The sequence below is a fragment of the Calliphora vicina genome, chromosome 5 (genome assembly GCF_958450345.1).
Source record: "Calliphora vicina chromosome 5, idCalVici1.1, whole genome shotgun sequence".
Lineage (NCBI taxonomy): Eukaryota > Metazoa > Arthropoda > Insecta > Diptera > Calliphoridae > Calliphora > Calliphora vicina.
The window spans coordinates 22,155,168-22,277,063 of NC_088784.1; the positions used below are offsets into that span (position 1 = coordinate 22,155,168).

The 121,896-nt window shown below is 30.7% G+C and overlaps 6 protein-coding genes across 8 annotated transcripts; 5 read left to right on the forward strand and 1 right to left on the reverse strand.

Moving 5' to 3' along the window:
- Nucleotides 1-32,953: 32,953 nt before the first annotated feature.
- kappaB-Ras lies at nucleotides 32,954-34,290 on the forward strand. The gene is made up of 2 exons (XM_065511521.1): nucleotides 32,954-33,144; nucleotides 33,206-34,290. The coding sequence occupies exons 1-2, from the start codon at nucleotides 33,031-33,033 to the stop codon at nucleotides 33,734-33,736; spliced, it is 645 nt and encodes a 214-aa protein (XP_065367593.1). The 5' UTR covers nucleotides 32,954-33,030; the 3' UTR covers nucleotides 33,737-34,290.
- A 3,179-nt stretch (nucleotides 34,291-37,469) lies between these two features.
- Nucleotides 37,470-60,984, forward strand: Eaf (ELL-associated factor). 2 transcript variants are annotated; one of them, XM_065511411.1, is made up of 8 exons: nucleotides 37,470-37,655; nucleotides 42,506-43,659; nucleotides 47,682-47,774; nucleotides 52,948-53,086; nucleotides 53,170-53,342; nucleotides 53,414-53,504; nucleotides 53,580-54,270; nucleotides 59,963-60,984. In XM_065511411.1, the coding sequence occupies exons 2-8, from the start codon at nucleotides 43,536-43,538 to the stop codon at nucleotides 60,326-60,328; spliced, it is 1,677 nt and encodes a 558-aa protein (XP_065367483.1). In that variant the 5' UTR covers nucleotides 37,470-37,655; nucleotides 42,506-43,535; the 3' UTR covers nucleotides 60,329-60,984. The 2 variants fall into 2 exon arrangements, with proteins under 2 accessions (XP_065367483.1, XP_065367484.1); XM_065511412.1 differs by lacking the exon at nucleotides 37,470-37,655 and having other exon boundaries at nucleotides 42,503-43,659.
- A 5,415-nt stretch (nucleotides 60,985-66,399) lies between these two features.
- Glo1 (Glyoxalase 1) lies at nucleotides 66,400-70,803 on the forward strand. The gene is made up of 6 exons (XM_065512106.1): nucleotides 66,400-66,449; nucleotides 66,531-66,619; nucleotides 66,689-66,825; nucleotides 66,892-66,978; nucleotides 70,265-70,378; nucleotides 70,592-70,803. Exons 2-6 carry the CDS (start codon nucleotides 66,548-66,550, stop codon nucleotides 70,713-70,715), a joined length of 534 nt encoding a protein of 177 aa, XP_065368178.1. The 5' UTR covers nucleotides 66,400-66,449; nucleotides 66,531-66,547; the 3' UTR covers nucleotides 70,716-70,803.
- Nucleotides 70,804-77,418: 6,615 nt separating this feature from the next.
- Nucleotides 77,419-96,686, forward strand: Gr43a (Gustatory receptor 43a). Its single transcript, XM_065513298.1, has 11 exons — nucleotides 77,419-77,572; nucleotides 87,840-87,894; nucleotides 89,876-90,008; nucleotides 90,074-90,173; nucleotides 90,731-90,793; nucleotides 94,122-94,265; nucleotides 94,622-94,753; nucleotides 95,301-95,379; nucleotides 96,132-96,393; nucleotides 96,449-96,538; nucleotides 96,624-96,686. Exons 1-11 carry the CDS (start codon nucleotides 77,419-77,421, stop codon nucleotides 96,684-96,686), a joined length of 1,275 nt encoding a protein of 424 aa, XP_065369370.1.
- Nucleotides 96,687-99,336: 2,650 nt separating this feature from the next.
- Dhx15 (DEAH-box helicase 15) lies at nucleotides 99,337-104,122 on the reverse strand. The gene is made up of 7 exons (XM_065511425.1): nucleotides 103,935-104,122; nucleotides 102,566-103,839; nucleotides 101,491-101,754; nucleotides 100,297-100,419; nucleotides 99,873-100,226; nucleotides 99,670-99,808; nucleotides 99,337-99,636 (listed from the first exon to the last, which is right to left on the reverse strand). Exons 1-6 carry the CDS (start codon nucleotides 103,985-103,987, stop codon nucleotides 99,681-99,683), a joined length of 2,196 nt encoding a protein of 731 aa, XP_065367497.1. The 5' UTR covers nucleotides 103,988-104,122; the 3' UTR covers nucleotides 99,337-99,636; nucleotides 99,670-99,680.
- Nucleotides 104,123-104,802: 680 nt separating this feature from the next.
- Nucleotides 104,803-117,014, forward strand: cos (kinesin-like protein costa). Of its 2 annotated transcripts, XM_065513472.1 has the most exons (3): nucleotides 104,803-106,295; nucleotides 106,361-108,714; nucleotides 116,980-117,014. In XM_065513472.1, exons 1-2 carry the CDS (start codon nucleotides 105,001-105,003, stop codon nucleotides 108,708-108,710), a joined length of 3,645 nt encoding a protein of 1,214 aa, XP_065369544.1. In that variant the 5' UTR covers nucleotides 104,803-105,000; the 3' UTR covers nucleotides 108,711-108,714; nucleotides 116,980-117,014. The 2 variants fall into 2 exon arrangements, with proteins under 2 accessions (XP_065369544.1, XP_065369545.1); XM_065513473.1 differs by lacking the exon at nucleotides 116,980-117,014 and having other exon boundaries at nucleotides 106,361-108,719.
- The last annotated feature ends 4,882 nt before the right edge of the window (nucleotides 117,015-121,896 follow it).

Genomic DNA, 121,896 nt, shown 5'->3' on the forward strand with positions numbered 1-121,896 from the left:
ACTTAAGACTGTATAAAGACCTACGATTGAAGCGAATATAAGACTGTATAAAGACCTACGATTGAAGCGAATATAAGACATTATAAAGACTATCGATTGAACCTAACTTAAGACTGTATAAAGACCTACGATTGAAGCGAATATAAGACATCATAAAGACTATCGATTGAAGCTAACTTAAGACTGTAAAAAGACCTACGATTGAAGCGAATATAAGACTGTATAAAGACCTACGATTGAAGCGAATATAAGACATAAAGACTATCGATTGAAGCTAACTTAAGACTGTATAAAGACCTACGATTGAAGCGAATATAAGACTGTATAAAGAGCTACAATTGAAGCGAATATAAGACTGTATAACAAGCTACAATTGAAGCGAATATAAGACTGTATAAAGACCTACAATTGAAGCGAATATAAGACTGTATAACAAGCTACAATTGAAGCGAATATAATACTGTATAAAGAGCTACAATTGAAGCGAATATAAGACTGTACAATTGAAGCGAATATAAGACTGTATAAAGACCTATAATTGAAGCGAATATAAGACTGTATAAGGAGCTACAATTGAAGCGAATATAAGACTGTACAATTGAAGCGAATATAAGACTGTATAAAGACCTATAATTGAAGCGAATATAAGACTGTATAAGGAGCTACAATTGAAGCGAATATAAGACTGTATAAGGAGCTACAATTGAAGCGAATATAATACTGTATAAAGAGCTACGATTGAAGCGAATATAAGACTGTATAAAGACCTATAATTGAAGCGAATATAAGACTGTATAAGGAGCTACAATTGAAGCGAATATAAGACTGTATAAGGAGCTACAATTGAAGCGAATATAAGACTGTATAAAGAGCTACGATTGAAGCGAATATAAGACTGTACAATTGAAGCGAATATAAGACTGTATAAAGACCTATAATTGAAGCGAATATAAGACTGTATAAGGAGCTACAATTGAAGCGAATATAATACTGTATAAAGACCTACAATTGAAGCGAATATAAAACTGTATAAAGAGCTACAATTGAAGCGAATATAAGACTGTACAATTGAAGCGAATATAAGACTGTACAACTGAAGCGAATATAAGACTGTACAATTGAAGCGAATATAAGACTGTATAAAGACCTATAATTGAAGCGAATATAAGACTGTATAAGGAGCTACAATTGAAGCGAATATAAGACTGTATAAGGAGCTACAATTGAAGCGAATATAAGACTGTACAATTGAAGCGAATATAAGACTGTACAATTGAAGCGAATATAAGACTGTACAATTGAAGCGAATATAAGACTGTATAAAGACCTATAATTGAAGCGAATATAAGACTGTATAAAGACCTACAATTGAAGCGAATATAAGACTGTATAAAGACCTACAATTGAAGCGAATATAATACACTATAAAGACTATCGATTGAAGCTAACTTAAGACTGTATAAAGACCTACGATTGAAGCGAATATAAGACTGTATAAAGACCTACGATTGAAGCGAATATAAGACATTATAAAGACTATCGATTGAAGCTAACTTAAGACTGTATAAAGACCTACGATTGAAGCGAATATAAGACATCATAAAGACTATCGATTGAAGCTAACTTAAGACTGTAAAAAGACCTACGATTGAAGCGAATATAAGACTGTATAAAGACCTACGATTGAAGCGAATATAAGACATAAAGACTATCGATTGAAGCTAACTTAAGACTGTATAAAGACCTACGATTGAAGCGAATATAAGACTGTATAAAGAGCTACAATTGAAGCGAATATAAGACTGTATAACAAGCTACAATTGAAGCGAATATAAGACTGTATAAAGACCTACAATTGAAGCGAATATAAGACTGTATAACAAGCTACAATTGAAGCGAATATAATACTGTATAAAGAGCTACAATTGAAGCGAATATAAGACTGTACAATTGATGCGAATATAAGACTGTATAAAGACCTATAATTGAAGCGAATATAAGACTGTATAAGGAGCTACAATTGAAGCGAATATAAGACTGTACAATTGAAGCGAATATAAGACTGTACAATTGAAGCGAATATAAGACTGTACAATTGAAGCGAATATAAGACTGTATAAAGACCTATAATTGAAGCGAATATAAGACTGTATAAGGAGCTACAATTGAAGCGAATATAAGACTGTATAAGGAGCTACAATTGAAGCGAATATAATACTGTATAAAGAGCTACGATTGAAGCGAATATAAGACTGTATAAAGACCTATAATTGAAGCGAATATAAGACTGTATAAGGAGCTACAATTGAAGCGAATATAAGACTGTATAAGGAGCTACAATTGAAGCGAATATAAGACTGTATAAAGAGCTACGATTGAAGCGAATATAAGACTGTACAATTGAAGCGAATATAAGACTGTATAAAGACCTATAATTGAAGCGAATATAAGACTGTATAAGGAGCTACAATTGAAGCGAATATAATACTGTATAAAGACCTACAATTGAAGCGAATATAAAACTGTATAAAGAGCTACAATTGAAGCGAATATAAGACTGTACAATTGAAGCGAATATAAGACTGTACAACTGAAGCGAATATAAGACTGTACAATTGAAGCGAATATAAGACTGTATAAAGACCTATAATTGAAGCGAATATAAGACTGTATAAGGAGCTACAATTGAAGCGCATATAAGACTGTATAAGGAGCTACAATTGAAGCGAATATAAGACTGTATAAAGAGCTACGATTGAAGCGAATATAAGACTGTACAATTGAAGCGAATATAAGACTGTATAAAGACCTATAATTGAAGCGAATATAAGACTGTATAAGGAGCTACAATTGAAGCGAATATAAGACTGTATAAAGAGCTACAATTGAAGCGAATATAAGACTGTATAAGGAGCTACAATTGAAGCGAATATAAGACTGTATAAGGAGCTACAATTGAAGCGAATATAAGACTGTATAAAGAGCTACGATTGAAGCGAATATAAGACTGTACAATTGAAGCGAATATAAGACTGTATAAAGACCTATAATTGAAGCGAATATAAGACTGTATAAGGAGCTACAATTGAAGCGAATATAAGACTGTATAAAGAGCTACAATTGAAACGAATATAAGACTGTATAAAGAGCTACGATTGAAGCGAATATAAGACTGTATAAGGAGCAACAATTGAAGCGAATATGAGACTGTATAAAGAGCTACAATTGAAGCTAACATAAGACTAAATATAGACTATCAATTGAAGCTAACTAAAGACTGTATAAAGACCTACGATTGAAGCTAATATAAGACTGTAGGGATACCTAAGATTGACTGTATAAAGACTATCGATTTAAGCTTATATAAGACTGTATAAAAATAGCTACAGTAAAGGACTGTATAAAGACCAACCATTTAAGCTAATATATGACTGTATAATAAAACTCTTGTAATAAAACGAAGCTGACAAATTTCTAAAAAAAAATGTCTATGAAAAATTCAGCTCCCGTTTAATTGTAATTATTACTTAGTTTAAAATAACAAACTCATCCATCTGTCCTTTAAGCGATTTATTAATAATACATATGTAATTTAGAAATGTCATTTTCCCTAGCGTCTACCGGCCTTCCCTAACTAAGCTTGACCATTTGAAGGCAAACAAAAACACAACATCTTAATTATTGGTTGTGCTAATTTTAAGATTTCACCCTTGTTATAGAAATTAGCTTACTGAAGAAGGGTCAAACCTTGTTTTTGGAGTTTCTTGTTGAGTTAAAAATGTGTGAGAGCCGGCATGACTTTAAAACAATAGCTGTGTTAATTAGAGCGAACATTAATTTGAGGGTTTGTTGTATTTTCAAAAATTTCTTGCACAACTGTCAAATGTTAGTAGTTGTCTTTGTTTTTCTTGGGCCACCAGTTAAAAGATAATAACAAAATGTCAAACAATTGACATTTGTCAGCGCCATGATGATTAGTAAGAAAAGAAATTTTAAAAGAAAAATTAAATTATAATTAACTGCAGTACAAATAAGTATTTTTCTCATTCCAGACAATTGAAAATAATTGTGTAAATTTATGAATTTAATTTCAATAAAAGGTGTAAAATTTTATAAAATTTTATTAAACAGTTGTGAGTTTTTTTTCAGCTGAATATTATTTTGTTATAAGATTTATGGCAACTATCACTAACTTAATATCGCCACTTTTTTAGGTCTTTCAACTTCAAAGAGTTTTAAGAATCATAATAAATATTGGCATTTTGTGCAGCATAAAATAATTATCACCAATTTAGCTTAAGGGTGTTTGTTGGCTGGCGAAATTTAAATTTGCCAGCTTGGCTGGCTCTGATGTCTGTCCTTACATCTGTCTACTGTTTAGCCGTACAGCAGTTTGACCAACCTAATTGCTGCATATTGGCGGTCTGCTCCAACTTGTAGACAGTGGAAATTCATAAATATTAAAGAGTATTCTGTGCTGCTTAAGTAAAAGAAACTTTTAAAAGTTTTGATTTATTGTCATATAAGTAGATGTTTGTCAGCTAAAAATATGCACGTTAATAAATGTAATTTATCATAATAAAATATGGCTAAATTGTTTATTAATTGTTGGTAATGGATATATTTTTTTTTTTTGTTGCTGTTGAGGTATTTAGCCTTTTGTAGGAATATGAATATAAGTAGACACTAGCAGGCACTCATTTGTAAATTGCTATTAAAATGCTACTGGTTTTGCGGTTGAGGCTTGGGTTTGGAAAACATTATCAACAGCATTTAAAAGCAACTAATCATAGGTTTAATTTTGTAAAATTTTATTTAAAAATAGAATAAAAAACGTTTAAAACTGTTATTAGAGGGGGAGAGAAATGGGGACATGAAAAGTGTCTACACTTGACAATTATTTTTCATAACAATAAATGATGTTTGTAGTCATGACAAAGTCGTCTGAGTTGAATGTTGTCATAACGTAGCAATAATACTAATAAATGGAGACTATACTTGATAATTTTAAATCTTGACAACCATTTTGACGTTTATCATGACATAAATTGATCAGGTATAGACATAGGATAGAAAATCAAACAACTAAATAAAGAAATTGTGGTTTAAAATCTTTTCTTTTTTGGAAATAATTCGGTATTTTGGGAACTATTGGAGATATTGTTACGAAATTTCACATGGTTTGAGCTGAGGTTGATTTACGTTCAGCTTCATAGCGCTAATTAAATAATTTTATAAAACTTTGGGACTTCATTTACCTTAAAAACTAAAAAAAAAATCATATGGGGATTTTCCACGAATAAAAATATAAAATTTTCCTCCCTCCCCTAAACGATCCGATAAGAAGGGATTTTTGGAAATTCGAACGTTTAGAGGTTAAAAAAGGGTAAAAACGGGTAAATTCGGTAACCTTATATCTTAAAAACTAATAAAGATACAAAGAAACTTAAAATTGCATGTTACTCCATTCAAAAAATAAGCTGACGGGTGTTTCGTACTTTTTCGAAATTCGAAACTTTTAGGTTAGAAAACGGGTAAAAACTGTATTTTGGTACTTTTTTTGCACCCTATGTATCTTTTAAACCAATAAACATAAAAACAATTTTTAAATCCTATTCTTTAATTAACAAAAAATAAAAAAATATAAGTTTGGTACTTTTTGGAAATTCGAACCCTTAAGGGATAAAAATTGTGTTTATTTTTGGTACTTTTTCACAAAATATGTTTTTCTATAATTTGACATAGACATACGAATATTTTATTATGAACTCCCACCACGTTACAGAAATTTATTTGAATAAAATTGTACCACCTCAATGGGGATAAAAAAGGTACCAAAAAGGGGATAAAATCGGGAAAATACATTTTATTTGAAATTATTAAGCCAATTTTGATAAATTTTTTTAACGTTTGTTCCTGGATTCATACAAAAATTAACTAACAGGGTGTTATTTGGAACTCGAGTACCAAGGTGTATATTGGGCCAAATCCGAGTAAACAGTTTGGTACTTTTTTAAAACATATTTATTCTTGGGCACATTAACACAGATTTTAATATTTTCAGACATGCCTGTAGCATAAACAATTTTGGCAAAATGGAATATTTTTAAATTTCAAACTTGAGGGATGTTCAAGGAAGAAAAGGAAAATTGGTACTTTTCTCCTAATGGTATTTTTTTTAATATTTTAATTATTACACTTATAGACATTATAAAGTTAGCTGATATGCATCTTAGTGAAGTTAGTGTTAGGAATAGGAGATAATATTTAGGTACCAAAATGTGTGAACTGAACTATAGGTACTTTTTTGTTCTTCTAATGGTACTTTTTTGAAATTTCTATAACAATGGACTTAAAAACATGAAATTAAGTATACATGGTCCTAAGTGAGTGAGAATTCTAGGGGGAGACTTTTTGGTACTTTTTCTTTATTCGATTGGTACTTTTTGTAATGTCTTCACCAATGAACCTAGAAACATTAAATAAAGCTTATATATAAACCGAGTGAGTGGGAAACCACAAGTGTGAGTTTTTTGGTACTTTTTCTATATTCTAATGGTACTTTTTTGAATTTTCTATAACAATAAACCTAGAAACATGAAATTAAGCATATATGGTCCTATTTGAGTGAGAATTCTAGGGGGAGACTTTTTGGTACTTTTTTCTTTATTCTAATGGTACTTTTTTGAATTTTCTATAACAATGAACTTAGAAACATGAAATTAAGCATATATGGTCCTAAGTAAGTGAGAATTCTAGGGGAGACTTTGTGGTACTTTTTCTTTATTCGATTGGTACTTTTTGTAATTTCTTCACCAATAAACCTAGAAACATGAAATAAAGGTTATATGGACCAGAGTGAGTGGGAATCCACAAGTGGCTGCTTTTTGGTACTTTTTGTTTATTCTAATGGTACTTTTTGAATTTTCTATAATATAATGGACTTAAAAACATGAAATTAAGCATACATGGTCCTAAATGAGTTAGAATTCTAGGGGGAGTCTTTTTGGTACTTTTTCTTTATTGGTACTTTTTGTAATTTCTTCACCAATGAACCTAGAAACATGAAATAAAGCTTATATATAAACCGAGTGTGTGGGAAACCACAAGTGTGAGTATTTTTGGTACTTTTTCTATATTCTAATGGTACTTTTTTGAATTTTCTATAACTATGGACTTAGAAACATGAAATTAAGCATATATGGTCCTAGGTGAGTGAGAATTCTAGGGGGAGACCGTTTGGTACTTTTTCTATAATCTAATGGTCCTTTTTTAATTTTCTATAGCAATGGACTTAGTAACATGAAATTAAGCATATATGGTCCTAAGTAAGTGAGAATTCTAGGGGGAGACTTTGTGGTACTTTTTCTTTATTCGATTGGTACTTTTTGTAATTTCTTCACAAATGAACCTTGAAACATGAAATAAAGGTTATAGGGACCAGAGTGAGTGGGAATCCACAAGTGGCTGCTTTTTGGTACTTTTTGTTTATTCTATTGGTACTTTTTTTAATTTTCTATAGCAATGGACTTAAAAACATGAAATTAAGCATACATGGTCCTAAATGCGTTAGAATTCTAGGAGGAGACTTTTTGGTACTTTTTCTTTATTGGTACTTTTTGTAATTTCTTCACCAATGAACCTAAAGCCATGAAATTAAGCTTATATGGACCCGAGTGAGTGGGAAACCACAAGTGGGGGATTTTTGGTACTTTTTCTATATTCTAATGGTACTTTTTTGAATTTCCTATAATAATGGACCTAGAGTTTCCAAAAAATCGAAGAATTTCAAAACCGTGGTTTCGGTTTTAAAAAATTAAAAATCGATCGGTTTCGGTTTTGTGATAATTTATTAAATATTATAGAAGTATTATAGAAACAAAATTAGTTGATAATATAGGAAATGATATACAAATCTAAAATTCAAACTTGACGGGTTATGGTTTAGTGAATGCGAATTTAAAAGTGATAATCAATGGTACTATTTCCATATTGCAATGGTACTCTTTGAATATTTTATAATAATAAACCTAAAAATTTAAAATTAAGAACACATTTTGCATTTTCTATAATAATGGACCCAGAAATATGAAATTAGACATTTACAATTAGATTCACAAAGTGAGACTTGATAGTATTATTTCTTTCTTCTAATTGGGGTGGCGAAGCGCTCCGGGTCAGCTAGTAGCTGATATTTTAAAAATAAATTTCAAGCCTCCGTAGGCCCGCCATATCTAAAAAAACATAAAAAGATCGAGCAAAATTAAAAAAAATAAATCAATAAACCTGAATATCTCTTCAACTGATAGAGATAACCTACATAGATGTAGATCTTCTCAAGGACTATTTATATTCAAAATTTCAGCTCATTCGGATCATAAATGGATTTTTTCGATTTTTTGCTATATTTTTTAAAAAATTTGAGACACATTCCTAATATACATGAACTTAGTAATTGTTCCTTTTACTTTGTACAATAGTTATAGTTAAACATTTTGCAACTCCCATAATTACCAACATTTAAATTAATAAACCACTAATTTCCTACATAAATATTATTTAAACTTCATCTCTTTTTTTTCTTGCTCAACTTTACATTCAGAATCAAGCAACTTCAACAACATCAAACGGCCATTAAAAGTAACTTTGAAAAGAAAAAAAGACCTCCCTCTAATAATAATTGCGCATATGAATATAAAATTTGTTGTCTGTACTGGAGTTCGAATGAACAAACGAACGAACGTATGAGTACCTACATGAATATTAAAAATTACAATACTTTGCTAACCCTCAATTTCCAAGTAATCATTGCAAGCGGCGCAAGAATATGAAGAATATAGGAGGGGCAAACTGAAAAGTATTAAATATAAAATTGAATAAAAAAGGCAACATATGAATCCCAAGACAAAAAAACTGCTCATCTTTTGAGGTCAAGAACGAATCAAGCCAATTTCGGATACTCTGTTCCAAAGTGAAGCGTATCCCAGAGAGAGTGTTCTGCTTTGATCGAAACAAATAGTAGTCGGACGGGTCAAGGTCTGGACTATAAGGCGGGTAATTCAAAACTTCCCAACCACTTCTTTCTAAATAGTTTTTAACAGGTATTGCAACATAAAGCCGAGCTTTGTCATGATGAAATATTTCATATGTGGCCGCATATTCTAATCGTTTTTCGGCTAATACTTGCTTCAAACGAATCATTTGCGTTCGGTACAGGTTCCCTGTAATGATCTGGTCAGATTTCATAGTATATAGGACCCTTTTGCTCCCACCAAATACAGAGCATTACCTTAGCCCCATGGATATTTGGCTTTGGTTTCGATTCTGCAGGTTGTCCAGGCTTCAAATACGATCTCTTATGCTTCGGGTTATCGTAATGGATATATTTTTCATCGCAAGTAATGATTCGAGGCAAAAATGATTTTCTTTTACAGCGTTAAAGCATCATTTCGGACATTGCAAGGTCTTTCAAGGTCTCTCAGCTTCAATTCGTATTGTATCCAATTTCCCTGCTTTTGGATGAATCATTCTGCTTGCAAACATTTTGAAATTGCTGCTTGACTAGCTCTTGTTGAATTTGACAACAACTTTCATGGATTAATGCCGCCAATTATTGGTCTTTAAACATTTTTGGCTGGCCTGGGCGATCTTTGTCTTCCGTATCAAAATCAACAATTCTGACCCTTACAAAGCATCTCTCCAAATTGAACAACGCTACCAAATTATCCAAATTTACTTTGAAAATCAGTAATTGATTCGCGAAACTTATAGCCGATTGTTTTATTGTAAAATTGTGTGCGGCAATGAGGCCCATTTCTTGCCTAACGGTTATGTAAAGAAGCAGAATTGAGACTCTTTACTACACAACATCCCAAAAAAAAAAATCACTGTTTGGTGCGGTTTACATGCAGAAGGCGTCATCGGCCCATTACTGTGAATGGCGAACGCTACAGGCAATTGATTCGTGATCTTTTTATTTCTCATGTCATTGCAAATCATTTGGTTCCAATAAGACGACACAACATGCCATACAGCGAGTGAAACCTTCACTTTGTTGAGCCAAATGTTGACTTTATAAATACCTACTTTTGAAGCGAATATAAGACTTTATAAAGACCTCCGATTGAAGCGAATATAAGACTTTATGAAGACCTACGATTGAAGCTAATATAAGACGGTATAAACAATTAAAATTGAAGCGAATATAAGACTGTATAAAGACCAACTATTGAAGCGAATATAAGACCCTATAAAGACCAATGATTGAAACGAATATAAGACGGTATAAAGACCAACGATTGAAGCAAATATAAGACTTTATAAAGACCTACAATTGAAGCGAATATAAGACCCTATAAAGACCAACGATTGAAGCGAATAGAAGACTTTATAAAGAACTACTTTTGAAGCGAGTACAAGACTATATAAAGACCAATGATTGAAGCGAATATAAGACTTTATAAAGACCAACGATTGAAGCGAATATCAGACTGTATAAAGACCAACGATTGAAGCGAATATAAGACTTTATAAAGACCTACAATTGAAGCGAATATAAGTCTGTATAAAGACCAACGATTGAAGCGAATATAAGACTGTATAAAGACCAACGATTGAAGCGAATATAAGACTTTATAAAGGCCTACGATTGAAACGAATATAAGACGGTATAAAGAATTAAAATTTAATCGAATATAAGACTTTATAAAGACCTACGATTGAAGCGAATATAAGACTGTATTAACACCTAAAATTGAAGCGAATATAAGACTGTATAAACACCTACGATTGAAGCGAATATAAGATTTTATAAAGACCTACGATTGAAGCGAATATAAGACTGTATTAACACCTAAAATTGAAGCGAATATAAGACTGTATAAACACCTACGATTGAAGCGAAGGCCTACGATTGAAACGAATATAAGACGGTATAAAGAATTAAAATTTAATCGAATATAAGACTTTATAAAGACCTACGATTGAAGCGAATATAAGACTGTATTAACACCTAAAATTGAAGCGAATATAAGACTGTATAAACACCTACGATTGAAGCGAATATAAGACTTTATAAAGACCTCCGATTGAAGCGAATATAAGACTTTATAAAGACCTACTTTTGAAGCGAATATAAGACGGTATAAAGAATTAAAATTGAAGCGAATATAAGACTTTATAAAGACCTACGATTGAAGCAAATATAAGACTTTATAAAGACCTACGATTGAAGCGAATATAAGACTGTGTGAACACCTACAATTGAAGCGAATATAAGACGGTATAAAGACCTACTATTGAAGCGAATATAAGACTTTATAAAGACCTACGATTGAAGCGAATATAAGACTTTGTAAAGACATATGATTGAAGCGAATATAAGACTTTATAAAGGCGTACGCTTGAAGCGAATATAAGACTTTATATTTACCTACGATTGAAGCGAATATAAGACTGTTTAAAGGCATATGATTGAAGCGAATATAAGATGGTATAAAGAATTAAAATTGAAGCGAATATAAGACTTTATAAAGACCTACGATTGAAGCGGATATAAGACTGTATGTACACCTACAATTGAAGCGAATATAAGACGGTATAAAGACCTATGATTGAAGCGAATATAAGACTTTATAAAGACCTACGATTGAAGCGAATATAAGACTTTATAAAGACCTACGATTGAAGCGAATATAAGACTTTATAAAGACCTACGATTGAAGCGAATATAAGACTTTATAAAGACGTACGCTTGAAGCGAATATAAGACTTTATAAACCCCTACGATTGAAGCGAATATAAGACTGTATAAAGACCTATGATTGAAGCGAATATAAGACTGTATAAATACCTACGATTGAAGCGAATATAAGACTGTATAAAGATCTATGATTGAAGCGAATATAAGACTGTATAAATACCTACGATTGAAGCGAATATAAGAATCTATAAAGATCTACGATTGAAGCGAATATAAGAGTGTATAAACACCTATAATTGATGCGAATATAAATAAGACTGTTTAAAGACCTACGATTGAAGCGAATATAAGACTGTATAAATAATTAAAATTGAAGCGAATATAAGACTGTTTATAGACCTACGATTGAAGCGAATATAAGACTAATAAAGACCTACTATTAAAGCAAATATATGACTGTTTATAGACCGACGATTGAAGCGAATATAAGACTTCATAAAGACCTACTATGAAAGCAAATATATGACTGTATAAAGACCTACGATTGAAGCGAATATAAGACCTTATCAAGACCTACTATTGAAGCGAATATTAGTTGGTATAAACCCCTACGATTGAAGCGAATATAAGACTGTATTAAGACTTACGATTGAAGCGAATATAAGACTTTTTAAAGACCTTCGATTGAAGCGAATATAAAACCGTATCAAGTTATCCGATTGAAGCGAATATAAGACTTTATAAAGACCTATGACTGAAGCGTATTTTAGACGGTATAAATACTTACGATTGAAGCGAATATAAGACTGTATAAAGACTTAAGATTGAAGCGAATATAAAACTGTATAAAGACCTACGATTGAAGCGAGTATAGGACTTTATATAAACTTACGATTGAAGCGAATATAAGACTGTATAACGACCTACGATTAAGGTAAATATAAAACTATATAAAAACCTATTATTTGACTTTATGTCGTGCCCTCGTATTCCTTCATAAGTACACATGTACTGCTGTTTGTCTGTATGTTTGTATGTGGCGAATACATCGTGATAATCATGGCGTTTATTTGATGTAAAATATATGACAGTTTGTTACCCATAAACTATGGCAAGGTGTCAGAAATGATTTTGCAATTGCATGTAATTGGTAGCAATTATCAATAAAGCAAAAACTCAACTCAGGAGAATGAACGAACGAACGAACACACAAAGAACAACTCAGGCCACTGACAGACAGTCATACCGAAAGATACTCACTCGCACACGAACATTAGCTGGCACACGAAGCCAAGGAATAGTGGGGCTACGAATATGGTGTTTTTTTTTTTGCAAAGCTTTTTCGTTTGCGGATTTTGTTTAAAGAGCGAAGAAGCAGGGGTGAACAATTGTTTAGAATTTACATTTTGTGGTGCAAAATAAATCGGAGAGGTATTAAAAATTTTGAATCAATACATTTATTGAGACAATTTCTTAATATCTGGTTATTGTTTTATGTAGCCCCCTCTCTATACCTGATACATTTTTATCATGATAAACGTCCAAATGGTTGTCAAGATAAAAAATTATCAGGCATAGTCCCCATTTATTAGTATTATTGCTTCGTTATGACAAATTGTTAGTGATTTTGCTCAGACAACTTTGTCTTGACAACAAACGTAATTTATTGTTATGATAAATATTTGTCAAGTATAGACAGGGGTTAACGATAGACGAATAACGAAAACTGTCAGTATATCGTCACCATAAACAAATTACCAGAGAAAATGGGGCCTAGTTTAATAACTCTGTTTTCCATTCCATCTTATTTAGGTTTCTTAAAAATTTCTTTATAAAATCTAGTATTTTATGATTAAGTAAATTGTTCTGGTACCTTTAAAACATTTCATTTCTCACACCTGAAACGAACAGCTTGTGTAATCGTAGACTTTTAGACTTTAGCTGAGGCTGAATGGGTAACTGGCTGTTGTTATTGTAGTTGCTGTTGTTGTTGCTGGCTTGTATAAATTGTGGTCGTTTGGAGTTTAAACTGTGGCCCATAAATATTGCAAACATCCTGACATGTGGAAATTATCTCCTTCGCTCACGCGCCATTTAAATCAATTTAACACGTTAAACTTCCACCGTAAACTTTATGTGCTGTATATCCATAATAATAATAATAATAATGACAACAATAACAACCACAAAAGAAAAGAAAAATAAGAAAAACACAACAGCAATAACAACAACAACATTTATAACAACAGCGGGTGAGTGAGTATTTGCAGTGTGAGTGAGAGACTTTTTTCTCTCAAGTTAAATGTTTTTCCTTGCTTTTTCTTTTATTTTTATTTCTGTTTGCTCAAGTTTCTGCTTTTTAAGAAAGCAAACAAATTTATGGCTAAAATGATGACTTTCGATATAGAGATCGATCCTTATTATTAAACAATATGTGATTTAGACAAATTTAAGGTTAAGTTTAAAATAAATTGACATATGATTAACAGAGTTACCATAACAACATAAATTTTATGACACCAGGGCACAGCCTAAATCTGAATATTCAATACAAATTCATTCAAATGTTAAAACTGCAAAAAATATATAAATAATAAGTCTTTAATATTTATGCCCCTTTCTTTACATTGATATTAATTCTTTGGCTTTGTGAACCAAAGGAAAAAATATACCCTAAACAGAGAGAAAAAAACCAACAATTACTTGATCATAAATCAAAAGCTTGAATATGAAACACCAGCAACCATGATCATACACACATTTATTTTTTTTTATATAGAAATAAATAAATAAGCAACATAACTTAAATGCCTTGCCAGCACCAGCACCACCGCCACCACCACTCCACTACCGCCATCTACCATCTCCAACACCACCAAGGGTTTCAAGTGTCAATAAATAATCGCATTCGCATACAACAGCACTGAGGTATGAACAAACGACCGACTTCTCCAATGGCCTTAAATGATAAAGAACTCCAACAACAACAACAACCAACCAGCCAGTCAAAGCTGGAAGTGGAAAAAAAATTATAATCGTATAAGTTGGCAAGCAGTTGTTGTGGTGATTGTGATGGTTGCTGGTGTTGGAATTTGCTGATCGTGATGCAAAGTTTAGATTATAAACCGCTGATACAATATCACAAAATGCAACAAACACCGTAAAGATAAAATATTGTTGAAGGGAATAAGTTTTATTCCACAAAAACTTGATCACCTTCAAGTGTTTTCTTTCCAAATAATAATAAAATCCTTGTTCAAATTGAAACATTTGTACAATATAAATTTATTCAAAGTATTAACCATTGTTAGCTATGACCTTTTCCCTTCTTTCTGGCAACATATGGATTCCGAGCCAAAAGAGCTTTTAAGGCCAAGAACGAATGAAGCCAATTTCGCATACTCTGTTCTGAAGTGAAGAGTATCCCAGAGAGAGCATTCTGCATCAATCGAAACAAATAGTAGTCGGACGGCGCAAGGTCTGGACTATAAGGCGGGTGAGGCAAAACTTCCCAACCAATGCATTCTAAATAGTTTTTAATAGGTATTGCAACATGTGGCCGAAAAATTTCATGTCTGGCCGCATATTTTGGGTGTTTTTCGGTCAATGCTCGCTTGAAACGAATCAGATGCGTTCGGTGGAGGTTCCTTTGATGGTCTGGACATATATCAACAGCTCATAATAGATTGCTCCCACCATGGATATTAGGCTTTGGTGTCGATTCGGCTGGTTGGCCGGGCTTCACATACGATCTCTTACGCTCCGGGTTATCGTAATGGATCCATTTTTCATCGCAAGTAATGATTCGATGCAAGAATGATTTTCAGACATACAAAATCTTCATTCAAGGTCTCTCAGCTTCCATACGTAGGGTACCCAATTTCCCTGTTTTTGAATAAATCCTGCTGCTCTCAATGATTTGCAAGCTTTTGTGGAGTTTGGCAACAATCTACATGGAGTAATGCCTATAATTCTTGGTTTTCAAACTTCTCAACCGAACGAACCATCTCTCGCACGTTGTACTATTTTCAAATTAAACAAGTAAAGCAAAACTTCCCGCATATGACGATTTGTTGGCACAAAATTCGACATTTTCGAAACAAACAAAACTTTGTTGTTTACACTATAATGTTCAATAACTAAGTGAGAATAATTGACAGATATGTACCCTTCAAAATGACATAAAAGTCTATTGTAAATCCCATAAAGTTTGTTTTGAAAATGGTCAATATCGGTCCAAGATTTCACCTAGCCCCCATACAAATGTCCCTCCGGAATACTGTTCGAGCAGTCATAAATATGTTGATTATGCGGCTGCCTATGACTTCTACAATCTCTCGTACTTTCAATCTCTGTTCGGCCAACACCAAATCGTGATTTTTTTTTAATTGTTTCGAGAGTAGAAACCTTAGCTGGGCTTCCAGAACGTTCGGCATCTTCCGTGCTTGTACGGCCACAACGAAATTCCGTAAACCACTTTTTTTACCATTGAAATTGATGGTGCAGAGAATACTATGGGTATTAGCCTTTATTTCAGTGTTGCTTAATCAGCAGACGAAATTCACTCTTTTCCCATTTCTCCTCAAGTCACGAGGTAGTCTGCTATCAACGGCTGCACAGTGTGGCAGAATCAAAATTTGTTGGTAATAAATCTACCATTTCTAAACGGCTGGTCCGATCGAGATAAAATTTGACGTAGGCGTAGCCATGGAGTATTTGAGTTCAAGTTATTAAAAAGGACCCTACGAATGCTCCTTCGACATGTACAATTTTTGAACATGTTCTATTTTTTGTTTTCCATCCAGTTTCAAAGGTTGAAAAAACCTACTTGCTTGTATTATTTATCTCTTATAATTTCCTATTGAAATTTTAGAAATTTTGCCATACCTTTGCCCGCTTTTTTTTAAATATAGGTCGTAATTTTGGACCGAATGGACTCGATTTTTTTGTTAGTTAGGCAACTAAATTACCAATAATATACAAAAGATTTCTGAGCAATATCAATTATGGATCCAAAAATAAACGATTTTCTATTTAAAGTTAATATTTTTGCTATTTTTTGGGCGAAAAGGTGACTAACACAACTCTTTTTTTATTAAAAAATAAACTTTCTTTAAGAATATGAATCAATTTTTTGTTTTTCTGTAAGGTATATTTACGGAGAACATTTTGGTATAAAAACATGTCCTATTTTTCGAGTATGTCGCCCCAAATCCCTTCGGAATATGAACTATTTTTTTTTATCAAAATTTCAACTTTGGGCCATATGTTCTAAAAAACAAAGCTGGAATCAAAAAACGAGGAGCAGTTTTAGAAACCTTGATGTGTTCCTTTTTTATCCCAAAGTATTTTACCAGCCCAAAAAGAAATGTGGACCTCATGGGCAACATTTTTTTTTAAAATGTTGTAATATGATCTAAATACTTTCACGTAGTAAAATTTTATTATTTTCTTCTATTCAAATCATCTTGAGGGTTTTTGTTTTTTCAGTCGTGATAGCGATTCTCGTGGAATATGTAGTCCAGATCCGACCTCTGTCTGACCAGTTCATCTGCTATCTGATTTTCCTGTAAGTTACAGTGCCCTGGTACCCAATACAATTCACAACTGACCTATGTAGGTACAATGGGCGTGGCACTTCCCATACGAAGTAAAAATTTATTATTGCATATCTGGAGTACTATTATAGTGGGAGTCTTCAATCTTTGTGTGAGCTATGACGAGAAAAAACTAGTTATGCATAAATTTATTACTTCCCGAATATTTAATTGAATATTTCGTGTTATTTGACTTACTTGGACAAAGGAAGAAACGGCAAAAAAGTATTAAAAACTGTTTGAACAATTTTCACATATTAGTAGTGGAGAAGGGTGGAGAAGTGCAAAAGAGTCTTGGCTAAAGCCTATTGAAATCGATTCATGATTTTATTATTGTCTCGTAATACGAATGTGGGCCAATAAGTCTGCGAATTTTTGAATTTCCCGGCTCTTAATTGAAAGGTCTTGTCAACAGACATCTATCAGTTGACTCCTGTCAAAATTTTGTTTAAATTTGTCATTTCAAAACTTTAAAAATATTGCACTTTTTTGCACTAAAAATTGTTTATAAATTTGCACAATATTTTATTCAACAACAGGTCAACGGTTCTGACTTAGATACATTCAAATATGAAAAAGTGCAATATTTTTGAAGGACGGAGTTTTATTTTTGAAACTAATTGAGATATTGACATAAATTTTATAAAAATTTACTTATCTAAACAAACAAAAATTAGTTCGGAATTATTCCTAATATTTGCAATCCTATTAAAATTTTGATACAAATTTTAGTTTTGGAAACTCAATAAATATGTAATTGGTCAATTCACAAGGTCTCTTATCATATCATATTCTCATAATGTCCTAATATTTCACATTGGTTTTTATTGTTTTTCGAGCAAAAAATATCCTAAAATAATACTACTCTGTATGCTATGTTTATTGTGTTATCGTAACCAACCAGCAGAGACCTGCGCCGAATGCCTAAGAGTCGGTTAAGCCGAGCTGACGAGTCGTGATATATTAGGACATTATGACAATATGACTGATAAGAAATCTTTATTTATTAACAAAACTCAATGAAATTTTCAACGCTTTTTAAAATTGTCATGCTAAATAACAAAATGCAATAAAATTTATCAAAAAGTCAAAGGGAATCCCGCAATTCCTAAAACATGGAGCAAAAATTCCAAAAATGGTATTTTTTTTTAAATGTTGTACAACATTTTAAAGACAAAAATAATAGTTTAAACTGATTATATTTAATTTTTTAATGTTTTAGGCTAAAATTGCGGCGAAAACTAAGCTCCTAATTAGCTTGTAGTATGAAATGAATTTGATTCTGTTTTTTTGCTATTGTCAAATTGTTTATTGAATCCGAATGTATGTATATTTTCTATTCACTTTTTTAGTTTATGTATACATATATTTACGGAACATATATTGTTTTATTATAAGAGAAAAATCTGTCACGTACGTTATTAAATTTTATTTATTATAAAATCATCCAAAGATTGTTTTTATTTAAATATGACGGATTGTTAAGGAAAAATATTTCGTTTAGTGTAAGAAATTAAAAGAAGACATAACGCCTCTCACGATTCGAATATTTTTGCATATTTCTACATGTACCTCAAAATGAGTTCCGTTTTATGTCACGTATGTTTTGAAGAACTTTTTATTATTTTAAAATATAGTACCCTCTGAATGGAACATAAAGACCAAATTATTTTTCAGATAATCTCATTTTTGCAAAATCTATTCCACTTTATAGGCGTACAAATGTCACGTACGATGATATGGAATTGCCCATATATTAATTGGTACTGGGAGGTTAAACCTCCTATTTGCCTATACTATAATTTAATCTTCGAAAGATTCCGGGGCTCTACAAATCAATCCTGGTGTAGTAGGATGAATTACAGGGTGTTCAAGGCTATTTGGCCAAGGTTGGATGCAAAGGCAACCAGAATACTAATTGGGTTGGATAGGAAAAGTCTCAGGTCTTTAGTAGGAGTGATAACCGGTAACCGGAGCCTTCAGTGGAACATATTATGTATAACTGGCTTTATCAGGGGAATAGGCTGGTTATTTTAGTTAACAGAACTCTGAGAATCCCAGTCTATACTTATTTCCAGTCCATTTTGGACATTTTTTCTCTTTTTATCACCTGACTTATTTCTTTTCTTTCCAATTTCATTTCTTCTATTCATATATTTATAAAGGTTATCACAATGAATCCTTTGGATCTCCGAGTGAAAGTGTACTTCTTATCTTCTTCTTCGATAAGGGTTAAGTTCGATAATGTTGTGATCTTGTGATTTTAATCCAAAATGAAATTTCCAATATATTGAATCTCATAAATTATTGGTTTAGTTTATTTGAGAGTTTTTATTCAATATTTTTGTTTTAATGAATCATTTTTTTATATTTGTTTAATTGTTCATCGAATAATTTTTTTATTTTAAACTGAATTTTTTTATTTATTCGAATAAAAATTATTTTTTTCCTCGATTATTCGCATACGTTTTAAATAATTAATAATTTTCATTTCAATTTCGAAATACCATTAATTCTTAGTAGGAGGACCCCGTGAGGTCTGAGGCCCTGAGCACGAGACCCGAGTGTTTTTATGATAAAGACGTTGCTGGTTCGAATCCTGAAATTTCACTGAAAAATTAAACAACTTTTGCCCCCAACCAATATTAATAAAAAGGAGTTAAAATACCACCAGCGTTGTTTTTGTTTCTTCTTTTTTTTTCTTTCTATAAACCTCGAAAAAGCATAAATGCTTAGTTGGCACTTTTTTTCGCTGGCTGCAAAGCTGCATTTAATTTCAAGACATTCTAAAATAAAATAAAATAAAAAAATCCCTAAACAGATGTTTGGTTTTCTTTTTCTGTGCTGACTGACTAGCAGCGATCTCATGAATTTAATCCTGCCGTGTTTGAATTTGATCATGGCGTCATATTTTAACAGTGTGTTTTCGTTTTTTTTTAGTTTAATTTTAATGCAAATATTTTTGATTTAATTAAATATTTTTATTATTTGTTAAATTGATTTTAGTTTTATAACTACAATTTTTATAACATTGCCCCCAGTTATTGCAGACAAATGCGTGCCTGCCCGGCAACACCACTCCCTGCTGTTAAATTAAATGCAGATCTGGTTACAGCACAAACTCACACAAAGATCCGGACTGGCTTAAACGAAGACTGGGAAAACGTTTTTTTTGCCAAATCAGCAGCAAACTGCTTAAATGAGTGTCATAAAATGTCAGTGTATAATTTTTATTTTGTTGTTATTTGTTTGTAGACATTTTAAATTAAATATCATTAGTTAAGTCAATGTGTTCAGCTGACAGACAGTTGGCTGGCAATCATTTGGACACGCATATTTTGTTTAAGATATAGTTTCTTTTTTTTAGTTTAGTTTTTAGCAATTAGCATCAGCTACTGAAAGGTGTAACAGTTTTAACACTTATTTTCAGTGGTATAATTAAACAAAGTTGCAAAATGGGCATTAATTTGCTGTAAAGTGTAATGTGTTGTGGGTTTATCATTCGAATAATCGAGAAAAAAATATATTTTCATTCGAATGAATAACATTTTTCAATTTACAATACAAAATTATTCGTTTAATTATTGTCGAATAATCTTTGGAAAAATGATGACCGCATTAACTGTCACTTCCTAAACAACTTCGGTTATTATTGACCAGTCTCTAAATTTGAAGCTGAATTAATTTTTTAATGGCTTTTTTAATTTAGCCTCTTGGTAAGTAAATGAAATTTCTTTATTACCCCCTGTCTATACTTGACAGATATGTATTTATCGTAACAATTAATGACGTTTGTTGTCAAGACCAAGTTGTCTGTACAAAAGCACTAATAAATGGAGACTATACCTGATAAGTTTTTATCTTGACATCCATTTTGACGTTTATCATGATAAAAATGTATCTTGTATAGACGGGGGGTTATAAAATGAATGCTGGAATTTTATAATGTCAATCAACTTCCTATTAATCTATATATATAAAAGAGTAACGTTACTGACTGACTGACGGACTGATTCATCATCGCACAGCCCAAACGGCTGAAGCTAGAATCACGAAATTTTAACTGTGGGTTCCTCCCTACCCAAAACGATCCGATAAAAAGGTATTTTTGGAAATTCGAAAGTTTAGGGGGTAAAAAAGGGTAAATTCGGTAACCTTATATCTTCAAAACTAATAAAGATACAAAAAAAACTTAAAATTGCATGTTACTCCATTTAAAAAATAAGCTGACAGGTGTTTCGTACTTTTTCGAAATTCGAAACTTTTAGGGGAAAAAACGGGTAAAAACTGTATTTTGGTACTTGTTTTGCACCCTATGTATCTTTTAAACCAATAAACATAGAAACAAATTTTAAATCGTATTCTTTAATTATCAAAAAATAAAAAATATAAGTTTGGTACTTTTTGGAAATTCGAAACCTTAAAGGATAAAAATTGTGTTTATTTTTGGTACTTTTTCATAAAATATGTTTTTCTATAATTTGACATAGACATACGAATATTTTATTATGAGCTCCCACCACGTTACAGAAATTTATTTGAATAAAATTGTACCACCTCAATGGGGATATAAAAGGTACCAAAAAGGGGAAAAATCAGGAAAATACATTTTATTGCAAATTATTAAGCCGATTTTGATAATTTTTTTACATTGGTTCCTTGATTCATACAAAAATTAACTAACAGGTTGTTATTTGGAACTCGAGTGCCATGGTGTATTTTAGGCCAAATCCGGGTAAACAGTTTGGTACTTTTTTTAAAACATATTTATTATTGGGCACATTAACACAGATTTTAATCGATTGAGACATGTCTGTAGCATAAACAACTTTTGCAAAATGGAATATTTTTAAATTTCAAACTTGAGGGGTGTTTAAGGAGGAAAAGGGAAATTGGTACTTTTCTCCTAATGGTACTTTTTTAACATTTTAAATTAATTCAGTTATCGACATTAAAGTTAGCTGATATGTATCTGAGTGAAGTTAGTGTTAGGAATAGGGGATAATATTTAGGTACCAAAATGTGTGAACTGAACTATAGGTACTTTTTTGTTCTTCTAATGGTACTTTTTTGAAATTTCTATAACAATGGACTTAGAAACACGAAATTAAGCAAATATGGTCCTAAGTGAGTGAGAATTCTAGGGGGAGACTTTTTGGTACTTTTTCTTTATTCGAATGGTAATTTTTGTAATTTCTTCACCAATTAACCTAGAACCCTTCTCACGAAGGTGAAGGGAATAAAAATATGTTTGCTAGATTTATTGATGAGAAAAACTCATTTTATACAAATTATCGAAAAATCGAACAATCGACTTATTAAAACCCTTCCTTGGTTATATTTAATACCGATGTCTGTCTCTATTTAGAGTTTCTTAGATTGTGCAAGACTATTTTTTTATTTTGTAAACTTTGCTTAAAGTTCCCGTAAACTTTTAATTGTAAAAATTTATATTAATTCATTTCAGGTTTTAGAAATCTTCAACTTGTAATTCCAATTCCATTTATAATATGCGTTAAGAGTTCATCATTTATTGTCGAATGCTGTTTTTATCTAACTAGGGTTAAAATAAAATCTACCTGTAGAGTGAATATACAAAATTTAGTAGAAATTAAGCTTTGAATTCTCTAAACTAATCAATCTATATAAATAACAAGTAAGTGAGCTATATTCGGCTGTGCCGAATCTTATATACCCTTTACCAAATTATACTTTAAAATAAAAATTTTCAATATTTGTATGTAAACAAAATTTAAACCATTTACTATGGTCTTATATACGTTGTTGCACAGGTCTTTGAAATATCTATCATTAGATATCAATATTGTCTATATTAATGATTTAGTAATACAGATATTGGTCAAAAATAGTTCAAAAACTGAGGTTGTCCTGGTTTTTTCCTTATATCTCAGCCATTTGTGGACCGATTTTCTCGATTTTAAATAGAGACTATTTAATATTTAATAGTCTAATAAATGGAGACTATACCTGATAAGTTTTTATCTTGACAACCATTTTGACGTTTATCATGATACAAATTTATCTGGTATAGACAGGGGGATATAACATTAATGCTGTAATTTTATAATGTCAATCAATTTCCTATTAATATTAACATAAAATATTTTGGGGCCTTTGGTGTGATTTAGAAACTCCTAAGCTAGAGCAAGGAAATTGCAATCAGGTGGTCGATTATCAAAAGTCATTAATATAGACAATATGGATATCTAATGATGAATATTTCAAAGTCCATCATTCAAAGTGGGTCAAAATCGGGTAAAATATTTTTAACCCGAATTTTTTTTTTCATTAAAAAATTTTTTTAATCATAAATTACTTTTCCAAAAAAACATTTTTAAAAAAAATTAACAAAACAATTTGGAAAAAAAATTTATTTTTAAAAAAATTTAATTTTTAAATAAAAATACATATTTAAAAAAAAATTTTAAATATATTTTGATGAAGGGTATATAAGATTCTCTTACTTGTTTTACTTATACATTCTCACACTTAGGTTTTTGACAACTGAGTTAGGTCTTTGACAGTAGAGTTTCCGCTTTATGTATATTTCTTTATGATTTGTGCAATATACATTTATTCAAAGTATTGGCCATTGTTAGCTATGACCTTTTCCCATCTTTCTGACAACATATGGATTCCGAGCCAAAAGAACTGCTCACCTTTTAAGGCCAAGAATGAATCAATCCCATATCGGATACTCTGTTTCAAAGTGAAGCTTATTCCAGAGAGAATGTTATGCTTCGATCGCAAGAAATAGTAGTCGGACGGCATAACAACTCATTCTAAATACTTTTTAACCGGTATTACAACATGTGGCCGAGCAAAAAAAATAGTAATGGTTCGAATATCGCCTTGAAACTTCTACAGTATATTCCTTCCGGTATGAAAATTAATTTGATAAAAAGTGTGCGTGGTCATGATGAAATATTACGGCTTCATGTCTGGCCGCATATTCTGTGCTTTTTTCGGATCGCTTTAAATGAATCAGTTGCGTTCGGAACAGGTTCCATGTGATGATCTGGCCTGATATCAGGACCCTTTTGCTCTCATCAAATACAGAGCATTACATTAGCGCCATGGATATTTGGCTTTGGTGTCGATTTGGCTGGTTAGCTTCGTGTTATCGTAATGAATCCATGATTCGAAGTAACAAATATTTTCTTTTATAGCTTTCAAGCAGCATATCAGACACACAAAATCGTCTTTCAAGATCTCTCAGCTTCAATTCTTATGGTACCCAATTTCCCTGCTTTTGGTTGAATCCTGCTGCTTCAAGCTCTTGTTGAGTTTTGACAACAATCTTCATGGAGTAATGTCTCCAATTCTTGGTCTTCAAACATTTTTGGATGGCCTGGGTAATCTTCTGAACCGCACAAACCATTTCTCACACGTTGCAATCGATGTAACAAATTCCGGTATTACAACTGATTCATTTGAAGCGATCCGAATAAGCTTCGGTGAGCAATCAGGCGGCACTTTTTTTTCAAATTAAAGAAGTAAAGTAAAACAAAAAATAACATGAATGATTCAGTTTATTTAATACTAGCTGAACCCGGTCCGCGTTGCTGGCCCTTACAATGATTATGTTTTATATTGCATCTCGATTTGAATATACAGTGTCGGACAAAAAAAAGCAAGGACTCCCCCGACCTGACATCGCACCTGAAACACTGAGGAGGTCATTTGACAAAGTTGTAGCAGATATATATAAGTACAGTGGCATGATATGCCCTTAAAAAAAAGAAACGGATGTATTTAAGGCAAATGGGATATTATATTTATGAATTCAAAAATTTGATTTTACCACGCCCCTCCGCCCACAGATCGAAAATCAAAAATCTGAAGATTCACTGAAAATTTGATAAAAATCGGTCCAATCATATCTCTTCACATAAACCATCTACAGACTATCCCCAACGTACCCTGAAATTTTGGTTGAAATCGGTCGACCCGTTTTCGCAGTTAGTGGTGACATCAAAATGTACACTTCTTTTTATATATAAGATTGAAAAAACTTTAAAAATAGCAGCATTCATATTGTCTGTGTTTTTCTTGATTTTAAAAGTTGAGTGTCATTTTAACCCCAAGTGCTATTATGGGTTAATTTTAATTTTTCTGCTGTTTTTGTAAATACTAGACTTTGTGTTATATTTTTCTTAAGTTTCATCAAAATCGAAACTCAATCGCAAACTCAAACTGAAAATTTATTTTATAAAATTATCGAAAAATCGAACTTATGGAACCCTACCTTGGTTATATTTAACACCCGATGTGTGTGTCTCTATTTAGTGCTAATCTTAGATTGTGCAAGACTTTTGTATTCCGTAAACCGTATAAAAGGTGAAATAAAAACTTTATATTAAATCATTTCAGGTTTTATAATACCTTTACTTGTAATTCCATTTTAGTTTATAATATTGTTACGTTTTAACCTTTTCAAAACGTTTGGTTTATTTCCTTTAAATAAACCGGATACTTTTGACTGCAAATAAAAGCCGTTTAGTAGTTTAAAAATTGTAACAACTCTTTATTTATTTAAAATGTACAACAACCACAGAATTAAATAGCCACTCAATGTTTTTTATACAGGTTTATAAATTCTCAGAATTACAGACACAATTTATAATGTACACGAATTTACTTGAAATACACAACACACTTTAAGGCACTCAGATGATGTTTCTTCGAAAAGCGTCTCTGATCAACTCACTAACGACTGCAACCTCTGCCTTTATAACACTGCATTACCATCTAGAAAGCTCTTTAACTGTCAAAGTTCGAATATTCTAGATCATACGCCATCTGTGGTGTACTTTCTACAATGTTCTTTAACTGATTATTCGAACTCGAATACAGCGTTGCCAACTTACAATCAAATCAACTGAAAGCTTTTATTTAACAATGCCCACAGATATGTTACAGTTTTACAGCACTGTTTCTTGAAAGCATTATGCTACTTTTAAATCAGCCGTTAAAATCGTTATATTTGAATTCAAGTACAATTTCGTAACAATATGCATATTTTACTTGAGTACCTATATTGAAAACCGATACCTGTGTCTGTTTAGAGTTCATTATAAGTATATTGGGGTTAAAGTTCGCGTAACTTTGGGGTTAAAGTTCGCGTAATTATATAGATTATATAAAATTTAGTAGAATTTAAGCTTTGAATTCCCTAAACTTATTTAAGAATAAATTTAAATTCGGAAATTGTGAAGAAAATGGCAAACTATTGATCGATGGAAAATGCCAACATTAAAAATAACTCAAACTAAAGCTCACATATTTCTGATGATTTTGAATCTCAGGAAGACCTGTTAAGAATGATACTAAAATTAACTCAAACCAGGAATCCTAAAATCTAAATAATTCTTATTTTCAGCTGTCCTTTAAAACATATTCAAATGATCTTGTCAAAAAGAGAAAAAGATTGCCAAAAATCATTTCAGCGGTGATCAATATCTATAAACGAAATATTTCTACCAAACTTAAAACAGGTACTCGCAACAAAAACAAGTAGACATGGTTGATCTACCCAAAGGAAAAAGACAAGTATAGAATAGAAAGGAAAACAGTGATAAACATCACGCAATACGAAAATCCCTTTAAAAATGTAGAGCAAACATTTCTAAACAATGAAAGACAATGATGGATGAAGAGGCGCCTTTTGAGCCGCTTAAACTACAATGGAATTTGAATATGAATGTAAGTACTATTGCTACTGCTAATATTTATTATTGTATTTATGTAGCTCAAACTAAGAATAAAATAGCCAGCACCTAAACTCTATAAGAGTCAAGTAGTCTGGTATGTCTGTCCTGCTGTCTGTATCTCCAGTTTAACATTTTAATGATGAGCCTGTTGATTGTATTTGTTTTTAAATTTCTGTGCAAGTATCATCAGTGATTATGATTAAGATGTGATTGATCCTTGTTTGTTTTTCTCTTTCCCACTCTCTCTCATTCTTTGTCATTCACACAGTTGCTTTATGGTGGCAGTTTTTTGTTTGTTTTGTGATTATATTTAAGAGGTTGGTCTGTATTTGTTTTTATGTCTGATTTAATTAGAGCAAGGTAGTAAATATTTTTAAATCCCCTGGATTCTTCTTCTACTTATAGTTTTTAGTTAATACAATTTTAATTGTGATTTTGTTTGTTTTGTTTGGAAAAGAAAAGGTTTGCATCTTAGATAACATTTAAATGAAATTGATACTTTTTTGGATGGGTCTTCACCAAAGATTGCTGATTGTATGTTTAAAGATAACGTTAGATATAAGCTTAACATGTCATTGGGAAATGCTTGAGAGAAAATTTATTAAATATAGAATTGAATTTTACTATTTTTAAATAACTCTAGCAAATAGTTGGATATTCCGAAACATAGACAACAACTAGATAGGTAACTGAGAGCCAAAAACCTAAGTCTGTTGTCAAAAACCTAATTCATGAGAATGTATTGCATGTATTTTGTGAAAAGAGAGTAATTTTTTACTCTCTCCTTCCGTTCTATGCGTTTATTCAAAATCAGTTTAGCTAATAATTTAATTCGATCTTTTTATGTTTGAATTTTTTTATAAAAGTTGTCATGAAATAGACGATATTGAAGCTGACAAATGCTCTTTATACATGTCAGATTGGCATTTGAAGGATTTCATGAATTGGCTTACAAATTCTTTCGCTATTCTTGTCGGATTTTGAAAATAACTAGCATAACCCGGAGCACTTCGCTACCCCTACCCTAGTAAAATTAAATAAATATGAATGGAAATACGAAAGTAACACATACAAAATTTGAGAATCTCTCAATTACAGTTCACTTGATATTCGAAAATAACTAACGAATTTTGTATGGGAGATACCATTCCACTGCTCTGATCACACCCATTTTTAAACCTTTTATGTAAATATCAAGCTTTACTTTAACTTTCCTTTATAAGGGAGGGGTCATTTCTACTAAGCCGATCATGCTTAGCTAAACTTCGAACAGGGATCAGGAATAAATTCGTTTTTAGCTAACCTCCTTAGAATGGTAATAAATTGATTGATACAGAGTTCTTTTAGAATTATAGTTCTCCTGATATTCAAAATTAATTATTTACTTTGCGTCATTACCACTAATACAATCCCTACCATTTTCAGCCAATCTGTGTAAAATGGTAAGAGAGCTATGCGGACAAAGTTTGAAGAACCTTGCAATTATTATCCTTTTCCGACCTCTCCGACCTAATTCCGTCTATATTCAGCCAAACTCCGCACAGTAATAAGAAATTAATTCGTTAAAAGTTTAAACACTTTTACAATTATAGTTCTACAGATGTTCGAAATTAATTATATACTTTATATAGGGTGTGCCACGCCCACTATTCCAATCCCGAACAATTTCAGCGAAACTATGAAAATTTATAAAAGAGCCATAAGTAAGTTTGAAGAATCTTGCAATTATATTTCACAAAATATTTAGAAATAACTATTTACTTTGTATGGGAGACGATTCACCATTTTTTCCGACCCGTCCCATTTTTCATTAAACTTCATGCAGTGATAAACCGTTGAAAATCGTCGCAAGTATAAAATAACTATTTACTTATATACAATTACATATTTACCCCCATATGCATAAACTGTTTTATAAACCTTTGATAAATTTAAAAATTGTTTATGCATATGGGAGTTAGAATATAAAAAAAACACCTTCAAAATATATTTATTAAAGCGAATTTAAATTACTAAAGTCTTCTTCTTTGATTTCTATAACAACTCTCACTTAAAACAGAGCGAAATCAATACTGTTTAATTGTTTCTCTTATTTTTTTACAACAACAAATTGGACAAACACGCATTGCTTTGTTTACATTTTAGCTTAAGGTTCACATGTACACGTGTTTGCATTTTTAAACGCTTATAACTCTTAAAAAACTGAACCGATTTCAATAAAATATATAGTCTGCACTTCTGTGAATAAATCCATTTACAATGGTATATTTCTTGCCAAATTAAATGCATAATGTGGGAGTTGGATCTACAATGGGTCAAAATCGGAAAAAATATTTTTTAACCCGAATTTTTTTTTCATAAAAAATTTTTTTTTTGGTCATAAATTCTTTTTTCCAAAAAATTTTTTTTTTTAAATTAAAAAAAAAATTTAAAAAATTTTAAAAAAAAATTTGGAAAAAAATTTTTTAAATAAAATTTAAAAACTATTTTTAAAAAAAAATTAATTTTAAAAATTAAGTGGTTGGGAGGTTTTGCCTCACCCGCCTTATAGTCCAGACCTTGTCCTACTACTATTTGTTTCGATCGATGCAGAACGCACTCTGGTATACGCTTCACTTTGGAACAGAGTATTCAATATTGGCTTGATTCGTTCTTGGCCTTAAAAGATGATTAGTTCTTTTGACTGGCAATTCAGATATTGCCAGAGAGATGGGAAAGAGCAGATAGTCGCCAATACTTTGAATAAATTTATATTGTGCAAATGTTTCAAAATAAAAGATAAACATTTTAAAAAAATCTTCCCCCACGCACCCAAAAAATATTTTTTTTTTATAAAATTCTATCATTGGTTTTATTTTACCACGATTGGGAAGCGCTATTTTTATACCCTTCACTTTCGTGAGAAGGGTATATATAAGTTTGTCATTCCGTTTGTAATTTCGACATTTTTCATTTCCGACCCTATAAAGTATATATATTCCGGATCCTTATAGATAGCGGAGTCGATTAAGCCATGTCCGTCTGTCTGTCTGTTGAAATCAATTTTCTGAAGACCCCAGATATCTTCGGGTTCCAAATCTTCAATAATTCTGTCAGACATGCTTTCGAGAAGTTTGCTATTTAAAATCAGCAAAATCGGTCCACAATTGGCTGAGATATGAGGAAAAAACCAGGACAACCTCGATTTTTGACCTATTTTTTACCTATATCTGGATTACTAAGACATTAACATAGACAATATGGATATCTAATGATAGATATTTCGAAGACATTTGCAACGACGTATATAAGACCATCATAGTAAGTTGGACCTATAATGGGTCAAAATCGGAAAAAAAATTTAACAAAAAAAAAAAATTTAAAAAAAAAAATTTAAATTTAACAAAAAAAATTAGAAATTTTTTTTTTACAAAAAATTAAAAAAAAACAACTTTGGAAAAAAAAATAAATTTTGTTTACCTAAAAATATTTAACATTTTTATTTTGAAGTATAATTTGGATTCGGCACAGCCGAATATAGCACTCTTACTTGTTTTAGTAAAGGTTCACTATAATTTATAATTATAGTAAAACCTTAAAAATGTTTATAGAAAATCGGTAAAAAAAATTAAGAAATTTTCTATAACCTCAACAATTTAAATTCAAGTACTGGAAATTTAATTGGAATTCAACTTGAATTTCATCCATATTTTCAAGTATAAATCAATGCTTGAATTCGACTATTTTTCGTCTTGAATTGCACTATAATTCAAAGGATGAATTAAACTATATTTCAAAGCATAAATTAATATAATTTCAAGGCTTGAATTCAACTGTATTAACACTGTAATATTTGACTTGAATTCAAGGTTACTTTTCACTGGAGAATGTTAATGAATTAAAGTGCCTAAAATCTGAAATAATTTTTTAAAAAATTTTAACATTTTTGTAGTATTTTATTTGTATACTTTTATTAACTTAATTTAACAAAAAACAAAGGACATAATTAATTAAATTCCAAAAATGAGAAAACAAAATTAAAAGATTTCATTATTACGGCATTGATAAAACAATGGAAACTTAGGTATTATTTTAACAAATATGGTCTAAACTTTGCAATAACTCAATATTTTGTTGGGTATCCCTTATTTTTTATAACTGCTACACATCGACGATGCATTGAACCAATTAAAGAGTCAATGGTCTGCTTTGAAATATTTTGCCATTCCCTTATAACCGCCTCCGATAAATCTTCCTTCCTGGTGTAATTTTGTGTCCTTATTTTACGATCTACAATTTCCCATAGATTTTCTATGGGATTGAGATCTGGCGATTGGGCAGGCCACTTCAAAACACGTACCTCGTTGGATTGTAACCACTCGGTTACAACCCTAGAGGTGTGTTTCGGTTCGTTGTCGTGTTGGAATCTCCAAACTAGGGGCATATTTTCCTCAGCGTATGGATATATAACATCGTTTAATATGGTTCTGTATCCTATACCTGTCATGGTATCTTGCCCTGAAAAACATCCCCATACCATAATATTGCCACCGCCAAACTTTACAGTTTTATTTGTGTACTTTGGATCTAATCTTTTTCCGTTTGGTCGTCTTACAAATGTTCTCCCATCACTGCCTCTTAAATTGTTATTTGGATTCGTCGGAAAAGAGGACAGTATTCCATTTCTGTATCGACCAGTTTAAATGATCCCTGGCAAATTATAGACGAGCAGAACGGTTCTTTTTAGAAATGAGTGGTTTTTTCACAGGACGATAGCAACCAAGACCAGCCTCATTTGCCCTGCGACTAACTGTTCGGGTACCTATTTCTAATTTTAGGCTATTAACAACCTCTCGAGGAGTTATTTTTGGGAATTTCTTGAACTCTCTCGCTATTAAATTATCTTGTCTAGGAGTAGTCTTACGAGGTCTTCCACCTAAATGTTGAGTTTTTACAGAACCGATCTCACGAAATTTCTTTATAATTTTTGAAACTGCTGATTTATTTATTGAATATTTGTCAGAGATAATTTTTTGTTTTAAACCAGCTTTAAAATCGTTAATTATTTTATTTTTTAAGTCTTCACAAATCTTAACTTTAGCCATTTTCGTTAACTTTGAAAAAAAGCAATTATGCGAAAATCTTAGAAAAAGAAATTGTGAAAAATTTCCAGAATTTAAAAATAAAATAAAATAACTGTAAACAGGATGCTTTTTACATCGTTCTTTTAAATATTATTTTCGTTTTACACATCTTTCTTGCAGAAGTTTAAAAGTTTCCATTGATTTGTCAATAGCGAAATAGTGAATATTTTTAATTTTGTTCCCTCTTTTAGGAATTAATTATGATGTTTGTTTTTCTGTTAATTTATATAAATAAAACTATAAAAAAAATTCTAAAAAAAAAAATTTTATTTTAAAAAAATATTTTAAATTTTGGGCTACATATGGAAGGAATATTTGGAAAAGTTTCCATTGTTTTGTCAACCACTGTAGATCTAAAATAGGTAAAAAATCGATGTTGTATGATGTAATGAATAGGAGCTAACGCTCCTAGGCAATTTCATTAAGATAATTTAATTAAAAATTCTTATTTTACATCTATTTGAATGTAAAGTTATACCAACTCAGATAAATTACTTTTTTTGTTAACTATCAAAGTTAACACACAACGTTAGCAACAAAACACAGCTTCATTTAATAATATTCCTACAAAATTTTCAAAAACATTGAATTCCGTTACATTGATTCACGTAATTGCCATCTGGCATCCTTAACATATACAAATGCTTCTTCTTTTTTAAAATGACAGTTACTTAAATGACAGACCCTACATAACGTTAACCAACACTGGTTTTAAAACAAAAACAGCTGACCCCTTTAAGCCAAATAAACAAAAAAGAATTTCACTTTTTGTGAACATAAAACATTAAAAAATATATTCACACATATTGTTAAAATAATAAACAAAATTAAAATAAACTTGTAATATCCATAAAAGAAATAAATAAACAAAAACCATGCTGACAGCTAAAATTGGCAAAGTGGGTAAAGTGTTGATATGTGGCATGAAAGGTGTCGGCAAAACTGCTTTGTTGGAACAGTTAATATATGGAAATGTTAATATAGAAACAGTAAGTTTTTTTTAGATTAGAAAAGAATATAAAAATCTATTAATTGTGTATGTAATTAAAGGAAATACATCCCACCATAGAGGATATTTATGTGGCCAGTGTGGATACGGGACGTGGTACTAGAGAAACTTTACGCATTTATGACTCAGCTGGCTTACAGGGTAAAGCCCAATTGCCCCGTCATTATTTGTATTTTCCCGATGGTTATGTCTTGGTCTATGATCCCACAGATCCACAAAGTTTAGACATGTTGGCGGATATCAAACAGGATATTGATAAAAACAAGGAGAAAAAAGAAGTACCCATTATAGTTTTAGCTAATATGCGTGCCAGACGTAAAGATACACCACCCTCGCCCACACAACAGCAGCTACAAGCAAATCAAGCCGATCCTGTGGAGTTAATACTAAATCGTGCCAATTCTTGGTGTTCCCGTGAACGTATTAAACATTACACCGTCAATGCCATGGAAAGGCCCTCTCTATATGAACCTTTTATAAATCTTTGCTCCAGACTGCATCCACCACAAACGAAGTCTTCATTTCCTCAGCTAAGACAAGTAATGCAAAAAACCCAAAAAACGGAGGGTTAGAAAGAGAATGGGTCGTGTCATTTTGCCAAAAACTGGCTAAATTAAATGAAGTGCATTACATTAAATTGACCATGTATTTTCTAGTTTATTAGAAAATATTGACTTAACAAGAAATTTTAATTAATAATTTTGAAAGTATTATCTTATTTTTTATATTTGTATATTTATAAAATACTCTTCCTTATATCTCAAGATCAAATTAAAAACCTATAACATACAAAATATGTAATTTGTATTAATATATTTTAACTCATCAATAATTTAATTAATTTATTTTTATTTTGAATTTTTCCTTTTATTTCATTTTACTTTTGAATGTTTATTTTAACGATAGAAATGTCAAAAACACAAAGACAATAAATAGCAAACAGTTGCCAGATTGTTTGTATTTTTTGATTATCCCCAATAAATGACGATAATTTAGGTTTATTTATAACAATATTTAAAACATTTTAACACATTATTTTTAAGTTGTATTATTACTTACATAAATACAATTGTATTTTATTATAAATGAGGTAATAATAAAGGGATTTTGGAATGAAATTAATAGATTTTTAAAATATTTGATTATTTTACAAATTTTTAAAAGATTATTTTGTAAAAACATAAGACGATTTTTATGAATGGTTAAAACTAATGTAAAAATTTTCGTTGTAAGTAGTTTTCTAGTAAAAAATCATTCAGCTGATACAGCTGTGCCCGAATTAGGACTGGAATTGTCAGTTTGTTTAATGCAGATCTTTTTCGACTTCTCTTATAGTCGTTGGTAGAACGCCCAACACGGTAGCCTGCGACTGCGGAATTGATGGCGTTACTACGAATGTTGGTCAAAGCTGTTAAATACAAGCTGCGGTTAAATTAAGACCCAAAACAGCTTTGAATTTTAACATTTTAGATTTTGATTGAGAGAAATAATTATGACAAAATTTGTTCTTGCTTTTTTTGATTTAGAACGGGGATTAAAAGCATCCGCCCTGAGAAAGTTCGATTAAATACTACACAAGGCTGTTTTTCGACATTCCCGTTAGGTAAAAACCACTTCCTTCGATTCCTAAATTAGACATTTCCCCAATCGAATAATTATTTTAGTAGATATTTGCGATTTTATCAGTTTAAGGATGTAAATGAGTTCCCAAACCAGGAAGGTTACTGTATAATTTGACTAGAAAGAAAGCATTTTCTTCTCGAATCGAATTTCACAATAACCACCCAGCTCTCTCCATACATTCGTATGAAATATCTGACAAATCTCACGTGTGGGTCCATTTAAATATGGATGAATCTATCGAGAAGGTTCTTCTTCATTTGGATAACGTTAAATTGAAAATGTTTTGTTATGTGAGTCTCGGTCATTTGCTACCGTCATCTTTTTTAGAAGAATTACAGCAATTCTGATATTCCCTGAATCAAATTATTAGTTTGTAAAATATTTCCGTTTAGAGATGTGTTTACAAAATTGCTTTCCGTGTACATATTACGTAATGTCTAACATGTCTTGGAATTGAATCTTCCGATAACATCCCCGACGGTTATTCTGGTTGATACAGTTGATGTTAAATATAAATTTCTTAAAGTAATCTGAAAATCTGTCAGTTAAATTAGATTCATTCTTAAGGCTGGATTAGCCGACCGTTGATAAAATGTAACCGTAATGTTATTTAATTAACTTCACATCAATATATCCGCCCAAAGGGGAGCGATGATGGCTGATGATTAATCGCCTGATCCTTTTTCTGGTATTTCCCTTGCAAAATGTAAAATGTTTATACAGTAGAAACTATATGAGACTGCACAGAACAGGTGGACTAATGAATCCACATGTGTTATCGCGAGGTTGACCTGGTCGATTCAGGTTCTGTGAAACGGTGAAATGAAAAAAATACTTTGAATTTTCATTTTCATAAGAATTTTTCATATTCAGCCCAATTGTGAATAAAAATTCCCCGGGAGTTTTTTCCGTTTTCCCATTCAAATTCAATGGGAAAAAACTTCCGGGGTATTTTTTATTCATAATTGGGCTGAATCTCATTTCACAATTACAAAAATTGCAATTCCAGTTCTTCAATTTGTTTTATTCAACTTTTTCTTTTCATATGAAAACATTTGAATTTATTTATCATTTTTTCACTAAACGAGAATCAGAAACTATGAAAATATGAAAAAACTTTCATTTCACCGTTTCACAGAACCAGAATCGACCCTCTGGTCCATATACGATGCCAGCAAGACGAAACTACTTATATAATTCAGTCGTGAGCAAATATGTATAATTGTTTCTTTTATTCCAGGACAATGCATATTTGGAACACATGCTAGAAGAATGGGCCTACGGTTTAACGATTACTGTAGAAACGAAGAAGAGGAGAAGACTGTGCCCCACCTATTCTGCCAATATCCGGCTCTGACAAACTTGATGGAATGTATTCTTGGAACCCCCTTCTTCTTGTGATTAGATGAGTTATCAAGTAAATATAAAAATTATCAGGTATAGTCTCCATTTATTAGTGTTATTGCCACAATGTATACAGAGGCGACACGACAAAAAAATATATTTGTCTCTTTCTCTCGAAACAATTTCAACTGGTTTGGTTTTGTGCTTATTTATATAGTTGTTTGTTTTAACGCACTGTCTGTATTAAACCGCAAATTTGTTTTCTCTTTCTATCGAAACAATTTCAAAAAAAGCTGATTTTAGTGTGTTTGAACTGTCAAATTTGACACCTCTGTATACTTTGTGTTATTGCTTCGTTATGACAAAACTGTTAGTGCTTTTGCTCAGACAACTTTGTCTTGACAACCAATGTCATTTATTGTTATGATAAATATTTGTCAAGTATAGACAGGGACACAAATTATACAGATATGAATCAGCTGGTTTCAGAAATATGGCAATAGAAAAATAACAAAAGTAAATGTCGAAATGGTTGTGGTTTGAAAAGAGGAACAAATATATTTTACACTCGTTACCTATTGAAAATTATATTTTTTCTCTTGCTCTGCAAACCATAGCCATGGCAAACTTTTTTCACAACTGTCATTTGTTGCATATCTGTGATAATCTGTGATATAATAGTTCACACTTCCCGAGTCATCAATTTGTTCATATAGCGAACAATTTCTTGTCTGCACATGAATTTTCCACGTGTGGACAACTCTTGTTAATGTTATGTACTTGTTCGAAAAACGTTGTCAGAACAATTATTCGCTCAAATGTAATGTTCATACAAAAAAATTACAAAGAAAACTATGATAATCTACACGTTTTCCCCACTTGAACAAATTTTATTTATTTATTTATTTATTTATTCCAAGTAATATAAAAAGCCTATAAGGCCAATCAATATATATTACAAAAGTAAATTCCTGAATACAATTCATTATAATTATTATAAATAATAATACAAACTAAATTAATATTAATCAATTATTAATTAATAATAAAGAAAAAAAAAAAAATATTAAAAATGGCTCCCCAGCCGAAGAAGAAGAAAAAACATAAAAAAGAAATAAAATGTCCGTAATTTACCGACGTTTTGTTTATGTATGCACAAGACCTGGGGTTATGATAAAATTGTCATTAAATGTTAAGATAAATATTTATCAAGTGTAGACAGGACTGTTAAAAAATAACACAAAAGTTATAAACACATTGCAAAATTCCCTCACATTAATTGTCATTTTCCCTTTTATGGTAATCTTTGCAAATATCTCCTAATCTGGCAACTCAAATTGGCTATACCGTTGAAATGTCAAACTCAACTAGCTGACGTGAAAAGAAATAAAAAATAAAAAAAAATTCGAAAGTGCTCACGGTAGAATTGTGTAAAGTCGTAAAAAAAATTATTTTAAATTTATTAAAATCCTTCAAAATTAATTCAATTTAAGCCAAACAAAAGCGAAAAGTTTATCCCATACGGTAAAATTCCTATAATAAATATTAAGAATTGATTTCTGCGAAATATAAAGAGAACAAAAGTGTAAAAAATTTACTAGTTGAAAATCAATGAAAAAAAGTGAAAATGTAGTGGAACCTAAAAGAAAAACTAAAACGACAAATATAAATACAAAAAAAAAATGTGATTGAAGAAAAAGAATACGGATTTTTTTTGAAACTAAACTGTTTCCTTAAAAAATATAATTGTGAAAGTTCTGTTTTTTTTTGGGGGATTTTTTCCACATATTTTTTTTTCGATTCATTTTTGAGCCTGTGTTGATTTGTTACGTTGTGAATTGCTTGCGTTAACGTTGTCGAGCCACTTTAAAAAAAAATCTCCTGTCCCCTTACGCGTTGCATCACCCCTTGTGCTCCATCAATAATTTGACGAAAAAAGAAAAAAGTTCAACAATTTTTTTTCGTGTTTCACACTGTGGAGCACACACATTTAGAAGAAAAAGAAGAAAAAACAACCTACCAGCCAGCCAGCTGTGTTGTCTTGCGTACGTATTATTGTTGTTGGGTTTTTTTTTTGACGTTCATTACTTTTGGTATTTTTTTCTTTTATGCCTCCCCCTTGATATTTTTTTTTTGTTTTTCATATTCAACACTGTTTTTTCTTCTTCTTTGAACATACAAAAACAACAACAGCGTAATTTTAATACTCTTTGTCTCTCTTAAAGAGATGGTGTTGCCCAATCAAAGAAAATTGTTTGAAGTAAACAATTGCGAAATTTAAATGAAACAAACTAGGACTGAATGTCACAGAAAAGAGATTACCATATTGTAACATATTAATTGAGAAAAGATATATATTTGGTAGCTGGCGTGCAGACATGTGATGTAGACCAGATATTAGAATATGCATAGGACATCATCGAGAGATCTTAGTACACCTCGTTGTGTCACGACCACTTTTATCATGCGGTAGCTTTATTTTTGGCGATTAAACTCAACAAATATTTGCTTGCATTATTCAAATGCCTAGGATAAATCGAACGCAGCAACTATAAAGCATGGTATGATCAATGCTTATTTATATTTTTTAACAAATACCAACAGCAAAGTATTTTTTGGCTTGCCTGCAGAAGACCCGTAGTATTTGGCAAGAATCGAACCATCAGTCTGATAGGCATGCACACTATCATCTATTCTATCGGGGAACCCCATTATTGACGCTATTAACGATTTGAGCAGTTATGAAATTCGGGACATCTGAAATCATTAGAGTCCTACCGAGTACCGGTATAGTATTGAAACCCCGCCGAAGTAATTTAAATAAATAATGGCTATAAAATAGCTTGAATAATGCTGCTACTCACCACCAGAGGTGCTGTAACCTGTACTAATAAAAACATAACGCGCAATTACAGAGTTGTCAAACAAAAAAAGATTTTCTCTCACGACATTTCCACAGATCCGGAAAATCTGTTCAACTCTGACACAACACATTTCTTTGAAGTTCTCTTAACCTCCAATTTGCTTAATGTATGTCCCCTCCTAATAAATATTTGTTTGATGAAATGTATCCTTAATTTGATGGCCAAAAGATTATGAGACATGGAAGCAGTGTAGAGATCTTTAGTGTTTAACTTCTGATTCAATTGAATTTTGTAAACAAACAATCTTTCTTTTTCCACAATTAATAGATTTCTGATGCAAAGACTAATGAGTTAGATTTTTTGTCTGCTCTCTTCAAGATTAGAAGTTTTACAGTATGAAGTTTTACAGTCGTCCTACCAAAATCGGGATATTAAGAGAAATATTATTATGCGAAGTCGCTTTCGTCATAACCCGGATATAAAACTCCAACACATGGTAAAAACCGTCAACTCAAAAAACCAATTTTATGAAATGTTGATATTTTAGCTGCTTAGGAATGTAAATATGTTCCGAATGTTGTAAAGAAATTTGAGATCTGCTAAAATGTTAGGCTAAATTAAATCTCTAATTCATACGCTACTTATAAACTTCAAAATAAGTCAGCAGTTTATTATACGCTTCAATCTCGCAGCAGGACAATTTCCCGGTTTATCTTAAATTTTAGCGATTTTCATACAAGTAATATTCTTCTCGAACACAGTGGCATCTCCAGTAACATACTCTTTTTTTGTACACCTCGATTTGTCATCATTACTTTGGCTCTCTCACACTTTGTAAGAAAAAACCTCACAGAAATGTCAAATTTTCTATATGTAACAACAACAATAATTACCACATCAAATCATCTTGTGAACGGCGCGGTAAATACAAGTGAATCTTAAAAAAAAATTTATATAAAAAATAGTGAAGTGTGTTTTCTAATAAATTTGTATATTATTAAAGAAATAAAGAAAACAAATTAAAAATACATAAAAAAAATGTTTAACGAACTACATTTAACAATTAACATATACCTAGCTAAATACCACTTTAGCAAAATTATAATGAAACTAGAAAAAAGCAAAAGTGTGGAATTTCTTGCATAGAGAAAAAAACATATTTTTCTTGAAATACCTACCTATTTCTTTCTTTTTTTTTGCAAACATATGTTAAACATTTCTTTTCTTTTTTGTATAGCAAGCTGCAAATTCTTTTAGGTAGAAATAGTTTTTCTTTTTTGTTTTAAGATCCTCAGGTGTTTTAAATAGTAAAAGAGTGAATTTATTGAGTGTGTAAATGTTTGTTGCTTTAGTGAAATATGATTAAACATGTTCTAGGTATTTTATGTTATTATTGTTGCTATCACCACAACAACACTGCCAAATGTGACACAGCATTAGTAGTAGCAACAAAAACAACAATACAAACTAGCAACAACATTAAGTACATATATATATGAAAATGCATTCTATTTTAATTGAGTCGATTGGTGATGTTGTTTTTGTTGTTGCTTGTCGTTGTTTTTTTTAAGGTTATGCGTGGGAGTTGTCTGTGTGGGTGGGTGCTTTAAATTGGTTGGTTATGTTTGTTCTTTCGTTGATTTTCTTGTCAAAATTTGTTTCATATTAAATTCTTTTAATTTGTATTTTGCTAAAAATATCGTGCATTATGTTGAGGTGAATGTATTTTAATTTATCTCGTGTTTTTTTCTTTTGTAATAGCTATTATTTAAATATTCTAGACGATTTGTAAGCAAAAGAAATATTTGACCCACATTTGTTTATGTACATTTAATTAAAATTGTATGCAGCTATATTTCTTTAGAATTTCCTTACAAAGTATAGGTACTTGTGTCATGGACGTTGGATTTAATAATGGTGCAAAGGAAATTTATTCTATAGATAAAAATAAATAAAGTAGGATTTAAAATATCGAAATAGATGTAAATATGTTACATCTAAATACCAATTTTATGATTTAATTTTTGATTTAAAGACTTAAGGTATTGGAAACTCCCCTGTCAGAGACCTAACTCAGTTGTCAAAAACCTGAGTGGTGGGGAATGCATTAGTAAAACAATATTAAGGAGTGAGATAGAAAAAATCTTAACCTACAGTTTTAATTTTTGTTTTATTTGATTGAAATTATTATTACAACTTACAAAAAATATAATTTTTAAAGTTCTGATCAAAAGTGATGAATTTATGAACCTTTACCGGAAACCCTTCCATTAAGGTTTTTATTGAGCTTTCTGTTACTTTGTTCGAATACGTAGTTAAACTCCGTTTTAAATCTACCACACTTTTGAACACCTAGTTTGTGCTCTTTAATTCTCTCAATATCTCTCCACTGGCCTTAGCTCCAGGCAGTTTGGAGGATTTGCCTCTCTTGGTACAAATACCACATAATTGTTCTTGTACCACTCAAGAGCTTGTTTACCATAGCGAGAGGATGCCAAACCAGGCCAAAAATAAGTGGACACATTAAGAAGTCTTATGAATGGAATCAACCTCTTTTGTAAACATTCCTTGAGCTCTTTCCTTTGCCTCAACTGCATATTGCATACCATACCAAGAACTTTTAGAGACAATTTTCTGCTTTTGGGTCCTAAATTTTCTACAATATTTCCTCGAGCATCAGCAACATAAAAATATTGACCCGCAAGCAGCGGGTCATTGGTTTCCTCATCCATTATGCATATTTTTTGTACAAAATTTGTCTTAAATTTTCGTGTTCTGTCTTTGGCCTCTTATTTTTTTTAGCAGATTTCCTGTTAGTAACTTTTTGAGATTTGTATGTTTTAAACTTGCATTGGCTATAACTCCTTTCGAACGGGATGTGTTGGGAGAAAATGCTTTTTATATTTATTGGTTTTAGAAATATCATGTGGACCATTGCTTCTACCTGGACCAGGTTTTCGATCAACGGACAAGTTCTCTCTATTCTGTTTAATAACATTGGAATTTGTTTGGCAGACCTTTGATTGGCCTGGGCGATGTTTGTCTTCCGTATCAAAATCACCTCTTCACATAATGCAGAGTAATACTGTTTAATCTGGAAGGCTTTCCCGATAAGGGTTGTTATTCAATGCACCTGTTCAATAGTACTGTGTCTCCTTCTGAAATTAAATAGATGGTCAGGTATTATGTTATTAGTATCATAATATGGTAGAAGGTTTTCAATGAGAAAAATTTCAACATGTTTAGGTTTCAATCTTTATCTTAAAGGATAATTTTGTTAATGTTTGTAATAAATCAAAATTCTTTGTAGAATAATCCAAATACATATAGGGAAACCAAATCCTCCTTTTGAAAAACTTTAAAATTTAATAATATGTTTCAAAGTGCAAAAAAATTCCCACAATAAATAAAAACTACAACTTACCTACACATTATAGCATTTAATTTAAAATTTAAACCAACAAATCATTTAAACAAGTTTCTTAACTCCCAAAAAATTTCCCATTGCAGCAACAATATAATTTAAAAATAAAAATGAACTAAATAAACAAAAAATCAAAATCTCTGGAACCCATAAACAAAACTACAACAATGTGAACGAACACAACATGTAAATTTTTCTAACATAATTTTTTCGATGTGTTCCTTAATTCCTTATCCCCCTAAATAATATAATGAAATCAATGATATTTTAACGGAATTAAGTACTCAAAACATCCTTAAGAAGAAGAATACATACAAACAAACAAAAAAAAAGCTCATCCAACTAAAGCTAAATAAAACAAAACCAAAACCCTTAATATAAATATACATAAATATTATATAAATATATAATTTTTCTACTCATAAACGGTGGTTATTGGTGGGCAATTTTTTAAAAATTGCTTACACCAAACCCTACAACAGCCAAAAAATTCCGAAATCTTCAAATTCTGCTTCAGCGCTACAAAAGCTAAAAGCCAAAGCTACCGGCACCTCGGTCAAACGTAGTAAAAAGTCGACAAAATCAACGAAACAACAACAACAGCAGCTACTATTACAGCAGCAGCAACAATCGACGTTAGCATTAGCCACAGCTTCAACATCGAATCCATCATCATTTCAGCAAAGTGTTGGTGGCTCCTTTCAAGGAGTCATCGGCGGCAGTGGTGGCACAGAATTTCTTTCGCAAGGCCACAGTTATAGTTATCAGCAACGCGGTGGCGCCTTTAAAAGCGACACTGCATACAGTGGCGGGGGTGGTGGTGTTGGTGTCGGTGGTGCCGGCAGTGGAGGTGCTAGCACCAGTGACGACATTGCTGCAAATTTTTCTAAAACAACCTTTTCACCAAATTCAACACAAAAATCTTCATCATCCTCATTTCATCATTCAGCGTCATATCAACAACAACAGCAGCAACAACCATACCATCAGCAGCAGCAACAGCAGCAGCAGCAATATAATCAAATTAATAATCACAACCATAATAGTAATCCTCCACATACCAATAGTGCCAACATTAACAATTTTACAAACTTCTCATCTTCGTCCCAACCAGCGATGATGATGAAACAAAAGACAACATTGGGCGAACGTATAAACATTGGCGATGAGGTGCGTGAGCTAAAATTGGGATGTACATTTAATACTAAAAAAACAACGAATGCATTTCATACAATTAAATGTAAGTACATATGCATACAATTATTTATAGTAAAATAATGAATAGTTCATGTTTATAGTTTTAAGCAATTTGTTTTATACACATATTTGATACGAACTTCTTAGGCTAACTTAGAAGTTATTTTTTTCTTTGACTTATATATGTACGTAGTATAAAAAATCTAAAAAAAGCATTCTTGATGCGAATGCACTTTAGGAAAGATTCTCCACGTAAAATTTTTAATTTGAAAAGTGTTAAATTGACTGAACAACGCAATTAATGGATGGCAACCGAACTTCATTTGCGTTGTTTAAGGGCAACCATATATTTCTGGTTGCTGCCAGTTGCCATCTGTAATACCACTTTGGAAACTGGTGTAATTCTTAATAGACCCATAAAATTTCGGGACGGGAAATCCTACCATTTTTAATATTTCTTTATGTAGTATGCGAACCATTCCCAATATTTTTTGTTTTTAATATTATATTTTATATTATTTTACAATAAGTATTTAAATCTTATAACTAAATTTAAAACTAATTGGATTTCCGTTCCGGAACGAACCGAATCATATTCGGCCATAGATTCTCAGCGACAGCTGTACAAACCGAAAATTTTTCCGCATGAAAGTTCTTTCCTGATCAGTTGAGGTGATAAAGGGCACCTTTACCCTTTCCTTTAGCGTTATTATGAAAACGTTGACTGATGTTGCCGTTGTGAAGAGCTGAGAGTTCTGCATCCTTGTACATAGTTCTGATGATTCGAATTTCCTACTCAATGCTTTCCATACGGCAGTTCTTCTGAAGTCTATGAACAGTAGATATAGAGGGGTACGCCATTCTATAGATTGCTCTAATATAATGCGTAGACTATTGACCTGTTCTAAGCAGCTTTAATTTCACATATTGTTCTCTATTTTGTTTTGGATTCTTCCCTGTTCTCTGACTGCAAGTATCTTGTATATGGTGTTAAACTGAGTAATTACTCTCCAGTTGGTGCAATCTTTCAAATCGACACTTTTCGGTAACTTTATAATTATTAATTTTTTCCAAGTTGGAGGCAGCCAATCGATGGCCTCCTTTATCTCATTTAGACTGAGAGTACTGCAGTACTGCTGTTGTTTCTTTCGTTGTCTTCAGTAGCTTCACCTACGATGACGAATGTTTGTTAGTAGCGTACCACTGCGATCAGCGACTGCTTGGCTGGGACAATCTATCGTCTTGTGAAGTTTTCTCATGTATAGGCCAGTACTTCTCCTGCTGCCATTGTTAGCCGTTCCAGGAAATATTTGTTGTCTCTTTTTGCAGCTTTCTTTACTTTTTTAGACAGCAGTTGGTACTGCGGCCTTTTTTGGAAATTACCTTTGTGTTATTCACAGAAATTTTTCGGTGCGGTTCCCTAATGGTTTGGGTTTAGCTCAAGTGCATCCATAAATATATGGTTTTCCTCAACTATAATTAATAGTTTGTAGTTCCAGGAGTGCTCTCATATCATTTCGGAAGAAAATCGCGAGAAAAAAAATGTACTTATCAGCAAGACTAACGTACAATTCATGTTTCCAGATCAACTAAAATCTAATTTGTTCAACATAGATTGTCAGTTGTGAAAGCAGCGGCACGTTCACCGGATCTTAATGCTATTGAGAATATGTTGGGACTGGTTTTGCTGAAAATTTATTTTGAAAACCATCAGTATAAATCGGTTGAACATAGATAAATTTGATAATGTATAAGAAGTGCACTTGGAGACCCATAGGATCCATTGTGATACCCTTTAGAAGTATAACTAGGTGTGAAGAGATGAAATGGTATTTTAAAGATAAGAAATAAGTCAGGTGATATAAAGAGAAATAAAGTAAAATCCCCAGTTCGAAAAGGACAGGAAATAAGTATATCAGCCCAATTATGAATAAAAATTCCGCGGGAGTTTTTTCCCTTTTCTCATTATTCCTATTCAATTTCAATGAGAAAAAATTCCCGGGGAACAAACTCCCGCGGAATTTTTTATTCATAATTGGGCTGTATATGTATGTACTAGTATTCCCTGTTACCTAAAATAGCCAGCGTATTCCCCTCATAAAGCCTAATAGATTACCTAGATCATATCTAGCTATATCCTCAAGTTCATCATCGAATCTTTCCCCTAGCCATTGTTGCCTGAGACACTGTAATCTTCTCCACTATTTCTAGTTTACATTTACCAATGAAGGCTCCAATTGAGCAGTCACCGTTTATCAGTTCTACTAAAGACCTACATCAAAATTGGTTCGTAGAGTTCGAAATCTTTCACAGATCAACATATAGTATGGGCATATAGGAGGTTTAACCTGCCAGTTCCTATTACTAATACAGGTCAGATCCGATGCCTGTCTGGCCAATACATCTGCTATCTTATTTCCCAGTATGTTACGGTACCTTGGTACCCAACATAAACCGATTGTGTATAGTTCCAATAACGCATATGACATCTCAAAGCACTCAATGCTTTGAAATGTTGCATTCGTCTGGGAGTCTGCATAACACTTCGATGACCTTATCTACTACAGATTCCATCTTGGAACCATGAGTGAAAACTGCAACCCCTTCAAACAGTTGTCCAGATCCAATCCACTCGTATCTACTAGGAAACACAATTAGGGGTGAAATACCGAAGTCTTAAGTCGTTACTCTATGGTCGGAAATCCCTGTAGGGATACTAGCCAAAAAAAACCAACCGACTTTGTTCTTACCAGAGAAGACTCAAAGAGTTTAAGCAATTTCCTAGCCGCCGCACTTGCCACATATTTCTCAATTGGCAGTAAGTTAAGGATTATATCCAATGCTCCAGGTGGTAACACACCTCAGGCAGCACCAGAACTTTACTGAGTGTCTTCCTATAACTACTATTTCTCATTGACTCCCACCAAACCGTGCAACATAAGTATTAATGGGCCTTACAACAGTTTACGATGCCTGGTGGTAGACACCAATTCTTACCAATAGTATTCCTGCATGTGTAGTTGACATTGAGACCTCTTTTAAGCCTTTTCTGAGTATTATTCTTCCATGATAATTTCTTATCAAGGAAGGTCACTAAATACTTGGATACCTCTGATAAAGTCAGCTCAGCGCCGTCTGTTTTCAGCAAATTAAAACTCCCTACAGTATATATCCTGGTAAAGTGTACTAACTCTGTTTTCGTTGGGTTTACACCCAGGTCAATTGCCTTGGCCCAGGTTAAGAGCTCACCTAGCGCCGCTTGCATGATTTCGCTGGTTGTCGAAAGAAACTTTCCCTTGATCAGAATGACAACGTTGTTCGCATAGACAACTATATTCCTACCATTAGATTCAAAGATCTTGAGAATAGAGTTCAACGCTAGTAACCACATCTAAACAAATCAGGATACGATACTGAACTTATAATTTTGACGCATTTTAAAATGCACATATTTGATATTTCGGTTTATAAATAGAACTAACTAGTTGACCGCCCGCCAAGTTTCTCCAACCCACATACACCTGCATGTTCTTATTTATTTGCAAATAAAATATATAAATTTGTACTGCATACTTTAGGTAGCTTTTTTATTACAGTTGACCGGACTAAAAAAAAAAAAATTTCAAAGTTTTACCCCGAATTTTTGAATTTTTTTTTCTTTGAAAACCATCTCCTGAAAATTTGGAATTGAATAAAGAAAAATCAGCCAGATCGCTCCAGCCGTTCTCACGTGATGCCATTACATACATGGACCATTTAATTTTTATATATATGTATATAAGACAGAAGATAGGTAACAAATGAGAGCGAAGGATTCTTAGCTGAACAACGTATGGGCAACAAGTATTTTTGACAATAGTACCAATCAAAACCAATTTTTTTTGAAATATGCATGCCAAAATGACCTTATCATTTTGACATGCATATTATATGCTTTTATTTAAAATTAAATACTTTTGTGTAGCAGGAAATGTATTGAAAAACTTTCGTTTATTAAAATAAATATTTATTAAATTGCAATATATAGGTAAATTAGTTTCTAATATATATTTTTATTCTTTCCAGATGATTTTAAACCTGCAAGTGTGGATAAAAATCGTGTTGCTACTGTAGATGTTGGCTCAAATAATCAAGTTACTGTTACTGTGCCAAATTTAGGTAAGACCACATAAAACGTGTTTCTTTTTTAAACACATATCTAAATTTTTTGTTTTTATTTCTATATTTATTTTGATATTAAAACATTTTCTATGTCTATATATGCAATAAATATTGTGCCTTAATATTTCATTTCATTTATATAATAATAATAATAATGATGATTAAGCTTTTAATATTGTAATAATTTGTTTATAAACGTTGTTAATGAACTTGTTAAAAAGCCTGAAGAATTATTTTTTTGCTAAAACAGCAATTATTAAAAGAAAATTTGTGTTTTAGTTTTGATTTTTTATTAATTTTGATTATGTGGTATAATAAGTGTGTGTGTTATTAAACAATTTAAATATAAATGTTTTGTTTACCATTTAAATGCCTTTCAATAACATGCAATTCCACAATAATTTGCAAGTTAATTTTTTTTAGTAGACTTCTAAGTATTAGGAAAATCGTCTAGTGCTCTTTCCTGTCAGTTTTCAGTTTTCAATTTGAAAACTTACAGACCTTTTCGTGTTAGTTATATATATTTCTCAAGTATATAGTATATAAAACGTGTACTTGTGTATATTTTATAGTTTATTGACTTGTAATCTGTTTTTTTGTTGTTTGTTTGTTAAGTTGAGTTTACAAGACACAAAATAAAATGTTAAATATTTGTTGTTGAACAACGTTCATAAACCTTTTTAATAAATGACACATGTTGTGACCTCCCCTTACCCCCTGCTAACCTCTATTTAAGCCTCCTCTACTACGGTTGTTAATTTTATAGAAGGTGGCGTTTGGCAAAAAGGACAAAGTTTCTTTCACTACATTGATTTGATTTTGCTATATTTGTTGCCATTTACTATTTAAAACAAAGTAATTTCCTGAGGACAGTTAGTTCAGTTCAGTTCACTTAGTTTTATTTAATCCCTGCTAAACTTGTTTTAGTTTTTAATTGAATTTCTTTTTATTTCTTTATCAAACTTTTATAAAAAAAAAAATTCATAATATTGAGTGTGTTTTTGTTTTGCACGAGCAGTGAGTTTGTGGTGGCTGGTTGGCTGTTTGGTTTGTCATAATCCGTTGGCAATTCTTTTTGGTTTGCAATTTGACCCAAAAAATTGCTTAAATTTTTGTTTTATTTGTTTTTTTTTTCGTTGTTTTATAGTGTTTTTTTTTGTATCTATTTGTATTCATTCATGTTTGTTGGTATTTTTTTCTTATCTTGTGTTTTTTGTGAGTGTGTGTTTACACCAACAATTCCCTTTCACTTTTTTGTTGTTTTGTGGTGTTTTTTTTTGTATATATATTTTTTTTACTTTATTTATTTAAATTCCAGTACAAATGATTATGCAAATGAAATGTATTTATTATTGTTATTTTATATATAATTTTTTATATTTTTGATTTATTTTCTCTTTGTATTATAAAATTAATTAAATTAAAATTAATTTTATGTATTTGAAAATAGTGTTTTCAATATTTAATTGTAAACAGTTTGTAGATGTTAACTGCTGTTTTTAATTAAAAAACAAAGACTTTTTGAGGCGAGGTGCAGCAGTATTATTGCCGGAAATGTAGTTTTATCGAAAAATCTTTATTTTTTTTATAGGAAATAGAAAAGGCTTTAGTTTAATTCTTCTGGTTTAAAAATTAAAGATTAGTTAAGCTTAGCTCTCAATATTTTTCATAACTTTGGGATAAATCTTTCTATAGAAAAATCAATTTAGAACACATTACTAATGAAAACTGTAAATGAGACAAATTCTTATATAGATTCAATTGGAACAAATTTGTATATAGAAAAATTCAATAGAAAAAATTTGGGACACATTTTTCTAAAGAAAAATTGATTGTAATAAATGAAATTTAGACACATTTTCTATATAAAACTGTAATTGGGACAAATTTTTCTATTAAAAAATTAAATTTTTTCTATATTGAGAACAAAATTCAATTATGATAAAATTTTTCTAAATTGGGACACATTTTTATAATGATTTATTTATTTATGATAAATTTTTCTGAAGAAAAATTTAATTGAGACAAATTCTTCTATAGAAAAATTTATTTTGGGGAAGCAATTTCCTATAAATAAAAAATAAAACACATTTGGGGCATGAAATTCTACAGAAAGTTTCATTTGGGACAAATTTTTCTATTGAAAAATTCAATTGGGACAAACTCTTCTATAGAAATATTTAATTGGGACAAATTTTTCTATTGAAAAATTCAATTGGGACAAATTCTTCTATAGAAATATTTAATTGGGACAAATTTTTCTATTGAAAAATTCAATTGGGACAAATTATTCTGTTAGAAATTTAGTTTGGGACACAATTATGTATAAAAATACATTTGAGTCATAATATTCTATCTAAAAATTAATTTGGGCATACATTTTTATAGAAAATTTCATTTGGAACAAATTTTTGTATTGAAAAATTAATTTGGAACACATTTTTGTATAGAAAAATTCAATTGGGACAAAATCTTCTATAGAAAAATCTATTGGGACATAATTTTCTATACAAAAAATAATTTGGGACATAAAATTCTACAGAAAATTTCATTTAGGATAAATTCTTTTATTGAAAAATTTAATAATTTTGTCTATTGACACATTTTTCTATAGAAAAATTAATTTGGGACACATTTTACTATAGAAAAATTATTTTGGGACCCAATTTTCTATTGAAAAAATCATTTGGAACAAAATATTCTATATAAAATTTCATTTGGAACAAATTTTTCTATTGAAAAATAAATTTGGGACAAATTCTTCTATTGAAAAATAAATTTGGGACAAAATCTGCTATAGAATAATTCAATTGGCACAAATTCTTCTATAAAAAAATCATTTGGTACTAATTTTTCTGTAGAAAAATTAATTTGGGACAGAAAAATTAATTTGGGACATACAATTCTATACAAATTTCATTTGGGACATATTCATCTATCAAAAAATTTAATTGGGAAACCTTTTTCTATTGAATAATTCATTTGGAGAAATCATTGTATTGAAAAATTTGTTTGGGACACATTTTTCTATAGAAAAAATTAATTTGGGACAAAATATTGTATAGAAAAATTAATTTGGGACTTAAATTTCTATAGAAAATTTTATTGGGACAAATTTTTCTGTAGAAAATTTCTTTTGGGACACAATTTTCTATAGAAAAATTCATTTGGGACAAACTATTCTATAGAAAAATTTTATCCAAATAAATTTTTTAATAGAAAAATTAATTTGGAAAACATTTGTTTATAAATGTTGCTTTTTTTAGAGGCGGAAAACTTTAAATTTGTAGCACTGTTTTCTATGACAGCTGATTTGACAGTTCTAGGTTAGTTTGTTTGGCAATTTATCATGATGAAATGAAAGAATCACGCAAATTGTTCAAATTAAGTTTGAAAATCTTGGTTTAATTTGGCAAATCATCCTGCTGGTACACATTTCTCTATATAAAACTGTAATTGTGAATAATTTTTCTATAGAAATATTCATTTGGGACAAATTTTGCTAAACAAATATTAATTTGGGACACATTTTTATAAAGAAAAATGCAATTGGATAAACTGTTCTATAATTGGGACACATTTCTCTATATAAAACTGTAATTGGGACAAATTTTTTCTAAATAAAGATTCATTTGGGATACAATTTTTCTAAACGAAAACCAATTTGGGACACATCTTTCTAAATAAAAATTCAATTGGGACAAATTGTTCTATAATTGGGACACGTTTCTCTATCTAAAGCTGTAATTGGGACAAAATAAAATATTAATTTGGGAAAAAATATTCTATCGAAAAATTAATTTGGGACAAAATACTCTATAGAGAAATTAATTTGGAAACATTTTTTCTATTGATAATTATCATTGGAAAATTTTTTTTTATGGAAAAGTTCAATTGAGATAAATTAATTTGGAACAAATTTGTTTATATAAATAAATTGGATAAATTAATTTGGAACAAATTTGTTTATATAAATATACATTTGACTTCCTCGAGTAATTCATTTGGTAAAATGTTTTCTATTGAGAAATCTATTTGTGAAAAATTTTTCTACAGAAATATACATTTGGGACAAAGAAATAGAAAAATTAATTTGGGACAGAGTTTACTATAGAGAAATAAAGGAAAACTGTCTCAACAAGACACTTTTCTGTAGGAAAACTGTCAAAACAAACTTTTCTATAATATTTTCTTTCTGTCTCAACAAGACACTTTTATGTGTCTCAACAAGACTGTTTTCTATAGGAAAATTGTCTCAACACGGCTGTTTTATATAAGAAAACTGTCTCAACTCGATTTTTCTATAGGAAAACTATTTTAACAAGACTATTTTCTATTAGAAAACTCTCAACAAGACTTTTTTCTATAGGAAAATTGTTTCAACATGACTTTATTTTTATATAAAAACTTCTTGCCCTATTATTTTGATTCTTGGTGTCTAACAAGACCATATGTAATGAATTTAAATTAAAAAGCTCAGAATACATTCGGTATAAAAACTATATAAATTTAAGAAACAAAAAGTCAGCCAAGCGTTAAAATTGCACAAAAAAAAATTAAAACAAGACAACATTATTATTTCATTATTTTTAATAAAAAACTTGAAATTTAGTCTTTAGAATATATGATTTAATTAAGAGGCTTTTTGGTTTTTATATAAAACAATACCATTCTTATCAAACACTATAAAAAATATTTATTTTTTTTTTTATAAATCGTGTCTGATTTGTTGTATTTGGATGGCATTTTGTCTACATACAAGTAATAAAAAAAAGAAAATGCAATTTCAATTTCATAACACAAAGTTCGAGGCTGATAAGAACTTTGTTTTATTATAATATATGTATAAGTATATATTTGTGTTTAATAAGTGGCTTGTGCTGACGGTATTGGCCCCCAATCGTTTGTTTAAAGTTGAGAAATCTTATCATTTGCTATGAAACTTTGTATGTGAGGCAATTTATGACAGGTGATATATATTTTTTTAGTTTTTTTGCATAGATAATGATTAAATTAGTATAGAAAATGCACAATTAAAGGTAAATTAACACGTAGTTTTAAAACAATATAAAAAAATGCAATTTTAAGTTAAGTTTTTAGGAAAAAATATGTGGAAATCTTTGTATAAATATGTTATTTCAATAAAATTTTCTTTTCTTAATATTTGCAGTTAGTTCCGGTGTGCCTCATACCATTTATAAAGGAAATCAAAAGAAATACACAAAAGAATGTATACTCATATTCGACAAAAGGACTGGTGAAATTACATTAGAGAAATTAAATCACAATATACAAGTAAAGAAGACGCGGTAAGTTTCCTTTAATATTTGTTTTCTTTTTTTGACATTTTAATGCAATATTTATTTTGTTTGCTTTGATTTTTCTGTTGCAGTGAAATGACAAACAAACCTAGTGTACCTACACCTGTAGCAATGCCGCCGGCAGCAGCTCCCCCAGCTGTATTAGCGCCTTCAGTAGCTGTCTCAGGAGGAAAATTAGAAAACAGTACAATGAGAATATCTTCCAAAACAAAAGTTTCCACTGGCAATAGAAGAAATACAATAAGTAAGTTGAATAAAGACTCAAGCATATTTAAAGTATTTTTTTTTAATTTTGTATTTCCTTTATTATTTTAGTTGAATTAAAGTCTCGCAACTCTCCCATGCAAGGTTCACCTTCGGCGGGTTTGACTCATCACAACAATAAAAGTCCTCAATCGGCTCCAGCGTAAGTTTTTCTTGTGTTTCAAAAATTTAAATTGAAATTTAATTATTTTTCTCTTTAATTCCCTCGATCGCGTAGATGGAATGCTAATAATGGCCAGGCCACTTTACCTAGTATACCCATGATTGATGATGATGATTCAATATTTGGTATTGGCGGTGGTGGTGGAGGTGCTGGTGCAGGCGGCGGCGTTGTTGGTGGTCTTGCTAATATTTCAGCTTCTTCCTCCTCCTCAACATCCAGTCATCATAATAATTCAGGACATGAATATGATTTACCCCAATTACAATATTCAACAGCACCTCCAACGAAACAATCAAAACAATCACATCACAATAGTAATAATCAAAAGCGACACAACAATCATCAACGGCATCAGCAGCAGCAACAACAACAGCAGCTGCAACAACAACAGCAGCAGCAACAACAACAGCAAGCTTCATCCTTACAAACGCAACAACAACAGGTGCAACAGTGGCAACAACAATTGCAACAGCAGCAACAACAACAGCAGCAGCAACAACAACAAAATCAATATAATCGTTACAACACTAATGGCAATTCCTCGACTTCCTCATCGTTATATAGTAGTAATCATAATAGTAATCATCATAGCAATAATAATATACGTAATAGCAATCATCATAATAACAACAACAACAATACCAACAACCACAGTAACAACAACAGCAACAATAATCTTAATCATCATCATAATGATCTTGCCTCATCGCCAACACTGGCCAGTGAAGCAGCAGCTCTTGAACAGGTAGGTTTTAAATCTTTTACAATAGATACAAGTATCTTGTCACTGTGTCAATAAGACAATTTTATGTAGAAAACTTTATCAATAAGACTCTTTTTCTATAGAAAACTGTCTCCATAAGACAATTTTATTTAGAAAACTGTCTCCATAAGACAATTTGCTATAGAAAACTGACTCAGTAAGACAATTTTCTACTGAAAACTGTCTCAATAAGACACTTTTGTATAGAAATCTGTCTCAATAAGACACTTTTCTATAGAAAACTGTCGCAATAAGACAATTTTATATAGAAAACGGTGTCAATAAGACAATTTTCTGTAGAAAACTAACTGTCAATAAGACAATTTTATATAGAAAACTGTTTCAATAAGACACCTTTTTAAAGAAATCTGTCTCAACTATAAAACAATTTGTCTCAATAAGACAATTTTCTATAGAAAACTGTCTCAATAAGACAATTTTCTATAGAAAACTGTCTCAATAAGACACTTTTCTGTAGAAAACTGTCTCAATAACACACTTTTCTATAGAAAACTGTCTCAATAACACACTTTTCTATAGAAAACTGTCCCAATAAGACACTTTTCTATAGAAAACTGTACCAAAAAGACACCTTTCTTTAGGAAACTGTCCCAAAAAGACACTTTTCTATAGAAAACTGTCCCAAAAAGACACTTTTTCTATAGAAAACTGTCCCAAAAAGACACTTTTCTATAGAAAACTTTCCCAGAAAGACACTTTTTTATAGAAAACTGTCCCAAAAAGACACTTTTTCTATAGAAAAATGTCCCAAAAAGACACTTTTTCTATAGAAAACTGTCCCAAAAAGACACCTTTTCTATAGAAAACTGTCTCAATAAGACACTTTTCTATAGAAAACTGTCTCAATAAGACACTTTTCTATAGAAAACTGTCCCAAAAAGTCAATTTTCTAAAAACTGTCCCAAAAATACAATTTTCTATAGAAAACTGTCCCAAAAAGACAATTTTCTTAGAAAACTGTCCCAAAAAGAAAATTTTCTATAGTAAACTGTCCCAAAAAGACAATTTTCTATAGTAAACTGTCCCAAAAAGACAATTTTCTACAGTAAACTGTCCCAAAAAGACAATTTTCTATAGAAAACTGTCCCAATAAGCCACTTTTCTATAGAAAACTGTCTCAATAAGACACTTTTCTATAGAAAACTGTCCCAAAAAGTAGATTTTCTATAGAAAACTGTCCCAAAAATACAATTTTCTATAGAAAACTGTCCGAAAAAGACACTTTTCTATAGAAAACTGTCTCAATAAAAAAAAACTGTCCCAAAAAGACAATTTTCTTAGAAAACTGTCCCAAAAAGACAATTTTCTTAGAAAACTGTCCCAAAAAGACAATTTTCTATAGTAAACTGTCCCATAAAGTCAATTTTCTATAGAAAACTGTCCCATAAAGACAATTTTCTATAGAAAACTGTCTCAATAAGACACTTTTCTATAGAAAACTGTCGCAATAAGACACTTTTCTATAGAAAACTGTCTCAATAAGACACTTTTCTATAGAAAACTTGCTCCATAAGACACTTTTCTATAGAAAACTGTCTAAATAAGACACTTTTCTATAGAAAACTGTCTAAATAAGACACTTTTCTATAGAAAACTGTCTCAATAAGACACTTTTCTATAGAAAACTGTCTGAATAAGACACTTTTCTATAGAAAACTGTCTCAATAAGACACTTTTCTATAGAAAACTGTCTCAATAAGACGCTTTTCTATAGAAAACTGTCTCAATAAGACTCTTTTCTATAGAAAACTGTCTCAATAAGACACTTTTCTATAGAAAACTGTCCCAAAAAGTCAATTTTCTAAAAACGGTCCCAAAAATACAATTTTCTATAGAAAACTGTCCCAAACAGACAATTTTCTTAGAAAACTGTCCCAAAAAGAAAATTTTCTATAGTAAACTGTCCCAAAAAGACAATTTTCTATAGTAAACTGTCCCAAAAAGACAATTTTCTACAGTAAACTGTCCCAAAAAGAAAATTTTCTATAGAAAACTGTCCCAATAAGCCACTTTTCTATAGAAAACTGTCTCAATAAGACACTTTTCTATAGAAAACTGTCCCAAAAAGTCGATTTTCTATAGAAAACTGTCCCAAAAATACAATTTTCTATAGAAAACTGTCCGAAAAAGACACTTTTCTATAGAAAACTGTCTCAATAAAAAAAAACTGTCCCAAAAAGACAATTTTCTATAGTAAACAGTCCCATAAAGTCAATTTTCTAAAGAAAACTGTCCCATAAAGACAATTTTCTATAGAAAACTTTTCTATAGAAAACTGTCTCAATAAGACACTTTTCTATAGAAAACTGTCTCAATAAGACACTTTTCTATAGAAAACTGTCTCAATAAGACACTTTTCTATAGAAAACTGTCTCAATAAGACACTTTTCTATAGAAAACTGTCTCAATAAGACACTTTTCTATAGAAAACTGTCTCAATAAGACACTTTTCTATAGAAAACTGTCTCAATAAGACACTTTTCTATAGAAAACTGTCTCAATAAGACACTTTTCTATAGAAAACTGTCTCAATAAGACACTTTTCTATAGAAAACTGTCTCAATAAGACACTTTTCTATAGAAAACTGTCTCAATAAGACACTTTTCTATAGAAAACTGTCTCAATAAGACACTTTTCTATAGAAAACTGTCTCAATAAGACGCTTTTCTATAGAAAACTGTCCCAAAAAGTCAATTTTCTATAGAAAACTGTCTCAAAAAGTCAATTTTCTATAGAAAACTGTCCCAAAAAGTCAATTTTCTATAGAAAACTGTCCCATAAAGTCAATTTTCTATAGAAAACTGTCCCATAAAGACAATTTTCTATAGAAAACTGTCTCAATAAGACACTTTTCTATAGAAAACTGTCGCAATAAGACACTTTTCTATAGAAAACTGTCTCAATAAGACACTTTTCTATAGAAAACTTGCTCCATAAGACACTTTTCTATAGAAAACTGTCTAAATAAGACACTTTTCTATAGAAAACTGTCTAAATAAGACACTTTTCTATAGAAAACTGTCTCAATAAGACAATTTTCTATAGAAAACTGTCTGAATAAGACACTTTTCTATAGAAAACTGTCTCAATAAGACACTTTTCTATAGAAAACTGTCTCAATAAGACACTTTTCTATAGAAAACTGTCTCAATAAGACGCTTTTCTATAGAAAACTGTCTCAATAAGACTCTTTTCTATAGAAAACTGTCTCAATAAGACACTTTTCTATAGAAAACTGTCCCAAAAAGTCAATTTTCTAAAAACGGTCCCAAAAATACAATTTTCTATAGAAAACTGTCCCAAAAAGACACTTTTCTATAGTAAACTGTCCCAAAAAGACAATTTTCTACAGTAAACTGTCCCAAAAAGACAATTTTCTATAGAAAACTGTCCCAATAAGCCACTTTTCTATAGAAAACTGTCCCAATAAGCCACTTTTCTATAGAAAACTGTCTCAATAAGACACTTTTCTATAGAAAACTGTCCCAAAAAGTCGATTTTCTATAGAAAACTGTCCCAAAAATACAATTTTCTATAGAAAACTGTCCGAAAAAGACACTTTTCTATAGAAAACTGTCTCAATAAAAAAAAACTGTCCCAAAAAGACAATTTTCTTAGAAAACTGTCCCAAAAAGACAATTTTCTATAGTAAACAGTCCCATAAAGTCAATTTTCTAAAGAAAACTGTCCCATAAAGACAACAATAAGACACTTTTCTATAGAAAACTGTCTCAATAAGACACTTTTCTATAGAAAACTGTCTCAATAAGACACTTTTCTATAGAAAACTGTCTCAATAAGACGCTTTTCTATAGAAAACTGTCCCAAAAAGTCAATTTTCTATAGAAAACTGTCCCAAAAAGTCAATTTTCTATAGAAAACTGTCCCAAAAAGTCAATTTTCTATAGAAAACTGTCCCAAAAAGTCAATTTTCTATAGAAAACTGTCCCATAAAGTCAATTTTCTATAGAAAACTGTCCCATAAAGTCAATTTTCTATAGAAAACTGTCCCATAAAGTCAATTTTCTATAGAAAACTGTCCCATAAAGTCAATTTTCTATAGAAAACTGTCCCATAAAGACAATTTTCTATATAAAACTGTCCCAAAAAGACAATTTTCTTTAGAAAACTGTCCCAAAAAGACAATTTTCTATAGAAAACTGTCTCAAAATAAGACAATTTTCTATAGAAAACTGTCTCAAAATAAGACAATTTTCTATAGAAAACTGTCTCAAAATAAGACAATTTTCTATAGAAAACTGTCTCAAAATAAGACAATTTTCTATAGAAAACTGTCTCAAAATAAGACAATTTTCTATAGAAAACTGTCTCAAAATAAGACAATTTTCTATAGAAAACTGTCTCAAAATAAGACAATTTTCTATAGAAAACTGTCTCAAAATAAGACAATTTTCTATAGAAAACTGTCTCAAAATAAGACAATTTTCTATAGAAAACTGTCTCAAAATAAGACAATTTTCTATAGAAAACTGTCTCAAAATAAGACAATTTTCTATAGAAAACTGTCCCACAAAGACAATTTTCTATAGAAAACTGTCCCAAAAAGACAATTTTCTATAGAAAACTGTCCCAAAAAGACAATATTCTATAGAAAACTGTCCCAAAAAGACAATATTCTATAGAAAACTGTTTTCTATAGAAAAGTGTCTTTTTGGGACAGTTTTCTATAGAAAAGTGTCTTTTTGGGACAGTTTTCTATAGAAAAGTGTCTTTTAGGGACAGTTTTCTATAGAAAAGTGTCTTTTTGGGACAGTTTTCTATAGAAAAGTGTCTTTTTGGGACAGTTTTCTATAGAAAAGTGTCTTTTTGGGACAGTTTTCTATAGAAACGTGTCTTTTTGGGACAGTTTTCTATAGAAACGTGTCTTTTTGGGACAGTTTTCTATAGAAACGTGTCTTTTTGGGACAGTTTTCTATAGAAAATTGCCTTTTTGGGACAGTTTCCTATAGAAAAGTGTCTTTTTGGGACAGTTTCCTATAGAAAAGTGTCTTATTGGGACAGTTTTCTATAGAAAAGTGTGTTATTGAGACAGTTTTCTATAGAAAAGTGTGTTATTGAGACAGTTTTCTATAGAAAAGTGTCTTATTGGGACAGTTTTCTATAGAAAAGTGTCTTATTGAGACAGTTTTCTATTGAAAAGTGTCTTATTGAGACAGTTTTCTATTGAAAAGTGTCTTATTGAGACAGTTTTCTATTGAAAAGTGTCTTATTGAGACAGTTTTCTATTGAAAAGTGTCTTATTGAGACATTTTTATATAGAAAAGTGTCTTATTGAGACATTTTTATATAGAAAAGTGTCTTATTGAGAAAGTTTTCTATAGAAAAGTGTCTTATTGAGAAAGTTTTCTATAAACAAAGTTTCTTATAGAGACAGTTTTCTATAGAAAATTGTCTTATTGAGACAGTTTTCTATAGAAAATTGTCTTATTGAGAAAGTTTTCTATAGAAAAGTGTCTTATTGAGACATTTTTCTATAGAAAAGTTTCTTATAGAGACAGTTTTCTATAAAAAAGTGTCTTATTGATACAGTTTCCTATAGAAAATTGTGTTATTGAGACTGTTATGTTATGAAATCAATTATTTTTTTGGACATAATTTTCTAATTATTTACCATTTAAACTTTACTTACAGAACATTGCTGCCGACTTAAGTTCATCGACTTCTAGTTCAGAATCAGAATCGAGTGGTAGTGAAAGTGGTTCGGATTCCGATGACAGCACAGAAGATGATAGACCGTCAAGAGCTGCAATTAATCAAATGAATCAACTGCCTAGTTTGGGAATGGCACCAATAACGACATCTTCGCCACAGATGCAATATCAACAGCAACAACAACAGCAAAATAATCAACAGCATGTGCAGCAGCATACAGGAGGAGTAGGAGGTGGTAGTGGTGGTGCTGGTGGAAATTTTGCAACCAATGGTGGTTTTCCTAATGATTTATTACAAAATGATTTACAATTATCATCAAATTCGTCCGATGATGATTCCGATTAGTTTAAATATATAAATGAAATAATAATTATTGAAATAAAACAACCACAACACCACTTACTCTATAAATAATAAAATAATTAAAAATAATAGTATATTTTTGTAAAAAGGAAACCTAAATAAAATATATAATATTAACAAAACTAACAAACAAAAAATAGTAATTTAAAATAAAAACCCCACAAAAGTTGATATATTAAAAGAAAACAACAAACAAAATTCTTAAGAACACAAATTAAAAAAAACCAACAAACAAACAAAAACCATTTAATATTAGTTTTTATGATTATTATCTAAATATATATATATAAATAATTATACATATTAAAACTTTCTGTTTTTAAACGATTTTTAACGATTTTATTACAACAAAACAAGAAAACAATTGCTATTTATATAAAAATCTTCTGTTTGTTTACTTCCTGTTTTTTTTTTTTTTTTTCTTTAAATAATTTTAATAATAGTAATTTTTATATTTTAATTGAAATATTTAAAGTTTGATTCAAAGATTCTTGCTTCAAATATTTTGTATACATACGTACTACATAAATAAATAATGCTCTCCAAAAACCCCTTGGAAACTTTTTTTTTTAAATATTTTAATTTTTGCAAAAGTTTTTAAATAAATGGTGTAATTTTCTTTTATAATACATAAATAATTATTATTAATAAATTTGTTTTTAATTTTTAAAAAATGATTGATGATGCCGATGAAAATTCAGTAATATTTAGTAAAATGTTTTTTTTCTTTTCTTTTTTTTAAATAATTTTTAATTATTATTTAGTTTAAAATAATTATAAATAAAATATAGTTGAAATTCTAATTAAACACATACAAACAAACATATTTTTCTTAAATGTGCTGGATTCCTTTTCATTTTCTGTTTAGAATCTTTCCGCTGTTATATATTTTTTTTATTATTATTATAATTTTAATAATTTTTTGACTATTGCCAATAATTAATTAATTGATTGATTGATTTTTATTATAAATACAATATTTTTTTAATTTATTATTTTTTTTTCATTGAATTTAGTAAATTTAAGAGTTAATTATAATTAAAAATGAAACAAAACAAAAACCTACAAAGCAAAACAAAGAAACCATGAATGGAAGTAACAATTTATGAGACCAGAAAATAAAATAAAAAAAAAACAAAAAAAAACAAACAAACATTTTTTGCATATTATTCTAATAAAATATATCTATATATATATATAAAAAAAACCATATTAATTGAAATTGTGTAATTTATAAAGGAAAGCAGCAGACATTTGCAGTGACCCTACCCTGCAGTTTTTGCATCAGATATAATGCGAGTTAGTCTGTCGTTTCGATGTTTATTATTTAGTGATTACAATTCCTAGTAACTACACCCTTTTCCATTGTATTTCAGAAGTTTCTAATTGTATTTGAAACAATTTTAAATGGTGTAGTTATTCGGGGTTGTCATAGAATTCAATCATTGTCAGAAAGGGTTTTGAAAACGACTGAAAAAGTACATTGATCCTGTGAAATTAAAAGTTATTCGATCTTGAATTAAATTCTTTATCGATTAAACAAAAAATTACATTGGATTTCATAAGTCAAATGTAGCTTTTTTGTCGTTTTTTCAAAACCGATTCCGACCATGATTGGATTCTATGACAACCCCAATTAAAAATGCGGGATTTACAATAGTTGGCGTATCTTATGAACGCGGTTTTTGTTTTTAATAACTTATATGTCATTTTGATGGGTACATATCTGTCATTTATTCTCACTTAGTTATTAAAAATTATAGTGTAAATAACAATTTTTTTTATACCAACAAAGCGTCATATGCGTGAAATTTTACAATCCTTTTTTAATTTGGAAAAAAGTGCCGCTGAAGTGCACCGATTGTTTGGTGAATGTGTTCAATTGATTTCAACGTGCGAGAGGTGGTTTGTCTGATTCAGAAGTGGAAGACAAATATTGCCCAGGCCAGCCAAAAAAAGTTTGAAGATCAAGAATTGGAGATATAACTCCTTGAAGATGGTTGTATAACTCAACAAGAGCTTGTAAAATCATTGGGAGCTACTCAAGCAGCAATTTCAAAATATTTGCGAGCAGCAGTATTCATTAAAAAGCAGGGAAAATGGGTATCATACGAATTGAAGCCGAGAGACCTTGAAAGACGATTTTGCATGTCCGAAATGATGTTTTAACGCTAAAAGAAAATCATTTTTCCACTGAATTATTACTTGCTATGAAAAATGGATCCATTACGATAACCCGACGCGTAAGAGATCTTATGTGAAGTCCGACCAACCAGCTGAATCGACAACAAAGCCAAATATCCATGGCGCTAAGGTAATTATCTGTATTTGGTGGAAGCAAAAGGGTCGTATATATTATGAGCTGCTGAAATCTGACCAGACCATCACACAGAACCTGAACTGCAACTGATTCGTTTGAAGCTAGACATGAAATCGTAATATTTCATCATGGCAATGATAGGCCACATGTTGAAATACCAGTTAAAAACTATTTAGAATGAAGTGGAAAGTTTTGTCTCAACCGCTTTATAGTCCAGACTTTTTCGATCAATGCAAAACGATCTCTGTGAAATATGCTAATTTGTTATTGGCCTCAAAAGAAGAGCAGTGCTTTTGGCTCGGAATCCATATGTTGCCAGAAAGATGGGAAAATGTCATAGCTAACTATGGTAAATACTCTGAACGAATTTGTATTGTAAAAATGTTTCTGTAGTGAAAATTTATGTATACCGTCTCTGTGGGATACACTTCACTTTGGAACAGAGTATCCGATATAGACTTCATTCGTTCTTGGCCTCAAAAGATGAGCAGTTCTTTTGGATCGGAATCCATATGCTGCCAGAAAGGTGGGAAAAGGTCATATTGAACGAATTTGTATTGTAAAAATGTTTCTGTAGTGAGAATTTATGTAGACAGTCAGGCATAGTGGAGGACTGTAGGAGAGTTCTTGAAGAGTTATTAGTACACTAATCAATAAGATTGTGTTGGATATCAGGGCACTGTAACATACAGGGAAATGAGGTAGCGGATGAATTGGCCAGACATGTATCATATCTGGACCATGGTAATATGGACCGGTGTGTAACATCTCCTATTTTTCACTACTACAGGCTAATATTTGAAAGATAACGTGACTCTACCAACCAATCTTGAAATAGTTAGACGAATTGTCAAGTGTCCAAGAAATGTTGGCCAAAACTGGATGCAAAGGCAACCAAAACACTAATTGGGTTGGATAGTTGTAGTCTCAGAATAGAAGTGATAACCGGTCACTGTTCAATTGGGGCCTTTATAGGTAAATGGGATAATAGCATACAGGATTGGGTTGGGTAGATGTAGTCTCAGAACAGGAGTGATAACCGGTCACTGTTCAATTGGGGCCTTTATAGGTAAATGGGATAATAGCATACAGGATTTTTGTAGAATATATGGGGATGCAGAGGAATTGAAGACAGTAGAGAACATTATGTGCAGCTGCCCGGGACTTAAATGTCTAGGTACCAGAGCCGAAAATGAATCATTTATTTTTGAATTAATTCGCGAATTATTCATACACTGAATTAGCAAATTTTTAATTAATTCTTTTCACACAAAAAAATTAATTGAATGAAATTTGAGTCAATTCAAATGAATTGCAATTCATTTCCAATTCAAATAAATTTGTCAAATGAATTTCAATTAATTTCCAATTCAAATGAATTTGTAGAATGAATTGCAATTCGTTTCTAATTCAAATGAATTTGTCAACGTGAATTACAATTAATTTCCAATTCAATTGAATTGATTTTGAATTAAAAAAATAATTAGCAATTCATTTCCAACTCATTTGAATTGAATTGATTGAAATAGATTTTGTAAGTAAATCTACAGTAAACATCACTGTCGTTTTGTTATTCAACTAATTTTGTATGTAAAAGACAACAAGTATTACTCTCATTTTGTATATCACCTAGTAAAGTCCAAAGACAAACAATTCTTAGATTTGAAATTCCCATGATATACTGGAATTGTCTGATAACGGCAGAATATAAATTGAATTATTAGGTATCGACGAAAATCCTATCAAAATGGGAAAAATTTTGTTTATTTGCTAAAAGAAACTTAAATTTGTGTTTTTATCAAACAATAATTTTTTGTTTAAATAATCTCATATTTGTATGTTCTGGAATTTTTTTTCAATAGAATTTTAAAGATTAAACAAACACCATGTTTTCTATGATCAGGAGCGGATCCAGGAAAAGGCTTTTCAATTTGTGTACTGAATATTTTATTTTTCATTCCCCCTAGATCTGCTCTTGTTGTTGTAGCAACAATGTTTGCTGAGTTGACAGCCAGTGAACTCGGGTCATTCCGGTGCGTAGAACCGGCTGTCGTGGGAATGATCTGCTCTTGAATTTGATTGATTGCAACTCATTTCTGATTTCATTCATTTGAATCGCAATTCATTGTTCCAATTCATTGGAATGAATTCAAAATCAATTCAATTAAAACGAATTGGAAATGAATTGCAATTCACATTAACAAATTCATTTGAATTGAAAACGAATTGCAATTCATTTTACAAATTTATTTGAATTGGAAATAAATTGAAATTCATTTCTGCCTAATTCGTTTGCATTTCTTCAAATTTCAATCAATTTATTTTTATTGTGAAAAGAATTAAAATCAAGAAAGAATAATTCATTTACAGCTCTGCTATGTACTAGATTCCTAGAAATGGCTGTAAATTGGGTGACATTCTAGGTTTTATCAGGGGAATAGGTTAGCTATTTAAAGGATATTCTACGATGAATTCAAATCTGTAACCACTTTCACCTTTTTTACGCAGATTTGGATTTTTCTATTTGTTTCTCCTTTTGCTAAATGTCTATAGGGGTTGTCATAGAATCCAATCATTGTCGGAATCGGGTTTGAAAACGACAGAAAAAGTACATTGGTCTAGTTTTATATTCGATCTAGAATTAAATTCCTTATCGATTAAACAAAAAATTACATTGAATTTCTTAAGTCAAATGTACATTTTTTGTCGTTTTCAAAACCGATTCCCACAATGATTGGATTCTATGACAACTCCGATACGGGGTTAAATCTGCAATAAATATCACCTATAATACCAAAAATACAATTTTATAAAAAGGAACTGAATTAATTTAACATTTGTTTACCAAAAAATAAACATATTCTAATAAATTTAAAAAGGTTGCGATATTTCCTTCGGAATGGTTTCAATTCCGTAGTTTTTATTCCGTTCGATTTCGTTTTACGTTCTTCAGAGTCCGTGTAATTTATTAATTCCAAAAATATTTAATAATATTGTATTTCTGATTTTAATTTGTCAGGGGTTTTCATATTAAAACAAATGTGAAGGATTTGGTACAGAAATTGATTAAACATTTCAGAAAACCAAATAATTATAATGAAATATCAATTCCACTTTGAAAACTGAAAGCGGTTGCATTCCGAAAGAAATTTTCGTTTTACTTTTTGTGAAGAAGCAAAATACGGAATTAATTCCACTTTCGATCGGAATGGAATTCTTTGGCAGGCCTGTATACATAACTTTTGTTGATTTAAATTAAATGGAAGAAATAATAGTAGTAATTCATACCGGTTTATACTCCAATATATTTGACTGAGATGATAATTTAGCAATTTATAACAGGAAAAAGAACTTTAAAAAGTTTAACAAGAAAATACAAGAAACTATTTTTAATTTACAAAAAAAATATCGTGGTGCTCTGGTTTGTTCACCCCTGTAGTATAGAGTATGTTTAACGAAAGCTTTTTTTATTGAAAAAAGCTTTTTGTCAACACACAGAACCATACAGAGTAACACACAGAGAGAACACTTAAAACTGCTAAAAAAAGCTCCTAAAATAATTATTACACATGTGACAGCTACAATAACAAAATATAAGATATTTTTACAAATACATTTGCAACATTTAAGTTTTTGACATTTTAATTTGATTTCAAACAATTGACTTACCTCTCTAGCTAGTCTCTGAACATATGGTGAACTCATTCATACCTCGTCATATTATTATTATCTCGCCCAGTTTGTAGTTGTTATTGCAACCAAAAATTCTATAAGAGGTAAAAAGTAAGTAATTAATCACTTGATAAAAAATACTTAAGATTATTCTTTCTGGAACAAATTAAAAAATTGCTTAATAATTTTTAGGAAAATCTTTACCAAAAATGGCTGAAGTTAGCGGTTTATCTAACTCGGAAGCTGATGAATTATGCAAATCGGCAGATCCCTCTACAAAGGTGTGATTTAGACAAATATTTTTTTATAACTATTTTGTTAAATTAAATTCCATTTTCTTTTATTTTTAGGATTTCCTTTTCCAACAGACCATGTACCGCATTAAAGATCCCCGCAAATCATTGCCTTTCTATACCGGTGTTTTGGGTATGACTTTGTTGGTGAAATTGGATTTCCCAGAAGCTAAATTTTCTTTGTATTTTATGGGGTTGGTATAAAAAGTATAGTAGGTATTTGTTACAGTATTTTATAATGGGTTTCTTTTTATGTTTAGTTATGAAAATCCCGCTGATGTCCCTAAAGATCAAAAGGAACGCACTAAATGGGCCATGTGCCGTAAGGCAACAATTGAATTAACTCAGTAAGTTTAAAGACTTTGTACCCACACGCACCAACAAGTGTAAATCGATTGGTTTTTATCTTTTGCTTAAGAAAAGTTTGTTGAAGAGGGTGAGGCGTAAAATGTGTTAAGAAATGTAGGGAAAGATTTTTTGTAAAGATATGAAATGAGAAATTTATTATTATTTACTTCTAAAGTAATGTAATGAATTATATTTTTGAGATTGGTTGGTCTTTATTTAAGACTTATATTAGCTGCATTCGTAGGTATTTATTAAGTCTTATATCTCCTTCAATTGTAGGTCTTTATTTGATATTATCAGGCCTGTCACACATTTTGTTCGGAATGCTTTCAATTCTGTAGTTTTTACTCTGATCGATTTAGTTTTAGGTTCTTCAGATTCTTTGCAATTTATTAATTCCAAAAATATTTAATAATTCTATATTTCTGTTTTAAATTTCATAACGTTTTTTATATTAAAACAAAAGGAAAGCTTTTGGTACAGAAAATGATTAAAAATTTTAGAAAAACAAATAATTACAAAGAAATATCAATTCCAATATGAAAACTGAAAGTGGTTTCATTCCGAAAGAAATTTTCGTTTTACTTTTTCTGAAGAAGCAAAATACGGAATTAATTCTACTTTCGATCGGAATGGAATTCTGTGACAGGCCTGTATATTAGCTGCAAGAATACATTCAATTTTTAAGGCAAAAGAATTCGAATTTCAAAAAAGTACCAAAAAGATTTCTAGTCTTTATTGATCTGAGCCAGATGCATTTAAAATTGTATTTCTATGTGTATTTATTTAGGAGATATACATATTCTACGGGGACTATTTTTACCCCTTATGGCCACTTGGGTTTCGAATTTCAAAAAAAAAATAACCAGACACCGGTCAGCTCTTTTTTGGATTAAAGGCGGACACATTTAAAATATTCACCCCTATCGCGAATCAATATTTCACATGAAATATTTTCCCTTTACCTTTTTTCGTTCATCAACTGTGTTCACGTGAAAAAATTCCCCTTGTTGTGAAATTTTTAGATGAAATTTTGTAAATAATAAACAGCTGCTACGAACAAAATCAACTATTGTGAATGTAAAGTTAATCGTGATATTCCCGATAGCAATTTTCCCTTCGAGGGAAATGGATATTTCATGGGAACAAAATTTCACATGTTATTGCCGATAGGGGTGATTATTTCTAGGTTTATTTGTTTTGTAGATATAGAGGTACTGGTTTTATCTGGTTTTGCCGAATTTATCCACCTTAATGACCAAATTTCCAAAAATCCCTTCTTAAATTAACCAACCCATTACCCGAATTTCAAGTTTAAAGCTTTGATGAATGAATCAGTCAGTCACGTTACCCTTTTATATATAGCTCATTTGCTGCAACAACGTTATAACTCAAAATCCGTGTTTTTTTGAACGGAGTAATACAAAATATGCGCCATTCTATAGTCACCCATATCGCGAATCAACATTTCACATGAAATATTTTCCCTTTTCCTTTTTTCGTTCATCAACTTTGTCCACGTGAAAAAAATTCCCCTTGTTGTGAAATTTTTAGATGGAATTTTGTAAACAATAAACAGCTGTTACGAACAAAATCAACTATTGTGAATGTAAAGTTCATCATGATATTCCCGATAGCAATTTTCCCTTCGAGGGAAATGGATATTTCATGGGAATAAAATTTCACATGTTATTGCCGATAGGGGTGAGTATTTCATATACACCCCTATCGCGAATCAATATTTCACATGTAATATGTTCCATCTTCCCATTTTTCGTTCATCAACTTTGTTCACGTGAAAAAATTCCCCTTGTTGCGAAATTTTTAGATGGAATTTTGTAAACAATAAACAGCTGTTACGAACAAAATCAACTATTGTGAATGTAAAGTTCATCGTGATATTCCCGATAGCAATTTTCCCTTCGAGGGGAAATGAATATTTCATGGGAACAAAATTTCACATGTTATTGCCGATAGGTTTAATTTCTGAAATCGCATGTAAAATGTCATAAAATATTCAAAGCCGATGGCAAATTCACAGGTCCATTTCTAGAGATAATTCGGTCACCAAACGTTTGGCTCAATGGTTTCACGAGCTATATGGCTTGTTTCTCCTCCAAACAAATCACGAATCATTTGCCTGTAGCGTACGCCATTCACGCTATTGTTGGCACCAGCTTCGGATTTAAAGAAAAATGGGCCGATGACGCCTTTGGCATGTAAACCGCACCAAATAGTGATATTTTCGGGATGTAATGGAATCTCAAGAGTCTTAGGAGGATTGTGCTCTCTCCAAAAATGATAATTCTGCTTGTTTACATACCCGTTAAGAAATGAGCCTCATCGCTGAAGATGATTTGACGATAAAATTCTGGTTCAACTTTCAGCTGATTCTCAGCCCATTCACCGACCATACGACGCCATTGATGGTCAGCTGGCTTTATTTCTTGCACCAGTCGGATCCTATATGGATGTAGGATAATTTCTTTCCTCATAATCCTCAAGCTATAACACCATTACATCCAAAAAAGAATATAAGGGCCTCATTTTTTCCATGTTTAAAACCCTTTTCCCAGTATTCTTCATACAAATTGCTTAGGTTTCTGAACGCTTGGGTTTATAAATTGAGTCCCTAACTGTTTGGTGCGCTTTATGGGCCGGTGGAATCATTGGTCCATATGTCTTCACATATAACGATGGTCAGAATGTTACAGTCGAAGTGCGGTATAAAGACAAGCTTACTTTTTCGTGCCTCAATTGGAAGGCATTAGTATTGCAGACATGTGGTTTCAGCAGGATGGTGTCACACAGCTCGACATACAATCAATTTACTGAAACAGTTGGCTGATGAATAATTTAAAAAAATGGAGCTTTTAACTGGCCAACTCGTTCATGTGATTTGATGCAATTACATTATTTACTCTGCGGATATGTAAAGTCCCCAAGGTCTATGCAGATAAACCCGGAACGATCGATCACTTTGTAGTGAACATTCAACGCGTTATTGCCGAAATGCAGCCTGTTACAGCGAAGGGTGTGTGAAATTTGGACCGCGGCGGCCACTTGACCGAAATCATATTTAAACAACATTAAGGCCATAAAATTATCTAATTAATAAAGCCAATAGGATGGATATTTAAAACGTTTTTCTCTGTTTTATTTCAATTTAAAGTTCACCGCCTCTTTATTAGCTTCAAACCTTTCTTTATATAGTCTTACAATATTAAATACTGTCATGTATTATATTAAACGATTTTCTTAAAATGATTTTTTTCTATATTCTAGTAATTGGGGCACTGAAAGTGATCCTGATCAATCTTATCATAATGGAAATTCGGATCCCCGTGGTTTTGGTCATATTGGTGTTATGGTGCCCGATGTTTATGCTGCTTGTAAAAGGTAAATTCAAGTGTTTTATTGCTTGACACTTTACAATTCCAATTGTATTTCAAAAACTTCTAAAATATAAGCAGAATTTTCTGAAATATTTTAAGAAATTTTCTGAAATACATGTATAAACTTCTGATATACTATTGGAAATGTTGTAGATTTGATCAATTTATTTATGGTATGTAATAAATATTGAAAACTTATATATTTCTTTTCAAATAGATTTGAAGAAATGGGCGTTGATTTCGTTAAGAAGCCCGATGATGGACGTATGAAGGGTTTGGCTTTTATTAAGGATCCCGATGGTTATTGGATTGAAATTTTCAATGCCAATACTGTCTGCTAAGTATTGAATATTTGAATATATGGAATTGAAACAAAATACTGGATATTTTTTTTACGCAAAATAAAGATTGATATTTTTTACACCGAAATTCTTTACAAAATGTTTTTTATCTTCTATATATCAGGCCTGTGACAGAATTCCATTCCGATCGAAAGTGGAATTAATTCCGCATTTTGCTTCTTCAGAAAAAATATAACGAAAATTTCTTTCGTAATGAAACCACTTTCAGTTTTCGAAGTGGAATTGATGTTTCATTATAATTATTTGGTTTTCTAAAAATTTTAATCAATTTCTGTACCAAAAACTTCACTTTTTTTTAATATTAAAAACGTTGTGAAATTAAAATCTGAAATTCAGAATTATTCACCCCTATCGCGAATCAACATTTCACATGAAATATTTTCCCTTTTCCTTTTTTCGTTCATCAACTTTGTTCATGTGAAAAAAATTCCCCTTGTGAAATTTTTAGATGGAATTTTGTAAACAATAAACAGCTGTTACGAACAAAATCAACTATTGTGAATGTAAAGTTCATAATGATATTTCCGATAGCAATTTTCCCTTCGAGGGAAATGAATATTTCATGGGAACAAAATTTCACATGTTATTGCCGATAGGGGTGATTAAATATTTTTTCAATTAATAATTTACACGGAATCTGAAGAACCTAAAACGAAATCGATTGGAATAAAAACTACGGAATTGAAACCATTCCGAACAAAATGTGTGACAGGGCTGCATATAAAAATGAAATGGTCCATGTATGTAATGGCATCACGTGAGAACGGCTGGAGCGATTTGGCTGATTTTTTTTATACGATTCGAAATTTTCAGGAGATGGTTTGTAAAGAAAAAAATTCAAAAATTCCGGGTAAAACTCGGAAATTCTTTTTTTTTGTGAGTCCAGTCAACTGTAATAAAAAAGCCCCTAAAGTATGCAGTACAAATTTAGATATTTTATTTGCAAATAAATAAGAACAGGCAGGTGTATGTGGGTTGGAGAAACTTCAAGAACTAACATTAGTAAATGCTACCGGGCGAAGCGGGGGCGATCAACTAGTTTGTAATAAAATAAGAATTTTTAAATTTTTGTTTAAAGAAAAATATTTTTTAATTAAAAGAGTTTTAAATAAATCAGAAAATTTCAAGTTAAACTGCTTTTCTTTGCCCCTTTATTTTGTTAAATAGTGAATTTTATTCTGTGTCATTACTTAATTATTACCTTTCACGCATTACCTACTATATTCATATGTATATACATACGTAAATATTTAACCTACTATGTATGTAGGCACTTGTCACAAATTTTGTAAATAATGGTTAGTTTTAATGGTAAACAAATAAAATGTCTAAAACTGAATGAAACATTTTGTGTTATATATTTGTCTAACAAACTAAATGATGAAATTGTCCAGGTTTTGTTTACATTGAGTGCTTGTCATTTTAACTGCTACTCTTGTACACTTAATTTACATTTAATAATTATTTACAATATTAAATAAAAAAAAAGAGAATACAAAAAGGTGATAACAGCCATAAAGATATTTAATTAGGGGATAATGGGAGAGATATAAGGCACTAATAATTGGTTCAGGGTTTTTCCTGTTACAAGGCATTTCAAAATAAAAATTTTTAAATGCAGTTTGTTAGATATTCTGATAAAATATTTTTTAAAAATTTATTTTAAAACATATTTTCCACGGTTCTGTAAACCCAGAAGTTTCCAAAAACCAATACATGACAATTTAGTGTCCTGCATATACATACCCTTCACCTTCGTGAGAAGGGTATATATAAGTTTGTCATTCCGTTTGTAATTTCCACAATATAATTTTCCGACCCTATATAGTATATATATTCTGGACCCTTATAGATAGCGGAGTCGATTAAGCCGTGTCCATCTGTCTGTCTGTTGAAATCAACATTCCGAAGCCCCCAAATAACTTACATACATGATTCATACATCAATATCTCCGGAATTCTTCATGATCTGTTGCAATTTAAAATCGAGAAAATCGGTCCACAAATGGCTGAGATATAAGGACCAGGACAACCTCGATTTTTGACCTATATCTGGATTACTAATATAGACCATATGGATATATAATGATAGATATTTCAAAGACCTTTGCAACGACGTATATAAGATCATAATAAGTTGAACCTACAATAGGTGTTAAAATCGGAAAAAATATTTTTTAAACCGAATTTTATTTTTTCACCAAAGATTTTTTTAGCTAAAAATTAAAAAAAAAAAATTTTAAATTTCAAAAATTTTAAAAAACCATTTCGAAAAATTTTTTTTTCCAAAAAATTAAAAAAAAAACTTTTGGAAACAAAAATATATTTTGTTTATCTAAAAATATTAAAAAATTTTATTTTGAAGTATAATTTGGTGAAGGGTATATAAGATTCGGAACAGCCGAATATAGCTCTCTCACTTGTATTTATTCCAAAACTAGGTGATCCAACAGACGTTGTCCTGTGCAAATTAAAAAAATGCTTTTGTTCGATTTGTGAATTTGTGAGAAGCGGTTTGAAATAGGTAAAAATAGTTGAAAAGAAAAAAAAACGTATTGTTGAATGATAATTTTTATTCATATAAGTTTGGGTTATGTTTGATTTACATTTGATTTTAAAATATGTACAATTATGGTCATAGAGAGACTGAGAGACAAATAACCTAAGTCTGTTTTCAAAAACCTAAGACTTGTAACACCAACTTGCAATGTAAATCAATGTACATATTTTGAGTTTTTATATAAAAAATCGATTCTTGGCCAGAAATATGAGTGATCACAGATCGAGCTCCTTTTCTTGATTAAACGCTTATTGGCCAAGTTATTAGCGAATTTAGATATTTTGAGTTTTTATGTAAATAAAATCGATTTTTGGCCAGAAATATGAGTGATCACAGATCGAGCTCTTTTTCTTGATTTAACGCTTATTGGCCAAGTTATTAGCGAATTTAGATATTTCGAGTTTTTATATTCAAAAATCGATTTTTGCCCAGAAATATGAGTGATCACAGATCGAGCTTCTTTTCGTAATTAAACGCTTATTGGCCAAGTTATTAACGATTTTAGATATTTTGAGTTTTACGCCCACTTATGATATCATAAGTGGGCGTAAAAGTTGGCGTGGTCAACCACTTTTTTCCGTAAAAACCTCAGTTGGATTATGACCAACATTTAAAAAAAAAATTTGTCTAAATCGGTCCGGCCGTTCTCAACTGATGCAATTACCAACGAACGACATTTGATTTTTATTTATATAGAAGATGTGAAAAATCGAAACAGTTACTCGGATTTGCTTTGCAGAACAGGTCCGATTAAGGGATTTATTAAATAGGGCAGCATATTGTTACGAAATAGTATTTGAATTCAAATATACCAATTATAATATAACCTTTCTATTTCTGGGGACTTCTAAATGTGGACAATATTGTTTACCGGCCGATTAACAGCAGTTAAAATATAGAACGACAGCCGGTTCTACACACCGGAATGACCCGAATTCACTCGGCCAAGGGCTGTCAAATCAGCAAACACTGCTGCTGCAACAACTGTGGATATAATTAACATAGCTGTGGAACATACAACATTGAATAAAAGCTTTGAATTGATCATTGTAGAAGTGGAACTTTCATGAAGCTACTCGAAGGAAGATGGCGCTGTGTATAAATAGTTAGTTAGTTTATGATAGGCGCTGTTAGAGTTAATCTGCATTCTTGTACATTAAACGTGCATTTGTATAAAAACACAGAGTGACTATTTTAAACTGTTGTCATGTAAATTTTAATAAATAAAGAATTGTTACAATTTTAAACTACTAAACTGTTTTTATTTGCAATCGAAAGTATCCGGTTTATTTAAAGGAAATAAACCTCCGTTTTTATACCCTTCACCTTCGTGAGAAGGGTATATATAAGTTTGTCATTCCGTTTGTAATTTCCACAATATAATTGTCCGACCCTATAAAGTATATATATTCTGGATCCTTATAGATAGCGGAGTCGATTAAGCCATGTCCGTCTGTCTGTCTGCCTGTTGAAATCAATTTTCTGAAGACCCCAGATAACTTCGGGATCCAAATCTTCAATAATTCTATCAGACATTCTTTCGAGAAGTTTGCTATTTAAAATCAGCAAAATCCATAAATAACGGAGATATGAGCAAAAAACCGGGACAACCTCGATTTTTGACCTATATCTGGATTACTAAGTCATTAATATAGACAATATGGATATCTAATGATAGATATTTCAAAGTCCATTGCAACGATTTAGATAAGGCTATAGTAAGTTGGACCTACAATGGGTCAAAGTCGGGAAAACTGTTTTTTAACCCGAATTATTTTTTCATACATTTTTTTCCAAAAAAAAAAATTAAAAAAAATATTTTTAAAAAATTTGGAAAAAACTTTTTTTAAAAAAAATTAAAAAACAATTTCAAAAAAAAAAAAATTTAAAAACAATTAAAAAAAAAATTTAATTTTGTTTCCTAAAAATATTTAAACAAATTTATTTTAAAGTATAATTTGGTGAAGGGTATATAAGATTCGGCACAGCCGAATATAGCTCTCTTACTTGTTACTTTTATTTTTCTATAAAGTATCAAATATTTATTTGATTTTTATTTATTATATTTCATTTAGCATTAGTTTGATTTAGAATTTTGTTAGCTGAAACTTTTCGTACTCCATTTGATTTTTCTGAATTAATATCATGCTTTTATTCGTCTAAAATTAAGTGAAACTGGAATGTAGACAATTGGCAACAATATGCATTAAAGGGTTAAGCCACTAAACTGCTTTTATTTACAATCAAAGGTATTCGGTTAATTTAAAGGAAATAAACCACCGTTTTTAAAAGGTAAAAACGTAACAATATTATTTGTAGCTTCACATTTTCCTAAACCTGTGTTTTGTTTCTGTGACTAATATGAGTAATTCTCGATTCAAGAACATTATAGCCACCTGAAGAATAACAGAACAATGTATATTTTTGCATTATTTTGATTATTTTCTATTTGAAAACCTCTCAAAAGCTCTCACAGTACTGATGTAGAAGGGGGTTAAATGTTTACCATTTTCTCCGCGCTTTAAAAATGACTTTCAAGAATGTGCCACCTTTTAAAAACTGCTGGACACTTGAAATTTAATAAATTTGTTTATCATAGAACAATAATGCGATAAAGTATGTAATCAATGATTTATTTGAATTGCAAATTACACAATTTCCTTTTAAATTATTGTGTGTATGACTTAAAATTTTTAGCTTTTATTTTGAAACATTTGCTAAGAAAGTTCTATGCGGACTCAACGTGAACAAATCCCTTGGCCATTTAGGAACCTTTTCTAACTTTCATATCAATCTGGGATTTTCCCCCTTTGTTGCCAACGTCCAGCCAATCCAAATAAAAGGCGACCCCACCAATCCGGATAATTATCGCCCAATCGCTCTCGAAGATTATGGAGAGCATGTTAAAATCACCTTGTCAATTATTTGGAATCGAATAAACTTTTAAATATGGCTTTCGCAGTAGTCGTTCAACTGGGGACCTAATGGTGTTTCTTTCAGAACAGTGGTGTCAATCAATACACCGCATGGGAAAGAGTAAGGTAGTCGCACTCGACATTTCGAAAGCATTTGACAGGGTGTTTCCTTCGTGGAGGTACTATAAGGGTAGTAACAGATGGGATTTGATCCGAGATCTTCATATTGAGCTTTGGAGTCCTCCAGGGCTCTGTTCCTTCTCCTTCTCCTTCCCTTTTTTTAAATTTTCATGAATGATTTACGGATAACAGTAATATCTGTCACTCATATTCATTTGACCATAGACCAACACTTTTTTAAATTAAACTCTAAAGAATAAATATGGATGACTCAATAAATCGTGACCTTGCAATTGAACCGAGTTAATTTCAACGCACTCAAAACTAATCACAATCAATTCTTTGGAGTTTCAGATAATCTTTTGATTTTAGGTGCAAGAATACAGTGTGATGTCCGTTGGAATCATCATATATTCGATGTTGCGAAGAAAACTTTTAGGTGCTTGGGTTTCTTGAGACGATGTCGGACATATTTCTCCCCTTCCCAGCTTCATTCGTCCAAAAATGGAATATAATTCCCACATATAGGCCGGAGCTGAAAGGTCAAGTCTAGAGCTGTTGGAACGGTTTCAATGAAGGACGGTTGATCTTATAGGGGATGAAACTGTTTCCCGATTAATCGATATTTAAGAATATCTTCAGAATGTGGGCAGCCTATCCTTATTTTACAGATATCTCATACCTAATACGCGCACTTTCACTTTCATTTGCTATAAATTTTTACAATCTACAAAACCCTGGCCCCCAATATTAACCCAGGCTGGACAACACTCCTGTCTATAAACTACATATCTCTATTATTTGCATAAAACTGAAAAGGATTGTACAATATGTTGCCGTTTTTTTTCTATTTTTTGCGCACGCCATTTAAAAATCTGCACAAGGATATTTTGTTTACAACAATTTACAGCAACAATAAAAACATATTTTAATGCAAATAAACGTTAAAATAAACTTCATCTATAAATTCCGTTAATTACAGTTGTAATTTGTATTTTAAAGTGTGAAGTTTAGCGAAACAGCAGCTGCAGCAGCAAACTGCGTGAAATTAATAAAAAGTGCAAAGAAAAAAAAAATATCTCAAAACATGGAAATATCTGAATCGTCTATAAGTATATTTTTCGTTAGTAAATTGTTGGCTTTGGCTCCATATTCCGTGCGTAAAAATTCAAAAGGTGTCTATATAATACAGAAAAGTACACCGTTTTTATTTTATGCCGCTGCTTTGACATCAATAATGGGTAAATTGAAAGGAAATCTCAATTTTAAAGGTTGGCTACCGATTCAAAATGTTGAAAGGTACCGGTAATTTGGATTGTTTCGTTAACGGTGTCTTAGCGGTAGTGGTATTTTTGCTTATTTCGGTAACTTTATTTTAATGATAACGTTAATTTCTAGCTGCATTAAATTGTTAATCAAATTTACGAAAATTAGAATTCTGTAGATTTCAATAAACTCAATTATTCAACAATATAAAATAATTTATAGAATATCGGTTACGGTATTTAAAGGTAACGCGATTTACGATTATTTCGGTAACGCTAGCACTTATTCCGGCAACGATAGTTTACCGGTAATGGTATTTGAGCTGGAAGGATAATATTTTAGGGGTAACGGTAGCCAACCTTCGAATAAACCAAAAAATAATACGTAGTTTTAAATTTAAAAAATCAAAAGTGTATAAAACTAACCCGAAGTTATCTCTAACTAAATGTCTTAATTTTATAATCAAAGTAAATAATGTGAAATTTTCTAGTGCAAATGCTAAATATTAAAATCTGTGATTAAAGCTAACAACAGGTTAGGACTTCAACTGTTAATTGTGATAAAAATAAAAAGCGTTTTAATAAAAATTTGCAATAATTACAAATTGCCTGATTCAGTTGTGCCGAATCTTATATACCCTTCACCAAATTATACTTAAAAATATTTTTATTTAAACAAAATCAAAATTTTTTTAAAAAAATTTTTAATTTTTTTAAAAAAATTTTTAATTTTTTTAAAAAAATTTTTAATTTTTTTTAAAAAAAGTTTTTTTAAATTTCTTTAATTAATTTTTTTGGAAAAAGAATTTATGACAAAAAAAAAAATTTTGATGAAAAAAAAATTCGGGTTAAAAAATATTTTTTTCCGATTTTAACCCATCTTACTATGGTCTTATATACGTCGTTGCAAAGGTCTTTGAAATATCTATCATTAGTTATCCATATTGTCTATATTAATGACTTAGTAATCCAGATATAGGTCAAAAATCGAGGTTGTCCTAGTTTTTTCCTTATATCTCAGCCATTTGTGGACCGATTTTCTCGATTTTAAATAGCGACCGAGCCGGAAGAATTTCGGAGATATTGATGTATGAATCGTGTATGTAAGTTATTTAGGGGCTTCGGAAAGTTGATTTCAACACACAGACGGACATGGCTATATCGATTCCGCTATCTATAACGATCCAGAATATATATACTTTATGGGGTCGCAAATGAAAAATGTGAAAATTACAAACGAAATGACAAACTTATATATACCCTTGCCACTCATGGTGAAGGGTATAAAAAGGTCAATCTATTTAAATAAAAATCAAATGTCGTTCGTTTTAAAATGTTAATAATTAAAATGCTCATAATCCAACTTAGGTTTTTACGAAAAAAATTGGTTAACCACGCCCACTTTTACGCCCACTTATGATATCATAGCAAACCAATCGAAAAGTAAAAAATCGATTTTTTATATAAAAACTCAAAATATCTAAAATCGTTAATAACTTGGCCAATTAGCGTTTAATCAAGAAAAGGAGCTCGATCTGTGATCACTCATATTTCTGGACAAAAAATGATTATTTACATAAAAACTCAAAATATCTAAATTCGCTAATAACTTGACCAACAAGCGTTTAATCAAGAAAAGGAGCTCGATCTGTGATCACACACTAATTTCTGGCCAAAAATCGATTTTTTTATATAAAAACTCAAAATATCTAAAATCGTTAATAACTTGGCCAATTAGCGTTTAATCAAGAAAAGGAGCTCGATCTGTGATCACTCATATTTTTGGGCAAAAATCGATTTTTTATATAAAAACTCAAAATATCTAAAATCGTTAATAACTTGACCAACAAGCGTTTTATCACGAAAAGGAGCTCGATCTGTGATCACTCATATTTCTGGCCAAAAATCAATTTTTTTAACATAAAAACTCAAAATATATAAATTCCTTAATAACTTGGCCAATAAGCGTTTAATTAAGAAAAAGAGCTCGATCTGTGATCACTCATATTTCTGAACAAAAATCGATTTTTTTACATAAAAACTCAAAATATCTAAATTCGCTAATAACTTGGCCAATAAGCGTTTAATCAAGAAATGGAACTCGATCTGTGATCACTCATATTTCTGACCAAAAATAGATTTTTTTATATAAAAACTCACAATATCTAAAATTGTTAGTAACTTGGCCAATAAGCCTTTAATCAAGAAAAGGTGATCGATCTGTGAATACTCAACTTTCTGAACAAAAATCGTTTTTTTTATATAAAAACTCAAAATATCTAAATTCGATAATAACTTGGCCAATAAGCGTTTAATCACGAAAAGGAGCTCGATCTGTGATCACTCATATTTCTGAACAAAAATCGATTTTTTTTTACATAAAAACCCAAAATATCTAAAATCGCTAATAACTTGGCCAATAAGTGTTTAATCAAGAAAAGGAGCTCCATCTGTGATCACTCATATTTCTGACCAAAAATCGATTTTTTTTACATAAAAACCCAAAATATCTAAAATCGTTAATATCTTGGTCAGTAAGCGTTTAAACACGAAAAGGAGCTCGATCATATTTCTGAACAAAAATCGATTTTTTTACATAAAAACTCAAAATATCTAAAATCGATAATAACTTGGCCAATAAGCGTTCAATCAAGAAAGAATATCGATCTGTGAACACTCATATTTCTGAACAAAAATCGATTTTTTATATAAAAACTCAAAATATCTAAAATTGTTAATAACTTGGCCAATAAGCGTTAAATCAAGAAAAAGAGCTCGATCTGTGATCACTCATATTTCTGACCAAAAATCGATTTTTTATATAAAAACTCAAAATATCTAAATTCGCTAATAACTTCGCCAATAAGCGTTTAATAAAGAAAAGGAGGTCGATCTGTGATCACTCATATTTCTGACCAAAAATAGATTTTTTTATATAAACTCAAAAAATCTAAAATCGTTAATAATTTGACCAATAAGCGTTTAATCACGAAAAGGAGCTCGATCTGTGATCAGTCACTGTGTGTAATTTTTTAAGTCAGGGAAATATAACCATATATGGACACCAGTACGTGATAAAAGAAAAAAGTTTTGCAAAAGTAACACTTTTTTATAAAAAAATCGATTTTTTTTTTAAGTTTTTTGCGATTTTGATCTTGAAGATGAAGCTTTTTGATTTTATATGTTCACGATTATGACATGGGCTACAACTTTGCCTCAAAGAGTAAATCAAAATTCCAAACTGTTTGCCAGATATAAGCCTGAGAAAATTATCACTTTTTTGCAAAAATGACACCGAGGTCCCAATTCTTTAGGGGCCCATAAAAAAAGAGCATGACCCATAAAAAAAAGTGCATTTTTGGTCTTTTATCACGTACTGGTGCCCGTATATGGTTATATTTTGTCGTGTTGCACTGTGTTATTCTTAATACTTTTTAAAAAATATTAAGAATAATACGCTTTATATTTGCAAAAACGTCATTTGCGTTTCTAATTTTCAGGTTAATAGTAGTTAATTATAAATAATTGTTTAATTGGTAAAAAAGTACTTAAAACGTCATGCGAATAATTATAATAAACAAATGTTTTATGTGCGTCAATTTCTAATTGACAAGTTTAAACCAATTGTTTACCAAAGAACATTTGCATCAGGCCTATATAACTTTTGAAAGTCAGCAAAGAATTCAACAGGATCTAACTTTGGTGTAGGTGCGGAAACTATTCCCTTCATTCAAAGGCTTTTATTTAAATAGAATTCATTCATCGTTGAATTAATTCATAGCAGAATTCATTTAAACTTTGAATTTATTACTTAAAATTTAATACAAATTGAGTTAAAATATTTTTTTTTTCAAAATGAATTGAAAAATATTGTCTTTTTGTAATAGATTTGAATTGATGAAAAATTTAATCATTCGATAAATTTTTAAAGTTATTTTGTAATGGATTTGAATTCAAGAAAATTTTAATGATTCAATAAGGAATTAATTCTATAAAGAATGAATTCTAAAATTAAATGGATTCAATACATTTGAAGTACAATGGAATTAAGTCTATGAATTAATCCATAATGATATTATTAAGGGAGTGATTAAGAGATATAATTTATTTTGATTTGAAAAATGGAATTATGATTTAAAGCTAATACAAAGCAAGTACGAGAGCTATATTCGGCTGTGCCGAATCTTATATACCCTTCACCAAATTATACTTCAAAAATTTAAATATTTTTAGGTAAACAAAATTTATTTTCTTCAAAACTTTTTTCGAATTTTTTTTGTTTCTAATTTTTTTTTTCAATATTTAGCGAAAAAAACTTCTGGTGAAAAAAAATTGGGGTTAAAAAATATTTTTTCCAATTTTGACGAAATTGTACTTGAATTCAAATATAACGATTTTAACGGCTGATTTAAAAGTAGCATAATGCTTTCTAATAGCAGTGCTGTAACAGCAATCTGTAACATACATATCTGTGGGCATTATTAACATAGAATAAAAGCTTTCAGTTGACCATTGATCGTAAGTATGGCAACGCTGTTTGCTGCGACCGTATATTCGAATATTCAGTTAAAGAACATTGTAGAAAGTACACGCAGATGGCGTATGTATTAGAAAGTTCTAGAATCACCCCTATCGCGAATCAATATTTCACATGAAATATTTTCCCTTTTTTCGTTCATCAACTTTGTTCACGTGAAAAAAATTCCCTTGTTGTGAAATTTTTAGATGGAATTTTGTAAACAATAAACAGCTGTTACGAACAAAATCAACTATTGTGAATGTAAAGTTCATCATGATATTCCCGATAGCAATATTCCCTTCGAGGGAAATGAATATTTCATGGGAACAAAATTTCACATGTTATTGCCGATAGGGGTGAATATATGAGCTTTGACTAGGGTTTTTATCCCGGGAATTCCCGGTACAAATTTCCCTGGAATTTTGCCAATTTTTCAATACCCGATTCCCGGGATTTTAAACACTGACAAAAATACATAGAAAACATGTTAGAACTCTATTTTTTTTACCAAAAAACAGTGAAAAGTTTTTTACAGTTTTTTGCTTATATGTTGGCAATAATAGACCGCTTATTATTATTATTTATTTGGGGTTTTTCATATGAAAATTTAAAAAGAGAATTCATTATTTATAGAATTGATTTCTTATTGTATCATTCTAATTTCTTTAAATTTCTTCTTCAAATCCATAACAAAATAGCTTCAAAAATTTATTAAATGATTAAATTATTCTTCAATTAAAATCTAGTACAAAAAGGTTTAAGACAATTTTTATACCCTTCAGCTTCGTGAGAAGGGTATATATAAGTTTGTCATTCCGTTTGTAATTTCTACATTTTTCATTTCCGACCCTATAAAGTATATATATTCTGGATCCTTATAGATAGCGGAGTCGATTAAGCCATGTCTGTCTGTCTGTCTGTCTGTCTGTCTGTCTGTCCGTCTGTCTGTCTGTTGAAATCAATTTTCTGAAGGCCCCAGATATCTCCGGGATCCAAATCTTCAACAATTCTGTCAGACATACTTTCGAGAATTTTGCTATTTAAAATCAGCAAAATCCGTCCATAAATAACGGAGATATGAGCAAAAATCCGAGACAACCTCTGAAAATTTCATCAAAAAACACAATGTATTGCATGCTTTGACAAAAAAAACAACAAAACGTATGTTTGGATGTGCAAGTTTTGTGTATTTTGTTTTTTTTGTGTTTTGTTTCTTTTGGCGTTGTTGTTGTTTATTATACAACTAAACGTTTGTTTGGTTGTGTGTTGGTTTTTTTGACAAAAAAGCAACAAAACGTATGTTTTTGGATGTGCATGCTTTGCGTATTTTGTTTTTTTTTGTGTTTTGTTTCTTTTGGCGTTGTTGTTGTTTTTTATACAACTAAACGTTTGTTTGGTTGTGTGTTGGTTTTTTTGTAAAAAAGCAACAAATCGTATGTTTGGATGGAAGCATATGCTTTGCGTATTTTGTTTTTCTTTTGTGTTTTGTTTCTTTTGGCGTTGTTGTTTTTTATACAATTAAACGTATGTTTGGATGTGTGTTGGTTTCATTGGCTTGCGTATTTTGTTTTTTCTTTTGGTGTTTTGTTTCGTTTGGCGTTGTTGTTGTTTTTTGTGTTCTTGATAAATTTAGGATGCTGTACGCTGAAAGTGGACAATGTACATACATATAGGTATACTAATTATAAAAAATAATAATGCATCCACAACAAAGGTGAAGGGTATATAAGATTCGGCATAGCCGAATGTAGCACTCTTACTTGTTTCAATTAATTTTGTAAATGCTTTGATTTAACAAAAATTTAATCATTCAAAGTTTGAATAAATTATGGTATTAATTAACTTTAAAATTAATTCAGATTAAACAAAGGCTTTGGAATGAATCTAAAAACTTAAATATTAGGAATGGATTTATGGAATGAAAGGCTGAAATTTATTAATTACGGATTAAGATTTTAGTGAATTAAGCTCAAATTTTATTAATTAATTCGAAGCTCTGATATTTAATAATTATAACACTAAGTTTTTATATGAAATTTGGCTATAATATTCCTAATTTACAGTATCATTATATATTTCGGGAATAGCCGGGTACCCGGTAATGTAGAAAAAAATTTCCCAATTCCCGGGAATCAAAAAAGGTGGGGAAATTAAAAGCCCTAGCTTTGACAGTTAAAGAGCAATCTAGAGTGCAGATGGCAGTGGTATAAATAGTGGCAGAGGTTGCAGTCATTAGTGAGTTTATCAGAGACGCTATTCGAATAAACATCAACTGAGTGCCTTAAAGTGTGCTGTATTTTTCAAGTGAATTCGTGTACATTATAAAGTGTGTCTGTATTTCTGCGAATTTATAAACGTGTATAAAAAACACAGAGTGACTATTTAATTCTGTTGTTGTACATTTTAAATAAATAAAGAGTTGTTAAAATTTTCAAACTACTAAACGGCTTTTATTTGCACTCAAAAGTATCCGATTTATTTAAAGGAAATAAACCAACGTTTTGAAAAGGTTAAAACGTAACAATATTAATGACTTAGTTTTTTCTTTATATCTCAGCCATTTGTGGACCGATTTTCTCGATTTTAAATAGCAACCGAGCCGGAAGAATTCCGAAGATATTGATGTATGAATCATGTATGTAAGTTATTTGGGGGCTTCGGAAAGTTGATTTCAACAGACAGACGGGCATGGCTTAATCGACTCCGCTATCTAGAAGGATCCAGAATATATATACTTTATAGGGTCGGGAATTTATATTGTGGAAATTACAAACGGAATGACAAACTTATATATACCCTTCTCACTAAGGTGAAGGGTATAAAAAAATACAAGGCTCAAAAAGTTCCTGCTAAAAATTTAGTGACCAAAGATAGAGCATGGCTATCGGCTGTGCCGAATCTTATATACCATTCACCAAAATATACTTCAAAATACAAATTTTATATATTTTTAGGTAAACAAAATTTTTTTTATTTTTCCAAAGTTGTTTTTTTCATTTTTTGGAATAAAAAAATTTTCGAATTGTTATTTTAAATTTTTTAATTTTTTTTTTAGATTTAAAAATTTTTTTTTTTGGTGAAAAAAAAATTCGGGTTAAAAAATGTTTCCGATTTTGACACATTGTAGGTCCAACTTAATATGGTCTTATATATGTCGTTGCAAAGGTCTTTAAAATATCTATCATTAGATATCCATATTGTCTATATCAATGACTTAGTAATCCAGATATAAGTAAAAAATTGAGGTTGTCCTGGTTTTTTCCTCATATCTCAGCTATTTGTGGACCGATTTTGCTGATTTTAAATAGGAAATTTCTCGAAAGCATGTCTGACAGAATTATTGAAGATTTGGATACCGAAGATATCTGGGGTCTTCAGAAAATTGATTTCAACAGACAGACGGACATGGCTTAATCGACTCCGCTATCTATAAGGATCCAGAATATACAGTGCTGTGCAAAATAATAGACTTATTCTTATTTGGTAAATATTTTCCATTATGAATGATATTTAAATTATTTTTTTATTTATTTAAGAACTGTACTAATAGATACACCAACAACAAATGTTTTTGTTTTTTTATGACTTTATTTAAATAAAAAATTAAAAAAAAATCATTTTCCTATGATTCAAAATAATAGACTTATTCAATATTTCTTAAACAAATATTTTTTTTTTTATTAAAGATTAAAACAAATTAAATTTTCTACTAATATTGAATATTATAATAATATGCCAAGTTAATTCAATAACCTGAATGACCGCCATTGTTGTTTAAAACGCACTGAACTCTTCTGGGCATTGATTCTATCAATTTTTGACATTTTTCTATGGAAATTGCCTCCCATTTCTTTTTAACCTCTTCCCAAAGTTGATTTTTATTCCGAAATGTCTTCCCATCTAGGCCTCTGTTCAGTTCAACCCAAAGGTTCTCAATAGGATTGAGATCCGGTGACTGTGAAGGCCATTCTAAAACAGATACATTGTTAGCACTCAGCCAAGATTTAACTAATTTTGAGGAGTGCTTAGGATAATTGTCCTGTTGGAAAGTCCATTCTGGTGGCATATTGTTCTCCGCATAAGGTAGCATAATATCCTTCAAAATATCAGGGTACATTTCTTTGTTCATTATTTATGTTATCTGATAAAGAGGGCCAACACCATGCCAAGAAAATGCACCCCACACCATTATACTTCCTCCGCCGTGTTTTACAGTCTTTTTTGTATAACGATCATCTAGTTCCTTTCCGTTTGGTCTTCTAACATTTCTGCGACTATCTGATCCGAACAAGTTAATTTTTGTCTCGTCGCTCCATAAAATGTTCTTAAAATCATCAACTACACTATTTTTAAATTTTGTGGCAAATTTTTTTCGAGCTGCTTTGTTTTTTGAGCTTAAAAATGGTACCTTTCTGGCGATTCTACTTGGCAAACCTTTCTCTAAAAGTCGTCTTCGGACTGTTGAAGCACTAATTATGTTACCTATTTCTTCAGAAACGGCTTTTGAAGATAGAAATGGCTCCTTCTTCACCAGAATAGCTATCCGTGAATCCGTGGTAGCGGTTGTTTTGCGAGGTCTACCACGTGTTTCTTTTGATGGCTTCCACTTGATCGCGTTTCTGACGAAATGATGAGATCTTCCAAGCAATTCCGCAATAAAATCAAGTGTTTTTCCTTGGTCACGTAATTTTTTCACTATTCGCCTTTCTTCAGGAGTGCAATGTACATTACGACCCATCTTTTCGTAAAAATAATATTATTTTATAACATTTTTTCAACAATAATATTTCATTTACCTTACATTTAATTATTTTCAGAAAATTTATCCAAATTATAGGGTAAATTAAAACAAAAACTATAATCCTTTAAAATAAGTCTATTATTTTGCACAAATTATATTTTAACTTTTCTTAAAATGTTTACGAAAGCGCATAAAGGAAAGAAAGAAACTTCTTAAAAATACCCATTATTTTTAGTATTGACAATTTCAAAAATAACGGTACCAAAAATTCCTAAGAGAATGTTTTTTTAAGAGTGTTGAATCGAAGAGAAAATATTTGATATACAATAGCCTATTATATTGCACAGCACTGTATATACTTTATAGGTTCAGAAAATTATATTGTGGAAATAGCAAACGGAATAACAAACTTATATATGCCCTTCTCACGAAGGTGAAGGGTATAAAATAGGGCCTATGATACACTAACTGCTCAGCAACTAGCTGTTTCTATTTATATATACAATACCATCTTCTAGTAGCTTTATGAATTATCTAAAGGAACAACTCGAATGTTCTATTGTAGATCTATTATAGCTGCTTTACAGTTAATATTGCCATACTTATAAATAATGTTAATAACAGCGTGTTATCAAAATTGTTGATAAGTAGAAGTTTCTACTGATAGTAATGTTTATAAACCTGATGAATGCTGCAAGCAGCCGTTACTGACCGTTAAATTTAAATTGATAATGCAATTTCGTAACAATATGATGGCAGATTACTGTAGGAGTCTAACACGGGAGTGTCATAAGGACCTCCATCGTAGAAAATCTAAAAAAATGTCTGTAACCTGTAAAATGTCTAACCCTGAAATTTCTCGAAAACTACTAGAATTAGGGTATTGGATATACTTAAAATATAAATTTAAATAAAATGAATTCTTTAGATACTTTGATTATATTTTACAATTATGTAATTAACTGTTCTTTATTTTATTTCAGTTTTTCTTACCTATCGCGGCTTATTATTCGATGCTAATTCAAAAATCCCAGTAAGGTAAATGCTTCGAAACTTTTTTTTAAATATTACATATATTTCAAAACTTTATACTAAAAACATGCAAATTTCACTTGAAACTATTTTTTTCTCTTTAACATGAAAATCAAAAGAATTAATTTAGTAATGTATTTATAGGTTTATTTTCTTATATTCAGTGATTCCATAAAGAAAAAACTTATTTATTCAAGATCCTTAAGAAACTAAATATATACAACTCCCTTTATTTGGTTTTAGTTGCGACACTTTGGACCGAATCAGTCAATGTTCATTCAAATAATCAGCAATTGTAAAAAGTTTCATTTTTTACGATCGCGCACGCAGAGAAAAAATATAGTTGGACATTGTTATTGTAACCATTTCAATATTGTTACAAGTTTTTCAACTATATTATAGTCACAGTAACCATTTACATGATTGTGGTAACCATAATATGGTTAATTTACGATTCACATGATTTTATCAACCATATATATGGTTAAAGTAAACAAATATATGAAGATGACGAAGAAAAAATTGCAAATACACTTTATCGATTAAATAAACACAACTTAAATTATTGTCGCTAACATAACGAAAAAAATACTGCTTAAAGTAACAGCTGACATCAACCGACAGCGAATGTAGTTAAAAATGTTACTGAATAGCAAATTCGATAAATTTTCGTTATATTTATTTTAACGATACGATTATCGTAATAAAAGTTAGTGAATCACACTACTGGCGATTGGGCAGGCCACTTCAAAACACGTACCTCGTTGGATTGTAACCACTTGGTTACAACCCTAGAGGTGTGTTTCGGGTCGTTGTCGTGTTGGAATCTCCAAACTAGGGGCATATTTTCCTCAGCGTATGGATACATAACATCGTTTAATATGGTTCTGTATCCTATACCTGTCATGGTATCTTTTATAATATGAATTGGGTCCATACCTTGCCCTGAAAAACATCCCCATACCATAATATTGCCACCGCCAAACTTTACAGTCTTATTTGCGTACTTTGGATCTAATATTTTTCCCTTTGGTCCTCTTATCACTGGCTCTTAAATTGTATTTGGATTCGTCGGAAAAGAGGACAGTATTCCATTTCTGTATCGATCAGTTTAAATGATCCCTGGCAAATTGAAAACGAGCAGAACGGTTCTTTTTAGAAATGAGTGGTTTTTTCACAGGACGATAGCAACCAAGACCAGCCTCATTTGGCTTGCGACTAACTGTTCGGGTACTTATTTCTAATTTTAGGCTATTAACAACCTCTATATGAGTTATGTCCAGGAGTAGTCTTACGAGGTCTTCCACCTAAATGTTGAGTAACTTTAAACAGGATGCTTTTTACATCGTTCTTTTAAATATTATTTTCGTTTTACACTTCTTTCTTGCAGAAGTTTAAAGTTTGCATTGTTTTGTCAGTAGCGAAATAGTGAATATTTTTAATTTTGTTCCCTTTTTTCAGAATATAATTAATTATGTTGTTTGTTTTTTTTTTTCAGTTAATTTATATAAATAAAACTATACAAGTAAAATACTAAAAAAATAAATTTATTTTAAAAAAATATTTTAAATTTTGGGCTACATATGGAATATTAGGAAAAGTTTCCATTGTTTTGTCAACCACTGTATATTCTGTTTGGTATTGAAAATGGGCGATATCGATCCATGTTTTCACCTAGCCCCCCTACAAACAGTTTCAAAAAGTAAAAACCAACTCCCTTCTCAAAATGTTTGGTTTTAGGCAATATTTTTTTAAATTAATTTCCTCTATACTTTCTACATATGAATTGAAACTCTCTCATTTATATCTACCGACTTATCTATCCCTAACTCTCCTTTTACCTTATTTTCTTTCTATTCTTTTCTATAAACTTTTATTCACAAAACCAAAAATGTCTCTTTTTATCGGGCTTTAAAATACTTTTATGCATAATCATATTGTTTATATGGAATTGCCTTAAATTTCACATATATAGAGCATCTTTTAGAATGAAATCGGCCACTTCAAAAGTGGTAACCGCTTTGGATGTATCGGTGGTGGTAATGGCTGTATCGGCGGGTGCTATATGTGGCATTGTGGGATTGAATGCTACCAGAGATTTGAACGTAAGACTAAAAAAGGTAAATTTTAACGATTTTTTTTTTAAATATTTTTCTAAAAAATTAGAATTGTTTTTTTGTTTTAGGTGGACGAGTACTTGGGTTCAATAACAAATTTAAAAATGGAACGTTTCAAATCGTTTATAATGTTATTATTGCCTATGATAACTATAAGTATTTTATTGGGTAAGAGATAGCATATGTTGGTTCAACTTTAACAAGATCGGTTTAACAAAGCATACCGTTTGCTTAACACAATGAATCAGCTAAAAGATCGGCTGAGTAGCCTACTAGAAAAGTTAATTTTCCCGTTTTAAATATATTTCCGTTTTTGAGAAATTGGCTTTGTTATGATAATCAAAATTATTGTTAAACAAATGATTCAGGCAAAATTTCCGAATTTCTGATAATTTAAATCGAAATTTTTCTATATCAACTGATTTTCTGTTGATAGAATCAAACCACAACGAATCTGTTCCATCTGTTCCGAAATTTTAGTGTATCTTTAAGAAGCAAACTTATAAAGAAGAAAAATTTTCCGGAATTAAAAAAAAAAAATTTCCCGGAAAATTTTTCTTTAATTTTTCCTTAATTTAATTGTTCTCCAAGTTAAATTAAACTGAAATACATATTTTAAAATGAAATGTTAATAGTTTAAAAATAAATTTAGAGCAACTTCTATATAAACTTGCTTTAATCTCAAGAAAATCCCTTTAATAAATTATTTTATTTATTTTTAACAGCTTTGGATGTGTGGACCTGGTTAAGATTTGCAGAAACCATGCAAAAGGGTGAAGAAAATGCAGGTAATATCATAATAATAACCCAGCAAAATAAATTAATTAGGTAAATATAAAAAAAAATTTAGAACAATATTAAACAATTTGTATAAAAAGTAAGAGATGGTTCACACACGTCAAGTTTACTTGCGCAAGTCTTTTACGCCCACTTATGATATCACAATTATGATATCAAACCAATCGAAAAATAAAAAATCGATTTTTTATATAAAAACTCAAAATATCTGAAATCGTTAATAACTTGGCCAATAAGCGTTTAATCAAGAAAAGGAGCTCGATCTGTGATCACTCTTATTTCTGGCCTAAAATCGATTTTTTATATAAAAACTCAAAATAATCAAGAAAAGGAGCTCGATCTGTGATCATTCATATATTTTTTTTCCATAAAAACTCAAAATATCTAAAATAGCTAATAACTTGGCCAATAAGCGTTTAATCAAGAAAAGCAGCTCGATCTGTGATCACTCATCTTTTTGAACAAAAATCAATTTTTTTTATAAAAACTCAAAATATCTAAATTCGATAATAACTTGGCCAATAAGCGTTTAATCAAGAAAAATAGCTCTATCTGTGATCACTCATATTTCTGAACAAAAATCGATTTTTTTATATAAAAACTCACAATATCTAAATTTGTTAGTACCTTGGTCAATAAGCGTTTAATCAAGAAAAAAAGCTCAATCTGTGATCACCAGGGAAACCGGAAATATGCTCTAAAAAAAGCGCTTTGAATATGCAGTAAAAACTTCAAAATATGCTCTTAAAATTTAAAGAATATGCTCTTAAAAAAACAAAATTTTACATAATTTTTAACCAAAAAATGTACCTTTAATTAAAAAGGTAAAGTAACATAAAATAAACAAAAATAACATCAACTAAAACAAGTATGTATAACAAAAAAAAATACAACATAAAAACTATAGCTATGAAAAGGCCTCGAGAGGTATTCAATTAAGGTTATTATTGCAATAAATTACAAAAAATTGACTTAAATTTTCAAATAAAAATCGTTTTCTATTGGATCTGAAAAAAATGTTTATACATAGAAAATGTTCTTTCGACATCAACTGATGTTATAGGAGCAAATTTAAAAGACAATATTTCTTTAACACTTAGAATAGATAAGTTTGCATTAGAACTAAAATTTGATTTTTAGATGGCGCTATTATTAAAATAGTGTTTATTTCATATTAAAACAAGTAAGAGAGCTATATTCGCCAAATTCACCAAATTATACTTCAATATAAAAAATTTAAATAGGTGAACAAAAATTTTTTTTTTCATTTTTTGGAAAAAAAAAATTTTCGAATTGTTTTTTTTTAAATTTAAAAAAAATTTTCGAATTGTTTTTTTTAAATTAAATTTTTTTTTTTAAATTTAAAAAAAAATTGTTTGTTTTTTAAATTTTTTTTGGTGAAAAGCCATCTATTTCTCAATTTTGAATTTTAAACAAAGGAAGTAAAAACCTGTAACACAACTGCGAAAAATAAGTAAGACAAAATATGTTTTTGATAAAATCAAAATATGCTATTAAACAGTAAAATATGCTCTAAAACGCAAAAATATGACATAAATATGCTCCTAAAACAAATATATGTAAAAATATGCATTTAAGGGTAAAATATGCAAAAATATGCACTAACAAATCGATGCCAAAATTCTTAAATAGTTCTGAAACGTGTAAATATCTTATCAATGTGCCCATTAGACTCACCAGAAAAAACATGCATTTGCATATTTTGGTTTCCCTGGTGATCACTCATATTTCTGGCCATATTTCAGACCAAAATTCGATTACTTATATAAAAACTCAAAATATGTACATTGATTTACATGTATTCTGTTATTGCAAGACTTAAGTTTTTGACAACAGACTTACGATCTTAGGTTCTTTATTCTATGACCATAAGATTCATTATACATATTTTAAAATCAAATGTAAATCAAACATAACGCAATATGAATAAAAATTATCATTCAACAACACGATTTTTTTTTCATTTTAACTATTTTTACCCATTTCAAACCAATTCTCACAAATTCACAAATCGAACACAAACATTTTTTTAATATGACAGAACAACGTCTGTCAGGTCAGCTAGTTTATAATAAATCCGCCCCTAGTGATCACTGTAGAAATAGTTAATACCAGAATTTAATAGAAGCTGAGGAGTTAGTATATCGTAAGCACTATTTGAGTAAACATTAACCGTAATACCAGTGTGTAATATAAGTGTGTGTATTAAAAGAGAGTGACTATTTAAATTGTTGTGTAAATTTGAATAAATCAAGACTACAATTTAAAACTACACTAATACCTCGGTTTGCGTCGCTAATAGAGCCTGAAGAAACGCGACGCAAAACGAAGCACGATTTTCCATACATTTGTATTGATTTTCATTTAATTGGTTCCGAGATTCATAATTTTAGCTGAAAAAAATAGATGTTTCAATCAAAAATATTGAATTTTTTATCAACTAACAAGAGCATTTTAAATTTTTCGTATTTAGAAATGTACGTTCTTCCTGGCAAACGCTTCCAAAAAAGTCCCGTTTCATCAGCGTTTAAAACTTGTTGTGCAGAATATCCACACTTCAATAATTGCTATTAATTCAAGCTTGAACTTTTCTGCACTAGCAGATTCTCCTTTTAATGCAATGATATGCAAATTTCCACGGATTTTAAAATGGTCAACCAACCTCTGCTTGCATCAAATTCTTCCGCACTTTCGACACTTGATGTGACTTCGAAGTCACAGAAATTTTAAAAAGAAACAACTTCGAATTTGCACTAGATTAAAACGGGAAATACCCTTTTTCTGTTTTAGCTTTGTACAAACATTTTCGAATTAACGACGCAAATCGAAGCACTAACGACGCAACTTCGAAACATGCGACGCAAACTGAAACAAAAACGACGCAACTTCGAAATCACAGAAATTTTAAAAAGACGCAACTTCGAAGCAGACGCAGAACGAGGCGACGCAAACCGGGGTATTAGTGTACTTGGCCCTTTTATTTGCAATTTAAAAGAAAGCGTTTTATTAAAAGGAAATAAGCCACCGTTTTCCTGATGCTGGGCTTATCGCGACAAGGTTTCATATCATATAAATTGTATAATGTAATAATAAATTTATGTGTTTTTTATTTAATTTAAAGTTTATTTACTTCTTTTTAGAGCTTTTGTCATTAATTTATTTAATATTTCATTAAAATTTAGTTTTGTTTTAAAATTAAAGAAAATTTCTTTAATAAATAATATTTATTTTTCTTGGTTATGAATAATTTATTCAAATTTGTATGCATATCATTATCAATTCTTTAATTTTTTCCAGATTTAAATGTCCAGTGGTATATACCATTCTACAGTTTGTACTTTATATTAACGGGTTTGCATGTCAATTTTGCAAATACCTCTTTTGGTTTGGCCAGAAGATTTGAAGCATTAAATTCCATGTTAAAGAATTCATATTTGCCAGGTAACAATAATTAATACAATAAAAAATGAGATATACAGCCCTATTATGAATAAAAAATTCCGCAGGAGTTTGTTCCCCGGGAGTTTTTTCCCATTGAATTTGAATAGGAAAAATGAGAAAAGGGGAAAAACTTCCGGGGAATTTTTATTCATAATTGGGCTGATAATTTAATAATTTGTGGGGAAAACTTACATTAAACCAGAGAAAAGATTTGGATAAAAAACAGCTTAAACAAAAATTCTCAGAAAAACAACAAATCTCTAAAAAATCTAAATCTCGCTTTTTAAAAAAATTTCCAAAATAAATTTTTCATTAAATTAAGATTGAATTTATTTTATACTTTTATTTTATTTTAGCCGATCGCAATAAAACTTTACAAAATCAGGAGAAAGTCAAGATCACTACAGTTAAAACCACAACCTTAAATACACCCAATTTACAGGCCAGTTTATCAAAGATGTCTTCAGAAACATATCATGAAGGTCCAAGTAAATATATACTATATATAACCCCCCATCATATTCATAATAAATTTTTAATTGTATCAAAGTTTTATAAAACATTTTAAAGTTGATTATGATTAAAGCTGGGTTCCCGCATACACCGAATCGGCGCCGATAACGAAAACTAAAACTGAAAAACGTTGGTGTTCGTCATGTTTCTGAATAGTTTTCGTTTCATTTGGGTGCGTTGCGGCATAAAACAGAAACGAAATTATTTTTTTAATTTTTGATGTCGCACATTAAATAGAATTTCATTATTTTTTCCTCTTCCAATAAAGAAAATTTATTTTTTTTTTATTCACGGAAAACAACCTACTTGAAGTTGTTTTCTTTCCGGCTCCAAATGACAGGTTTTTCGTTACTGATCGGAGCCGTTTCGTTCCCAATTTTCGTTGCCGATTTCTGAAACGAACTTTTTTCGGTGCAAATGTATGGAATTTCGTTTTCGTTGCCGATTACGGTGTATGCGGAAACGTAGCTTAAGAACTAAAGTTATTAATTGCAAAACAAATAATTATACTTTTGTTTTTAGGCAAAAATAAATCACTTTTATTGAAATGTTTAGCTGAGTGCCATGAGACTTTGGGTAAATGTTTGTCTATAGTATCAAGGTAATAATTTTAAAGAGATAACAAAACATTAAACAATGTATTCACTTCCTAGCGATTTCCATTTTCACAATTTCAAAGGTAGAATCAAGTGCTTATTTAGTTATTCTTTTGAAGTTATTTTTAATTGCTTCTTAATATTTGAAAATAAATTTAAGTAGAATAAAATCCTTTAAAACCACTTCAATGGCCACATATAATGTTGAGCTCTGTGGCTTAGTGATTATCGCATTTGACTATAAAACGAGAGGTTATCAGGCCTGTCACCCATTTTGTTCGGAATGGTTTTAATTCCGTAGTTTTTATTCGGATCGATTTCGTTTTAGGTTCTTCAGATTCCGTGTAATTTGTTAATTCAAAAAATATTTAATAATTCTGTATTTCAGATTTTAATTTGACAGCCTTTTTTTACATTAAAACAAAAGTGAAGTTTTTGGTACAGAAATTGATTAAAATTTTAAGAAAATCAAATACATACAAACAAATATCAATTCCACTTTGAAAACTGAAAGTGGATTCATTCCGAAAGAAATTTTCGTTTTACGGAATTAATTCCCCTTTCGATCGGAATGGAATTCTGTGACAGGCCTGTATCAACACCGCTCTCTGAAATTTTTTTTTCTCAAATGCTGCACATTAGCACTATTGAATTTAATAATGTAGTGTTAGGTAGGATTGCCTATATTTATTTCCTTTTTCCATCTTATTAGCAAAATAGTAAAAACTTTCCACTAATATTTCATTATCCTTTTCAGTGCCTATGGCATGGCAGTTCTATTCATTCTTATCTCCTGTTTCCTGCACTTGGTGGCCACCTCGTATTTTCTATTTATTGAACTTCTGAGTAAAAAGGATAATGGTTATGTTTGGCTACAAGTTCTCTGGATATTATTTCATTCATGTCGTCTGCTATTGGTGGTGGAACCTTGTCATCGGATTACACGAGAATCTGCCAAAACTATACATATTGTATGTGAAATAGAACGTGTAGTACATGATCCGATTTTAGCGGAAGAGGTAAAGATGTTAAGAAATATGTATTGTATGTTTTGTTTTGAAAATTTTCTTTTAGGTTAAAAAGTTTTGGCAACAATTATTGGTTTGTGAAAGTGGTTTCTCGGCCTGTGGTTTATGTCAAGTGAATCGTCAGCTTTTAACATCGGTAATTAAGGAAATGTTAACATTGTATTCTTTCCTAGTACTACAAAGGATCAATTTTATAACAATTTTAATTTATTTCTTTACAGTTAGCTTCTGCAATCGCCACCTATTTGGTTATTTTAATACAATTTCAAAAAAGTAATGGCTAAAATCTTGTTATATCCAGGATAAATAAGTTTACTCGTTGTCAATTTAAAGGCTTTTAGTTAAGAATTAACAGTAAAAATAAAATAAAGAATTAAGATGCTGATAAGAAAAGAAATATGGTTTAATACGTGTTTTTATTAACGTTTTTTTAAGAAAGGAAGACATGAAGTTTTAATTTTTTGAAAATTCGAAGGGGTATAAACGGGAAAATTAGGTAAACTTATATCTTCTAAACTATGAAGATACAAACATAATTTAAAATAGATCTTTATCTACTTATAAAATTAGCAGACAGGTGTTTGGTACTTTTTTTGAAATTCGAACCTTTATGGGGAGAAAACGGGTAAAAACTCTACTTTGGTAATTTTTTGTTACCCCATGTATCTTTTAAACCAATAAACATAGAAATAAATTTCAAGTCGTATTATTTACTTATTAAAAAATAACAAATATAAGTTTGGTACTTTTTAGAAACAATTACTGATTTATTTTTGGTACTTTTTTTCATAAAATACATTAATATCTTATTTTTAACATTGAATTTTTTTAACGGGGAATTTTTATTCATAATTGTGCTGATTTTTTATAAATTTACTACGACGATACTAAAATGTATTTAAATAAAATTTATATCATTTCAATAGGGGACAAAAAAAGTACCAACAAGTAAGAGTGCTATATTCGGCTATGCCGAATCTTATATACCCTTCACCAAATTATATTTCAAAATTTTAAATATTTTTAGGTAAACAAAATTTAATTTTTTTTCCAGTTGTTTTTTGAATTTTTTGTAAAAAAAAATTTTTCGATTGTTATTTTTAATTTTTTTTTTTTTAAATTTAAAGATTTTTTTTTTTTAAATTTAAAATTTTTTTTCAAATTTAAAAAATTTTGACCCATTGTAGGTCCAACTTACTATGGTCTTATATACGTCGTTGCAAATGTCTTTGAAATATCTATCATTAGATATCCATATTGTTATATTAATGTCTTAGTAATCCAGATATAGTTAAAAAAAATAGGTCAAAAATCGAGGTTGTCTTGGTTTTTTCCTCATATCTCAGCCATTTGTGGACCGATTTTGCTGATTTTAAATAGCAAAATTCTCGAAAGCATGTCTGACAGAATTATTGAAGATTTGGATCCCGAAGATATCTGGGGTCTTCAGAAAACTGATTTCAACAGACAGACGGACAGACAGACAGACTGACGGACATGGCTTAATCGACTCCGCTATCTATAAGGATCCAGAATATATATACTTTATAGGGTCGGAAATGAAAAATGTAGAAATTACAAACGGAATGACAAACTTATATATACCCTTCTCACGAAGGTGAAGGGTATAAAAAGGGGTAAAAACCGAAAAATACATTTTATTCGAAATTATCAAGCCAATTTTGATAAAATTTTAAACATTGGTTCCAGGATTCATACAAAAATTAACAAACAGTATGCTATTTGGAACTCGAGTGTGTAGATAAAGCCAACCCAAATCAATCAGCCCTATCATGTAAGGTGTACAAGATTAATGAAACAGGTTGAATAATTTCTTTAATCTAGTACGAAACTGTGGTTGTCGTAAAACGACTACGCCTTACATGATAAGACTGAATATCATAAATATAAGATCACTCATATTTTACATCAAAAAGGAGTATTTTGAAAATTCAAACTTGACGGACCATGCCATCTCCGTTATCGGCGAGAGCTATAGGTCGACGATTACCAACTTATTTTGGTCTAAATTGAATGATCTGGACGGCTTTACGAGCCACTCAGCTCACGCCACATTTTACATTCTGCACAAGCGATTAGAGGGCATGGTCATCTCACATAGAGGTGAGGTGAACTGGCCAACGAGAACGACTTAAGAATACCCCACAAGAAAAAGTCTCGCCACTAACCACAGCTGCCTTTAAAGCCAACATAACCCATGTCATTGATCAAATTCAGCCAGATTTATGCGCCAGAATCATGGAAAATTTGACATTTCGGATGCGCGCAACCCAGCGAAGGCACGATCTTATATTCCAGCCCCATTTTGGTTTACAAACGACCCAGATCATTGCAATCCAATGTCGCAGAATGACGAATGTGGCAACATATTCAGCCTTATTCTGGAAGGCGTTGTCAATTTACGACATCGACATTTTCGTACTAGACTGAAGATATCATGAAAGATTCCGTGACTCCACCAACTAATCCTTGAATAGTAGGACGGATTGTCAAGTGTCCAAGGCCTTTTGGCCAAAACTGGATGCAAAGGCAACCAAAACACTAATTGGGTTGGATAGGTGTAGTCTCAGATTTCTAGTAGAGTGTGTGGGTATGTAGAGGAGTTGGAGACAGTAGAGCACATTATGAGCAGCTGCCCGAGACTACAGAGTTATAGATTTATTATCCGATATATCCGGATGGACTTCCTCACTTTAGTGCGGTTGCCATCCATAACAGACTAATAAGCCATTCGATATAGAACAATTAATTTAGTACATCGATCACGAAGACGGTAATTCGTTTCCAGTTTATAGGAACAAATTCAAAATTATTGATTTCGTTTGACTGCAACTTTATTGAGAACAAAAAGAGATTCCATTTACATACAGCATATTATTTATTTTAGTATTTTTTACAACACTTTTTCACACATTTGCTTAAAATTCTTAAGAGTTTGTTTTTTAATTAATTTAAATAACATATTGATTAAATTTCTTACATCGGTCGGGTTTTTGTATTGTAATTTCTTTTCACTGTAATGGAACATTTTTTTAATGGCTATTTAAAAATCTCTAAAGGAATTTAGCGTTTTGTTTTTTTTCAATTAGTTGGGTTTTATAATAATGAGTCCATCAAAAACGTATGTAATAATAAAACTATACTATAAGTATAATTACGTAAAACGTATAAAAAAAATAATATTTTATAAAAAAAAATATTATTATTTAAAAGTAAAAGTATTTATGTAGTATTTAAAAAAAAAACTAAAAGTGCGTTTAAAAGCCTGTTTGATATTGTTTAGATTCCAGGCGCTGCTGTAACATTTCCAATTGACGCTTGGCCTCACACTGAGGGAAGTTGTTCATATCATAGTATTGGGGAGACAGGGTTAAAAGCCATTCAGCTGTTGTTAAAAAAGAAGATTATTATAATTGTTTTATTACATAATTTAATATAAAAAAACTTACGTTTAACATCTGTCACAGTACGTATATAATTTTTAGTGGTGAGCACAAATTCATTGTAGATAACCCAGTCGGGTTTGTGATCTAAACATGTTGAGGGATGCAATTGAACAATTTGATTATCCTTGATGGTAAGATAATGGCCAGTGCGTTCTAAATGCGCCACTTGCATAAAGAAGCCTTGTACTAAGGCTTTGCGTATATTGACATAATAATCCTTGGAAGTGAATTCTGTGCTGCTGCGTTTCAAATTGAAACGATCCATAATGCGGGCCAATTGTTGACGCACATTATCGGCCGATTTTAAAGAGCGGAAATTTATGAAATTCTCATAACACCAGTTGGGATCCTCACTGCCTGTTGTGTAAATGAATTAAAGGAATAGATATAAATGTTTCTTTTGTTATTTATTTAAAGAAAAACTTACTCTGTTTAAAGGCATGATAGACATTAAGTAAAGTTAAATGATCACCATCAATGTGGGCAAATCTCATTTTGGCCTCATCTGCTGCTTTTTTGGCCTCGTTGGGTCTAACAAAACATTGTGGTACTAAAGTTTAGGCAGCCATCAGTATCATCAGCATCATTATTATGGTCACCACAATGATTTTTTTCATTTTATTTTTAAGATTTTCGAGATAAAAACAAAAGAAGAGCATTTTGTGTTTGGGGGTATTTGGTTGAGTTTGTTTGTTGGTTGTTTTTTGTTTTTTTTTTTTAAACAAACCAAAAATATTTTACCATTTACCCGTTGACACAAGTTGTTTTTTGTTTAAGAGTTTTTTCATTGTTTAAACTTAAGTGTTTTTGAGTTTAGTTTTTTTATAAATACAGATGATAAACAATAGAATAAACACATCTAAAGTCAACTAAATTTTCAATAAAAGGAAGAGGTGTTGTAAAGGTTTTGTTTCAGCAAAAAGTTTCAAGAACGTTTTCTTTCTTTTGTACGTTAGTGGTAGCACAAGTAACAAGTTTTTAACAATAAAAATATGAAATTCAAACATTTAAACACAATAGTTTACTAAATACAATATAAGAAAATTTTAAAGAGTTACTTGTGTGTTTACTAAACGCTATTGAAACTGAAGGTTCAGTGGTGAATGCAAAAGACAAATGTTTTATTCTAAAATAAACTGAGATTTTTCTTTTGCATTTTAACTAAAACTAAATGTTAAAGAAACGAAGGCTGGCAATATTTTACGAAAGAAATTAAAATGGTTTCTTAAAGGAAAATTCGCAAATTCTGAGGTATTTGGTTAAAGAAACTTAAAAAATTTTAAACAAATATAGAATTCTAGTATAACTGAGAGAATATTCCTATAGGTAGTCAAATTATAAGTTTATAGAGACAATATTCCTAAGAGAGTCAAGTTAATTTTTCTATAATGAAAAATAAAAAATCATTCACCTAAAAAAATATTTTCATTTCTTTAAAAAATATTTTATAAATTAAGAGCCAATTTCTATAAGATTAACAAAACTCTTCTAAACAAACAAAAGTATTCCAAAAATTATTTTTGATTTTCTCCTAACCTCACTTTTCTTAAATCCCTTCACTCTAACCCTACTTTATCAATCATTGGAATAAAGATTTTAGTGTTAATAAAGATAATCTCACCCGACAGCATAGCAGTAATTGATAAGATTTCATTGGAACAATTATGCTGACAACTGGCTATTAACATTTTGGCCAATTGTGGATCCAAAGGAAATTCTGACATCACAGCACCCAAATCTGTTAAATTACCATCATCGTCTAGGGCAGCCAAATAATTTAAAAGTTCCAAAGCACGCATAAGGGTTTCGGGTGCTGGGGGATCCATGAAATCAAAATGTACCAAATCATCTATGCCCAGTTTTTTCAGTTGCAAAACAACAGTGCCTGGAAGTAGAAAAATTTAAATTTCAGTTAATGGAATATTTAATTTAGTTCTTTATTATTTCGAACATTATGTAAAATTCAAAATATTTAGATTTCAAAAATATTCGAAATATTTTAATTCGTAAATCTAAAACAAAACAAAAATATTCCAATCCTCTAATGAATCATATTCGAATTCGAAAATCTTAGAGAAAAAATATTCTACTACCAAAATTTCTAAAATTCGAATTGGAAGGTTATTCCAATTCGAACATTAACAATATTCGAATTATTTTAATTAGAAATTCTAAAGTAGTTTTTTAATTTTTCAAACACATCAAATTAATGTTCGAATTCTTAAATATTAAACAAAAATTAAATTAATTTAAAATTCTTAGAATTCGCATTTGGAAACCTGGTATTTAATTCGTAATTCAGTTCGAAAGTTCTTCGAATATTTCGATTTGATTTATATAATATTCAAAGTAAAAATTTTAATACTCGAAATTTTTAGTATTTTTCAAAATTTTCGAACACAATTCATTAATGTTCGAAAATCTAAAATTCGATAATGTATTTGAAAGAAAATTCGAACATGTTCGAAACAAATGCGAAAATTTCGAAGATAAAATCTAAAATATAGAATTTCGAATTTTTTAAATGTCATGTCGTTTCTACATTTTTAAAATTTAGCAAATAAATAAAAATCTAGCGGCTAAATAATCGCATTACAATTGTAGGTGTATAAAATACTTTGTTTTTATATTGAAAAATATTAAGTTTTCATTTTCTTAAACACCCTGCCTCCACAATTCCCTCCCGAATGACTTACCCAAATTAGATCTTAAAATTTCCGGATATGTATTATCCTGCATCTCATTCTTATAGGCCTTTTCGGTATACAAACGGAAACACTTTCCGGGCCGAGTACGACCGGCACGACCAGCTCTCTGCTGAGCCGAAGCCTTTGAAATCGGTGAGACCAATAAACTTTCCACACGAATACGAGGATTATACACTTTTTGTTTGGCAAAACCGGGATCAATCACGAAAACTACACCATCAATGGTCAACGAAGTTTCCGCAATATTTGTGGACACAACAACTTTGCGGCCAATGGCGCCTGTGGCACTGCGAGGTGGTGCTGGTTCGAAAATACGCTGCTGCAAAGCAGGCGGCAAGGTGGAGTACAATGGTATACACTTGAGTTCGCCTATCTCTGAACCCAAATTATCTATTTCACGTTTAATACGTTTACAAGCCTCTTCGATTTCCTCCTGACCCGTCAGGAACATCAATACATCACCCTCGATATCTTCGCACATGTGTATCTGTATGACAGTGCGAATGGCAGCCTCTAGGTAATCACGTTCCGGCTCCGGTGTATAGAAAATCTCTACGGGATGTGTTCGGCCGGGTACATTCATAAGGGGAGCATTATCAAAGTACTGCTGGAATTTGCCAGCATCCAAAGTGGCAGACATCACCACCAACTTCAAGTCGTTTCTTTGTCTTATAACCTCTTTTAAGACACCCATTAAAATATCAGTAGCCAAAGTCCTTTCGTGAGCCTCATCCAATAAAATCACTTGATATTGTTCCAACATGGGATCGGACATGGCCTCACGCAACAACATACCGTCTGTCATGTATTTCAGCAAAGTTTTGGCCGACGAACAGTCTTCGAAACGTATAGAGTAGCCCACCTCTTCGCCCAAAGTAACATCCATTTCCTCGGAGACACGTTGGGCCACTGACATGGCAGCCACTCGACGTGGTTGGGTACAGGATACCCCCTTCTTACCCTTGGACACTGCATACTCTACACACCATTGGGGTATTTGTGTGGTCTTGCCAGAACCTGTTTCACCCACCAACACAATACACTGATGGTTATTTAACAAGCGCATAAAATCGGTTTGATACTCGAATACCGGCAAAGTTATACGTTTCTTATACAACTGTTGAAAACGTGCCGTATAGGGCTTCATATTAAAGGGATTCATGGCGCCCGGTGGCTTTGACAAAGAACCTACCAAACTGCCTGGCTGGCCACAGGCGGCCATTGCCGCTGCTGCCCCGGACGATGTTGTAGCTGTTTCATCTCTGTAAAAATAAAGGAATTTCTTAAGTCGCCATGTTTATAATGTAAGTTTTTATCGTTTCTTTTCGGCCTTTTTTTTTGTCGTTCATCTACTTACTTTTTCATTTTGTTTGTGTAGGTCTCCCCAACTTCAATGCGCCTTTTCGACATGTTTTTTTTATATATTTGAGCGGGGTTTTCTATAAAATATTAATATTTTCTTAAAATTGTCTATATTTTTAACACTTTTTCTACAATTTAAACGGAGAAACTTATAAAAAACACGCGTTAACTTGCACGCGATTTGCAGGCGCTTGTGAAATAAAGAAAAATAATGGTTCTAAAACAGTGGTGATTAATTTAGTATCATTTAAAAGGGTTATAAGCCAGAGTTGTTTATAAAGTGTTTGCTAGGGAATTTGCGGAAAGTATTTTATAAAGACAGATGATCCATCAGTTTGTTTGGATGTACAAAACCATTTTTTCCACGACAGCGCAAAAATAATCTGCTTGAGGTTAGGCTGTCAAGTGAGCTAGATATCATGCGCATAATTCGCATGTGTTTACGCGAAGTCACAGCTTTGAAGTTATTTTCTGGTTCTATTTTTAAGAAAAAAGGTTTTAATGAACTCTCTGATTTAGAGCAATTATACTCTAGAAGTGCCCTGTCTCCTCTAGAGAGTTCTATGATGTCCTAATCATATTTTTATAACTAATTATTGTTCTTATTGTAATAGGAGAGATGGCGAATATGGAAGAATGATTTCTACTTTAAAAAAACTCAATTTGATTTATGGATTACAATTTTTCACTTGCATTTAAAGAAATCTTTATTTTCTATATAGAAAAATCTAGTTAATACATAAATTACTCCAAAATTGAAAACAATAATTTCTATTCTTTTTATTTTAAAATTTTTATCAAGACCCTACTGTAATTTAAATTTGCTCCTTTTTTTGGGGTTATTTCTAGAGAAATAATACCAAAAATAACAACTCTGTTCAATACACCTAAAAAATTATTGTTTTCGCGAGAGCAAGCAGAGGAAAAATTAGCAAATCAATTAAATATAAATAAACAATTAAAACATAAATAAAAACCCCAAAAAAATGGATTTAATATAAAGAAAATACTCAAATAATAGTATTAAATTAAGTTATTAAGGTATAATTAAGTAAAGAAAAATGGAAATACCAATACAAGTTGCTGTGCGTATATGCCCCAAGGGTTTGCAAAAACAACAAGCTGCAACAAATTTAGAAACATTGGATTATACGCAAAAGGACGATAGACAAGATGATAATGGTAATATTAAGGGCACTGACAATGAGGATGAAGATGAAAAGGATAGCAAGTGTTGTATACAAACTATACCATTGGCAGCTACCCAGCCGGGTTATATGGCCAATAATGGTATGACAACTGGGGTTGGTATGTTGGATAATGGTGTTGGTATAGCGGCTGGTCTCATACAAGTGGGTCCCCACTCATTTCCCGTAACACATGCTCTACCTCTGAATTGTGCTCAAAATCAAGTGTATCATCAAACAGTATTTCCTTTGATTAGTTTATTTATGGAAGGCTTTGATGCCTCAGTGGTTTCTTATGGCCAGAAGGGTTGTGGCAAGACGTATACTTTGTATGGCTATGGTTTTGATTGCTCCTATGGTGAAGCTGATCAGGGTGTAGTGCAACGTTGTGTTAGAGAGATTTTCACGCACATGACCAACCATCCAGAACGCACTTATGCCGTCAATATTGGTTGGGTGGAGATATGTGGTGAAGTTATACGTGATCTATTGGGTGTGGGCAATGTACATTGCATGAATTTCGCAGATGTTTTCCATTGGCTGCAGGTGGGTTTGCAATCGCTGGCTAATTCAAAAATGGAAATGGCTCATACTCTGTTTACTTTAACGCTGGAACAACAATGGGTTTCCAAAGAAGGCCTTATACAACATCGCCTGTCGACCGCTTCATTTAGCGACCTTTGTGCCACCGAACGTTTGTTTATGTTGAACTCTCTTGATCAACCTTCTAGTTTACCCAAAGATTTGGGTTTACAATCGCTGGAGCATGTGGTCAATACTTTAACTGATCCTGCTATTATGTATAATGCCAATGGCAATATACCTTATAATCAGACGACTCTTACTACCCTGCTAAAAGATTCTTTTGGTGGTCGTGCTCAAACTCTGGTCATATTGTGTGTTTCTCCCTTGGAACGTGATATCAATGAGACTCTGTGCAATCTACAGTTTGCGTTTAAAGTGCAATGTGTAAGAAATTATGTGGTAATGAATACATTTTCCGATGACAACACCCCCTTGTCGCCTGAAGGTATTTTGCCGGAATTGGGTGGCGGTGGAGTTACTACGGCTGGTCTATCACCGCCAGTGCCTGATACACATTTTGGTTTGCAGTTTGCGGCTAGTCAATGGTTTAAATTGGTCTCCAATGCCGAGGGTTTGTTTTCAAAGTAAGTAAAATACAGTATAATTTAAAAATAAAAGAATTCGTGGAATAAAAATTCTATATTTTCAGACTCATTTCTTCCAATGCCATAAACGAGGCCGAAAAAGAACAAATCGAGGAATGGCTGTTTCTCAAACAAGAGTGCGAAGAGTGTCTGAGCTCCAATGAGGCTATACGCAGTCAAAAACAATTGGGTCCCATACAAGAAGCCGAAGAACCCGAAGAAACCAACAGTGAGCCAGAAACGTCATGTCAACAAAATTCCGACAATGAATCAGACTCAGAATCTCAAAGACCCGATTTGGAGGAAAAAATTGAATTACTCATGGAAGATCTAACCATAAAAACCGATAATCTGGTCAATACTAAGTATCAAGAGTTTATGGAGAATCATCCAAAAGCGGTAATGGAATCGCAAGAAAGTTTCCAGCAAAATAAAAAAGATCGCAAAGAGGAGGACAAGGAGTTGGAGGAAAGAAGACAATCTGTGGGTACGGGGGGACGTAGAAGATCCATACAACCTGGCGCCACACTCTCAAGTGCTGAAATAGCTATGCTAAACAGAGTGGCAGGCGTTAAGCAGCAAAATCAGCAACAATTGCAAACACAAAACGAAGACTTCCTAGACTCATCCACGGACATAACCAATAACCTGAGACAAAATATCAACACACCCATGGACATGATACAAAAGAAACTACGCAAATTGGACACAGATATAGAAGCACGCCTTAGACAAATCAAGGAAGTGGAGGAAACCATGCAATTGAAACAAAACATCATAACAGAACTCATAAAGAACAGTGACACGCGCACTACAGCCAAACAGAGATTCCACAAGAAAAGAGCCAAATTAGAGGCGGAATATGAAAAGACCAAGAAATCATTAGCCAAGGCAATGCTGCAGCATAAAGACAAACAGGAATTGGATCGCCTTAAAGCTATTATAACACACCTCGAGCAAAGACTCAATGACTTGACCTCCATTAAACATATAGCGGGCGAAAGTGGCCAGAAAGTCAAGAAACTTCAACAATCCCTACATGAATCCAAAAAGCTCATAGATGATTTACAAAAGAAAATCAAAAAGGAACGCAAACTCAAGGAGGCCTTAGAGAATGAATTGAAAGCTTTAAAAGAAAAAGAAAACTCCAAGGCTTTGGTTAAAATAGAACATCAGCCGTTGGCGGAGGAAAAAGGCAAACATTTGAAAGAAGTGCAGGCTCGTATCTCCCATTTGGATCATGTTCTAAAAGAGAAATCCGATAATTTAGATTTGTATCGTGACGATGAGCAACGTGAAGGTTTAAGACACGAAATACGTAATCTACGCCGAACCAGAGATCATTTGTTGGATCAAAGATGTTCGCTGGATCGCAAATTAAAACGTGACAAAATGCTGAGCCACAAAGAAGAGCGTAAATTGCTGGAATGTGATGAAGCCATTGAGGCCATAGATGCGGCCATAGAATTTAAAAATGAGTTGATTTGTGGCCACAAGTCCATAGACACCAGTGAACGCCTGCAAAGAGAAAAGGGCGAGCAGATGTTAATGGCCCGCCTTAATAAATTGTCCACTGAGGAAATGCGCACCTTATTATATAAATACTTTACCAAAGTTATCGATTTGAGAGACTCCTCGCGTAAGCTGGAAATCCAACTAATGCAATTGGAAAGAGAAAAAGATGCCTGGGAATGGAAGGAGCGTGTGCTATCAAACGCTGTGCGCCAGGCCCGTCTAGAGGGCGAACGCAATGCTGTTTTGCTGCAAAGACAACATGAAATGAAATTAACTTTAATGCTCAGGCATTTAGCCGATGAAACCTCCAATAGTTCTGCCTCCTTTAGTGAACAATCCCTCAATCCAAATGCTCCCCGTTTCTACAAACCCTCAGCCCATCAATTGGCTTTACAGACCACCAATTCAACTTCAACTTGTTTCACCGACTCTGAATACGAATGGGCCACACCCCATCACAATGTTCACAGCGGCAAAATGCTTAAACCCTCCAGCAACAAACTCAACGATATGGAAATGTGCCCCATAAACGATCCCTCTTCGTTGACCAAATACAAACCGTTGGACAAATTTAAAGACAAAGAACGCGAAACTAAAAATAAACTTTTTGCTAAATTTCAAGTTTTGACCCGCTATGCAGCCAGTCATCATAATCACAATCATCATAATCATGCAGACGATACCTCTGGACCGCCTTCCAGCTCTTCCACCTCAACACAATTGGCGAGCGGCTTGGCGATGGCCGGTGGTGGCAGCGGTAAGCGTGGCAAAGACAAAGATCAAATGTTGGCGGTTATACCTCAAGAGAATCTTAAAAAATTATCTACAAACGCGCCAAATACAAAAGTAACCAGGCAGAAGAATAAAATTATCATACAGGATAATTCAAGGAAAAATTAAATGGGTAAATTTTTATTACTTCTTATTTTTTTTTGATACTTATTGCGGTTTTTGGAATATTTAAATATTTTGTTTAGAGGTTAAGGACAAATTTTTGAGGCAAAAGATTTAAATTGAGAAAACCTTTTATACACAAAATCTTTGATAGAAATAACTGTTATACACAAGATGTTCTATAGAAAAACTGTTATTCTCACAATTTGCAAATGTTATACACATACTTTACTATATAAGAAACTGTAATACAAAACTTTCTATAAAAAACTGTTATACATACAATTTTCTATAGAAAAAACTGTTATACAGAAAATTTTCTATAGAAAAACTTGTTATACAAAAAATTTTCTATAGAAAAACTCTTATACAAACAGTTTTTTATATAACAAACTGTTATACAAACAGTTTTTTATATAACAAACTGTTATACAGACATTTGTCTATAGGAAAAACTGATATTCAGACAATTTTATACAGACAATTTTGAACATAAAAAGTTTTTATACAGACAATTTTTTATATAACAAACTGTTATACTGACAATTTTCTAAAAAAAAACGTTATTAAGACATTTTGCAATAGAAAAAATGTTATACAGACAATTTTTTATATAACAAACTGTTATACAGACAATTTTTTATATAACAAACTGTTATACAGACAATTTCTATAGAAAAACTGTTATACACACAATTTTCTATAGGAAAACTCTTATACAGACAACTTTCTATAGAAAAACTTTCATACATGATAATTTTCTACAGAAAAACTGTTTTACAGAACATGTTCTTAATAATAAACTGTTATACACACAATTTTCTATATAAAAAGCCGTTATATAGACAATTCACTAAAGAAAAAACTGTTATACAGACAATTTTCTATAGAAAAAACTGTTATACAGAGAAAAAACTTGTTATGCAGACAATTTTCAATATAACAAACTGTTATGCAGACAATTTTCTATAGAAAGAACTGTTATACAGAACATTTTCTATAGAAAAACTGTTATATCGACAATTTCCTATAGAAAAACTAAAAATTTTCTATAGAAAAACAGTTATACAGACATTTTTCTAAAGAAAAAACTGTTATACAGACAATTTTCTATAAAAAAAACTGTTATACAGAGAATTTTCTATAAAAAACTGTTATACTGAACATTTTTTTATAGATAAAACTTTTTACAGACAATTTTCTATAGAAATAACTGTCATACAGAACATTTTCTATAGAAAAGCTGTTATACCGACATTTTCCTATAGAAAAAGTGAACATTTTCTATGGAAAAATTGTTAACAGACATTTTTCTCTAGAAAAAACTGATATAAAAACAATTTTTTCTAGAAAAGAACTGTTATACAGAGAATTTTCTATAGAACAAACTGTTATATAGACATTTTTCTAAAGAAAAAACTGTTATACAGACAATTTTCTGTAAAAAAAAACTGTTATACAGAGAATTTTCTATAAAAAACTGTTATACTGAAAATTTTTATAGATAAAACTTTGTACAGACAATTTTCTATAGAAAGAACTGTTATACAGAACATTTTCTATAGAAAAACTTATACCAACAATTTTCTATAGAAAAACTGAAAATTTTCTATAGAAAAACTGTTATACAGACATTTTTCTACAGAAAAAACTGTTATAAAAACAATTTTTTCTAGAAAAGAACTGTTATACAGAAAATTTTCTGTAGGAAACTCTTATACAGACAACTTTCTATAGAAAAACTGCTATACAGAAAATTTTCTATAGAAAAAAACTGTTATACAGACAATTTTCTATAGAAAAAAACGGTTATACAGACAATTTTCTATAGAAAAACTGTCATACATGATAATTTTCTATAGAAAAACTTAATAATTAACTGTTATACACACAATTTTCTATATAAAAAGCCGTTATACAGACAATTCACTAAAGAATAAACTGTTGTACAGACAATTTTCTATAGAAAACTGTTGTACAGACAATTTTCTATAGAAAACTGTTATACTGACAATTTTCTATATAAAAAACTGTTATACAGAGAAAAAACTTGTTATACAGACAATTTTCAATATAACAACCTGTTATACCGACAATTTTCTATAGAAATAACTGTTATACAGAACATTTTCTATAGAAAAACTGTTATACCGACAATTTCCTATAGAAAAACTGAAAATTTTCTATAGAAAAACTGTTATACAGACATTTTTCTAAAGAAAAAACTGTTATACAGAGAATTTTCTGTAAAAAAAACTGTTATACAGAGAATTTTCTATAAAAAACTGTTATACTGAAAATTTTTTATAAATAAAACTTTGTACAGACAATTTTCTATAGAAAGAACTGTTATACAGAACATTTTCTATAGAAAAACTGTTATACAGACATTTTTCCATAGAAAAAACTGTTATAAAAACAATTTTTTCTAGAAAAGAACTGTTATACAGAAAATTTTCTATAGGAAACTCTTATACAGACAACTTTCTATAGAAAAACTGCTATACAGACAATTTTCTGTAGAAAAAAACTGTTATACAGACAATTTTCTATAGAAAAACTGTCATACATGATAATTTTCTATAGAAAAACTGTTATACAGAACATTTTCTTAATAATAAACTGTTATACACACAATTTTCTATATAAAAAGCCGTTATACAGACAATTCACTAAAGAATAAACTGTTGTACAGACAATTTTCTATAGAAAACTGTTGTACAGACAATTTTCTATAGAAAACTGTTATACTGACAATTTTCTATAGAAAAAACTGTTATACAGACAATTTTCAATATAACAAACTGTTATACCGACAATTTTCTATAGAAATAACTGTTATACAGAACATTTTTTTTTATAGAAAAACTGTTATACCGACAATTACCTATAGAAAAACTGAAAATTTTCTATAGAAAAACTGTTATATAGACATTTTTCTAAAGAAAAAACTGTTATATAGACAATTTTCTGTAAAAAAACTTTTATACAGAGAATTTTCTATAAAAAACTGTTATACTGAAAAATTTTTTATAGATAAAACTTTGTACAGACAATTTTTTATAGAAAGAACTGTTATACAGAACATTTTCTATAGAAAAACTTATACCGACAATTTCCTATAGAAAAACTGAAAATTTTCTATAGAAAAACTGTTATACAGACATTTTTCTACAGAAAAAACTGTTATACAGAGAATTTTCTATAAAAAACTGTTATACAGAGAATTTTATATAGAACAAATTGTTATACAGACAATTTTCTGTAAAAAAAAACTGTTATACTGAAATTGCTTTTACAGATAAAACTTTGTACAAACAATTTTCTATAGAAAAACTGTTATACAGACAATTTTCAATATAACAAACTGTTATACCGACAATTTCCTACAGAAAAACTGAAAATTTTCTATAGAAAAATGTATGTTTAACAGTTTTTCTATAGAAAATTCTCTGTATAACAGTTATTTTCTAGAAAAAATTGTTTTTATAACAGTTTTTTCTATAGAAAAATTTCTGTATAACAGTTTTTCTATAGAAAATTTTCAGTTTTTCTATAGGAAATTGTCGGTATAACAGTTTTTCTATAGAAAATGTTCTGTATAACAGTTTTTTCTATAGAAAAATTTCTGTATAACAGTTTGTTATATTGAAAATTGTCTGTATAACAAGTTTTTTTGAATGATTTTCAAATAAAAATTTAAAACTGTTTTCCGGTAGTGTTTATGAATTAGGCCTTTAGTCAGACCTCTTAAGTCTTTCAATATTATTGAATGTTGACCGATTATTTGAAAAATATTATTGGTTTTTGACTTTAATTAGTATTAAAAACTCTTCGGGAATTCCCGGAAATAAACAGGTTCTTCTTTAATAATATTTACTGCTCATTTATTAAAATTCTATTGCTGTTTATAAATATTATTGCAAAATAATAGTTTAAAGAACTCTGCTGCTAAAAATTTGTCCAATCTCTTGCAAACATATTTTAAAAATTCATTTATTTATGATTCTGTATTAGTAATTAAGATAAAAAACTTATATTTAACAAAACTAATAACTTAAATTTTGTAAAATTTTTGTTCAATTTTTTAAACCTTTTATTTTTTTGTTTCATTATTTTGGTTTGTTTTATTCAAAGCAACTAATTTAAAAAATATTCCAACTCACTTTTCATTCAGCAAACAGTTAATGTCTGTAAAATTTCCGGAATTAGTTGATAATAATGACCACAAATTATACAGAGATATGAATCAGCTGGTTTCAAACAAACAAAAGGAAATAAACAAAATGGTTGTGGTTTGAAAAGACGGACAAATATATAACACACTCGTTGGCTATTGAAAATTTTATTTTTTCTCTCGCTCTGCAAACCACAATCCTTAATGAATTGTTGTAGAATGCCTAAAATAACCACACGGTTTGATATTACATTTTTTAACAACTGTCATTTGTTGCATAACTGTTCTAATCTGTGATAATGACGTTTAGAACTTTAAAAACTAAATACTCTACATTTTATTTTTAAATTTTAAATTAATTTCAAATCACTGCATCAGTGAGGCAAACAAATTTATTGGATTTACAAAGCACCCTAACTTTAGACATTGATTTCGTCTGTTATTCCGTCATACGATTCGAAAGGAAACACTGTGGGAAACACTTTCAAACTACAAATTCGAAATTGTTTAGTTAAGAATTGGGTTACGTAGTAATAGCCCTTAATCCTTAGACAGGTACTACTTTCCATCCGAAAATATGTGGCTTATTAAATAATATTTCTTCCTTTATTGCAGGATTAAATCTAATATTTAAAAGTCATAAAGATCTAATATTTATAATAAAGATTTCCATAAAAATTATGTACTCTTCAGCATGAGTGGCAAAGGAAGCTTATACATGTTTTGTAATTTCTACATTTTTCATTTGCGACCCCATAAAGTATATACAGTGGTTGACAAAACAATGGAAACTTTTCAAAATATTTCATTAGTGGCCTAAAATCTGAAATAATTTTTTAAAAATTTTTAACATTTTTGTAGAATTTTATTTGTATGCTTTAATTAAACAAAAACAAGGGACATAATTAATTAAATTCTAAAAATGAGAAAACAAAATTAAAAGATTTCAATGGAAACTTAGGTATTTATTTTAACAAATATGGTCTAAACTTTGCAATAACTCAATATTTTGTTGGGTATCCCTTATTTTTACAACTGCTACACATCGACGATGCATTGAACCAATTAAAGAGTCAATGATCTCCTTTGAAATATTTTGCCATACCCTTATAACCGCCTCCGATAAATCTTCCTTCCTGGTGTAATTTTGGGTCCTTATTTTACGATCTACAATTTCCAATAGATTTTCTATGGGATTGAGATCTGGCGATTGGGCAGGCCATTTTAAAACACGTACCTCGTTGGATTGTAATCACTCGGTTACAACCCTAGAGGTGTGTTTCGGGTCGTTGTCGTGTTGGAATCTCCAAACTAGGGGCATATTTTCCTTAGCGTATGGATACATAACATCGTTTAATATGGTTCTGTATCCTATACCTGTCATGTTATCTTGCCCTGAAAAACATCCCCATACCATAATATTGCCACCGCCAAACTTTACACTCTTATTTGTGTACTTTGGATCTAATCTTTTTCCCTTTGGTCGTCTTACAAATGTTCTACCATCACTGCATCTTAAATTGTATTTGGATTCGTCGGAAAAGAGGACAGTATTCCATTTCTGTATCGACCAGTTTAAATGATCCCTGGCAAATTGTAGACGAGCAGAACGGTTCTTTTTAGAAATGAGTGGTTTTTTCACAGGACGATAGCAACCAAGACCAGCCTCATTTGCCCGGCGACTAACTGTTCGGGTACTTATTTCTAATTTTAGGCTATTAACAATCATTTGAGGAGTTATTTTTGGGAATTTATAGAACTCTTTCGCTATTAAATTATCTTGTCTAGGAGCAGTCTTAGGAGGTCTTCCAGCTAAATGTTGAGTTTTTAAAGAACCGGTCTCACGAAATTTCTTTATAATTTTTAAAACTGATGATTAATCGCTCCAGCCGTTGTCATGTGATGACATTATATACATGGACCATTTCATTTTTATATATATAGATTTGTCACAGATACTTTTTTGTTTTAAACCAGCTTTAAAATCGTTAATTATTTTATTTTTTAAGTCTTTAGAAATCTTAACTTTAGCCATTTTCGTTAACTTTGAAAAAAAGCAATTATGCGAAAAACTTAGAAAAAGAAATTGTGAAAAATTACCAGAATTTAAAGATAAAATAACTGTAAACAGGATGCTTTTTACATGGTTCTTTTAAATATTGTTACGAAATTGTAGTTGAATTCAAATATAACGATTTTAAGGGCTGATTTAAAAGTAGCTTAATGCTTTCAAATAACAGTGATTTAATAGCAAACTGTAACTAGGGAGACTTTTTTTGATTCCCGCGAATCGGGAATTTTTTTTCTACATTCCCGGGTACCCGGCTATTCCCGAAATATATAATGATACTGTAAATTAGGAATATTATAGCCAAATTTCATATAAAAACTTAGTGTTATAAATATTAAATATTAGATCTTCGAATTAATTAATAAAATTTGAGCTTAATTCACTAAAATCATAATCCGCAATTAAAAAATGTCAGATTGCATAAATCCCTTCCTAATATTACATTTTTTAGATTCATTCCAAAGTCTTTGTTTAAACTGAATTAATTTTAAAGTTAATTAATAACAGAATTTATTCAAACTTTGAATGATTAAATTTTTGTTAAATCAAATCATTTCCAAAATTACTTGAAAAAATTGTCTTAAACCTTTTTGTACTAGACTTTAATTGAAGAAAATTTAATCATTTAATACATTTTTTAAGCTATTTGGTTATGGATTTGAACAAGAAATTTAAAGAAATTAGAATGATTCAATAAGAAATAAATTCTATAAATAATGAATTCTCTTTTTAAATTTTCATACGAAAAATAAATAATAATAATAAGCGGTCTATTATTGCCAAGATATAAGCAAAAAACTTTTCACTGTTTTTTGTTGAAAAAAACAGAGTTCTATCTTGTTTTCTATGTATTTTCGTCAGTTTTTAATTCCCGGGATTCCCGACTAAAAATCCCGGGAATCGGGTAGTGAAAAATTGGCAAAATTCCCGGGAAATTTGTACCGGGAATTCCCGGGATAAAAACCCTAACTGTAACATATCTGTGGGCATTATTAAATAAAAGCTTTCAGTTGATTTGATCGTAAGTTGGCAACGCTGTATTCAAATTCGAATATTCAGTTAAAGAACATTGTAGAAAGTACACCACAGATAGCTTATGTATTAGTAAGATCTAGAATATTCGAATTTTGACAGTTAAAGAACAATCTAGAGTGCAGATGGCAGTGTTATAAATAGTCAGTTATAAATTATCAGAGACGCTTTTCGAATAAACATCAAACTGAGTGCCTTAAAGTGTGTTGTGTTTTTCAAGTAAATTCGTGTACATTATAAATTGTGTCTGTATTTCTGCGAATTTACAAACGTGTATAAAAAACATTGAGTGACTATTTAATTCTGTGGTTGTTGTACATTTTAAATAAATAAAGAGTTGTTACCATTTTCAAACTACTAAACGGCTTTAATTTGCAATCAAAAGTATCCGGTTTATTTAAAGGAAATAAACCAAGCATTTTAAAAAGGTTAAAACATAAGAATATTATTTTCGTTTTACACTACTTTCTTGCAAAAGTTTAAAAGTTTCCATTGTTTTGTCAGTAGAGAAATAGTGAATATTTTTAATTTTGTTCCCTTTTTTCAGAATATAATTAATTATGTTGTTTGTTTTTCAGTTAATTTATATAAATAAAACGATACAAGTAAAATACTAAAACAAAAAAATTTTATTTTAAAAAAATATTTTAAATTTTGGGCTACATATGGAATATTTGGAAAAGTTTTCATTGTTTTGTCAACCGTATTCCGGATCGTTATAGATAGCGAAGTCTGTCTATCTGCCTTTTGAAATCAAGTTTCCCAAGGTCCCAAATAACTTTAATATAAATTGAAACATCAATATATTCGCAGCATGATTGTGTAATGCATTGGCGTTTTACGAGACAGTTTCGTAATAGATTAAAGAAACAGGTTGCAAGTTCTCCTAAATCTAGTACGAAACTGACGATGTGGTAAAATGCCAAAGCCTTACATAAACAGCCTAATTATTAAATAAATTTTCTAACCTCTTTGTTTTTTTCTTTCTTTTTCAGTGTTCGTTTATATTTGTTTGGTAAATTCCTATTCCTATTAACATTTTAAGTTATTTTTCTTTTATGTTTGTTTTAAATTACAATACATTTAGTATAAATGTATGTATTTTGTATTTTTATTTTAAACTAGATGTTTTAATTAATAATTTAAAACGTAAGACAAAAATGAAATTAATTAAATTAAGTTTTAAATATTTGTTTGTATAATTTTATAATTAAGTTTTAACAAATAATTTTAAATTTAAATTAAAAAAAAACCATTCTGGACATTAGAGCTAGAATTATCTATCAATAGTAAAAAAAGGCATTTATATTAAAACAAAAAAAAAAAAAGAATGAAAAAGAAATTTAAAAAAAAATTGTGTTAAAACAAAGAAATTCAATAATTTCTAAACAAATCCCAAATTAAATTCCTAAATAGCAGCTAAGTTAGGCTGTAAGAACCTAAGTTAGGCTGTAAAAACCTTATTTCTTTTTCTATTCCTTATATCTTAACTTTAAGTAAAACCTAATCTCTCCTAATAACTTCCATTTTATGCTATTTTCTATTTCTATACCAAAAGTTTTTTTAACTAATCTTATGTATTTTACAATATATAAACCTTTTTTTTATAAACTATGCTTTAATTCACGATCTCTTATATATCTTAAATATTTGTATTTGTAACCTGGAATATACTATATTTTATTTTCATGTTTTAATACTCATTTGTTTTATGAATTTTTAATATATTTTGTTATTTTTGTATTTCTTTCTTTTCCCCTGTATTTACTTAAAAAAACTGTAGTATTTTATCAAGCTAAAAAGATGTATTAATTTCTTAATTTTGTATTATTTGTCGTATGGAGGCCTGATTTTGGAAACATCTACCGGAAAATAATTTTTTTTATAAAAATCACTCAAAACTTATTTGATAACTGAGTGATTTTCATACCAAAAAATTTTGTTTCTGCTTTAGGCCACAATCTTAGTTTTTTCTATAATGTTTTAAGTTTTTGTGTTTAATAAACATTTTGTATTAATTTTGTTTTATTATATTAATAATTTTTACATGATTTTGATTTTTCAAATAACAAATGCAACTAGCAACTGAATATTTTTATCAAATCCTTTATTTTCAATGACGGTCTGACATCGGCGAGGCATTAAAGCTATCAAATTGGCAATACAATTTGCAGGAATAGCGTTCCAAGCATCTAGCAATCTTTGAAACATCGCGAATCAATATTTCACATGAAATATTTTCCCTTTTCCTTTTTTCCTTCATCAACTTTGTTCACGTGAAAAAATTCCCCTTGTGAAATTTTTAGATGGAATTTTGTAAACAATAAACAGCTGTTACGAACAAAATCAACTATTGTGAATGAAAAGTTCAGGTTCCCCTGAAATAGAAATTTTCCCTTTGAGGGAAATGGATATCTCATGGGAACATAAATTTCACATGTTTTTCATTATAGGGTTGAATATCTGAATTAGTGCAATTTTCGCATTCGATTCATTGATTCACAATTTCCCAAAGGTTCTCAATTGGGATTAGATCTGGTGTTTGTGGTGGCCATTCCATTACCATTCGGTAATGCACAATTTCTTGTCCTAATTGTCTCCTTTATTACAGGACACAGTATAATTGGGGCACATGCTAGAAGACTGGAGCAGAAGAAGAGGACCAGACTATGTCTCACCTATCTTGCCAATGCCCGGCTCTGGCCCATTTCTATCATGCTTGGATGAGCTATTAATAATGAATCTTAGACGAATCTACTCCTTCATCAGGAAATCTGGTTGGTTTAACTAGGAGACAACGGAAGAAGTATTCACCTCTAAGGCGAATCAATATTTCACATGTAATATATTCCCTTTTTCATATTATGATCATCAACTTTGTTCACGTTAAAAAATTCCCCAACATGGGAAATTTTTAAATGGAATTTTGTAAACAATAACCAGCTGTTACGAACAAAATCCACTCTTGTGAATGAAAAGTTCTTCCCTTCGAGGGAAATGGTTATTTCATGGGAACTGGGCCTACGGTATGAAGAAGAGGATCAGACTGTGTCTCACCTATTCTGCCAATGCCCGGCTCTGGCAAACCTGAGGGAAGGCATTCTCGGAATTCCATTCCTATCATGCTTGGATGAGCTATCAAGAATGAATCTTAGACGAATCTATTCCTTCATCAGGAAATCTGGTTGGTTTAACTCGGAGACAACGTTAGAAGTATTCACCCCTATCGCGAGTCAATATTTCACATGTAATATGTTCCCTTTTCTCATATCTTGTTCATCGACTTTGTTCACGTGAAAAAATTCCCCAACTAGGGAAATTTTTAGATGAAATTTTGTTAACAATAAGCAGCTGTTACGAACAAAATCAACTATTGTGAATGAAAAGTTCTTCCCTTCGAGGGAAATGGTTATTTCATGGGAACTGGGCCTACGGTATGAAGAAGAGGATCAGACTGTGTCTCACCTATTCTGCCAATGCCCGGCTCTGGCAAACCTGAGGGAAGGCATTCTCGGAATTCCATTCCTATCATGCTTGGATGAGCTATCAAGAATGAATCTTAGACGAATCTACTCCTTCATCAGGAAATCTGGTTGTTTTAACTCGGAGACAACGTTAGAAGTATTCACCCCTATCGCGAATCAATATTTCAAATGAAATATGTTCCCTTTTTCATATTTCGATCATCAACTTTGTTCACGTGAAAAAAAATTCCCCAACATGGGAAATTTTTTAGATGGAATTTTGTAAACAATAAACAGCTGTTACGAACAAAATCAACTATTGTGAATGAAAAATTCTTCCCTTCGAGGGAAATGGATATTTCATGGGAACATAAATTTTACATGTTTAGCCGTTCGGGGTGATTGGGTATCATAATGGTATCAGTTTTGAATGGACCCAAGTGAGCTGCCCATGGAACCTAATCTGAGATAACCAAGATTTAACAACTTTTTAAGAGAGCTTGGGGTTGTTATTGTGCTGAAAACCACATTGCAGTGTCATATTATCCTCTGGATGTGGAAGCATTACTCTTTCCAATATGTCTCTATAGCTAAATCTATCCAGTATTCCTTTAATTCTTAGCAATGGAGCAACTCCAGCAGCAGAAAATTAACAACATACCATTACTTTGCCTCCTCCATGTTTCACTGTATTATTGCAGTAGTTCACTTGAAGCCGATGATATCAAATTTGGATTCGTGGCTAAATAGGACAGTCCTCCATTTGGTTTCTGACCAATTCAAATGCTCCTTAGCATGCTCTTTTGATTACGTTTAGATATAAGTCGGTGATAAGAAAAAATAATTTTCTATCTGTGTTTCGGAATCAGGTGGGTTTTTTCTACTAATCCATTCTCACCACTTAGATTTTTAACAACTGAGTTAGGTCTTTGGCAGTAGAGTTTCCGATCTATGTAAGGGTAAGTCAGATGCAATTTACTCGGCTTTTAACACTTACTTTTTTGGTTTCTTATAGCAGTTGATGTTATTTATTTGTTTTATTTTATTTTTTTCAATTTTAATTTTCCCCATTTTTTATTTGCCAAATTATACATACGATTTCAAAATCTCCTCATACTAAATACATACAAACAAACATACTTAAAATAAATAATGAATAATAAATAAATACAATTTTATATAATCAATGTTATAGAGAAATCAAAAAACAACAAATATATCAATATATTAATAAATAAAATACATATTTAAGCAATAACAATTGAAGTTTTAATTAAAAGCTGAATTAGGGGTCGAAGAATTTTCCAAAATCACAATGTAATCAAGCAAAATTGAAATTGGGAAATTAGCGGAGTGCGAACCGGTAATTGAAATAAAAACAAGTAAGAGAGCTGTGCCGAATCTTATATACCCTTCACCAAATTATACTTCAAAATACAAATTTTGAGTATTTTTATGTAAACAAAATTAATTTTTTTTTCCAAAGTTGTTGTTTTTAATTTTTTGGAAATTTTTTTTTCGAATTGTTATTTTAAATTTTTCAAAATTTAAATTTTTTTTTTTTAATTTAAAAAAAAAATTTTTTTGGTGAAAAAAATTCGGGTTAAAAAATATTTTTTCCGATTTTGACCCTTTGTAGGTTCAACTTACTATGGTCTTATATACGTCGTTGCAAAGGTCTTTGAAATATCTATTATTAGATATCTATATTGTGTAATCCAGATATAGGTCAAAAATCGAGGTTGTCCTGGTTTTTTCCTCATATCTCAGCCATTTGTGGACCGATTTTGCTGATTTTAAATAGGAAACTACTCGAAAGCATGTCTGACGTCATATCTTGCTAACAGTTCGGAATTTTGATTTACTCTCTGAGACAAAGTTGTAGCCCTTGTCATAAAGAACAAAACATATAAAATCAAAAAAACTTCACCTTCAAGATCAAAATCAGAAAAAACTTTAAAGAATTCGAAATAAATTTAGAAATAAGTTTTTTTAAAGCTGCCTAAAAGTATGCTATAGTTCATGCAGTGATAAAAAATTGATTCATATGAAGTTTGAAGACTCACAATTACAGTTCTGCAGATATACGAAAATAACCATTTACTTTGTATGATAGATTCCACTCCCACTAATACAATCCCGCCCATTTTCAGCCAAACTCCGTATAGTGATAGGAAATTAATGCGTACAAAGTTTAAATACTTTTGCAATTATATTTATATATATATATATATATATATAATATAAACCAATTACATTGCTTCAAGAATCAGTAGCTCTTGATATTCTAGGCATGAGTATTCAGGTCGATGTCCGATGAACAAAACACCTTGGTTTTCTAAAACTAAAATTCTTCACTCCATCTGGAATACAACTCTCATACATGGGCCGGTGCTTCGAAGTCTATTTTGGAGTTACTCGACCGTGTACAGGATAGGGCGAAGGGTT

Excerpts from the sequence above, each read along its gene's own strand:
- Dhx15 (XM_065511425.1), bottom strand. The coding sequence starts at position 103,987 with ATGTCGAAAAGGCGCATTGAAGTTGGGGAGACCTACACAAACAAAATG. Across the intron at positions 100,227-100,296 it reads CTATCATGCCTTTAAACAGA|GCAGTGAGGATCCCAACTGG; the intron begins GTAAGTTTTTCT and ends TTTACACAACAG. Across the intron at positions 99,809-99,872 it reads TACTGTGACAGATGTTAAAC|CTGAATGGCTTTTAACCCTG; the intron begins GTAAGTTTTTTT and ends TTTTAACAACAG.
- Glo1 (XM_065512106.1), top strand. The coding sequence starts at position 66,548 with ATGGCTGAAGTTAGCGGTTTATCTAACTCGGAAGCTGATGAATTATGC. Across the intron at positions 66,979-70,264 it reads GCAACAATTGAATTAACTCA|TAATTGGGGCACTGAAAGTG; the intron begins GTAAGTTTAAAG and ends TCTATATTCTAG. Across the intron at positions 70,379-70,591 it reads GTTTATGCTGCTTGTAAAAG|ATTTGAAGAAATGGGCGTTG; the intron begins GTAAATTCAAGT and ends CTTTTCAAATAG.
- cos (XM_065513472.1), top strand. The coding sequence starts at position 105,001 with ATGGAAATACCAATACAAGTTGCTGTGCGTATATGCCCCAAGGGTTTG. Across the intron at positions 106,296-106,360 it reads GCCGAGGGTTTGTTTTCAAA|ACTCATTTCTTCCAATGCCA; the intron begins GTAAGTAAAATA and ends CTATATTTTCAG.
- Gr43a (XM_065513298.1), top strand. The coding sequence starts at position 77,419 with ATGGAAATATCTGAATCGTCTATAAGTATATTTTTCGTTAGTAAATTG. Across the intron at positions 90,794-94,121 it reads AAAGGGTGAAGAAAATGCAG|ATTTAAATGTCCAGTGGTAT; the intron begins GTAATATCATAA and ends AATTTTTTCCAG. Across the intron at positions 94,754-95,300 it reads AACATATCATGAAGGTCCAA|GCAAAAATAAATCACTTTTA; the intron begins GTAAATATATAC and ends TTTTGTTTTTAG.
- Eaf (XM_065511411.1), top strand. The coding sequence starts at position 43,536 with ATGATGATGAAACAAAAGACAACATTGGGCGAACGTATAAACATTGGC. Across the intron at positions 43,660-47,681 it reads TGCATTTCATACAATTAAAT|ATGATTTTAAACCTGCAAGT; the intron begins GTAAGTACATAT and ends TATTCTTTCCAG. Across the intron at positions 47,775-52,947 it reads TGTTACTGTGCCAAATTTAG|TTAGTTCCGGTGTGCCTCAT; the intron begins GTAAGACCACAT and ends TAATATTTGCAG.
- kappaB-Ras (XM_065511521.1), top strand. The coding sequence starts at position 33,031 with ATGCTGACAGCTAAAATTGGCAAAGTGGGTAAAGTGTTGATATGTGGC. Across the intron at positions 33,145-33,205 it reads GAAATGTTAATATAGAAACA|GAAATACATCCCACCATAGA; the intron begins GTAAGTTTTTTT and ends ATGTAATTAAAG.